Source organism: Nymphalis io, chromosome 6 (genome assembly GCF_905147045.1).
Source record: "Nymphalis io chromosome 6, ilAglIoxx1.1, whole genome shotgun sequence".
Lineage (NCBI taxonomy): Eukaryota > Metazoa > Arthropoda > Insecta > Lepidoptera > Nymphalidae > Nymphalis > Nymphalis io.
Window position 1 is genome coordinate 13884668 of NC_065893.1, and position 144179 is coordinate 14028846.

General features: G+C 34.2%; 4 protein-coding genes and 2 non-coding genes across 7 annotated transcripts; 2 read left to right on the plus strand and 4 right to left on the minus strand.

Moving 5' to 3' along the window:
* Positions 1-1252: 1252 nt before the first annotated feature.
* On the minus strand, positions 1253-62469 carry LOC126768965 (tachykinin-like peptides receptor 86C). Its single transcript, XM_050487465.1, has 11 exons — positions 62411-62469; positions 46215-46410; positions 38236-38347; positions 35965-36066; positions 30923-31057; positions 24750-24827; positions 19728-19878; positions 16134-16330; positions 11063-11187; positions 6270-6410; positions 1253-1297 (listed from the first exon to the last, which is right to left on the minus strand). The coding sequence occupies exons 1-11, from the start codon at positions 62423-62425 to the stop codon at positions 1272-1274; spliced, it is 1278 nt and encodes a 425-aa protein (XP_050343422.1). The 5' UTR covers positions 62426-62469; the 3' UTR covers positions 1253-1271.
* A 19118-nt stretch (positions 62470-81587) lies between these two features.
* On the plus strand, positions 81588-89717 carry LOC126768978 (uncharacterized). Of its 2 annotated transcripts, none has more exons than XM_050487493.1 (4): positions 81588-81712; positions 81779-82580; positions 84821-84973; positions 89577-89717. In XM_050487493.1, exons 1-4 carry the CDS (start codon positions 81624-81626, stop codon positions 89688-89690), a joined length of 1158 nt encoding a protein of 385 aa, XP_050343450.1. In that variant the 5' UTR covers positions 81588-81623; the 3' UTR covers positions 89691-89717. The 2 variants fall into 2 exon arrangements, with proteins under 2 accessions (XP_050343450.1, XP_050343449.1); XM_050487492.1 differs by having other exon boundaries at positions 81623-81712; positions 81764-82580.
* Positions 89718-92654: 2937 nt separating this feature from the next.
* On the minus strand, positions 92655-97100 carry LOC126769023 (peptidoglycan recognition protein-like). The gene is made up of 4 exons (XM_050487561.1): positions 96961-97100; positions 95822-96023; positions 95015-95133; positions 92655-92945 (listed from the first exon to the last, which is right to left on the minus strand). The coding sequence occupies exons 1-4, from the start codon at positions 97073-97075 to the stop codon at positions 92743-92745; spliced, it is 639 nt and encodes a 212-aa protein (XP_050343518.1). The 5' UTR covers positions 97076-97100; the 3' UTR covers positions 92655-92742.
* An 11180-nt stretch (positions 97101-108280) lies between these two features.
* On the minus strand, positions 108281-112609 carry LOC126769041 (peptidoglycan recognition protein-like). The gene is made up of 4 exons (XM_050487585.1): positions 112507-112609; positions 111188-111392; positions 109977-110092; positions 108281-108814 (listed from the first exon to the last, which is right to left on the minus strand). The coding sequence occupies exons 1-4, from the start codon at positions 112565-112567 to the stop codon at positions 108621-108623; spliced, it is 576 nt and encodes a 191-aa protein (XP_050343542.1). The 5' UTR covers positions 112568-112609; the 3' UTR covers positions 108281-108620.
* A 21089-nt stretch (positions 112610-133698) lies between these two features.
* On the minus strand, positions 133699-133771 carry Trnar-ucu (transfer RNA arginine (anticodon UCU)). Its single transcript has one exon. It is a non-coding gene; the product is annotated as a tRNA-Arg (tRNA).
* Positions 133772-142261: 8490 nt separating this feature from the next.
* Trnar-ucu (transfer RNA arginine (anticodon UCU)) lies at positions 142262-142334 on the plus strand. Its single transcript has one exon. It is a non-coding gene; the product is annotated as a tRNA-Arg (tRNA).
* Positions 142335-144179: the final 1845 nt, after the last annotated feature.

Here is a 144179-nt window from a genome sequence, read left to right on the forward strand (position 1 = left end):
TGGGATCAGATGGCCGTGTGTGAATAATGTCCCGCGATATTATTATTATAGATCCTCGTCGTTCGTTCCATGTTTTTTATGAATATGAACCAGGTTGATGTATAAATAGATAAGTGGGGTACGTTCCAATAGAAATTGACATAATAGCCTCTATGTTCATTGTCCATTTCTATGAGATTATTGACTGTTGGATTGGGGATGTGTTATTAATATGATCATGACTGCCTCGTTGGTCTAGTGGCTAGATATAAAGCTGCCGATCCCGCGGTTCAGTGTACAAACCCCAGGTCATGCCAATAAAAAGTAATTGGGATTTTCTGTCGAAGAATTTCGGCAAGTCTAACTTATTAATAAAAGCTATTAATGGTACTTAGGTAGGTAGGTAAGTAGAGGAGTAGCCTGGAGTCTGGTAGATGGAAGTATGTTTTTTTTTTTTATAGAATTGGAACCTGATGGTAGGTGGTCACCAAACGCCCTTAGACATTGGCATTGTAAGAAGTGTCAACCATCGCTTATAGCCAATGCGCCACCAACCTTGGGAACTAAGATTTTATGTCCCTTGTGCCTGTTATTACACTGGCTCACTCACCCTTCAAACCGGAACACAACAATATCAAGTATTGCTGTTTTGCGGTAGAATACCTGATGAGTGATGTATACTCCCGTGCCTCAGAATGCCTGTAAAGCCGCCCGGTTGCTAATTTTTTACCGGTTATATTGGTTTGTCGTCCTTTTAGATTATGAAAGTGAGGGTATAAAGAGTGCACCGATGTTTGTGCACACATTTATGCATTATAATTATGTCCTGCGCAGCTGGGTAAGCGGTCAGGACGTCATAAATATGATCACGAGTAATGAACTCTTCTCCTCAAAGAGAGGAGAGCTCACCAGTTGACATTGACCGTACCATACTTACTTTACTTCAAATGAATTTCACAACAATAAGATACTGGAACTGCTATTATGTAAGAAATCACATCGTATCTCACTCTAGAATTGTTGAAAACCGATTTCCAGTGACACTCTATTTTGATAGGTGTACCCTTAAAATGTTCAAATTATTATTATCAATATCGAATTCATATCATTCTGCGGTGAGTTTCGAGTTAGTTTCTTACACAATACAACCGGTTTATTGTAACAATCAGTAAATATTTATTTAATATAAATACACTTCCTTTCAAATAGATTGTTTTTATACATAAAATGCTATTACTTATAATTAAATCAGACACAAATTAAGTAAGTTGTTCTTCAATTTACGTAGCTATTTACACTTTACGCCCATGTATGAATGCTGAAACAAAATCAGTAAGAATATGAATTATAATTAAATAATATTTACTTTTATATATAATAGAATATATATATTAAATTATAAACGTATGATTGTAATTATTGAGTTCATGAATGATAGCACACCTAAGGAATGAAAACGGTCTATCTATCATATTGAAAATTGTAAACAATTACATGAATAAAAAATATCTCACTGACTTTCTTTCGCCAGTTCTCAGGTCAGGGTCTTTTCAATTCCGAAGCGGTGGTCGTTATTAATTTTACTGTCATGGACTAAGTGCAATTCTACATTGAATTAATAGATTATTATTAAAACATATAAGGATTGGCAATAAAAGAATGGTGCCATCGGGGAACGTCCGACAGATGTGTATGTGTACGTGTCGATGTGTGCATCGACATTGACGGTAATTATAATAATTTATAATTAAAGAATACCAATAAAATATGTGCACATAAATTAAAATATAGGCATTCGTTAATAAAATAAATATTTATTTATTATTATTATTATAATGATATTTATAGTAAGAGTGTTTATGAGATGAGGCCATGACGGCATAATGGCGTTTGCCGTCACGGCATACGAATCTAACCCCCAAGTTGCCATTAGACATTGGCATTGTAAAAAATGCTTACCATCGCTTACACCACCAATGCGCCACCAACGTTGGGAACTACTATGTTATGTCCCTTGTGCCTGTAATTACACTGGCTCACTCACCCTTCAAACCGGAACACAACAATACCAAGCACTGCTGTTTTGCAGTAGAATATCTGATGAGTGGGTGGTACCTATCCAGACGAGCTTGCACAAAGCACTACCACCAGTAAGCTACCACCAGATCGAAGTGTTGATTCTACAAAGAAGAACTGACTAGAAACACAGTAGTAACTTTTTACGCAAGTGTAATTACACCGTCGACCATTTAAAGTATAGAATGAAATCTATATAACCATCACGACATATTATGAAAACTCAAGCCTCATTTATCAATATTCCTAACAAAAGTTTTCAATGTGTTATCAAAATAAAAAGGTATCCAGTTATTTAAGTTTCAAACTACTTCAAAATGACGACCCGAGAGTTCGTAATAACTTGAAAAAAGTATACTTTTAAATTTCAATTTAATCTATTTTCTGAATATCTACTATTTTAGGTGATAAATATTGATGCAATTTGGGCTATAACTAGCCTATTTAACCTCGTTAGACAAACCAGCGGAAGGAACGATATTCACTTAAGCTGCTTGCACCAGAAAAGTAAATTCAAGCGTTGGATCACATTTGATAGTCTGATACGCACTGATGCACAAAATTTTAGAATAAGAATATTTCTATAGGACCTATATATAAGCCGAGATAGCCCAGTGGTAAGAACGCGTGAATCTTAACCATTGATCACGGTTTCAAACCCGGGCAAGCACCACTGAATTTTCATGTGCTTAATTTGTTATTATAATTTATCTCGTCCTATACGGTAAAGGAAAACATCGTGAGGAAACCTGCATGTGTCTAATTTCACAGAAATTCTGCCAACCCGCATTGGAGCAGCGTGGTGGAATAAGCTCCATACCTTCTCCTCAAAAAGGGAGAGGTGGCCTTAGCCCAGCAGTGGGACATTCGCAGGCTGTTAAGTAATCATTTCACTAACTTGTTGTTGTTAGGTATTTGCATTTTTTTCAATGCATTATATAATATACTACTAAAAAGGATAGAGAAAATAATAATAAGTAAAAGTTTTCTCTAAATAATGACAAAAAAATGTATTTTTAAACGAACAATACACTTGGTTCATCGTAATGGTACAAAAAGAATTCTACCTAAACTACGTCAAATCGTTCTAATACGTACTATTTTTAGAGTTAGCCTTTGTATGTTCAAATCCGGTCGATATTCTTTGTCTCTTTTTAATATTTTTCATTTGAAAAGATCTTACGAAAACGATATGAAATAGGTTGTGAACATTTTATTTTAAATAAAATATATATAAAATCACTTTGACACTTTTTTAATCCTCAAGGTCTCGTGCCTATTATTATTATTATTTTTAAATCAAATTATTATTTAAATTTAAAACTGAAATCGAATCAATTTGCATTAAATCTTGCAAAGATTGGGTTTTGTGGGTCAATCGGATCGGAGAAGCCTAAGAGGAGGTATCATTTTGACATAAGCATCCTCAGCCTACTTGTGCCATGTTCCTCTAGTGTCTCGGTGGAGTCGAGAGAAGGAAGAAAAAACTCGACCGAAACACATAATAATTTGACAGAATACCTCTTCTTTTTTCATAATAGGGCTAATAGATATTCAATGTATATCCTGTCCGTTCATTAAAAATTAATTTACAAATTTTAACTTTAAACCCACGATTATCAAAAGATTTAACGCTTCATCGTTATACAATAAATATTATACAATATATATAAATATTATACAGTATAATTTAACAAACAATTTATTTCTTATCCATATCGATTCGTAAAACAACATTTATAATTAAAACGTTTTCTCTATTGCATTATAAAGCAATTTCCTTCAATTTTTTTTTTAAGCCTTTGTGAATCGAATAGATTAAGAATTATTTTTAAGGCAAGTTTTCCTTTTAACGAATTAAGAAACCATTTATTTATAGAATCCTATATTTTTCCTGGGAAATAATAGCGATTTTTAATGGTATACAATCAATACATGTCTCTATACTCTACACATTCAATAGGCTTGTTATAGACCTTTACGTAATTGCTAGGAGAGTATTAATCAAAGGATTAACTCAAACCATAAACACAGCTACTAGTTAGTCCAGTAATTGTGTTAAATTCACCATATGGTACTTATTAGCTTTGTGTAGGTAAAATAATATGTATAACTAAGGTATTATGTCCCTTGTTAATAGTTACTGGCTCACTCACCATTCAAACCGGAATACAACAATATTAAGTTATTAATTATTTTTTTTTTTAATCACGGCCTGCTTATTTTTTTAATGCGTTTACTTCCGTAACAGCCTGTGAATGTCCCACTGCTGGGCTAAAGGCCTCCTCTCCTCTTTTTGAGGAGAAGGTTTGGAGCTTATTCCACCACGCTGCTCCAATGCGGGTTGGTAGAATTCACATGTGGCAGAATTTCAGTGAAATTAGACACATGCAGGTTTCCTCACGATGTTTTCCTTCACCGTAAAGCACGAGATGAATTATAATCACAAATTAAGCACATGAAAATTCAGTGGTGCTTGCCCGGGTTTGAACCCACGATCATCGGTTAAGATTCACGCGTTCTTACCACAGGGCCATCTCGATATTAAGTATTACTGTTTAAATATTTGATAGGTGTGTGGTGCGTGCCTATACGTACTTGCACAAAGCCCTACCATCAAGTTTATTATTATTTACTGTATATTTTCCGTTAGATATGACATTTTTTTATTTTAAATTAAATAATATTGTTTATGTTTATCGTGATGTATAAACAACAATTTTAATTATGTTAATATTTAAATTTCATTTATATCTATTGTTGAAATGTGTCTGACGTTGTCTGACGTGTTGTCTGACGAGCCGGTTGGCGTGATTGGTAGATACTTGTCTTTTCACGCCGAAGGTTGTGGGTTCGATTCCCACCCAGGACAGACATTTGTGTGCATGAACATGCCTGTTTGTCCTGAGTCTGGGTGTAATTTTCTATATAAGTATGTATTTACAAAAAGAAAAGTAGTATATGTAGTATATCAGTTGTCTGGTTTCCATAGCACAAGCTTTGTTCAAGCTTAATTTGGGATCAGATGGCCGTGTGTGAATAATGTCCCAGGATATGTCCCAGAAATGTGTTTGATTAATGAATTTTATAAAACATGCTATTTACTATATAATTGAGTAATCTCCCGCAATAAATATTAGACACGAAAGTCGTTAATAAAGAGACATTCTCGTAAACTGGCTAAATTTTTCAAGTGTACATAGACAGTCAAATCTTTAATAAGAAGAAATAGCAAAAACTGTACACAAAGGACTTTCAGAATATTAAAATCACATCATTAGATTTAAAAACGTCTCGTATAAAGTCAAATAAAAATATCGTGTAAACTATAGCTTAGAATAGAATAGTCTGCTTCAAAACTTGTCTGTAAATATATAACCATCATTTCCGCAACATTTTCTCAGTGTAATTGGAAATGACGCAGAATCCTTTTTTGATATGGTCAACTGTCATCTCCATAATCATAGAAAGTCTAAATATTTCACTCGGGCGAAAATGACGCACGCTTATTACGAAAATAAAAAGGTAGATTTGACAATCGAACGATAAAATAATATTCACAAAACAGTACAGTAACAGCCTGTGAATGTCCCACTGCTGGGCTAAGGCCTCTTCTCCCATTTTTAGGAGAAGGTTTTGGAGCTTATTCCACCAAGCTTCTCCAATGCGGGTTGGTGGAATACACATGTGGCAGAATTTCAGTTAAATTAGGCACATGCAGGTTTCCTCACGATGTTTTCCTTCACCGTAAAGCACAAGATGAATAATAATCACAAATTAAGCACATGAAAATTCAGTGGTGCTTGCCCGGGTTTGAACCCATAATCATCGGTTAAGATTCACGCGTTCTTACCACTGGGCCATCTCGGTTTTTTTTTCACGAAACACTCGCTAGTAATACCGCAGAACATACATTTAATGAACACATTCCAAGCTGATGTTAAAAATATATTTATAAATAAGGCATATTGTTCTGTAAAATATTATATAGATGATATGATGATAACTTGGAGATATATACAACTTAAAGTATATTATATTTAACATGAACATACATATATATATGTTTCTTGCCAATTCATCGTGGTAAAATCTACATTACCAACCAGTAGTAACTAATAATTTAGTTTATCTTTAAAATTCTGATTTAAGAGTGCTAGTAAGAGCTTATTTGGAGAAAGCGTAATTTTTATTTTGAATTATTTTCGTCTCACCGTCGTAGTACGTCCGGTGCGGACATCGTGGGCAGCTAACAAGCGAAGGCGGTCTCTGCGACCGCTGGCCGGGCTCCCGATACGACGAGCGCGGCCATGCGACTGCTGCATTTCCTCTTGAACTTCTGGGCTCCTCTACAGCTACAAAAGATAAACATTCATTGTACAAAGCTATGTAAATAAGTCTGCTTACAGTTCTTTTCTGATGTGCCTAGCTGTGGGCAGACTGGGTATGATCATCGCTTATAGCCAATGCGCCACCAACCTTGGGAACTAAGATTTTATGTCCTTTGTGCCTGTAATTACACTGGCTCACTCACCCTTCAAACCGGTTGTTATTATCATATTATCGGTTATCGTTGTGTTCCGCTTTGAAGGGTTATAACATTTTAGTTCCCAAGGTTGGTGGTGAATTGGCGATGGTTAACATTTCTAACAATGCCAATATCTATGGGCGTTAGTGAGCACTTACCATCAGGTGGCCCACATGCTCATCCTATACTATAAAAACGTCATTGATATGTAAAAATATAACTATTTTTTAGACTAACATTGCTCTGTCAATATAACTCAGATTTTATTTCTTATTATAACGCTCTAAGACTGGGGCGAGGCCTGCTTTCCTTTTGAGGAGATGGTTTGGAGCTTATTCCACCACGCACACACATTCACAGATACACATTTGGCAGTTTCCACTTCAGTTCTCCTTCATCACCAAGCGAAAGACACATACAAATTAAGAACATCTAAACATCAGTGGTTACACAGAAAACCGCACCTTCGATTAAGTTTCCCGTGCCCCGTCGACTGTTATAAAACTAATGCGAAAATCTTTTGAAGTTAAATTACGACACGTGTAGCAAGTTTGTTGCGTCATGACTCTCTTAATTAGAGTTTTATTACGTGTTTTAAACTAGATCATAGACAGAATTTTAGATAGTAGGAAAACATTTTCAACATGCAAGTATTAATTGAGCTTAAGATTTGACTTTATATATTTTTGTAAGGCAAAGTAAAGTGCTACTTTCGCAATATACAATGGTATTGTAAAAAGAAAAAACTATTCTTTATAATGTAAAAGGTTAATAATCCTTTTAATCTAAAATATTTTATGTTATATTCCTTGTGATAGGAATTACACTTGCTCACTCAACCTTCCAACCGGAACTGAGCTAAATGAAAGTCAAAACATATATTCAATATAGAAGTATTACATATAGGTCTGTTGTGTACCATCATTGTAAAAAGCACTACCACCATTAATTTATTGTATATCAAATTATGAAAAATTATATATAAAATAACTAATAACTGAATAGTTATTAGTTATTTTATATATAATTTTTCAATGGCGAATGCCAAAGCCCTTTAGAATTTAGACTCGTGTTACTCATTCACAATTACAAACAAAAGTTATTAATTTTAAATAAATTCTAAAACTGACCTTTCATTGAAAATATCAAGCACGTTAATCAAATAAAAAAATATAATGTTTTTTAGCGTTTTCAATATAAATATAACATAATAGGTTGCAAGTAATATCCTCCAGGCTGATTTCGTCCACGGCGGCCAAAGGAGATATTATAGTGCACAAGTGTGTGCGCAAACACAAGTGCACTCTCTCTTCCCAAGCTCTAATAATAAGTAACCGTACCGTAACAGCCTGTGAATGTCCCACTGCTGGGCTAAAGGCCTCCTCTCCTCTTTTTGAGGAGAAGGTTTGGAGCTTATTCCACCACGCTGCTCCAATGCGGGTTGGTAGAATTCACATATGGCAGAATTTCAGTGAAATTAGACACATGCAGGTTTCCTCACGATGTTTTCATTCACCGTAAAGCACGAGATGAATTATAATCACAAATTAAGCACATGAAAATTCAGTGGTGCTTGCCCGGGTTTGAACCCACGATCATCGGTTAAGATTCACGCGTTCTTACCACTGGGCCATCTCGGCTTACAATACATATTACGTGTAATGGCAAATAATACATAAATTACAAAAATAATCTTTCAACTGTGCTATTAAATAATTAAAAAAAAATTGTCAATGTCAAAATTGCCGCCAAAATTAACATATAAATAATAAGTAACATATAATAATAAGTAAGGTAAGATTTATTATTATGATCAATAAAAAAATATAGCAAAATTGATTTTAATATCGGTATCAAATATTAAAACTAATCAGTAACAGCCTGTAAATGTCTCACTGCTATGCTAAGGCCTCCTCTCCATTTTTGAGGAGAAGGTTTGGAGCTTATTCTACCACAAGAATTTCGGTGAAATTAGACACATGCAGGTTTCCTCACGATGTTTTCCTTCACCGAAAAGCACGAGATGAATTATAAACAGCAATTAAGCACATGAAAATTCAGAGGTGCTTGCCCGGGCTTGAACATACGTTTATCGGTTAAGATTCACGCGTTCTTACCACTGGGAAATAAAACTAATCGTTCTGATTTAATAAAAAATACGTGATTCAATATGTACATATGTATGAACAAAATAATCTCTTGTATACATTTCAAATGTCTTTTATGTGCGAACACGAGGTCGTCTAGAAATTCAAAGGAATGTTATATGCATGGTATTAAATTGTATATTTTGTATGAATTGAAAATGGAATGCAATGTAGACTCGTTCGTGTTATGGCGCGTTCGCAATGAAATTGGCAATTTCCGCATCACTGTAGAAAGTTACAAATTTCTTTATTGAAAAGTTTATTTATTATTCTGACATCTGCGATGATGCACTTGTCCTCGTCACTCCATCAAGCTTTAGGTAATGCTAAAATGGATCATAAAATTGGTTAAAAGAACAAAGTCTTTGTGATTTTGGAGTAACTATTCGGAACCGAAGATTGCTTAATTTCTAACAGTAACAGCCTATAAATGTCCCACTGCTGGGCTAAGGCCTCCTCTCCCTTTTTAAGGAGAAGGTTTCGAGCTTATTCCACCATGCTGCTCCAATGCGGGTTGGTGGAATACACATGTGGCAAATTTCGATGATATTAGACACATGCAGGTTTCCTCACGATATTTCCTTCACCAAAAAACATGAGATGAATTATAAGCAAAAATTAAGCACATGAAAATTTAGAGGTGCTTGCCCGGGTTTGAACCCACGTTCATTGGTTAAGATTCACGCGTTCACTGGGCCATCTCGAAGCCTTAGAAGAGATGGCTTAATTTATATTTAATTATATAATAATAATGTCCTCCAGACCGATTTCGGCCACGGCGGCCAATCTCAAGAGAGTTTAGTCAACTACGAAGGAGATATTATAGTGCACACGCTTACATCAAGCCAGTATGAAGGCCAACGAGGCAGTCAATTAATTATATATATCTTTAATTAGAATTCGCAATTAATGGAGCGAAAAAACAAAATCTTGAAAAATAGCACGGATATGAAAGTCTCTGTAGATACAAATAATAAGATAAAAAGCAATGTATTTTTTTAAATATTTAGATACTGATAGGGCTTCAATAAAGTTTGTGTGACGATAGTTGCCGAAGGGATTGGGATCGAACTTGCGAGTTTCACATCGATTCGCGGCCCTTTTAAGTTTGAACCATTGACGCTTAAATAATAAATCAACACCATATTCATTTGTTACCAACTTACGGTTACACAGAATTTTGCAAAAAACCCGTGTTTATTTTCCAAAATAAATTTTGTAGGCACGCAATTATATAAGAAGGTACTACGCAATGGTTTAGTTATGAAAATAAAATTAATAATAAAAAAATTTAAAGTATATCTGTCTGTTAGTTTGTTACTTTACAGACAGAAATGAAATTTGACGAAGAGCCAGACCCAGGACCAAAACCCAAGTCTTATATATATAAATAGTAGTATATAACTTAAGTGGCTTGACTAATTTATATAAGCAAATAAATAACCTGGCTTGGTGTTAGTGCTTTGTGCAAGCCTGTCTGGAAATATACGACTCACTTATCACGTTTTTTAAACAGCAGTAAATATTATTGTTGTGTTCCGGTTTTAAGTATGAGTGAGCCAGTGGAGCGCAAGGGACATATGCTCACGTCTATGGGCGCTAGTGACCACTTACTATCAGGTTGCCCAATTGCCCATCCTTGTGCCCACCCAATTTATATAATAAAAACTAGAGGAAATAAAAGCTGAACGCCGATAGAGCAAGAACAACAGTAAGTAATTTTACATTTTTAAAAAATAATTTCCTCGTTTTGTATTTCTTCAACAATATTAGATCTGTAAAAAAGTACATTTTATTAATATGATGTATATTTAATGAAAAAATAAGGAAATACCAAAAACGAAAACATAAGGGTTTCAAGTATTACGAGCAATCGATTTGATGATCTTTAAGCAAAAAATATTACATTTTCTGTAACTTTTTTTGTAATAGATACTATATGAATATACTATATGTTCTACGCATCACCTGTTTTTTACGAAAACAGCCATTGAATATTATACTACTGGGCAGGTGCCTTCTGAGGGGAAAGTGCAGCTCACTCCACTAAGCTGCTCCAGTGTGGGTTGGTGGATACATATGTGGCAGAACTTGCACATGCTCCTTCAAGTTACTTAGGAAAGTATCGTGAAGTGGTGAAGGATTACCATGGCACTAAATCAATTCTAAACCCAAATCAAGCAGAAGGAACATCTGTGGTGCTTGCTCGGGTTTTAATCAGCAATTTTAGACCCCAAATATTTATCAACTGAGCGCTCTTGTCTCCTAATATTTTATCTAAATTTAATATATTTAATCACTTCAAATTATAATTACGTTAACGAGTAAAAACCTGATCTGGATCGGCTGCCGGATTGGGAGATGAAGTCCGGTGGTGATTCCGGCATCGACCGTTTCCTTCGGAAGCATGAATCTCGCCAACGGCATAGAATAGCCGTTCGGAAATATGATCTAAACCTGTGAACAAAATATTATAAGAATAAGAAAATGTTTGTTTAAAATAAGAACAAAAGTATAAAAAATATATATCGATACATATAATAAAGCATTAGAAACCGTGTGCTTGTACATTGAACAACTTTATCCAAAACTATTTGTAATCAATAGACGATAAAAATGAGTAACAGAAAACGAAAATCTTAATAAAACTGACTAAAAAAAAAGACTAAAAAAGGTAATTGTAAAAACATATCATATGTATTTAAAATTATTCTTCTCGAAGAAATGTAACATCAATAAATAATATTATTGTTTTCTCTGCAGCATAAGTATTACAGATTATATTAATAGAGATTCATAATATTATTATGCATTAAGTTAAGCATATATTCATACACGGAACCACGGAACGGAACCTTTTTAACCAAGAAATGGCAAGTATAAATGGGCAAAATTGAAAAAAAAAACAAATTGTCAACTAACACTAGTTTCGTCAATAGGAATTAACCAAAATTTGTTAGTCTGATTGATTTTGTATTTGTTATAATAGTGTTAATAGTATCTAAAAATATAATATAAATATATTATAAAAGGTACAATTTTAGAGACCACAAAAATTATTTTCTTGGCGGTTATATCGCATATATAAATAACTTCATCCAAAGTTGCGGTAACAACTTCGCTAACATTCAAAATGCCTTTATTAATTATCTTTATTCATCCGGCCATAGGAATCGGTTACAATTTGTTTAATTGAATAGGCAGCATTCTTCGTTAGTCCTCAACATACAATTAATGTTTTGTTGTAAAGCGAGAAAGATGTCGTTATCAAATAACTTTCTTAATTAAGTAGACATAACAAAGGAGCTAAAAATAAAAAGTTTTCTTTCGCCTTTAGTGGCTAGCTTAGCAGGCGTCATCTCAAAGTCCTGAGTACGAACTTAATTTTACTGTACTTAAATTTTCTGTATAGTTGTCAAGAAATTGGAAATTCGCTCGGAAAGCACATTAAAATATCTGTGTACTACGACTGAATTTTCTCCGATCTGTATTGTCAATACATTGGATTATAAGAGTGAGGAAATGGAAAAAGTGTGTATGATTGTGTATACATACAAGCCAATGAATGTCCTCAGTTCAAAATGGCCGCTGTGACCGAAATCGATCAGGAGTGATGTACTCCTCCCATTTTTATTATCTCCATTATTTTTCAGTAAACAACGTTTTAATGAGATAATGTTAATTACGTCAATAAGCAAGGCAATCAGATTACTCAACATGATTACTTACATGGTTAACAGAATACAAGCAATTAATTTTTTTTTTTTTTTTATATGTCCGGGATGGCAAATGACTCTACTCCACCTGATGGTAAGTGGTAGTAGAGTCCAAACGCGACGACGGCCAGTACAGTCGGGAAGAATGTTCTGTACTAGACGTCACCGCCTTGCCGGCCCGCAAGATGCCTCTTCACGCCTCGTTTGAAGGAACCCGGGTTGTAAGAGGAGGGGAACACGTGAGCTGGTAAGGAATTGCATTTTTTGGTAGTGCGACAAAGAAAGGAGTTGCCAAATTTCTTTGTGCGCGATGGAATTGATGTCACAGTTAGGCGGTGACATCGAGAACCAGGTCGCGTGGACTTAAGAAGGAAGGGGGAAGCAGGAATTAGAGAGAATAATTCCTCAGAGCACTCGCCGTGATACAGTCGATAGAAAAAGCTCAGTGCTGCTATCTCGCGATGCAATTGTAAAGGTTCAAGGGTGTTTGTGAGCTTTACATCGCCAATAATGCGTACTGCACGTCGCTGCAACCGGTCCAAGGCCTCCAGTAGGTACTTTATTATATAAATATTTTTGAAAATATTTTTGTAAATATTTTTGTAAGTTTGTTAATTTTTTATTTATCTTTTTCTACGACATAAATTAACTTAAACTCTGTGTTACTTTTGTCATTTCTTCTTATTTTTACTCATGTGGTGTGATCCAAATAAAGACTTTATCTATCTTATCTATCTACTTAGCGGAGCCATCCCAAAGGTGCGAGCAATATTCAACGCAAGACCGTACCTGTGTTTTGTATAACAGGCACAGTTGTTGCGGCGTGAAAAAACGCCGCACCTTGTTCAGAACTCCGAGTTTTCGTGAAGCTGTTTTTATAATAGCCTCGATGTAATCCCTTGGACTAAGGTCGCAGCGAACGTCCATCCCCAGCATGGCGATTTTGCTTTGTATCATCAGCGGTACGCCACAGAGGGAGGGATAAGGGTAAAATGGTGACTTTTTCGCTGTGAGAGCGCATACCTGTGTTATCTTGGCATTAAACTCAACAAGATTATCAGAACCCCATTTGGCAATGAGCTCTAACGTCCTATCGAGTTCAACGACAAGATTCTCCCGCCTCTCCTCAGTTTCCGCCCGCCCAGCCACTGCGCGTCCGTGGTATCCACCATGCTCTGTACTATCATCTGCATAGCAATGTATGTTCCCAAGGGAGAGCATATCATTGATATGCAAAAGAAAGAGTGTGGGAGATAGCACAGATCGACATGATATGGTCAGTTTTGAGGGATTTCAACCATGATTCATGGTGAGCATTAAAATCCCCCAAAAACACCAATTCCGCGTTAGGAAACTGCTCTTGCGCAGCATCTGCCACCCGACTAAGATGGTCAAATAATCGGCTTGTCTCCAAGTCACCATTTTGGGATCTGTAGAGGCACACGTAGACTCGATTCTGACGAACCAGGTCCACACGTACCACCAACATGGAGAAGGAGGGGTCCTCCAAGCAGCGCAATCGGTGACAACAAACATCCGCCCTGACGAACAAGCATACCCCGGCTTTCGCTTTAAAATATTCTTCTAGCATGTAGCCGGGATAGTTAAGGTAGCTGGTGTCGGCAGGGCGGAGTATTTGCGTCTCCGTGAGAAACAACATTGCTGGCCGTGCTGTCTCGAGATGGTGGTGGACAGCGTTGAGGTTAGCGTGGAGTCCTCGGATGTTAGAGAACTCGACCTCAAACAGCGTGGGTATGGTGGGGGTGTGCACCGCTGAACGACCGTTATTTCTTATTTGCGCTACTATTTGGAAAAATAAGGAAGAGACGTGAAGCGAGCGACGTATTGCCACGATAGGGATGGGCAAAGTATGGAGGCGTGTTTTCCCAAATGGTTGCCAAAAAGGAAAATATACTGATCCGCCGGACGGAAGGGCCCCCGAACCTCCCCGGAAGTGGCCGCCGGGACCCCACCTTCCGGTCACCAACCGGCACGACGGTCCACCCCGAGATTATGCGTGGCCTGGTGGGGCAGCCTCGCGAGCTGGTTAGGCACGCTCGGGCCCCTGTACTATGCCACGGGCGGCCAGCGGAACAGCCGTTTCTTCGGGTCTCCCTGTCCGGCAGGTCAATACAGTTTCCCCCGGCATTGGTTCAACAGCCGTCTCCACTGGACCAACACCCATCGCGGCAATACTCGCTCGGGCACTGGCTGTACGCTGGCTGACCTCGAAACGCGGCTGCAAGCCACTTCACGAGTTTTTCACCATGCGTACGGTGGTAACAAGCCAGGCGGATGTTAGCATCCTACCACCAGATGAGCAGATGGTCGCTCAGATATCCCGTAGTCGCCTCTTACGACACCCATGGGAAAGAGAGGGGCAGTGAAATGTATTCTTTCTCCGTCACTGCACGGATAAAATTAATTATTAATTACATTTTTTTGTATGGATCTGTTTCAAAGCAAGTGTTTTTTTTTTATAGAATCGGTAGGCGGACGAGCGTATGGGCCACCTGATAGTAAGTGGTCATCAACGCCCATAGACATCGGCATTGTAAGAAATGTTAACCATCGCTTACATCACCAATGCGCCACCAAGCTTGGAAACTGAAGATATTATGTATTTATTGTGCCTGTAATTACACTGACTCGCTTACCCTTCAAACCGGAACACAACAATACCAAGTACTGCTCTTTTGCGGTAGAATATCTGATGATTGGGTGGTACCTACTCAGACGAACTTGAACAAAGCTCAACCACCAGCTGTGCTTGTTTGTATAAGTATATTTAATTTTTTTGAATAACTGGACATTTACGACCGCTGATGAAGCATATAATTTCTATGGTTTTTAATTAAATACGTAAATAAGTTTTCGAATTTTTCCTTACATTATAGTAGTTTTATATGCATGTTATGTGCTATATATATACTAAGCGCTTAGAAATTGATTTTTAAAAATATTACCACTCGCCGCGCTGAAAGAAAATAACGACTGAATTTCCTATTTTCTCGTCTGAATATTAACTTCTTTTATATATAACGGCCCGTCTACACGCAATGACTCGAGTTGATGTGGATAATTCGATTTGAACAAAACAAATTGTTCAACTTTGAATAATTTAGAAATAGCTTACATTGATTTAGGTATTTCTTTCATACGAAAATAATTTTATAACTTCGTCTTTGATATCTTTATGTATAATCTTCGAAACAGCTGAATTCACTTTAAGGGTACTGCACTGCTTCGCCTACCGTTATAACTCCATCAATCATAATATTTTTGTCGTGTTGTAAATATACCTAATATGGTAGTTCCAACGCAAAATTTATGCTTCTTCAATGTTGCATTGAAAAACCAGTGATTTTGTACTACCAGGCTTTAATATACTTACAAGATCGTTATAAGAAATTATCAATTATACATACAAATGTTGGTTATACTTATAAACTTACTAATAATCACAATGATTAACATAAATTTAATGAACTTAAACTTAACTTAAGGAAGACGTTCAGAATTTATTGTGCCTTAGAAAGGACCCAAAGCTGTTGGTCCTTCAGCTAGTGCAGATTTAACCCGACAATGTGTCTTTCGCTGTTTGCTACTCTCCTTTGAAATTAGCCGCCTTGATCTTTACCAGTCAGAAATAAGTCATCATCATAGTGAAATATCTTTATCGCTTACTTGGCATTCATCCAATAGTAGATGATTGGGTTGACCATCGCATTCGCCATTGCCAGCCAGTAGAACCCGAGGTAGACGTGTTGAATATACTTCATGTACAGTATGGAGGGATTGAAGTGCGTGTAGATGAAATAGGTGTGGTAGGGCAGCCAGCATATTCCAAATATGACGATGACTAGAATAAACATCTTCACGACCTGTGAAAAAAACATACATAAAAATCTTCTGAATAGTTTAAAAACGAATAAATGGACAAAAGTTACGACTTTTTGTACATTAATATTAATAAAATATAATGAAACGACTTTTGTGAATCAATATAAACTTATTATTATATTTCATTGCCATTTAATGTGTTTTCAAATTCTAAAAAACTGCGTAAAAAATCTCGTTATACTAAAATAATAAATCAAAAATATTCTGTTAAAAAGAGAAATCAGTTTATAATTCAATAATAAAAACTTCGGTTAATTATATAAAGAGCAAAGAACTTATTGAATAAATTAAATATTTTAAAAATAACATATTAAGTTATGTATGTACATAAGTGACTGCGATATCTAGTTACAATTTCAACTTAGGTAAAGTTAATAAAGTAAGAAGGTCTTTGGGCCCAATGAGAATGAAAGTTCAATCTCGAATTTAAATGCAAAATGAAAAACTTTCGGTACCGATCAAACAATCAAATAAATTCCGATCAAACGTAAATGATAACCTTTTCCGATCTTGTTGATAAAATACAGTCGTTGTTTACAAACTACCGTAACTTTTTACCAAAAAAAAGTAACGTAATCGAAAGTATTTTCGATACCGTTAATAACCTGTTTTTATTTAAAAAAAAACAGCTTAGTCTCAAAAAGTAATGTATAAAATAACTTTTTAAATTAATGTTACCTTAATGAAACGTTACACTAAATATTGGAAAACAAAGTTGAAATGCACTTGAACAAAAATTTTAATTAAAAATAATACTCCTGTTTTTCTGCAGGGTAACAGTTTGTTATTTTTTTTTATTATGGAAAAATAGATGGGTAGGTTAACTATGTATCAACTAACACCACCAGTAGAATATATTATAAGTGGATTGTACATATTCAGGCCTGCACAAAGCTACCACCAAGTAATCTTCCCATAATCCCGTTTATTTGGAAGTATATGGCTTTATAAAGTCAGAGCCTTACGATAGCGTATCCTTCACGTAAATTAAGCAATCAGCGATTTGCTATATAAAAGATAAACATTTCCAAACCTCCAAATTTTATAAGGAATTTTATACTGGGATAGATTACACATTCATTTTACGACGAATGATATAAAAAGAACGTCACTCGAATTTTATGTCACATATATAAACAATACATAAATATACATACGTATAATAAGAAACCGATGCTGTATTTTAGTTCAAAGGTAATTTACTTGAATAGAATAATATTATTGTACTAGCAAACCATGTCACGGTTTCGTTAAAATTAATTAACGATAAAATTCATTTTTGTCCTTCTTTTTTACACATGCGTCCTTTAGAAAGGTATGCTCTTGGGAGAGTAAGCGGGTATGTTGGATTCTGACTCCACTAAAACCACTGTGATATCCGTTTTAAGCACGGATCGGAGAGGCGACGGGACGGTCGAGCAACGTACTAGAACCCTCCAGTGTTTTCGCCGCTTTAACGCCTTGAGCTCATTCGGATAAGGCGCGCTTTCACCGTTTTGACGGAGGACACGTGTCTACTAATAGACTTTCGTCCTCGTCTTTATTCACTAGAATGTATAAGGGCGCTATTGATGTTTTCATAGACTATCCGACTTCAGACAAGATGTAACAATGCACACGTGTGTGCGAGCAAAGAACGGTGCACTCTTTATTTCCTAGATCTCATAATCTGATGGGACGACAATTACAATAAACCTTAAAACTTTACTCTAATATTTAATTAGCATTTAATTAATGAATTACGTGATTTAGTACTTGGGTTTTATGAATTGTAAACCCAAAAATATAAGAGCCAAAACATGAGACAGATCGAGATACTTCCGTTCTGTTTTCGTCGGATATCCACGAGATTCTCGTCATACAGAATGCTGAATGATACTTCACCAGAAAGAACCACAACTGTTCCCAGCTCTAATAATGGACCGATTCCATTTGAGGGATTTGAAAGAATACAACGTTCTGTAAAATATCGGAAATTATCTTGTAGAATGTCATTTGCTTTTTCAAAACCCGCTGTAGCTTTGTCGGAGCGCAATATCCTCTACTTGATCTTGTTTAGTGAAAATAACTTTTATTTAAAAAAAAATAGATATAATGTAAGTTGTGAAATATCGAATTTGATGGTAATTGAAAGAATTTATAATCAAAGAATATAAATAAATACGGAGTAAACTAAATTCATATATAGTTTTGTTAATAAAATAAATATAATTTTCTACAATTATAACAAATATACTACTACACTATGTATTACTTCATTGTAAGTACATACATGGTATTTATACGTTTAACAGACTGACATATACTCCCACGTGTGTCCGAGTGGCGGGAGAGAACGCAATTAAATGTTTCACATCAAAAACCTCCCTAAGGTCACGTTAAAACTAATACCCAAACTATTTGCGCATCGTCAAACGCATTCAACCGCATAATATCAACTGTTAACAATTGACACTAAAATTGAAAACAAAATTTAATCGATACAAATAAATATAATTTAAGTGTCTGTCTCTGATTTTAAAATATTGCCTCTCAAGTTAATATGGCTATTTACGAGTTATCAAACATTTCAATAATTTATATTATTTATATATATAAATCAAATACGCAACCTCACAAACTAAATTACACGCTGCCGAAGCCGCGGATTTTGCTGACACTGATTTTGATTTTGACATATTATTTTACTTATGCACACACAACCTTCGACATTGTTAACCTTCTAAAGGATTGTACCGGAACCTCAAATATCCAGGCATCCGCTAAATCCAGATGGGATTAAAATCGATTATAAAATGGGAATACTTTCAATTTAATTTAGCGAGCTTTGAGTACCTACGAACATTTTTCAAATAAAGGGTACGACTTATACAACACAAAAGCGGGTATTAATTAGTTCTACATAAAACTTTTCTAATTTAATTAACGCAACGTTTTTTTTTTAGGTTTATTATATTTTTATTTTTAATAAAATTAACGTTTGTTTATTATTTCTTGCTTAAATTTTTTCAATGCTTAATTTCAATAAGCTGCTCATATGCTTAACTTGTGTTGACAATAGATAATTCGCAAAAGTTGTGTTATCTGTAATCGGTATATATATCAGGATATGCTATTACGTAAAAAGATATGTGCTGTTATATTCCTTTAAAAATAAATAAATCTATCAGAAAGTGAGTAACCAATGCATAGCCGTATCGTTATCCGCAAGCTATCATCGTTATTTTGTAATAATAAAATGTAAATAAAAAATTTAATATTATATCTATTATTATATATAATTGATACATAAAATTTTAATTTCTTAAAACAACGTTTTAATTTTATGTAAATAAATAGTATAATCAATCGAATAAGGTAAAAATTCTTAAACAATACCTTCCGTTTCGATCGTATCGAGTCCGCTTGCCGTTGTGTAAGTTCGCCGATTGATCTTGAGCCCCATAGGACTCTTCCCATAGCTGAATAGAAGAAGGTCATCCCGAGCATGGGAACTGCATACGTGACCACGAAGAACAGTACTTGATATCTGTGACAAAAATACTGTAATGTTACATGGTTCCTTTATATTGTTATAGCCTTATTAAGTTCAGCGAATTCGTGTAGTCGATTAGAGTTAATAATTTAATTTGTAAAGTTTTAAAAGACTAATAAATTACATTTAAAACATATTTTACACACAGAGTTTCCTCTTTAATCGATGGTGGTCTCTTCGCGGTAGCTTAGCCGATTTTTGTGAGAGTGGTACTTTGCCGAGCGTTCATTCATTATGCGTCCATTCGACTGCAACCTAAAGGTATGCAGCATGGCCACGAAATAAAAATGTCCAGTATTTACGTGAAATTGAATTGAAAATCAGTCCGAACACGGACAAGCATCACTTATGCTTATGCTTAATTTGTTTCATTGTGTTGAATTGGCGGTACTCCGAAATGTAACATTTTGGCTTGTGAATATGTAACAGACACACATAATAGCACAATAGCCAATGCTTTTTGAAGTACAATAACGAATTTGTACTGGTTTTTTTGTTCGCTAAACAATATGATTTTATTTTTATTCCGAATCTCTGGATTGAGTTTTCAACATAGAATGCTTTTTATATGAATAGTGATGTTTATAAATAAATAAAAATATATTTGATTCGATGTAATAAAGGTTTGAGCGCGTTGCAATGCTTCATTACATAGAAATGTTTGTCTGGTGAAACTTGAAGAGGCAAATTACGTCGAAGTGATGAAACTAACGCTGCGCTGTAACAAACGGTGCAATTCTAGCTTTATATTAAGGCATCTTTTTTCTAAGAAGACTATTATTACAGTCTGCTTCACCAATAAAATTCTTGCTATATATTACATATCCTAAAGATGATAAACAACGTAAGGAACATTATATTTTTATGGAATATAATATATAATACAATTTAATCTCAGTATTCGGATAAATGTTTTCAAGCTCGAACTTGGTCTATTAATATCAGGAACTATTATGTATTAACGGGAAATACTCGTACCAAAAATTAGTAACGCCAGGAAGAAGAAAAAACTAGTTACGTGTGTTTCCCAATTACACAATAGTTCATAATTATTTTGTGAGACAATACGCTTTGATAACAATATGACATAACACATTCGGTATTGTTCAATTGTGCTATTTAAAAAATGTTAAGGAAACATTTGTGTATTAAAGGATATTTACTAAAGAATATAGAATAAAACCATTGACTGTGTATAACGCAACTTGGGAGATACTAGGCTGGCAAGGTTTAATACTATTGTTGTTACCATCGTATATATTGTTCATATGTATTAATTGTTCAAAATAAATAAATATATAAAATAAAAATAAAATACTGTGGCAATAAATCACTTCTTCTATTTTCATCGTTTGTATTTTACTAGCCACACTTTCAATAAATTAAAAGTAATTTGATACTATTTTTACACGTAACAACATCATGCCTTTCGAAAAAAAATCATATTGTGAAATTTAAATTTTAAACAAATAGCATTTACACATTTTTAAAATCCGGCGAAATAGATTGCAGCATCTCCAATGTTGTCAGTTTTGTTAGAAGGGTGGCAACAAAAGCGAGTTTGATTCTATCAAAGGTTGAAATGCTTTTGCGTTTCGTCCCAAATATTCGTCATATTTTTTTTGATGTGCGCCGGGATGGCAAATGACTCTACTCCACCTGATGGTAAGTGGTAGTAGAGTCCAAACGCGACGACGGCCAGTACAGTCGGAAAGAATGTTCTGTACTAGCCGTCCCCGCCTTGCCGGCCCGCAAGATGTCTCTTCACACCTCGTTTGAAGGAACCCGGGTTGTAAGAGGAGGGGAACACGTGAGCTGGTAAGGATTTCCATTTTTTGGTAGTGCGACAAAGAAAGGAGTTGCCAAATTTCTTTGTGCGCGATGGAATTGATGTCACAGTTAGGCGGTGACATCGAGAACCTGCTCGCGTGGACTTAAGAAGGAAGGGAGAAGCAGGAATTAGAAAGAATAATTCCGCAGAGCACTCGCCGTGATACAGTCGATAGAAAGCGCTCAGTGCTGCTATCTCACGACGCAATTGTAAAGGTTCAAGGGTGTTTGTGACCTTTACGTCGCCAATAATGCGTACTGCACATCGCTGCAACCGGTCCAAGGCCTCCAGTAGATACTTAGCGGAGCCATCCTTAAGGTGCGAGCAATATTCAACGCAAGACCGTACCTGTGTTTTGTATAACAGGCACAGTTGTTGTGGCGTGAAAAAACGTCGCACCTTGTTCAGAACTCCGAGTTTCCGTGAAGCTGTTTTTATAATCCCTTGGACTAAGGTCGCAGCGAACGTCCATCCCCAGCATGGCGATTTTGCTTTGTATCATCAGCGGTGAGCCACAGAGGGAGGGAAGAGGGGAAAATGGTGACTTTTTCGAGAGCGCATACCTGTGTTTTCTTGGCATTAAGCTCAACTAGATTATCAGAACCCCATTTGGCGATGAGCTCTAACGTCCTATCGAGTTCAATGACAAGATTCTCCCGCCTCTCCTCAGTTTCCGCCCGCCCAGCCACTGCGCGTCCGTGGTATCCACCATGCACAGTACTATCATCTGCATAGCAATGTATGTTCCCAAGAGAGAGCATATCATTAATATGCAAAAGAAAGAGTGTGGGAGATAGCACAGATCCCTGGGGGACCCCAGCATTCACTACATAGAATTGTGAAGCGCAGCCATCTACTAAAACACGAAGGCTACGCTTGTGTAGGAAGCTGGCAATCCAGGTGCATACCTGAGCAGGCAGACCATATGCCGGTAGCTTGGAGAGAAGACTTCTGTGCCAGACCCTGTCGAAAGCCTTGGAGACATCGAGGCTGACAGCCAACGATTCTCCATGCTTGTCGATAGCTTCACCCCAGAGGTGTGTTACGTACGCTAGAAGATCACCTGTGGACCGTTTTGGTCGAAACCCGTACTGACGATCATTAATTAGACAGTGATCTTCTAGGTAATGGATCAGTTGGTTGTTTAGAATCCGTTCCATCACCGAAGTACTGAGGTGATAGCTATTGATCGATAATTTGCCGGGTCAGACCGATCCCATTTTTTGGGAACCGCATGCACATTAGCTCTTCTCCAAGCCTCTGGCACACATCCCGAAGAGAGAGAAAGTTGGAACAGGCGCGTTAACACAGGAGACAGCTCCGCCGCGCACTTCTTCAGCACTATGGCTGGTATTCCATCGGGACCGCTAGCTTTCCGTATATCAAGTGATTGCAGCTCCGCACGCACATCACGTTGCCTGATTTTGATGTCAGGCATCGTGTGGCCACATGAAGGTATTGTTGGTGGCAGCGCACTACAATCATCGATCACGGAGTTGTCGGCAAAGAGTTTAGCCAGGAGATCGGCTTTCTCCTGCGGACTGTGAGCTAGCGATCCGTCCGGATTTCTGAGCGGTGGCAGCGAAGGTTGGCAGAAATTGTTTTGCACAGACTTGGTCAGGCGCCAGAAGCTACGGGAGCCCCTAGGATGCGAAATAAGGTCATGACCAATCTGTACAATGCGCTGTGCATCCGCTCTCGTGTATGCCTTCCTACAGGACTTGGAATTTTTATTGTAGTTTGCTTTCAGTGAGTCAATGTTAGATGCCCCGCTAACGCAGCCGTTGATCCACGCGCGATATGCCGCCTGCTTAGATGATATAGCGTCGGCACATTCTCGAGTGAACCAACGGTTACGCGTACCCCTACTGATGAGTTACTTAGTTAGGAATGTAGTATTCCATTCCTAACATGATCTCATCAGCAACAGCAGCGGCACTAGCTGTCGGGCCATTCCCACTGAAGCAACGTTCCTTCCAAGGGACAGACGCATAGTAATCGCGCATACCGTCCCAATCTGCCGACTTATAGTGCCAAACGCGACGTTTGCATACCGCTGATGGCGGCAGCTTGGCCTGTGGCACTTTGGTAGATATAAGGCCGTGATCCGAAGAACCAAGTGGAGCTTGAACCACAACCTGATATTCCACCGGGTGAGAAGTCAGCAGAAGATCCAGTAGAGAAGGCGCTTGCCCATTAATGTCTGGGATCCTGGTGGGCTGATCAACCAGTTGGGTCAAGTCATGTGTGAGAGCAAAAGCACGAGCAGTTCTTCCAGCATGGTCAGTTTTGAGGGATTTCAACCATGATTCATGGTGAGCATTAAAATCCCCCAAAATCACCAATTCCGCGTTAGGAAACTGCTCTTGCGCAGCATCTGCCACCCGACTAAGATAGTCAAATAATCGGCTTGTCTCCAAATCACCATTGTGGGATCTGTAGAGGCACACGTAGACTCGACTCTGACGAACCAGGTCCACACGTACCACCAACATGGAGAAGGAGGGGTCCTCCAAGCATCATATATATATATATATATATATGATATGTTATGGCGATCTTCTTAATATAGTCGTATTTTTCATTAAAAGCGTATCACAGTGAACTATCGATTAAGTTTTTACAGTTATACTTTTATTTTAGTTTTTGATACTTTATTCTTAGCAGTAAGAGATAATGTCCCAGGCGGTGGAAACTTCTATAAAACTGAAGTTATTTTTGCACGCTCGTATCTTTCAAACAACAATACTTAACGACGCAACTCGTCTGATAAGTAACAAAATCCAGTTTCTGTGACAAATTTCCTTGAGTGTAAAATTAGCTTTGTATTTTAGTACTTCCTAAGCTTAAGATGAATATTTTGCTAATGAGATTTAATAAAATTATATTGTGTTTGAGCTAAGATGGCCCAATGGCGAGAATAAGTGGATCTGAAATAGAGATCGCTAATTCGAAAACAGTCGGATGAAATTCATCACATATTGCAGAGTGGTGGAGTCGATTCGAATCCTTCTCGAGCAATAAAAATACTCACATGAAATCCATGTAAGAGACGTCGGGCAGACCATCTGGCCAGGAAAGCAGGCATGCGGTCTTCAATATTCCCTTAGATCTGTAACAAAGAACATAAATATGTATATGACTTCTAAAATATATAATTATTTTAAAACAATCCATGTCTCTTGTAAAAATGATTGATTGTAAATTATACGCTTAGAATGAAACAGTTTAATTATTCAACTACTAATAACGACTATCGTTTCTTATTATAAATTATCAATACGATTTATGTATAAAAAATGTTACATTATTATTAATTGACATCGAATCACAAATAGACGAGTTTAACCAAGTTACACGATGACAAGTATTATTAATTTTCAAAAACACATAATTAATGTATGACTTGTATTAGATCTAAGACCTCTTACGTTCTGTTAATAGTTTTAATATAAAAATAGCATATCATATCACTTATATTTCTAAATTTATAATATCAACGACTGTACAATAAGTTAATCTTATATATGATTTTATATTTTTGTGAATCTATGGTCAGTTAATGCAAAAAATATAACTACCGTTGACCGATACATAATGACCGACTTTGGTCACGGCGCAGAATATAGTAATGTGCAAGTGTGTTGGTAAACTCAAGTGCACTTTTTATCCCTTCACTATTATAATCGGGGACGGCAAATCTTACACGACCGGAAAGTGTTTAGGCGCAGGACTAACGACTTTACGTACTTTCCGATCATTTTATCGGCCCGACCTGGGGCTTGAACCCCAAACTTTAGCCTTGTAGCTAGTCAATAGACAAACGAAGCAATCATGGCCGATACATTTCTATTATATTTTTCATAAACTTTTATACGAGTGGCTAAATTACTTTCGTATCACAAAAAAACCTCACCAGTCACATAAATAACTTTCTTATCACAAGAAAGCCTTAGTTTTGTCCACAGACAGAGATTTAAATCTCGTACGTTTAATTTATAGCCTCTAGTAATTGAAATTTGCTTCACAACTGTGACCAAACTCTCTAATTTGTACTGTTATACATCGTCTCTGAACATCATTCGCTTTGGGATGCTGCTGCATTTCACTCAATCTCGTATTAAAATCTGTAATTGAATTTTTCATCTGTTTATTTTCATTTTCTATTATTTTGATTTTTAATTTTGCTCCTAATAAAAACTTTACGAGAATACGTAGAAAATTAGACAAAAAACACTTTTTTCTAGCTCGAGCCGGGATTTGGAGCCAAGGCAATAAGCAAGTCACTAGAAATACAAATGGATTATTATATCCATTCCATAATGGGAATTATAGAGATTACGGAAATATGAGTAATAGTGTCCAACTAAATTACATCCAAAAGTACGAGTATTAACCAACTTGATTTTACTCAAATCACGCTTAATAAAGGATTCAGATTTAGCTTTAATGAAGAATGGAATTTCACAGCTCGTTTTGGTTCATTGGATGGCTTTGATGAACTTAAAGAGACGACACACAAACAGGTCGTGACTAATCCTGCTTTTAATTACTTTTATTTTATACTGCATCGTATAGTAGAAAATAGGTAGCGATTTGTCCATTTGAGTAAAAAGCGACTTTTTGCGTAAGTTTTACTCGAAATGTACAACTATCATGGGCATAATATAGTTTATTATATTCATCCCTAAAATTTTCCTGATTTGAAGCAAAAGTCACGTCACTTAATGCTTGTCTTAAAATATATGTACTTGTCTATAAAGTATCTTGAACCCAACCCTTTTGTACTTTATGGTACATAATAACAAAATAAAATGTTCCAAGGGAAATATTCTATTCGTGTTGGAAAACCATTATTATTAATATTCTTTGTTGAACATCTCAAAATGAAATACAGAAAAAATGCTTATGACGAACTTTATATTATGATAAAATAGTATTGTTATACTTGGACACTTCAAGGCCTCGCGAATTAAATACCTCTTCCAAGCAACACAAGCTGAGAGGGATCAATATTTATACAGAGCTGGTGCAGCCATCAACTTGCATACAAATATTTACACATTAATATTTATATTTCATACAAAACACATTAAAGAAAAACAAATAATTACAAAATAAATATTAAAATACAGACAAGGAAGATATACAACAGGCTAATTAGTAACTTAGCAACCATGATTTTACATATCCTAGACATATAAAGTAGTTTTAAATAAAAAAAAATATACATATTTTATCAATATTTTTTGCACAACATTGCAAATATTAAAATGCCAAAAAGTTTTGCTTAACGGAGGAATTTTCATGTAGCTAACGTTTAATAATTCACAAATAATCAAACAAAAATTAATATTAAAAATATATTGGATAATTTGATATATTATTTGTTAAGTGTTATATCTATTGGCACGTAGGGTAAGGCAGACTTGTGTACCGTGATTACAAACGGAGTAACGTTCTCTTATTCTGTCAATCCTCTCCACCACCGCTGTCCTGATTACGGCGCGTATACTATATACTTCTATATTTATTGTTTTATAGAAGAAACTACTGAAAGAACGTATATTTTAATTCAGATATAATTCGTGCTAATGAGTTACTCAGTACTTCTGCTTCACAACCAGTATATTATATACTTAAACATAACAATGGAAACCGCATTAGAGCACTGAGCTTCAAACTTTTCTCAACATTTTAGACAAGCGATAGGAATATCAAAGGCCTTTAGTTTTTATAAAGAACTTAAAAAATTGCTCAATATTAAACTGTTTCCAATGCTTCAGAATTAACGAAACAAAAATATGCAAACAAATTATTTTTGTAACTATATTGACAACGTTATTTATTCCTATTATTATTGTGTCAGTCAATACACTTTCCAGTTAAATCCGCTGGAATGAAAGCTACATTTATTGAAGCTTCTAGAAACGTAGTTTTTCAATATTGCTTATTGGAATATTCAATTTATTTTTAAGTTGTACTAGATCGTTAAGTATTTTAACTTCTATAAGAAATATCACAATAGTAAAAATGACATGCAATTCTTTCACACAGGTCTTGCACCCTCAGTACTTACCTACCTAGTCTTCACGCTTTTGTATTATAAACATGTGCCCGAATTTAAAGAAAAAAACGTGATACGAGTTCATCTCATAAAAATAAGCCTAACATACAAATATATTGTGGTTTTCGAGAAAACTAGTGAATCAAAGAATGCAATACTTGATTTAATTTAATTCCGTTCAAGTCTTAATAATATTAAATATATAATATTATATATATTGTGACAGTCAGCCTCCCTATCTTTCATATAACTAACCCTTACACAACTTATAAAAATAAATCCAATAATAATAATAATATGCTGGGTCATTATTCACACACGACCATCTGTTCCAAAACTAAGCAGAGCTTGTATTATGGAAACCATACAACTGTTATACTACATATACTACTTTTGTTTTGTAAATACATACTTGTATAGATAATTACACCTAGACTCGGTATTGTTTTTATTATTAGTTACAATTGACAGTATTTATTTAATTAATAAATACTGTCAATATAATAAGCCGAGATGGCCCTGTGGTAAGAACGCGTGAATCTTAACCGATGATCGTGGGTTCAAACCCGGGCAAGCACCACTGAATTTTCATGTGCTTAATTTGTGATTATAATTCATCTCGTGCTTTACGGTGAAGGAAAACATCGTGAGGAAACCTGCATGTGTCTAATTTCACTGAAATTCTGCCACATGTGAATTCTACCAACCCGCATTGGAGCAGCGTGGTGGAATAAGCTCCAAACCTTCTCCTCAAAAAGAGGAGAGGAGGCCTTTAGCCCAGCAGTGGGACATTCACAGGCTGTTACGGATTTAATTAATAATATATAATAAACAACGTTCAACACATGATTTAGAATTAAGTTGGTATATTGCGCTTCATGATGCAAAACCTCACCAAGTTTCCATATCTTTATATCCTTATATTGTGTAAAAAAGCTTATCCATTGCTGTAAGTGTTAAGTATTTAAGAGGCTGTGTTTAAATATCTGCAGATCCTAACGAATACCAAGGATATCCTGGGACTCCTGGGACATCCATTTATTCATACGCGGCCATCTGATCCCAAACTAAGCAGAGCTTGTGCTATGGACACCTGACAACTGATATACTACATATACTACTTTTCTTTTGTAAATGCATACTTATATAGATAATTACACCCAGACTTAGGACAAACAGACATGTACACAAATATCTGTCGTGGGTGGGAATCGAACCCACAAACTTTGGCGTGAAAGACAAGTATCTACCAACCACGCCAACCGGATCGTCTAACGATCTATGTTTGTAATTACACCAATGCAAATTTTTCATACCAATATTTGGTATGAAAAATTATATTGACTCGAGTCCTAACCGATTTTGATAACGGCAATGCTCAAGATGACGATATTTTTATTGGCCCAACCCGGGGTTTTGCACCAAAGTTGTATCACTTGGCATAAGAGGAGACAAATTTTATTATTGACAATATAATAATAAAAAAAATGTTTTTGTTATACTAAACACCTCAAACAAATTTCATTTGGTCATATTAGATCAAAGAAAATGACGATTTACCATTAGCTTTTGTTAGAATATAACTCAAAAGAAAATAACTAATTCTGAAATGTTTTGGAAGTGTGAAAAATAAACAAAACACTAGACTTGAAACAAAGTTGAAGAGAAATCAACAACGTAGCAGCTGTACCCGTGGTAGCTTAGTGGACTTATTATTATTTATATGGTAATAAAGGAAGACGTGACCAAGCGATTCGGAATCTTACATACGAAGATCTGATAATATTCAAATCGAAAGTACTAAGAATATTGTCAGAAATTAGTCCTTTCACTTTCGTCAATATATTCTTAGGCTTGATTTTCGTTTCTATATATAAAATAAGTTTCCACAGTTATTTTTACATTTACCTTTTAATAAATTTATATTTCAAAAACATTCATAAATTCATTCATTACTTAATCCAATACTATACGTAATAGATGATAAAAAGCTTGGAGTTATAATTCACTGTATGTCATTAAGGATAAATAATAAATTTAATTGCATTTAATTATTATTTTTATGTTTTGTGCATAATAGTTACTACTGCGTTTATTGCCAGTTCTTCTCGATAGCTTTACATTTAATTCAACCGCGCTTTTATGACCCGACGTAAATATAGAATATTTTGTTTTTAATATTTGATTGAAACCAACCCAAGGTGATAATTACCCATAGTGATAGTATTTAGACAGAAGGATAATAGATTACTACGAACCTTAAAACACCGCAAGCACGCATATTACACGTTATCGCGGTGCACAGGACAGGAAGTAGGTCATTCGTCAACGTAGCTTATATAATAAAATACTTTGCAATATTTCAACAGGTAATTAATTAAATCGTTACTATTAAATATATTTGTTTAATTTACTTTATATAAGTTCGATATGATACCATGATTTTCCTGATAAATAAATGAAATTGTGAAATATAATAATAATTATGCTAAACTGGTGATAGCTATTTAAATTAAATAACCAACGCAAATACATACCATATTTCCCAAAGGATAAGAAGTTTTTCTCGACCTTTATAATGTTCAGTTGTATACGCTATAACCACGCTTTTCATCGATTTAAGCTATGTAGGTCAAAGAATAGCGTTGAAACCATTAAGAAAAATAAAAATAAATTTAATTTCAAAAATATTTATCTATGTATGTTATTATATACTTTCGTTTACAAGGCATGATGATGGTCCTGGCTGATTTCCACGGCGGCTAATCAAGAGGGATTAGTTCACTGCGCAGGACATATTATAGTGCACATGTGTGTGCACAACCATAGATGCATTGTCTATGCCCTCTTTCTCATAATCGAATAGGACGGCAATCCGACCTAATCCGATGTAACTTCCAGTCTCCCAGTTGCTACTAAGAATTTTTCGACTGAATAACTCCATAACATTTTATCTTGAGCTGATCAAACCAACGAGGTAGTCACTAAAGGATATATTATGTATTTTTAACTTACGAATGCCCATCAGGGATTTGTAACCATAGACAGATACGATTGGAAATAGAGAATGTGAATATTATTCACTTACCTTCTATTTTATGTACATATTAATTAATCTGGTATTATCTAATAGCACTCACCGATATTCCTTGGTAGTCGAGTAAAGCAGGCATGGTATGGCGAGCAGCATTCCGCTGACCCATATCCCAGCTATCATGATGAGGGAACAAGTCTTTGACATCCGAGGCCGCATCGGCCTTACTATAGCTTGGTACCTGGTTACAGACAAAACGTAAGAGCTTGAGTAAACAAAATAGTGGACTATTTAATTGTATATATTCACTTGGTGTTAGGGCTTTGTGCAAGCTCGTCCGGGTAGGTACCACCCACTCAACACATATTTTACCGAAAAATATCAGTATCGTTATGTACTGGTTAGAAGGGTAAGAGAGCCAGTGGGACAGCCACAAGAGACTTTAGTTGGGAACTAAACAAGGTTGGTGTTGCATTGAGGATGTAAGGAATGGTTATGGTTAACATTTCTTACGGTGCCAATGTCTATGGCCGGTGGTGACCACTTAACGTCAGGTAATCCATTTGCCCATCCACTTACCTACTTAAAAAAACAAATTATATAAAAAAATAAGATTGTAAAATAAATTTCAACTGTAAAGTTTCAACTATTTATTTCTTATCTTATAATTTCTTGCTATAACAACTAAGTGTGTTCAATTCTGTTGCTTATTGCTTTATTTATATCGGTAGATAGACTGGCAAACGAACCCCTTATGTTAAGTGATCAGCACCGACCACACACATTAGCGCTGTAAGAATTATATATTAACCAAACCTTTCATCGTTAAAGCTGGTGGCCTTCTTTGGGAAATAACAATTATTATCATACCAGTAGAAAAAATAATACTCCATGACTGTGCAAAAGCAAATAGATTAATCATAACGAGAGTCTGGCTACATTGACAACTCGGAGACAGCTTACAAGATGTGAAGTCCAAGAGATTAAATTTTCAAAAATAGGCTGTGATTATGAAATGATTGCTATCGGGAATATTCACTAATATTATTTTATATGAATGCTATTATCCGTTTTATTTGTTTAAGTGACCTAACATAATCATGTATGACGAGATCCTTTTACAAACATGCATGCATTCAGTGATAACATCCCTAAAATAATAAATGTAAAACCCACTTTCACTGAACCGTGCTCGAATAATATTGCCCTTATTGATTATAGATCTTTTTCTAAGAAAATTGGTAGTATTTTTGCTTTCTACATCGGTTCGAATGCTAATTCGATAGTATATTGTATTAATATCATCATTTTAATTTTTTTTTTTGTTAAATCCAAAGGCTTATTTAACTTAGAAGCATTAAATTTATTATTGATCAAAACCGGCGAAAAAACTTAGCGGAATGCATTTTAATTGTAATTTAATGTCATATTTATTTATTTATTATTATTATTTTATTAACTGTATTGTTATTATCTCATTTTGATTGACTGTCTTAAAGTTGGTTGGTGATAATCATTTCACTGATTTCTTACTAAGTTAAACTTTTAAAACAAAGCTGAACTTTAAATGAGATCAGGGGATTAGGGGAGTCATTTGCATTTTATTTTATCTTATCTTTTTAATTATTACTTTATCTTTTTTAATTGAACTGTCAAGTATTTGCTTTATATTTTCTATTGTTTTTCTTATATAATTATACTAACTAAGCCGAGATGGCCTAGTGATTAGAAAATTTTAATTTTAACCGAACGTTACCACCGGTTCGGAATATAGATTTCAATGAAAATAACCAGCATAGCGTCATTCAAAATCAGAATCAAAATAAACTTTATTAAAATAAACTTACGAGCATTTGAACATCCTGTTTGACTGTCTTTTTATTTGGGACCTTAGATATATGGTAGATACTTATTATTCGTCATACGTATCGTAATGAATTTGGCGATAAATAATATTTTTCTACTGGCAAATATCAATAATATTTGGTTCTTAAGAGGGTGAGTGATACCGTTGTATCACTGCTGATATTGCTGTATTTACAAGGCTTGGACACAATGCTAAAGGACAAGTATTCGTGAGCCAGACCGCTAATTTATTGCTTAAAGGTGAAGTCTAACTTGTATCTGTTCCCGTCTTTTTTTCACGCAGTGGAAACTTTCAGAAAGGTACCTAGCTTCCATGGGGGGGGGGCTGGGTTATGTGGGATTCTTTCCCACTAAAACCACTGCGATGGCCATCCTCGGCACGGATCGGAGAGGCTGCGGGAACGTGTTGATTTAACGTATCCGCAGCCTCTTGTGTGCTTTGCCCGCTCGTGGAGTTCTCCTCAGGGGGCGAAGGTAATCTTGCCCATCCACACTCTTCGCTAGTGCGTAAGGCAGTGCGAGGACATCCTGGCCTCCGTCCTCCTAAGGGCCATCTGAAATAAAACACGCGAGGCCCCCACCTCACGCATCCACGGCCTCAGGGTTACGCTCTATCTTTTAAGCCCCGGGTGTCGGGGCTGTGAGAGGGCCAAGACGACGCCGACGTCGTCTCCGCCGAGCAGGATCGGCCCTTTCTTTTTTCCGCCGTCTCCTCCTAGACCATGACGGTCTCACAGAAGGTCCTCCACGCCGACTCCCTGCGGAGCATCACCGACACTACTGCTCGCAGGGACAGGTCTTGTCCGACTTCGCGGACCAGGATCTCCCACTCCGCATTCCACGCGGGGCACGCCTCCAGAACCGCGGACCGGGACACCACTCAGTGTATATAGTATACTGAATTGTGTCCCGGTCCGCACCGCAATGGTGGCCGATGAGTCGCGTCCGTACACAGGTATTCTCCAAAACAACCGTGATCGGTCATTACCTGCGTAGTCGTCATCCATCTATATCCGTCTAGTCTAACTAGTTTCATTCCGCTAAAAAAAAAGGCGGACAGAGATGTGGAAACAAGATAACAGGGTTTCCATGTGATAAAACCGCATGCATGTCACTTGAGAATTTTAAATTACCATATTCTGCTATCTATATACATATTATAATGGAACTTGGAATGACACAGTCTGTTACTCATTTACACCTATAACAAAACAATTCATCCAAGATCATTAATAATTACAAAAACAAACTCATGTCAATATAACAACTTAAATTGAGTTTTCAAATACTTTATCTTTTTGACATGTGAGCATAAAGTTAACGATATAGAAATATTCGTATCATAAGCAAATATCGATATGGTTAATATTAAAAAAGAATGTTTAATTAAAACAGATATAATAATATCCCCAAGCTATGATATTATTTAACAAAGTCTTTGAGAGTGTCTTGGAAAAGAAGTTCTACTGGAGCAATGACACTGCCTTTTCCATTTTACTTGGTCTATATGTTTGAGTTTAATATTTACAATTATACCAACCTTAGTCAAGAATCTGGCTAGTTTATAAAGTTGCAGAGGGTTTCAAACTCGGGTTGCCTTATTATAGCTTACTAGCTAATCATCCCGGCTTCGCACGGGTATATAAGAAGAAACATATATTTTGCATAGGATTTACGTAAAATCCGATCTTAGTGAGCGCCTTTATCGCCAAAGGAGTAGATGGAACAAATTTCAAGTCAATAGTTCAGGATTACTCACGATGAGTGGTATGTCGCTTATATACATATATATTTGATTTGATTTACTTCCATGCCTCTGTAAGCTCGTATAATTGTGAGTTCTGCGCCTCATCTACCTCCGATCGCGTTGAAAATATAAAGCGTGCCTATTTTTAATAACACGCTATTGTACTAAGTAATAATAATAATATCATGCCTAGTTAATTATAATTGATTTAAATACCTTCGGCCGCTTCGATGGCTTACACTGACTAAACAATAAGGTTGCAGATATTTAATGAAAAAAATTATTGTACGTCTTGGAAAGACTATAGACAATAACGATATTGTATATGTACTAAGAAGATATAATAAAAATGTATCACTTATAATTCATATTTTTAATATTTAAAAATAAATTAATTTTCATTTATATTTTTAAATATAAACACCAGTTTTGTGGTGTACAATAAAGTATATTCTTTCTTTATAATAATAAAGCGAATCTGTGTTATTTTATTATTTCTATTTATTATTATTCCTAGATCCACAAAGCACAATGTGATGAAAAAAAACAATGAAGCTATGAAAAATAATTTATAGAATGTTAACAGCGTGCTAATGGCATAAGGAGTAAAAATAAACTGTCACACTATGAAATTCTAATAAGCTTCTACTAAGCTGTTCCGATGCGGATTGGTGGATACATTTGTGGTAAATATCCGACCCACCCAAGTAACCCTCACGATGATTGAATTTAAAGCTGAGCACGAGATAAATAAATTTTCAAATGGCTCTTTGGTTGGGATTTGTAAGCTCTAATCACTGGGCCGCTTGGGCTTATATCAAGCATTACATTTTCAAGGGTACTAGTGTACTAGTACACTCTTTAGTGTCAATGTCAAAGGGTGCTTACCATTAAGTGATTGATATTTTGATTTGAATTATTTGCCCTTTTAACATAATTATCTGCTTAAAACACAAAACCGACTTCAAATAAAATTCGTGTCTATAAAAAAATTCATCCCTGTTTTTTTAACCTTAAGCTGGTATATTTTCTTTCATTTCCTGCTTCCCCCTTCCTTCTTAAGTCCACGCGCGCTGGTTCTCGATGTCACCGCCTGACTGTGACATCAATTCCAACGCGAACAAAGAAATTTGGCAACTCCTTTCTTTGTCGCACTTGCAAAAAATGGAATTCCTTACCAGCTCACGTGTTCCTCTCCTCTTACAACCCGGGTTCCTTCAAACGAGGCGTGAAGAGGCATCTTGCGGCAAGGCGGGGACGGCTAGTACAGAACATTCTTCCCGACTGTACTAACCGTCGTCGCGTTTGGACTCTACTACCACTTACCATCAGGTGGAGTAGAGTCATTTACCATCCCGGCGCATATAAAAAAAAATTGAAATAGGACCAAACGGGAAGTATACCCTCCCAACCAAAATAGGATTTTCCTAAATCGAATAAGTGACGAAGAGCTTTGTTTAAAAAACGAACAGAATTGAGATAGTTCTCCTTTAATTGTGTATATTAAAAAAAAATAAAAACAATTCGAGACAAACCTGTCAAACGATATTCCCGTAAGAGTGAACACGCTCGCCGCGACAGTCACGTTCGCTATGAAATTGCTGAGCTGACAGTAGCGCACCCCAAAGACCCAGTCACTGAAAATAAGCACAGGTGTGAAATATCATTCTACACTTTACATTGATTAAAGATTATCTGATGAAACTTCTTTGGAGAGGGTAAAATTTCAAGGTCAGTTCGAGTGCAACGTTGCTTTATAATTATTACGACTCAATTTTTTTACATTAGCATTATAAGGTATGTAAACCATTTCTTACATCACCAATGTGCCACCAACCTTGGGAACTATGGTGTTATGTCCCATGTGCCTGGGCTTACATTGGCTCACTCACCCTTCAAATCGAATAATTAAACACACAAACACACCATAAAAGTGTCATCACGGTCAATACACGGTGACTTATCGAGTGAAATATAGAACATCGTTAAAAAAAAACTGATTTAAAATATTCGTTGTTCTTCATATGGAAATAATTAAAATATCACCATGTGCCATTTTATTACGAGTACGTCCAAGTAATTAACATAAAGCACTCCATATACATATGTATCCTGAAACTTTAAGCATCGACATTACGATGCTCCGATAGAATGATTTAATTGATTACGAAGAGTTTATAAAATGTGGATATAAAAAAAAAAAAAAAACATATTTTAAAATTTTGTTTCACTGGTGGTAGGGCTTTGTGCAAGCTCGTCCAGGTAGGTACCACCCACGAATCAGATATTCTACCGCAAAACAGCAGTACTTGATATTGTAGTGTTCCGGTTTGAAGGGTGAGTGAGCCAGTGTAGTTAGTTCCCAAGGTTGGTGGCACATTGGATATGTACGCGATGGTTGACATTTCTTACAATGCCAATGTCTAAGGGTGTTGGTGACCACTTACCATCAGGTGGCCTATATGCTCGTCCGCCTTCCTATTCTATAAAAAAAAATGTGCTCTTGATATATTGAAATAGTTGTCTTCAATTTTAATTACAAATGATAAAATCAAGAATATACAAATAATATTATACCTACCTCAGTCAAGACTTATGTGTCATTTTTATACTTTTCAAAAACGTGTATTTTTAAGTTATACATTATTTATTATTGAAATAACAATAATAATGAATTGTTATTGTTATATGTAAAAGTTCAGAGGTGAAAACTATATTGCAAGATTATGTATATTTTAATTATATTCAAGCAAGCCTACACGAAGCAAGATTTATTATAATCGAAAATTTTAAAAGGAAGCGATGAGCGATTTTTTTTATTGATTTATTGGCACGCACACTCATGACCATAATTATACTCAAATACTCTATAACTATTATTTATTCAATTTTAATTTAAAAAAGATAGGCAGATCAGTATATTAACCATCCGCCAATAATATAATGACATCCAATATATCCCTTAGAAATTGTATTACTTGTGCCTAATATTACAATAACAGCCTATGAATGTCCCTAAGTCGGGCTAAGGCCTTCTCTCCCTTCTCGAGAAGGAGGTTTTTGGAGCTTATTCGACCACACTACTCCAACGCGGGTTGGTGGGATACACATGTGGCAGAATTGCAGTGAAATTAGACACCGGCTCATACCGAAACAAAACAAACAAAATATTATTGTATTTAGTATGTTTTTATTATACTATTTATGATTAGATAAATAAATTCATGTAAAATAGAAAAATGACAAATACTATGTCTATATAAACATATATGTATCACTTACTTCGCACAATGATTCCGTTAAACATATAAGTTTGTCAAATAATGCGATTGAAATGAATATAATTCAAGTTGATATGGGTTAGGCGATTCGGCGTCAGGCCTCACTATGAATAGGCTATCGATCTGCTTCTAGTTGAATGAAAACAGGATTAGGCACATCGCTATTCTATGGAAACTGAATTAGAAAATAGCTATATGAAATATCATACTAAGGACATATTAAGGACTCGAATATAATAAATCAAAATTAAAAATATTAGCATTTCATTGAATGCTTTTCCCCGTTTAATTCAATTGGCGGGAAATAAAAACGTATTCGTTGAGTTACGCTTTGAAAGTTGAGTGAGAACATGAATAGGCACAAGGGACATAACATCTTAGTTCCCAAGGTTGGTGGTGCATTGGCGATGTAAACGATGGTTAACATTTCTTACAATGCCAATGTCTATGGGTGCTGGTGACCACTTACCATCATGTGGCCCATAGGCTCGCCATACTCTATACTCTATAATATAAAAAAAATACCTGTGGAGCATGTAGATGAAATTAAAGAGGCAGTTTAGAGATGCCATCATCAGGTCAGCGAACGATAAGTTCACCAGGAAGTAGTTGGTCACAGTCCGCATTCTCCTGTGAGCTGAAAGAAATAATTAATATCAAGGAATGTTACATCCATAATATATAATGTAGATATTTATCAGCTATTCTACCACAATATGATTTCTTTATATTTAATTTGATGGTTTAGAGACAAGCACTAGTGTACATGACGAGGTCACAGCCGTAGCGTATTGACGCTCACCGTCAGGAATGATTCACATTTTATCTTGTTAATGTCTTTAAATTCAGTCGACCTTTTACAAGTAAGTCAGCCTTTAGATAGAAAAAAGTGCACATGCGTCGCATTGCATAAGCTACAATACTTCTCCTCAAAAGGAGAAGGAGCCTTAGTCTAGCTGTGGGACATTTTCAGGTTGTTACTTATTATTCTTAGTACTCTTAGTAGTGAGTTACTCTATCATAATTAGCAATTTTTCACAGTACATTTTTGCCGTAATCGTTTGCCAGGTAATAAGAAACCGTTTTAAGTAATACTTGTTCACTATACACTAAGAAGTTGTTTCTTTTGACTTGTATTTAGAATGTCCCGAATGCAGCCAGAGTCAAAAGTAAAAACGAAATGGTGTGGTTGCCTCAATTATGTCCAATCAGTGCGACGAATAATCACTATTGTCATATATGATCCTGATAATCCTTTTAGATATTCCTTTATTTGAACAACATGCACAGTTACACAAGTTAAGGCAATGCTTCGCCACGATTGTTGTTGTCGGATAGATTATAAAGTACCCACTTTCTAAGATTTTTATTATTCTAATTTGACGTAAATGAATCAGTATTGTTTTATCAGTTAGATATTTTGTACGGAATGGTTAATATTTCTTGCATTGCCTGAGGGTGGTGACCACTTACCATCAGGCGACCCATTTGCCAGTTCGCTAATTATTTTCATTAAAAAAAATGAATATGAGTTACACACACACTAGCCAGTATAAAAAATCGACAATTTAAAAGGAATTCTTTACTGTGAATCCTACAGTGATTAAAAAAATTTAATATTTTAATTATGGAATTGTCGTGACCCGAAGTTAAGGCCACCATTATTATATAAAAAGCGCAGGAAATAATATAATTTCCGGGGCCTTACGGTATATATTAGTAGGTAGGCAAGTCTGGAATATAGGACACATTTCTAATCGGTTTTCATTATGGAGAACGAAAAAAGGTTTTTACTGTGTTAAAATTAGACACAACATATTCATGCGTTTTAACATTTAATACAAAGTTTGAATATCATTACCCGACTACGGCGAAACCAAAAGGAGGGTATATGAGTTCAGCCGGCTATGTATGTGTGTATGTTCCTCTATTTCCGTATATATCCTAAATTATATAATTAGACAAATGTATTGTCGTTAAACCGATGATCGTGGGTTCAAACCCGGGCAAGCACTACTGAATTTTCATGTGCTAAATTTGTTATAATAATTTATCTCGTGCTTGACGGTAAATGAAAACATCGTGAGGGAAAACCTGCATGTGTCGAATTTCACTAAATTTCTGCCACATGTGTATTCCACCAACCCGAATTGGAGCAACGTGGTGGAATAAGCTCCAAAAAGAGAGAGGAGGCCTTAGCCCAGCAGTGGTTCATTCACAGGCTATTACAGTATAAGATTGATAAACGTGTCTTGATCGTCCGCCGTTTTCAGGTTATATTACATTAAATTTAATGTCTCTAAAGATTATTAAATGCTGAATTAAAATAATATATTGAATTTTGCGATGTTGGATATCAAAATAATGCGCTTATTGAGCACGTTTCAAAAGCATATAATATAATATTACAAGCGCTTGTTCGCTGCTTGATTAATATAATCACAATAATTTATAAAATCACTTCTCAATCAATCTCATGATGCTCGTTTATGCTGTAAACATGATAAGTAGTCGGTTTCTTTGTACGCTTTTTTAATGAAATTATTAAAAGTATTTTAAGCTTTCGAAATATAAAGAAAATTGTCGGCTACCTTACGAATTATACATTACATTTTTGACATTATAATTTTGATGATAAATTGCAGTAGTCTATGTACTGATTTTTTTTTAAATATATATATATGTATATGTTTATATATCTATAAAGAAGTTTGTGTCATTGTTTCAGTTTTGTATTATATTTTGATCTTCCGTCGTCCTTTATTATTCAATAAATTATATTTAATAATAATAACAATTGCATAAGCTGTCAATCGCACAATCAAACCTTCGCATTTATGTACCGTATTATGTTAAACATAACATAATTCAAATCTATTTGAATTTTATATAAAATTTAAAAGTATCAGAAGGGATGATAACAAAATAATTTTTTAGTGTATGTTGTTCGCACACTATACCCGATTAGTGATCCTGGCTAAAACCACATAAACATTTCTCTTTACAGAGGTTGCCTGAAAGAGATCACTATGAGTGATAAGGCCGCCTTTGCATACTATATATTCTACTTGCTCTTATTATGTTATTAAATGTTTGTAAAGTGTGTGCAATAAAGGATTAATAAATAAATAATAAAATGTTTCCTATTGAAATAGTTTGTATAAAATAATAGTTTGTACAAAACAAAAAGGTTATAGATAATACAAAATCGAATAGCTTTTAAAAGGCGCATACGTCATTTGTTTTTGATAATAACTTGTCATACGGGCCCATTGTTTTAAAATTGTCCATCCTTTACTATGTTTAATTGAAATATGCTAAGCGAAAATGAATCTTACATTATAATAATAAAGTAAGAATTCCATTAATAAATTTAGGAAATAAAAGGCTTGCGTAAAAGTTAATTTGTATGCATTATACCCTAAACGATAAGTTATACTCTTAAAGCCTAGTTTAGTAATTTAATTATTCGATATACAATTAAAATCGTACCGAGAACAAAAAAAATCAGATTGAGGTATGTGGCTGTGTGTATTATTGTCACTGTGTGTGTTCGCATTTTCGCAGATAAAAGTATATATTCTCTTACCCTTCTCTCAATTTGATTTTCTCACTAGATTTTTTTTTTTATAAAGTAGATAGGCAAACCTGCAAATCGACAACCTAATGTGTAGTGGGAAATACCGCTCATAGACATTGGCGCTATAAGAAATACTAACCCCATTTAATCACCAGTGCACCCCGACCCATGGTAACTAAGACCGCCTCCTAGTAGATGTGATTTTTTTTTTATAGAATAGGAAGGTGGACGAGCATATGGGCCACCTGATGGTAAGTGGTCACCAAACGCCCTTAGACATTGGCATTGTAAGAAATGTCAACCATCGCTTATAGCCAATGCGCCACCAACCTTGGGAACTAAGATTTTATGTCCCTTGTGCCTGTAATTACACTGGCTCACTCACCCTTCAAACCGGAACACAACAATATCAAGTATTGCTGTTTTGCGGTAGAATATCTGATGAGTGAGTAGTACCTACCCAGACGAGCTTGCACAAAGCCCTACCACCAGTAATGAGACATGTCTTGTAATCCTTGTCTCCCGAAGGAAGACTGGAACTCAAAAAGAATAAATATTTATTCAATAAAAAGTTCAATAATCCGAGCGACATAACTCCGCAGTGTCCGAATAGCGAGTATCGATTTATGAAAATATTGAAATTTCAAACCACCGACATTACAAGTTGGGTAAGCTTGTTTTGTACCAACTTTTTCGTCATGGCAATGCGACGTCTAGTCATATTGAATTTCTCGGGATATTACACAGTCACATTCAAAAGATATAACATACATTGCTATGCAGACGATAGTACAGTGCATGGTGGATACCACGGACGCGCAGTGGCTGGGCGAGCGGAAACTGAGGAGAGGCGGGAGAATCTTGTCATTGAACTCGATAGGACGTTAGAGCTCATCGCCAAATGGGGCTCTGATAATCTTGTTGAGTTTAATGCCAAGAAAACACAGGTATGCGCTCTCACGGCGAAAAAGTCAACATTTTCCCCTCTTCCCTCCCTCTGTGGTACTCCGCTGGTGATGCAAAGCAAAATCGCCATGCTGGGGATTGACGTTCGCTGCGACCTTAGTCCAAGGGATTACATCGAGGCTGTTATAAAAACAGCTTCACGGAAACTCGGAGTTCTGAACAAGGTGCGGCGCTTTTTCACGCCACAACAACTGTGCCTGCTGTACAAAACACAGGTACGGTCTTGCGTGGAATATTGCTCGCACCTTTGGGATGGCTCCGCTAAGTACCTACTTGAGGCCTTGGACCGGTTGCAGCGACGTGCCGTACGCATTATTGGCGACGTAAAGGTCACAAACACCCTTGAACCTTTACAATTGCGTCGTGAGATAGCAGCACTGAGCGTTTTCTATCGACTGTATCACGGCGAGTGCTCTGAGGAATTATTCTCTCTAATTCCTGCTTCCCCCTTCCTTCTTAAGTCCACGCGAGCTGGTTCTCGATGTCACCGCCTAACTGTGACATCAATTCCATCGCGAACAAAGAAATTTGGCAACTCCTTTCTTTGTCGCACTTCCAAAAAATGGAATTCCTTACCAGCTCACGTGTTCCCCTCCTCTTACAACCCGGGTTCCTTCAAACGAGGCGTGAAGAGGCATCTTGCGGGCCGGCAAGGCGAAGGCGGCTAGTGCAGAACGTTTTTCCCGTCTGTACTGGCCGTCGTCGCGTTTGGACTCTACTACCACTTACCAACAGGTGGAGTAGAGTCATTTGCCCTCCCGGCGAATATAAAAAAAAAAAAAAAAAAAAGATGTTACACGAACGTAAGATCTTCATCTATACTAATCTTACAAATGCGAAAGTAACTTTGGAACCACCTGAACTGCCGCTGCAACACAAAGTTGAAGCCGCGTGCGAAAACTAGTACAATATATTATACGCAATATACAATTTATGTATACGCACACAGAAACAATATGTACATTTTACTTAAGGATCAATCATATCTTTAAAGTCGAACTTAAAAGCGTTCATTTTACGCGTAAACGAAACGAAATCGTTTGACCAATTACATCAAATTTGCCAATTTTGCGTAAAAGTAAAGAAAAAATTAAAGACATTCTAAGAAAATATCTAAATGCGACACTTGCTTGAGGAAGAGGATTGACAAGAGTACCCTCTTCGACCTAATGACCTTTTATTTACTCTTAGCTGGTTAATTCGTTTTATTTGCCATTATTTTAATCGAAACATCAAAAATCCATAATATTTAACATTTTCACCATTCAGCTTCTATTTAAACAAAAGTAATACCAAATTACTTCTAAAGCTTTATTATATTTAAGTTCAATATTTAATTTAAAATAATAAATTTTATACAAAATAGTATGTAACACACATTAAAGTATTTATTTATATTTTTTGTATTAAAAATGGCGAACAAATAAAATAATATAATAAATAAACACTTTTGAATAGTCTTGTTACAACAATTAAATGAATACGAAAGCTTGATCTGAATATACATACTATTAATTTTCATATTAAACAAACGTACGGAAGTAGAAATTTGGTAAAATGTTATAAGATAATATATAGAAGAAACGGGAGCAAAAAACATAGATAAACTGTATGGGGATGGCGTGCGATATAAAGAACATGATATGACTGAAGATTGATGAGAAAAATGTATTCAGTGCTATATGTATTTTTTTTTGACGAGCCGGTTGGCGTGGTAGGTAGATACTTGCCTTTCACGCCGAAGGTTGTGGGTTCGATTCCCACCCAGGACAGACATTTGTGTGCATGAACATGTCTGTTTGTCCTGAGTCTGAGCCTAATTTTCTATATTAGTATGTATTTACAAAAGAAAAGTAGTATATGTAAATGTAGAAAACTTTAATCACGACGAAATTATATTAAATGCTATCAATGGTTCCAGGGAATACACGAAAACGTTATGGTTTCCTGATATGTTTAATTAGATTTTCTACAATAGATGAAAAACACGTTACATAAAGAAACCTGACTGTCAACTTTTTATAAAGAAACAGCACAAATTATATATATATTTTACAATTAAAATGACTAATATTTTTGTAAATTAAATATCAGTCGTCTGGTTTCCATAGCACAAGCTTTGGACAAGCTTAATTTGGGATCAGATGGCCGTGTGTGAAAAATGTCATAGGATATTATTATTATTATTGGATTTATTTTTATAAGTTGTGTAAGGGCTAGTTATATGAAAGATAGGGAGGCTGACCGTCACATGGCACCATTGTCTATAGACATTGGCGCTATAAATATTAACCATCCCTTACATCACCAATGCAGCACATATGAAGTCGGGATGGTTAGCTAGTAAATAACAAAAACATAATGGAGCCATAAAAGATCAATACGTAAAGGAATAATACAAAGAGAAAACTCTAAAAGGCACGCAAGGAACGAAAAAGTCTAGGTGAAAGAAAGAAAAATATTACACTTTAAAGTCACAGGTTTAGGCAAGCATGATTGAGAAACTTGTATGTAAATACACTATACAATATACTAATAATACACTTGAAAATTCTACCAAAGGTTTGATTATTGTAAATAGTACGTTTGTTTTCTACCAATGCGCTCTGCTCCAGTGAGAGTTGGTGGACCTTTGATTATTTTTTTTTTATAATGTTACGTTGTATTAAATATTATATGTATTATATTTTTTTCATTTTTCTTCTGCATAATGTGACATACTTTCAGAAGCTTTAGGTACCATATATTCCTATGTAATTCAATACATTATCTACAATTTATGTAAGCATATAAGAGTACAATTTGTGGATAAGATTTTTTGCTAGTACAAGTAAAATAGAAAAATAAATTTCGTTAAGCCAGCTTAACGATCCCACGTGGAATTTGCTACAAAAAGATTTAGGTTCCAGAAATTACCTTCGTTCTGTCAACTAACAAGTTCTTATTAGAAAACTTTTACTAATTTTATTGTTAAGAAGCTGTATATAAAATTACTTTCTATGTATATTGACTGCCTCGTTGGTCTAGTGGCTTCATGTAAGGTCGCAGGTCCTGGGTTCAATTCTCAGGTCGGGCCAATAAAAAATAAAAAGTTATTGGGTTTTTCTGTCAGAAAATTCTCAGTAGCAGCCAGGAGTGGAAGTTGGAAGTGTGTACACTCCACTGCCTTGCAAAGCACGTAAAGTTGTTAGTCCTGGATTATGAGAACTAGGGAATAGATAGAGAAAAATATGTCCTGCGCATTTGGCTGATCTCTCTTAAGATTGGCCGCCGTGGCTGAAATCCGTCTAGAGGACCTTACCCTTATCTTGTGTATATATTTTGTAATAATATTTTATTTAAGTAGTACACTAAGAGTACATATAAATATGTACACTTTGTTATAAAATTTGTTAGAACGAACCGATGCTTGATGCTGATAAAATAAAGAATCAACGGTCCCTTGAAATACTATTTACAATAATCAAAATTTTTACATTTGTATAATTTGTTAATCCGGACAAAATAATGGTATTTTTGTGTAGGTAACAATGATATGATGATGTCTTTCAAAGCCGAGCTGGCCTAGTGGTAAGAACGCGTAAATCTTAACCGATGATCGTGGGTTCATACCCGGGCAAGCACCACTGAATTTTCATGTGCTTAATTTGTGTTTATAATTCATCTCGTGCTTGACGGTGAAGAAAAACATAGTGAGGAAACCTGCATGTGTCTAATTTCATTAAAATTCTGTCACGTGTATATTCTCGCATTATGTGTATGGCGCATTGGAGCAGTGTGGTGGAATAAGCTCCATAGCTTCTTCTCAAAAGAGAGAGGAGGCCTTAGCCCAGCAGTGGGACATTAACAGGCTGTTACTGATGTCTTTCTAACTGATTTCGGCCACGGTGGCCAATCTGAAGAGAGAAAAGCCAACTCCAAAGTTAATTAAAATATTTATTTTAAAAAATTGACGTACCTGTAACAATCCAAATGACGATCGCATTGCCACCAATAGCAACTGTTAGCATGGCGGTGAACAAACAGACCCATGAGTTGTGAGCCCACACTGGCATTGTAGACGATGTGGGCGACGGTGTCGGTTTCTTAGGTACTAGGAGAGTAGCAGCGCCGAGGAGGCTTCGGTTGAAGTCCATTTCCCATGTGTAAATAACCTGTCAAATTTAAAATTATCATTTAGAAAACTTTAATCACGACGAAATTATATTAAATGCTATCAATGGTTCCAGGGAATACACGAAAACGTTATGGTTTCCTGATATGTTTAATTAGATTTTCTACAATAGATGAAAAACACGTTACATAAAGAAACCTGACTGTCAACTTTTTATAAAGAAACAGCACAAATTATATATATATTTTACAATTAAAATGACTAATATTTTTGTAAATTAAATAATATTTCATAGCCGAAAGCTCACTTAGAACACCTGAATTAGCACAACGGATTTTTCATATGCAAAATTTATGAAGAAAAACATTGTAAAGTAACCTACACGTATTCGATATTCTGTCAAATCCATGGCTTATTCACTAACCCGCGTGTGAGTGGCATGGTAAAATAAGCCATAACCTCTATAACTTCTCTCATAACGTTTGCTAGCAATTTTAAGTTGTGGATCGATGTTGTAAGCTAGTTCGTCTAGGTAAATTCCACGTTCCGTCCGATGGTAACCTTGTATTCAAATTAAACTTATATAATATGATTGTACAAATAAAGTATATTTTGATTTTTGAAAGTTCGTAATACTAGTTGCAAAGTCTATTTAAATTTAAATCGTGCTCAAATGTAAATATATAATAATTGGCGAACAATTGAACGCTACAGAAAACGTTATTTAGCAGCGCCATCTAGTAGCTAAAACGAAATGTTTAGTATGAAAACCTACGATAAAATACATTTAAATATAACTAAAACAAAAACTTAGATTCGTTATATATTATTTTAATGTATTTAAGATCGAACTAAAATCTCGCATTACTTAGGTAATTTTGTTCTAGATTATAATGAAAAGCACTGATAATAATCTTCATACAATAAAATATGTATTGAAAAAAAAACGATTAAACCCTTGTTCTTATTTGTTGAAAGAAAACTTTTAAACAAAGTTAACGTTTACCAATATGAAACCAAAAAAATTCACATTTTTAAGAATTTGTTTTGCCGTTCTTTTGATTCCTTTTTTAAACACATTAGAACTAATTTAGTTGGCTAAGCAAGGCATTATTATTATGAAGTTGTTTATTAATTACTAACATAGTGTTATAATTTTATATAAATAAAATTGTAATTAATTTCAAAAATCTCCAAAGCTTCGAAATGGTTTGAATTAATTGTCGATATTATCTCCAATATGACCACTGCTACAACTGTGGCGATTGTGTAGTAGTAGAATATCCTCAAGTATGTCATGATTTTATATTAAATATATACACTCTCTTCTAAGCGCGCTTTATTGAGAAACTATGTTTTTCTCTTTCTATCTAAGTGGTGGATTTTCTTTTAATTATACTAGATAGCCAAAAAAATAGTAGAGTACATGACAATGGGCATTATTTCTAAAATTATTGTTAATATGAAATATTTAGTTAGATATATTTTTATTGAATAATTTATTATTCACTTAAAATCATAATAAAGGTCAAGATGGTACATTATATATACAATATATTCAATAAAAATCAATAAAAAAAGAAATACACAGTAAAAATAACAATTTAGTCCATTAAAAATTTTAAATTATTCTTGGCTGGATAAATAATAATTCAATTGTATTTAATTATTTATGAAAACGTGAACACTAACTGCGGGACTAGTCCACAAATTCAAAGTCGCTCAGCGTGCTATGGAGCGAGTTATGCTCGGAGTATCTTTGAAGGATAAGATCAGAAATGAGATTATCCGGAAAAGAACCGAGTCACCGACGTAGCTTGCAAAACTATCAGACTGAAGTGGCAGTGGGTTGGTCACGTATGTCGTAGGACCGATGGCCGTTGGAGCAGACGAGTCCTAGAGTGGAGACCACGGATCGGCAAACGCAGCGTAGGGCGCCCTCCAGCCAGGTGGACCGATGACCTTAAGAAAGTGGCGGGGACCGACTGGATGAGGAAGGCGAAGGATTGGGAGCTTTGGCGAAGCTTGGAAGAAGCCTATGTCCAGCAGTGGATTACGAAAGGTTGATAATTGATTGATAATTATTTATGTAACTTAACTTAAAAAAATATTATTGTCGGTTATTCTCGGTAGAATCTACATTCCGAACTGATATTAGCTTTAATCTTGTTAAATGACGATTCGCATGAGCGTACTACAAAAAAGTAAATATTGATTGGATTTGATTCGTATTAGGTTTAAATAAAGTTATTTTTATATTATTTGTATTATAATATACATAATATAAAACATGCTTTATTTTATTTGTAATATTTTTCTGCTATTTTTGAAGGCCGTATAATTCTTTTACTTTTGCCTTCATTTTCAGTATACACATAGAATTAAGTAGCGTGAGAAAAAAAAGCTGTTTTATCCGTAGTCCTATATATAAAATGGATGACACAGTTTGACCGATCACCATCACTATAAGTATACATAGCAGGACTGCTAGGAAAGTGTGTAGTAATTTAGCTATTATATAAAATTAAAAAATATTTGGCAAGTATGTATTGCTCTTACAATGTGAAAATCCCACCGCTGAGCTAAACAACCCTCATCATCTTAAAACAAGCAGTGTCAACTAAAAACTATACAGACTCAGTGTGTAGCAGCCATGAGCACAGTCAGTTAGGAAGAGAATATTTTGTATCTACTTATTATAACCATAGTGGGTAATTAGTTTACAGTATAATTACAGGCACAAGGGACAAAAATATTTGTTTCCAACGTTGGTGGCGAAGATCATACTTGTAGTGTAAATGTCTCTCAGTTTATCCCATAGCCCTACTATAGGTCCTTCTGACGAGCTAGCCACGAAGGCTGTTCTCAAAGGCGACCACGAAGACATACATTTATGTCCCTCTCTCTTCCCTCACTTTCACAATCCGATGGGACTGCAATCTGACACGACTCCAAGCTACTGACAATTTTAAAGTAGAAGAAACTTTTTATTGGCTGACCCACTAAGAACCCATGCTCTCGAGTTGGCCAAAGCAATTGCTTTTTAATTAGTTGGTCACAAAATAACTTTATATATTTTTATAGCGGTTTAATACGTCAAACAATAAACTCACTGTTTATATTTTACATTTCAATGGAACAACAAAGACATGTCATGTCGCAGGTGTTCTGATAATTAAGCTGTTTGATGTTGTTTTATGATTTATATTACTAATTAGGGAGAGTTGAATAAAAGTTTCGAGTACAAAACAGTATGTAAGGCAATTCAACAAAATTATTTTTAATATTTTACGTGTATATTTAAAAAAAAAACATTGAACAGGAGTTCATTTGGTTATTGAATTAGAAAGTTTTATATTCCAAACCCGTTTATCCCATATAACAAGTTTGTTTGTTCATTAGTTATTTTTATTACATATAAATTTGTTTAGTTTTATTTAGTTTATATATATTTTCGTATTTGTATTTTTTATATTAAACAAAATACATACATACATACAACAATATACACGCAACCGCGTCAGTTTCTTAACAAATAAAAAAATTAAATTTTAACAATATATTAAAATTATTATTAAATAGTATAGTTGTATGTATACTAATATAATATATTATTATACGTACAAACATATAAGTAAACTTCTTTCAATCTTTCGAAAATCCTTAATCATGACGTCATAATATTTTCTGATTCAAACAGTGTTGAAATGTATAAAAGCTCTCATAAACTTTTAATTGAGTTTTTAATTGAGTTTTACCTTCTCCTCAAAAGGGAGAGGAGGCCTTAGCCCAGCAGTGGGACATTAACAAGCTGTTACTGTATTAACTCGAACATTGTGTGCTAAGGCGAGCATACAATAAAAAAATATATATCTTAGTTTATATAACTTTGTTTTTTTTTTTAAATGATTAGGCAAAATGGTTATTCACCTCAGCCATATAGCACTGTTAGAAATATTAATCACTGGTGGTAGGGCTTCGTGCAAGCTTGTCTGGGTAGGTACCACCCACTCATCAGATATTCTTCCGCAAAACAGCAGTTCTTGGTATTGTTTGAAGGGTGAGTGAGTCAGTGTAACAACAGGCACAAGGGACATAACATTTTAGTTCCCAAGGTTAGTGGCGCATTAGCGATGTAAGCGATGGTTAACATTTCTTACAATGCCAATGTCTCTGGGCGTTGATCACCACTTGCCATCAGGTGGCCCATACGCTCGTCCACCTACCTATTTTATAAAAAAATCCTCTACATCACCAATGGACCACCAACTTTCGGAACTAAGATGTTATGTCTCTTGTGCTTGCAGTTACATTAGCAAGTCAAACCTGAAAAGAACAATAACAAATATTGTTGTTTGGCGATAGAATATTTGATGAGTTGTTGCTACTTACCCAGACGGGCGTCAACAGTTCTGCACCACCAAGTAAATTATTTTTACTATTTTGTATAGAAAACTGTATTTAGTTTGCAAAAATAAGTTCATCATTTATATACTAACATTTATGTAATACAAATAATGTATCATTTACTCAAACTTGAACGCGCAATCATACGATTCATGTTTTTTAACCTCCTGGCGGAGGTCTCGTCTCTATAATATCGGGTAAATAACAAACTGCTAATAATGTCTTATTTATGAGCAAATTAGTTTACAAATATGAATATAATCCTCTCTAAAACAGTGTACGCCGTTGCTACTGATAGTTCTCATGTTATCTCATAAATACAAGTTGTATGTTAACAAGACTCGAATTTGCTAGATTTACTTGTGTTTCGTAATTTACAGACTACACTAGTTTCAATAACAACTAGCATATACTCGGCTTCGCCCCGTACATGTTTGTTTTAGTTCAAATTGCACACAAGGCATAAGTAAGGTAAGGCATAAGTAAAAATATTATATAATGATTCAGTCCATTTAAAATATAACAGTTATAGATAGAAACGTGGTATAAATTTTTAATTTCGTATATGTCCAAATGCCGAGTGGTAAGAACGAGTGAATCTTAACCGATGATCGTGGGTTCAAACCCGGGCAAGCTCCACTGAATTTTCATGTGCTTAATTTGTGATTATAATTCATCTGCTTTACGGTGAAAGAAAACATCGTGAGGAAACCTGCATGTGTCAAATTTCACTGAAATTCTGCCACATGTGTATTCCACTAATCTGCATTGGAGCAGCGTGGTGGAATAAGCTCCAAAACTTCTCCTCAAAAAAAGGAGAGTAGGCCTTTAGCCCGGCAGTGGGACATTCACAGGCTGTTATGGTTACGGTTACGCTATATGTCCAAATTGATATTCTACTTATTGACTGTCCAAAATCTAAGACCTGAGTAAAAATGGCGGAACAATACGAGACTGTAAAAGACTGCAGAACCCGGGATACTGGTTTTCTAACCCCGAGTCGGTTCAATCGGATTTTTCTTTCTAGAAATTCTTAGTAGCATTCCAGAGTCTGGAAGTTGAAAGTGGTGATAATCTAGTACCTCATAAAGCCTTCCTGCACCTGAACTCTTTCTAGTTCACGAGCGCCGTGCCTTGGAGTACATCATATTATAAGAGCTAACTTGAATAAAAGATATTTTCTCTAAGCAACACGGATAGCATAAGATTTTTATCAGTCACTCGAATAAATAGCGTTTGTAACAAATGAATCACTACAATAACTTTAACAGTTGTAGTAAAACAAAATAATTCACATTTAACTTTAATGGCGATTTGATTCTCTTTGGCATAATTCCAACGATAAATAATTATTTATCGTATTCTTTGGTCAGATCCATTAAATAAATCTTCCTTGATCCTCTTTTGTTTCCATGGGAGCATTCAATTAACTTTTCGCTTATAAGATTAATGTTTTATGGTTGATATCATTTGCCAGAACATAAATTTGGTTGATCGTTAATTAATCAGAGATAAACTACGATAATACTACACCTCTCTAAAATTCAAAAGCTTTGAAAGTATTTACAAAGCGCCACGCATCAGTGCGTACATATACCAACAAAAATAAATCCATGAATTTGTTGCTCGACTAGTTGTGTCATTAATCGCTCATTATTATTAATATGGCGCTGCACTATATGATGTCCTCTACGAAAATGAGACGTGTATAAGACAAATACTTACAAACTTTTTCGTAAGGATATGACACACATAGAAATAGTAATTTTGAGGAGCGCTATGCTATCGTACGTTAGCTATATATAATAATAATAATAATGTCCTCCAGACCGATTTCGGCCACGGCCGCCAATCTCAAGAGAGATTAGCCAGCTACGCAGGAGATATTATAGTGCACAAGTGTGTGCGCAAACACAGGTGCACTCTCTATTCCCTAACTCTCATAATCCGATGGGATGGTAATCCGACATGACTGGGAAGAGTTCAGGCGGAGGACCAACGGCTTTACGTGCTTTCTGAGCCAATAACTTTTTATTGGCCCGACCTGGGAATTGAAACCAAGAACCTCCGGATCTGCGGCCTTATATCAAGCCACTAGATCAACGAGGCAGTCAAGCTATATATATAAAAAATCAAAAGCGCATACATACTCCCGGTAGTACGAAACGACGCGTCTGCTTCTAATTCTAATAATACTTAAATTATTAATTACTAGCTATCCCGTGCCTACTTCGTTGGGCGGTAAATATTTTTACTTGTAATCGATTTGCCGAACATTAGTAAAATTGTCGTGCGTATTTGATATTTTAAATTATCTCTTAAACTATGCAACCAAAAAACAAACTGTAAAAAATGAATTTTATCTAAATAAAATTTCCTTGGTAATAAAGAAATTTATTTTTACATAGATTGTTACTGCAATACGTGTTGTTAATTAAAAAAAAACCATCTAATAGAAATATCACTCAATACATTACGACACGGTCGTGGTTCCATACCTATGTCGTATTATCTCTTTAACCATTGGTCCAAATTATATGCAGTAAAAGGAAAAGGTATTTTATTGTAAACACTTGAGACGATAAGTTAACTTATTTTGATAAAAAATCAAAATGGTTGATAAAATGACCAATCAACATGACCTACCGATTTAAATTATTTTTTTATATAAAAAACTACTTTTTGTGACAAACAGAAGTTAGACGTATGGTGTCGCTGACTTTTTCAAGCTTCACAACTTCTCTAGAACTCAATCTCAATATATCTTTCGTCGTTAAGGCCGTGTTCGTAAGAAACGTTTTCGTTCGACCGTTTTTTCTCCAAGTTACTTTGCAAATCCCACTACTACGAAAAAGTCTTTTCATTTTTCGGGTTAATATATAGCCTATGACATTCACAAATGATTTGGCTTTCTATTGGTAAAAGAATTTTCAAAATTGGTTCAGTAGATCCAGAGATTACCCCCTACAACCTCACTAACTTTACCTCTTTATAATATAAGTATAGATGACATCTTGTGCGTTCAAATTCTGTAAAAACTGTTTTTCTAAATCAAAATAAGTTTAACGGAATGTCAGTGTCATTTTTAGTCTTATTTGAAATTAGTTAAGACTTTTATTTCCTAATTTCTTAACACTTTTTTAAAAAACATTTCCTATAAGTGCACTTTTGCTATTATACTTATTATTAAATCTTATTTTGTTTGGACAATGGACAGTGGTGTGATTAAAAATTAGGTGTTTGGACAATTTTTTAAGGAATTTAGATTCAAACTATTAGATATTAGATTAAACTTGTCAATTTTAAATGGATTTTCTTGCCCTCAGTAGTCTTAATTACATCTCGGATAAGTGTTCTTACTTATTATAATGGCCGAACCTTTTTATATAATAGTTCTTAGAAAGTTTGTAAAGAAGTACAGAAAAATGGGGTATGATTTTTTTTAGTACTAGGAGCAGCCTGTAAATGTCCCACTGCTGGGCTAAGGCCTCCTCTCCCTTTTTGAGGAGAAGGTTTGGAGCTTATTCCACCACGCTGCTCCAGTGCGGGTTGGTGGAATACACATGTGGCAGAATTTCGATGAAATTAGACACATGCAGGTTTCCTCACAATATTTTCCTTCACCGTAAAGTAAGAGATGAATTATAATCACAAATTAAGCACATGAAAATTCAGTAGTGCTAGCCCGGGTTTGAACCCACGACCATCGGTGAAGATTCACGTGTTCTTATCACTGGGCCATCTCGGCTAATTAATAGCGTACAGTTGGAACTAAAATCGCCTGCAAGTACAATACATAAATAAAACTGCAAAATAGTGTTTGCCTCTCTACCTCAACTGAATTATCTTCAGCGATATACTGGTAGCGGCATATTTAAAAGCCTTATGCCCTCTATTTACTAGAAATGTAACGGGTGTGTAAGGTTGTAACAGTAAACAGTAACAGCCTGTAAATGTCCCACTGCTGGGCTAAGGCCTCCTCTCCCTTTTTGAGGAGAAGGTTTGGAGCTTATTCCACCACGCTGCTCCAGTGCGGGTTGGTGGAATACACATGTGGCAGAATTTCGATGAAATTAGACACATGCAGGTTTCCTCACGATGTTTTCCTTCACCGAAAAGCACGAGATGAATTATAAACAGAAATTAAGCACATGTCAATTCAGAGGTGCTTGCCCGGGTTTGAATCCACGTTCATCTGTTAAGATTCACGCGTTCTTACCACTGGGCCATCTCGACTTCCTCAAGTGTAAGGTTGAGCTTTCCCTAATATGTAGTTCCAGTTCAGTCAATATCTTCCAGTTCGAAGGGTATGTCAGCAGCTAATATACAACCACGTTCTGGAAACAATGTCTTTCAGCCATTAAGTACCCTAATTCTTTGCCCACCTCCCTAAGAAAACTCAAATCTCATTTCTTTTCATTTCATTGAGTGTCAAATAAGAAAAAAATGTATCCCCGATCACAACAAATGCCAATTCATTGATTTCAAAATAAAGGAAGTCCTTCACTTAAAACGTTGCTATATAATTGTGTTTATAGCTTAATAAAATTTATTGACTATTAAGATTTAATTACTAAATTAATGATTACAAGCGATGGAGTAACGATGTGTTTGAGCTGAGTCCTTGACAATTACATGAATTACTTGGTAGTGAGGCTTTGTGCAAGGCTGTCTGGTCACAAATTGTTGTGTTCTGGCTGAGTGAGCCAGTGTAACTACAGGCACACATCTTAGTACACAAGGTTGATGGTGCATTGTCATTGTAAAGGTCAATGGGCGTTTATGACAACTAACCATCAGTAACCCCTTTGCTGGGCTGCCTACCTATTTGTAATTTTAAAAAATCATGATTTTTCACATTCCGATAATTGTAATTCCGATAATTTTTTTTTATTATATTATTGTCTTATCAGGTCAAAAACATAAAATTCAATAATATACGAGCTAGTAGATAAATAACTTTATATAACTTTTATAATATTTTAATGATGTACTGATTTCAGCCGCGGCCGTCGTTTTCAATCGATAGTAACCAACTGCTCAGGACATAATATTATAGTGAACATGAGTGCAAATGTGTGTGGTATATAATAAAACGTGACTACTCCCTACTGGAAGTGGTCACGTTTACCAGACGGGTCGTATCCCCATCAAGCTTCAATAACTAGAGAAATATAAAAAAACAGATGACTTTAAATATATTGTTTTGGGCCGTTGCTAACAATCGTACCTTAGCTTTATTTTAATATTAAATTTGTAAAATTACAATTGAAAGTGCTTGTAAATGACTATTTAAATAAAGTTTATTTCAATTTTCATCTTAGTATAATCTAGTCAGACCCAATTATCGTTTACAAACTACTAATCAGTAAAATACACTTTAGAAGCTTTATTAAAATTTGAATTAATATATATGTACTTGGAGCTAATTATTAAAGTTTATTGATATATGAAATCGTTTGACTAGTTTCAAAATTTACTCTCACTTTACTACTCAGAATAATTAAACTAATAACTAAGCCAGTATCTGTTAAGTAAATGTATTAATAATGAAGTGGTAGCAGGATTGGACGAGCCGAGATGTTTTAGTGGCTAAAAGACGTGTGTGTGTTCACGTTCAAATCGAACAAGTACTATTTATGTTTCTATGTTACCTCGTTCTCGGCGGAAACTGGCCTTGAAAACATAAACGAAGTATGAGCCAGAAAACCGGTAGTATTGGATGAAATTTCACATTTATATCCACTAATCAGAATTGAAGCTGAGTGGTGGAATAGCCTCGAAGCCTTTCCCTTAAGACGAAGTGAGTCCTATTCCCAGCAGTGGGATATTTACTTTATTTACTTCAAGGTTTTGCGCAAGCTCCTCTGGGAAAGTGCAACCCAATCGAGTGTCAAATAGTATTGTGGTTTAAAAATTGAGTGAGCAAGTGTTATTACAAATTTAAAAATATAACCCTCCGATCACAGAGCAAAAGCGAGATAATTCTACTGAATTATAGTAGTTATTCCACGGGTTCGAACCCATGATTTTCAATTAAGATGTGTTATACAGGTAATTTTGGCTTGAAATACAACTATTGGTAAAATCACATTCGCTACTACGGAGAGAATACTAGTAGAACATTATATAGTATAAGAAAGAAAAAAAACGAAGATTTATTCTGTCTGAAAAATTAAGATATTATTATTTGACGGGGTAAAGAATCGACGGCTTTTTCTGTTGCAGGATGTGGTAAAGCTTTCCATTTAGACCGGATTCGAAAGAAATATTAAGCATCTGTGCACGTATTTTCCTTAAATTATTATGATTATTATTGTAAATCGCTGCTTCCGTGCCAAAGAAGTCTGGGAATCCTTTTTAAGTCGCAAATTTGTTGTGTTTTTCGATTCAAAAGAAATATTAAGCAACTGTGCACGTATTTTCCTTAAATTATTATGATAATTATTGTAAATCGCTGCTTCCGTATCAAAGAAGTCTGGGAATCCTTTTTAAGTCGAAAATTCTGTTGTATTTTTCACAAAATAAATTTGTGTTCTCATTTTTGAGTAATGGTGTTTTTAAAAGTAAAGTTCAGTACGATAAAATGTTACCTGCAGGTAAGTGGTCGTCACATAGACTTTAGTGCTATATAAAAATATTCCTAAGAACGTTGCACGATTAATTGTCTTCGCATCGGATTAAGAGGGTGAAGGAATGAAATTTACTATACTTACGCTCACAGTTATACATGTTATCTGCAGTTAGTTAGTCTCCCAGGAGAATTTCCTATTATTGCTAACACTAAAGATCTTCAATAGCTACTAGTCAAAGAAACTCAGTTAATGGCAGAAGTTTATGCCTATGCCTATTTATATGTAGATAATGAATAATAATTATTGAAAACAATTATGGCAAAGAAAACCCTCTGAATTTCTTTCGGCAGTTCTTCTTGAGCCTGTGTATTTTCTTTTGCAAGCTCGTTGCAGTTTTTATTTTATAAAAATACAAATCATGACCACGTGGTATGGTGGCAATTCTGATACTCTGAGCCATAAATTAACCTCCTGTTACCAGTGGATGCGAGATTAAAAAAGATGATGAAAAAAGAATTATTTATACATTTTTTGCATTATTATACAAGTTGCTGTAACTGCAAATGACACAAACATAACATTTGGAATTAGGGAAGATTATTTGAAAACCCTAGATGGCCTAGTGGTTGGAATGCGTGAAGCACAGCGAGCTCTAAACCTTCTCCTCAAAAGGGAGAAGAGACCTTAGCCCAGCACTGGGACGTTTACAGGCTGTTACTTTATTTATTTTTTTGCGCCACTTGCTTGCTTTTTCATTTTCCTCATTATTATATTTATCTTAACGTAGCCAGTTAAATATATTATTCATAAATAGTATAAATATTCATGAATAGGAACCAGATATGATTAAATTCAAAATAAATATCACTTGTGTGTAATATGTATTATTTTTTCCATATTCATAGTTTATTGGTCAAAAAGAGATGCTAGGCTCATTAAAACAGACGTTCTTACTGCGCAGACTACGATTTCATAAAATACACTTTAGGGTAACTGAAAAGACTACTTTGACTCTGATAGTACAATTTATATTAGTTTCGGAGTCAGAGGTCCACCACCAGTGTGCTAATGTAAATAAAAACCCTAGATCTAGACAATACAGCAAACGAATTGTGTACATGATTCTTTTGTGTGTAAATAAAAGTTTATTATTATTCATTTTATTATATATTGACTTTTGTATTCGCAACTCAAAAAGCATTTAGTTTTATCTGGAATTAAATCTTAAAGCGAGATCTAATTTTATAATCATCTTAAGATAGCTTGCATTCTAGACAAAAACTAATTTGTTGGACGATTTTTTTCAGTCAATTTATTCATGAAATAAAAACGAGTCGATTTTCATACAACCACAAGTGTAATTGTAAAAAAATATCTCGTCTACGGAACCATCTTAAGCTAGTCCAATTTTCTCTAAAGCTCAAATTAACAGCCATTTTCTTAAACAACCTTTGCTATCCTCGGGAGAGCAAATAAAATTAAACTTTTATTGTTACACCGCAATACATTGAAGGATAATAAAAGTTTCAACGGAATAAGAAAATGAAATAAACACTTAATTAATTGGTACACTGACATTTTAACTACAGACGTTATCAGTAGAGCTATTCTGTAAGATCAGACTGTCTCACCACACAAATTGGTCGTGATATGTCAGAAAGTGATCATAAATATAACATTTCAAGAATAGACGCATCGAAAACTATATCACCTATGTCGGTTGTCAACATTTCACCGACTGTACTGGAAGTAGAATAAATAATGAGTTGAAATAGCCTACTGAGACGGGAAAATTGAATAATGAATAAAAGAAATACTAAACATTAAAATACTAAGAAAATATTAACATTTCATTTAATATATACAAACGAAACGAGCTGTAAGTATTCGGAATAAAAAATTAACTTTAAATAGCGAACTTTTATCATCGTCGTTTGTAGGTTTTTATACGAGTCAAAGGCAATGTTCTGACTAACTGATTTTTATCGAGAGAACTATGAAACATTGAATACAAATTAGGAGAAAACCTTTAACTAATAGAATAAAATAATGCAGATACAGTAAGAATTTAATCTTTGAAATTCAAATTAACGGTGAGCGTCGCACTCTATGATTTTTAAACTACTAATCAGCATCCCGTTTACCATATTTAAAATAGCTGAACCCGCTCGTGGAATACACGTTATAGTAATTTTTATAAAGTATAAAATATTTAAATTATCTTATCGTACATTTTCAACTTAAAATTTGTAGAACAAGCACATAAGCCACACGATTTTTTGCAATAATACAACTTAGGGCGTAAAACAAAACCTTTCTATAAACTCAATGACTACTAAATGATAATTAATTTCAAAATTCAGTATGTTTTATATCGAACCTACTCCGCCCGCGGTTTCGCCCACGTCGGTGCAATAGTTAAGTACATTTTGTAAGTTTTTATACTCCTGAACATGTGTATGCAATTATAATTAAACAATTTATTATTATAAAATTATTTACATGAAAACCTTAAATATAAATACACATAAAATTAAAAATAGTTACTGTACAATTCGTGACCGCGTGACTATTGAATTTATAATATTATTTATTCTACTATGGAATAATACTATTGAACTTATAGGATTATGCCAAGCCATTGCACCTCTGAGTCTTGAAGAGAGGCTGATCGTCTATTGCGAATAGACAAAAAATAATTATCTAAAATTACAATACTAGCGTATTATTGTAATAAATTAAATTAAATTTTCTTTCATTCCATATAATATTGTTACAAAATAGTAACTAGTAACTAAAGCATATGACTTGATTCTAATTAGGGTAGAAAATGTGTATCTTCATAAACAAGTAACTTTTAATCACCTAATTAAAGCTTCATCAACTTAACTCTGGCTTAAATCAGGTTTTATTCGATATATAACTTTTATACAACCTATTTAATGATAATGAATTTTAATTTTGTTTCTTTTTTATTTATTGTATTTGTATCTCCACAGTGACAGTAAAATAAATCATCTGTAAATGTGTAAATTTGTTATACATTTTATTATATAAATTAACATTTTCTTTTCCATTACGTGTATTCATACGTTTGTACATTGTTTGCATTAATAGTTTTGTAAGGTAATCATTGGCGCACCTTGGGAGAGGCCTATGTTCAGCAGTGGACAACGATTGGCTGTTGATTGAAGGTAATCATTCCAAAATGTTCAATTGAACTTGACACAGTAATTATATTATAGTAACAACATTTACATATATTATCAATGATTGATTATTCTGTATTCGTACTAGTTTATTAATTCGTCGTTCATTCCCACTGCTGGACGAAGGCCTTCTATCAAGGCCTCACTACTAAGGTTTTTGGAACACATTCACCGGTTGGATACCGTAACCGTAACCGTAACAGCCTGTAATTCTCCCACGGCAGGGCTAAAGGCCTCCTCTCCTCTTTTTGAGGAGAAGGTTTGAAGCTTATTACACCACGCTCCTCCAATGCGGATTGGCGGAATACACATGTGGCAGAAATTCAGTGAAATTAGACACATGCAGGTTTCCTCACGATTTTTTCCTTCACCGTAAAGTACGAGATGAATTATAATCACAAATCAAGCACATGAAAATTCAGTGGCGCTTGCCCGGGTTTGAATCCACGATCATCGGTTAAGATTCACGCGTTCTTACCACTGGGACATCTCGGTTGGATACACATTTGACAAAATACCATTCGACACTTATGATCTATTACCACCCGAGATGAGTTATTACCCATTAAGCACGTGAAACCTCATTAGTCCCTTGAACACGTGATTTTCATATAAGATTCATATGTAACCACTTAGCCATATCATCATGGCGTCGTTAAAATGGATAACAATCAATACTTACGTAACTCCTATCGACTAGAAGTCGAAGCGAATATATGTCGTGCCGATATATTTATTGTATTGCCTTTGTCAATTAATTAAGCGACAATTATTGTCTCGGATCACATCCACTGATCGTAACATACTACCACATTTAAAATTCACGATAATTATAATTGCAATACCTTTGAAACATGACGCGGACCATAATTTTATCTTTTGTGACAAGTTGATTCTTGATACTTCCATTGGGACAAGCTCTGCTTTATTTACGTTATTACTAATTACATATACAAACACAATTTTCTTAGTACACATCAAAGTGTCTCGATTGAATATGAGAGTTACATAATCGAGTCATTACTTATCCGAGAAATACGAAAATAAAATAAAAGTAACGAAAATTGACGCCAACGCCATTTTGGATATATATATGATATTCGTGATTAGGAGGTCAAAATTTTGGTATACTAACGTAGTATACCAAAATTCAGATATATCGGCGGTACGCGCTTCTCGGAAGTACACTCAAATATCAGTTACGAGAATTTTAAAAATGAATACGCGATTTGCTTTGTATTCCTCGAATAAGTAATGACCTCGATTCTGTAACTCTCTTACTCAATTGATACACTTTGATGTATTTATTTTATTTCATAAGGATTTCTGAAAGCGTACATAAACATTTACTTTTAAAAATATATAAAGTGTATGTAATCCCAATTTGGAGACTAATAACAGCAGAACCAAATGATTGTATTAAATTTTAGAAATTTTAAACGAAAAGCAAAAACAATACGAATTTGGCTTTTTTAACTGAAAAAATATAAAACCTTTTACGTCAGAAATATTACCCAAATCTTATTTTAAAATGTTGCACTAAAAATCGATCGTGAAAATAAACTCCTATCATCTAAGAATTTTTACTTAAAAAAAAGATTTTTTGGAGTAACATATAAATGAATATTTATGAAATTTTGTCAATTTACATAGTTAGAGATACGATAATTGTTGTTTTTGGTTCTGTTTATGTGTAAAAGTCAATTATTACAGAGTTTTTGAAAATTCATCATTCATGAATCTAGGAATGAAAGTTTGTATAGCAGTGTGCCTTTTTTCAATGTTTTAAATACGGTGCGTTTTATGAATATTGTTTGCGATGTAAACGGTTAGCATATGAATAAATTACCTCAACGCCATCCATACTGGAGATTTACTGTTTCCAGCTTTTGTATGGGATTATACAAACAAATATGTCCTTATAACCATTATAATTGTTTTATCTAAAAACTTTTGAAACACATTTAGTTGCACATGTTCCTTCTCACTTTTATTTCGAATAAAAAGCACGTTTAGCGAATTCACTTAAATAACACTTGAATTTGTAACATATAATTGTTTTTTTTTTTTAATTTAAAATTATCATTTTTAATTAATATTAATATTTGTATTGATTGTTAGTATTGATTAATAATTTAATAAAGTATTTCTATCCTTTACTCGTCGCAATATTTGCGTAGAGTTTCTTCGCAATACCTGAAAAAAAAGAAAACAAATTTTTTAATATTTTACAAAAAAACACAAGTTTATACAACAAGTTAGAATATTTTATGTAATAAAATAAGCGGACGAGCTATTGCGTCACCTGATGGCAAGTGGTCAAAACATAGACATCGACACTGTAAGAAATATTAACCATCCCTTGGATGCGTCAATGAGCCACAAGCCTTGGTAACTAAGATGTTAAATCTCTTGTACCAGTAGCCGGTTCACTCGCCCTTTAAACCGAAACATTTTTATTTGCACTGTTACAAAGTTTTCATGTTGGACGGTAGAATATATAATTGGTGGGTAACAAAAAAATATCATTTTCTATTCTTTTAACGATTGATATATTATTAATGGATACTATTTTCGTAATATTAACATTATTTGAATGAAGAAAAGATGTAAAGGATTCTTCAGTTACTCGTACGTTAATTCTATTATACAAAAGGCCACGTGATACTTGTAGCCGGAAACCAATTACGTTGAAGAAACTCTGTGTTCAGATTTCAGAAAACATATATATAAGTACATTAATTTGTAAACTAAATTACAGGATAGTTAAAATTTAATATATTATTATTTTTATTTTTGAATAAAACAAAATTAAAATGAATATTCTAGACTCAAGCAAGCTCATAATTAACTTCTAAATCGTTATGTTACAAGTATTGAATTCAATGTAAGCCCGAAAAAAATCGGTAGTATGGTAATAATGTATTCTATTGTAGAACGGGCAAAACACACATTTACAAGCCGTTATGGCCTAGTGGTTAGAACGCATAAATCTTAACCGATGATCGTGGGTTCAACTCCGGGCTGACCACTGAATTTTCATGTGCTTAATTTGTGTTTATAATTCATCTCGTGCTTTTCGGTGAAGGAAAACATCGTGAGGAAACCTGCATGTATCTAATTTCACCGAAATTCTGTCACGTGTATATTCTCGCATTATGTGTATGGCGCATTGGAGCAGTGTGGTGGAATAAGCTCCATAGCTTCTTCTCAAAAGGGAGAGGAGGCCTTAACCCAGCAGTGGGACATTAACAGGCTGTTACTGATGTCTTTCTAACTGATTTCGCCACATGTGTATTCTACCAACCCGCACCCATCGTGGTGGAAAAAGCTCCAAACCTTCTTCTCAGGGAGAGGAGGCCTTAGCCCAGCAGTGGGACATTAACGGGCTGTTACTGTTACACACATTTACATATATTGTATATATAGATATATAAATACAACAGTATAAGAAAGCAACTTTGTTCGCTGAGAAAATCTTCAAAAGATACGCAGGGTTTTTGTGGGATTCTTACTCTCTAAAGTTCATACGATGGCCGTTACATGGATCGGTTCGCTTCCATATACATCCACTCGAGCGACAGCGACGAGAACAGCTTAAGTTTCATTCAGTTCAACTGAACAGTCATTTTATAACATTTTTATCGCATAAATGTGCATTGTGGTTTATAAAATAGACATAGCTTTTTTATTTATAAACCGATTGTAATAAAACAAATACAAAATTTTAAGTGTAGTTAGTTTTAAATACATTAGTGAAAACCGCACCCGAGAGACTGTTAAGCCGTTTCTAATATTAGCGCGTACAAACGTACAGACAAACAGATAAACAGGCAAACAGACAAAGATTCTAACAAACATTGTTTTGGGTTCTATTGCGTTGATAAAGGCCCCCGGTAATAGTTTTACTCATATATCTTCCATGTACATACAGCGATCAGTTACAGATTTCGCATCACCTACCGTCCAGCTCAAGATCGCCCGAATAAACTGGGAAAACGAAGCAAAGTTTATTTTAATATCTGATTAGTCGATGGTTCTAACCAGACGGGTTTGCAGAAAGCTTACCTTTAGTATATATATAGAGATAAATTAAGTTTTGAATAAACATCCTTTACATAAGACAAAAACATTCTGATACAGGATAATTTCAAACTTGTTACGTCTACATTTATTTTATGACCAAGAAAGAATATAAAATTTCAATTTTGATCGACAGTAATACCAAACAAAATATTTATTAGCATTATTATTCAGTAATAATACGTAGTCAAGTAAACCGGTTAATCATTTGCATAACTATTCACTGCGACAAAATATTTATAAAACGATCGATACCTTTGCATAATAGTACAATGGTATTTACCTTTATGGATGATAAATCATACGTATTACAGATATGAATCAAGCCTTTGGCTCAGGTAGATGTACAAATACAGTATGCACCTATTCGGGAATATTATCCTCGTACCAGATATTGTTACTTTACTTACTTTAGGGTAGAATTAGGTTCTACATTTAAAATTTATACAGACAGATACACATACATAAAAGTCCTTTTTTGGGGCCTAGAACCTTAGCTGGCGTATGCAGAACAACTTATTAAAGTTTCATAATAATAAGATGAATAGATTACGAACGCAAAGCGGACGAACATACAAAACATAAATTTGTATTTAATAATAAGGTCCTTCAGACCGATTTTGGCCACGGTGGCTAATCTCTTAAGAGAGATTAGCCAACTGCGCAGGACATATTATAGTGCACTCTCTATTCCTTAACTCTCATAGGCGCAGGACCAACGGCTTAACGTGCTTTCCGAGGCACGGGAGTACACACTTTCAACTTCCAGACTCCGGGCTGCTATTGAGAATTTTCGACAGAAAAACAATTACTTTTTATTGGCCTGACCTGGGATTTGAACCCAGGATCTTCGTCCTTATATATAGCCACTAGATTAAAAAGGCAGTCAGTTAATAATAAGATGTAGCTTTTAATGACTGACAAATTGACGTATTAAAATTAAGATAGAACTAGAACTAGAACTTTGTATCTTTGCATTACAAATAGTCCAATATGTTTTTGTCATTAAGATTAAGTACATTACCTAAGTTTTCATACGAGGGTCGCTTATTTTACTCTATCTTAGCCTGAAGAGAAAGCGTGTAATTACAATCTCGTATTCCTATTAGGAACATTCGCCCGACGAAATTGAATATTTGCATAATGACTATGTCTTGGGTTTCATTGGAACAATGGAGGACAATTCGAAACAGCACATTTGCACTCTCAATGTATAAACTAGATAAATAGATTTTAAACATACCGGTTTATGGTAAAAGTCGAGATGGCTCAGTGGTAACAACGCGTGAATCTTAACCGATGATCGTGGGTTCAAACCCCGGCAAGCACAACTGAATTTTCATATGCTTAATTTGTGATTATAATTCATCTCGTACTATACAGTGAAGGAAAACATTTGAGGAAACCTGCATGTGTCTTATTTCACTGAAAAACTGCCACATGTGTATTCAACCAACACCCACCAACATGCGGGTGCATTGGAGCAGCGTGGTGGAATAAGCTCCATACCTTCTATTCAAAAAGGGATAGAAGGCCTTAGCCCAGTAGTGGGACATTCACAGACTGTTACTACTACTACTAAACATACCGGTTTATACGAATATAAATCTATACATATAATAAATAAGTAGAAACCGTGAAGTAAAATTGAATAAATTAATTACAAAAAGCTCGGACAATAAAAAAAGTATAACAGAACACGAATATGCTTATATTATATTATTTTAAGACATCGTAATAAAAAGTAACAGCATTTACATGCCCAGCCCAGCAGTGGGACATTTACTGGTGGAACTATACCGCATACCACCACTCATTGGTAATGGCGCTGTAAGAAATATTAACCGTTACTTACATCGCCAATGCGCCACCAACCTTGGGACTAATATGTAAACCGGAACCCATTAACTTGAGTATTACTGTTTGGCGTCAGGATACGTAGTGAGTCGGTGTTCCTACCGAGATGAGCTTGGATATTATTAATATTATCCCATATAAATGGGATTTATTAATCGAACGATGATATGAATGATACTAATTCCAAGTCTATTATGTTTTGTTAAAAAAGATTTATAAAAGTTCATACAAGTTTAATAAAATATTGGAAAAATAATTCGTTATCTAGCTCACTGAACAATTTCATGCATGATGCATAAATTTTACACCTAATCACGTTTAACATTAGATTAAAGTTTAACTGATAGTCCGTAAGCTATTCGGTGGTAGCTTTGTGCATGCTCGCCTGGCACCACCCTCATCAATTATTCAATCTGATTCGAAAGTTGGAATACTTAAACAACAGTGTTATTTATATCAACAATAATATTAGTTATTTTGAAAGAAACAGTTCCACCGCTGAGGTAAAGCTTTTTCTTCATTTGAGGCTTGGAGCTTATTCCACCACGCTGCCTCGATGGGGGCAAATATATATTATGGCATATTGTCGTCAGATATTTAAAGGTTTCCTCACGTCATTTTCTCTCGCTAAGCTCGAGATGAATTGTGAACACAATTTAAGCACATAAAAATCTGTGTTGCTTGCCCAGGTGTGAACCCGCAATCATCGGTTAAGATTCACGCGTTCTCACCACTGGCACACATACCACATTTTGACTGAATGTGATTTATAAAATTGAAGAATATTGTGTTAACCAATATAGAATACGTCCCGAACTATCAAAGATTACAAAAATATAGCTGGACCCAAATAAAAAGCATCAAGTTTAAAAAAAAACTTTTATATAATCTAGTTGGTAAATAAACAAAAAAATAGCATACCTGATTACATCGTTATCAGCTCTAAATGTGTGTAACCCACACATAAACATTTACAGTTAAGTACATAAAAACTTGTATAAAAATAGGTCATACAAAATATACACGAAAACAAATCAATTCATATAAGTCTCAACTAAAAAGGAAGGAAATAGTTCGTGTAACTCGAGGACGAGGATTACTTTCGCGCGTGTAAGATTATAGTTTGTCGCTTTCTTTTCTTTTCGCACCAAAACAATATCTTAAATATACAACAGTATACAAACTCAAGGTACGTACCACTCATCAGATATTCTACCGCAAACAGCTGTACTTGGTATTACTGTGTTCCGGTTTGAAGGGTGAGTGAGCCAGTGTAATTACAGGCACAAGGGACATAAAATCTTAGTTCCCAAGCTTGGTGGCGCATTGGTGATATAAGCGATGGTTAACATTTCTTACAATACCAATGTATATGGGCATTGGTGACCACTTACCATCAGGTGGCCCATATGCTCGTCAGCCATTATTCCATAAAAATCTGTGTTGCTTGCCCAGGTGTGAACCCGCAATCATCGGTTAAGATTCACGCGTTCTCACCACTGGCACACATACCACATTTTGTCTGAATGTGATTTATAAAATTGAAGAATATTGTTTTAACCAATATATAATACGATTGTGCTTAAATTGTGTTCACGATTCATCTCGAGCTTAGCGAGAGAAAATAACGTGAGGAAACCTTTAAATATCTGACGACAATATGCCATAATATATATTTGCCCCCATCGAGGCAGCGTGGCGGAATAAGCTCCAAGCCTCAAATGAAGAAAAAGCTTTACCTCAGCGGTGGAACTGTTTCTTTCAAAATAACTAATATTATTGTTGATATAAATAACACTGTTGTTTAAGTATTCCAACTTTCGAATCAGATTGAATAATTATATTCCATAAATTAAAAAAAAAAAAACCGCAGTATCTTGTATACTTTAAATTTTCGCTATGTATATTATCTATTTTATATGATATCATATAAAATAGATAATATTCAGACAGCTCGTGATTACGATAGGTTGAAAGACGTCTCAAAATTATAATGCCTTTATATACGAAAGATTCTCGTTACCTAATAGGTAACAAACACTACGGTATATTTTTTATTTGAAAGGATTATATATTTGGTTATACACCATTATTGACATTTTACTTAACAATACTTCCATCGGTAAAAAGATGCAAAGAACTGCGATTTGTATGGAACGAAAAAGCGCCGTCAAATGACAGTAATCGTAATTACATAAAAATCGCATTAACGTCAAGGCTATCGAATAAGTTAAAAACTCGCACGAGGCACAATGATTAAACTTCATCGACGCATGAAATGTTTGTTACTCGTCGAAGTCTAATCTTTTTTTTTTACTAATAATAGACCAGCGTTTGACCGTTGACTTGCCTGATGTTAAGCATCGACACGGTCTAAGATGTAGCAGGCTTGCCTATAAGAAACCTGTTTACTCTGGATTTGAAGACACCAACATTGTACCTATCAGGAAATACGGACTCGGGCAAAGCATTCCATAGTTTCGCAGTGCGAATAAATAATCTAAAGAAGTGTTACTGAAAACAGGTGTGATCGCTGTTAATACTCTATCTCTATCTATGGCTATTTGAGGCAAAAGCATTTTTCGAAATCGGACTCATACTTTTAATTATTATGTCAAATGAAGACTTCAGCCAAAAAAAAGCCCGTGATAACTTCACGGGCTTTTTTTAGTTTATTTATCTGTCAGTGTAAGATTGTCCCTTCGTGTCGATAAAATTCCCTTAAATTCATAATTAATAAGTGATTCATTACTTATTTTAATTCATATTTCACTTATTTCCTACAATTATATTTAAAAATGCAATTTCCTGTCTTTTAATTACTAATATAATAGAAAAATCAATAACTATAACCTGTCCAGACTGATCTGCTCAGCTCGTTCGTCCGAGAGACAATTTTTAATTAAACCAGTCTTCTTGAAAGCTGTTTTTACGACTTATTTATTGTAATGGTAAAATAAACTGACAAAGAATTGCATTTTTCTGATAATGCATAACCAGATGATGAAAGCTTACTAGCTGAAAATTAATATCGGTCTTATGTATACTGTTAAAAAAAATCAAATATCCTCACCGACCCCACGTCTGCTATAAAAAATATTCAAGAACAACGATCAAAAGTATCGAATTTTTGCATTTCTCTAGTATTATCATAAAAATGTATTAAATAAAAATAGTAGAGCTTACAATTATTTACAAAAATTGTTCATATAGTATTTTGTAGGAAACACCATTAGCAGATCGCGTTGTAAGGTTTAAAATAACTAAAATTTCCTTTCCTACAGGGCTTGCGTTCATTAAGACTTTCTGTCTTAAAAACATACATTCTATTTTGTAAATTTATTGGTGGTAGAGCTTTGTGCAAGCTCGTCTGGGTAGGTACCACCCACTCATCAGATATTCTACCGCAAAACAGCAGTACTTGGTATTGTTGTTTTTCGGTTTAAAGGGTGAGTGAGCCAGTGTAATTACAGGCACAAGGGACATAACATCTTAGTTCCCAAGGTTGGTGGCGCATTGGTGATGTATCGATGGTTAACATTTCTTACAATGCCAATGTCTATGGGCGTTGGTAACTACTTACCGTCATGTGTCCCATACGCTCGTCCGCCTTCCTATTCTATAAAAAAAGTAATACATTATTTGAATCTGGAACGCCTGTCAGCGGCAGATAATTTAGTTTAATATAGTTGCAAATAAATTTTATCAAAGTGAATTCAGGATCATATTGCTTTCGTAATAATTTATATGCTATTATTTATACGCTGAAGAATTTGGAATTAGAAGAAGAATTCAAAACTGCTTTTTCTAACCAACCTGATTTGAATAATTCGTTCTGTATTAGACAGGAAGGTTCAGTTTATTTAACCTCGAGCCGATTGAACCAATAAGTACAATAAATATTCAAAGGAATACTCGATATGTGGTAAGGCTTTGTGCAAGCCCGTCTGGGTATTACCAACCTCTCGACATATTCTACAGCTAAATATCAATACTTAATATTGTTGTGTTCCAGTTTCAAGTGAATATTTCTTTTTTTTTTTTTTTATAGAATAGGAAGGTGGACGAGCATATGGGCCACCTGATGGTAAGTGGTTACCAAACGCCCTTAGACATTGGCATTGTAAGAAATGTCAACCATCGCTTATAGCCAATGCGCCACCAACCTTGGGAACTAAGATTTTATGTCCCTTGTGCCTGTAATTACACTGGCTCACTCACCCTTCAAGCCGGAACACAACAATATCAAGTATTGCTGTTTTGCGGTAGAATATCTGATCAGTGGGTGGTACCTACCCAGACGAGCTTGCACAAAGCCCTACCACCAGTAAATCTTACAACGTTAATGTCTAACGATGATGACCACTTACCATCAGGTGGCCCACAATTCTATATAAAAAATCAGTGTTCAAATAAGTTGTCTTTTGTAAACCGATTGTATTGCCTAGTTCAGGAATCAAGGACATCGATCATTGGAATTGAAAATAGTTTCTTTATAAAAATAAAATAAAAAAAAAAAAACAATCTGTAATAATAAATAATTACTATTAATTATGAACTATAACCGTCAAGAAACCTAGTAGTTTTTTTTTCATCGATTGTATATAAGTAATCGTACACAATTAAATTTATAATAAAAAAAAATAAAAATAAAATTTATGAAAATTAACTTATCGTACGAAATAAATCCAAGTTCCTTCATCAACTATAATATTAATTTTATCTTGTACGCAATAATTTAACTTATTTATTTATATTTTTCTAACATAAGCTTTTAATTAATTTACTGGTAAATGTTAAATAAATATTCAATTGATTTTGATATTAATTAACTTTTATAAAAAATATTGAATTAATTTAGTGTACGTATTAAAGAGGAAAGCAACAGTTGCATAGTAGTATTGAAAATGTTATCTGTTGTAAAAAAACGATCTAAAAAATTGCTAAGTCTACTTTTAAAAAGTTTTTTTTTGTCTTTAATAAGTATTAAAAACTAGTTATTTATTTTTATAATGAGTAGAAAACTGAAAATTTTGCTAAATATAAAAAAAAACAAAACATTCAACATTACATTTCAATAATTCTTTTTTAAATTTTTATAACAAATTACTATTTCAAAGTTAAACTTCCCTTACATTAAAATATATAATAATTTTATTAGTAATTAAACTTTTCAAACATCTGAACAACTGAAATCTCTTATTAATAATTATAAAAAAGTACAATTTAAATTTAAAATTAATACAATATTATACACCTATATTATGTTTAGATAAAAAATACTATGTATAAAATAGTAACATTACAAATTATACGTCACAATGTTTAAAATTCCCGGTTCGATATTAATTTATTAATTAAAATAAATTATTACTTACAATAAAAATTAAAGCAGAACTTTCAAATAACGTAAACACAAGTTCAAACACAGTTTCACGAACATTTCACGAGTGATCTCGGCCACCGTTCGCAGGACCGTCTCCACCGAACTGATAATACCTACTGACAGTACTAGGGGTGCGTTGGCCGTTTACGCGGAAGCAATAGCAGGAATTACTGTGCAAAGACAAGGCGTTGGGTTCATTGTAGGCATTTCCATATATATTAAAATAACTTTCTTTCACATGATTTTTTCTCACTTTTGTATGTAAATAAAAACAGACCAAATATCCAGTACTAAGTAAAATTGCTTATCTTTGACTTGATTTTGTATGGATAAATGCATTCCAAATCTAAAAAAATATATGAATTATAATTTTAAGGGTTATTATTGATTAAAAATAAATAATATAAAAATTCTCGATAGGAAATCATAACAAATTACTTCGAATTTTTTATTAATACTCTAAACAATTAATTATTTTCTCCACCATACATACATACCAGCGAGAATATTATATTTATGATTTACATAATTTAGGGTCGTTTTATCTATTTCTTATAAATCCTTTCGAAGTACATGCGCTTCAGGCGCTTACTACATTTTCTTTTCTCGTAAGGGCATAATCCCCTATCACAAGTCACGGGTACTTTGAACATGTTTGTTTCTTAAATCAGTTGCTTTTGCTTCGCTCGACTCGAGCGTACTAAGATAAAAATACGACTGCGCTTTATAACAAAATAGAGAGAGATATTGAGATAAATTGTTTACAATAAATATAATATATAACTGACTGTAACTAACATCTCAAAAATTTGCATACGGTTTTCTTTTACAAGGATTTTTTAAAACCGTTAAGGTAGATAGCGGTGATGATATAGAAAGAAATTGGTATCTGGCAATTCTTAGGTAAAGCGCTAGTCATACATAATTTAATTAAAAGAACCAAATTGTTTCTGAAATATGAGCAACCGGAACCAGTTGTAAATAAGCGTTCTATAAGAGAAGCGAATACGAGGTAGCGGGTAAAATATTAAATTTTGGTGACTTTATGTACGTTTTTAATAACGTACAATATCATTTGATGATGATGTATATAATATGACAATTCAAACGAGCTTTTATGAGCCTGCTTGAATAAAGAATACTTTAATTTTGATAAGATCGAAGTTGTATCATACAAAAATCGGTCGAGAACTCGATTCCCTCTTCTCACGCAAATCACACGAGAATGATGACAGGAGGGCAATTTGATATGTAACGTAATATGTGAATCGCTTGCCTTTATCGCATTTATTTGGAGTTTGCGCACTGTGTGCATGGAAATGATTTGGATTTCTTGGAACTGTTGTATCCTGGTGATTATATATTCACTCTACTATTAATGCCATGGTCTATTATTGGTGTAGGGTTCACACGCTCAAATAGAGACCCGACGTTCTCGCTTTGGACACTTTCACAATTTCTTAATAAGGTTTCCTCATGAGTGCGTTTTCCTCAAAGTGTGTGTGTGTGTGTTTGTGTGTGTGTGTGAGTCCTTAGAAATATAATTAATGATAGCGCAATAGAAATCATTGTAGTTCCACTTTTCTTACACAGCCTTTTCAGCAAACTATACCTTATTTTGAAAATCTCCTGTAATCTGAAACTTTCATTGTAAATGTTGTAAGCAGCTCATTATATATTCCACCGAAGGAGATTTGAATTAAAACTATCCTACCGATACACTTTAAATATTTATTAATTTTTATTTTTATTCTGGTAGCACAAATCGCCTAAATAATAAATAATAACTACTAATATCTATTAAAGAGACATCTCATCTCCCTTTACAATCATAGCAACGTACAATACGTTTGTTTTGACATGCTAACTACGATGCTATCAATGACGCTTTGGCTCAAGTGGATTGGTATGATACACTTCATGAATGTTAAATTTCTCATGCAGTTGATACATTCTATAATGTCATCAATTCGATAATTTCTAATCATGTCGGCCTCAAAGTTATTAAGTATGTCGAAAACTACCCGTTTTGGTAATCGAGGGCCTTGATAAAAATCATTTCAGAAAAATTGAAATATCATCGAAAATAGAAGATATCTAAAAGGTTAACTGACTACGACTCATTTAGTATACTAAGAGACCGCCAAAAGTTAGAGCAAATCAGATGTTATGATTATTATATTTATAAAGCTGAGTTAAACATACGCAGTAATAGTAAATATTTTTAGTCATTTGTAAAATCTATGAAATCATCTTTTGGTCTACCTAATAATTTATTTTTAAAGAATCGTACTGCTTGTGGGGGGAGAGATGTATGCTCACTTTTTAATGATTATTTTCAATCCGTTTATGAAAATCCAGCCGCCTCTCCAACACTTAAATGTTCTTCTGGTAGCAATAGTAATTTGGATATTGGACATATAGAACTGTCTGTAGCCACTGTTGAAAAGTATCTGCAAAGGTTGGATCTTAATAAAGGATATGGCCCTGATGAAATCCCACCTATATTTCTAAAACTATGTTACAGATCACTTGCTTATCTAATTTTTATTCTGTTTAAAAAATCACTACGTAGCGGTGAAATTCCGGAAATTTGGAAGAGATCATTCGTTATTCCCATCTATAAATCTGGAGATAAAAAAAACGTTCAGAACTATAGGCCAATATCCAAATTGTGCACAATTGCAAAATTATTTGAGAAAATTATCTATGACAGCATCTTTCCCTTAGTGAGGGGTACATTGATTAATGAACAACATGGTTTTTTGAATAGAAGATCTACTGAGACAAATGTTTGTGAGTTGACACATCATGTTGCCATGGCTATGGATAAGGGCTATCAGGTTGACGTTGTGTATACTGACTACTCTAAGGCTTTTGACAAAATATCTCATACAATCTTATTGCATAAACTAGAGCAAGTTGGTATACATGGCAACCTGCTTCGTTGGTTGTCCTCATACCTTCGCAACAGAAGTCAAGCGGTGACGATCAAGGGCTTCTGTTCTTCTTTTGTTGCAGTTTCTTCTGGTGTACCTCAGGGCTCTCACCTCGTTCCGTTATTGTTTAATGTTTTTGTAAATGATATTCATAAAATTTTTGATCATACATCTATACTGTTGTATGCTGATGATATGAAAATCCTGTTGTCAAATGCCTTTTGCAAAATGATCTATATAAGTTTTGTAACTATTGTAACGAAAACTCACTGAACTTAAATATTAAGAAATGTTGCATTATTTCTTTTACACGAAAGTCAAATACAATAACTTTTAATTATATACTGAATAATGACAATATTACCCGATGAATAGTAACTGAGGTGAGAGACTTGGGGATATACCTAGACAGCAAATTAACATTTAAATTCCATATAGATTATATAGTTGCCAAGGCATTTCGAATGCTTGGCTTTATACTCAGGGTTAGTAAGGATTTTAAAAATGACACAACCTTTGTCCTTTTATATAATTGCTTTGTCCGTTCATTGCTGGAATATGGTTCTGTTGTCTGGAATCCACAATATAAAACTTATATTGATACAATAGAAAAAATTCAACATAAATTTGTTAAATATCTTAATTCTAAATGTTTCACTCTAAATCGTAATCCACCTAAAATGATTTCCTTACTGGATCGTCGTACAATGCGAGATCAAAGTTTTTTATTTAAAATAATTCATAACTTGAATGATAGTCCATTTCTTTTAAGCAAAATTCACTTTAGATGTAAAAAAGTGAACACACGCAATAGTGCTTTATTCCACTTACCCTCCACTCGAACCAATTATGCTCAAAATGAATTTATATATCGCTCTTGTAAGAGCTACAATAGGAAGTTTATTGCCTTGGGCATGTTTTCTTGTACGCTCAATACATTTAAAAAAAGAGTTTGTGTGCATTTGTTAACTTAGTCAATGTTTTTATTTTATCTATTTAATTTTTATTATATAATATTGTTTTGCTGTTGTTAACTGTTTGAATCTTAATAATTATTATTTGTAATTTACAAAATTGCTTGCTTACTGTCATACATCAATTAGTTTTGAGTGGAAACTTGATTGGTGTGTGATCGAGTTAATTTGTTGTGTAGTATATGTGGCGTGTACTGTTTGTTTCCCAGATATAATAAAAAAAAAAGAAAAGAAAATAAGCAAAAAAAACATTTATAAGATTAAAAAATCATTGAAACAAATACGTTGTATAAATAGGGAACCATATTAAAAATAAAATGAATATTTTTTTTTATTTGAAACATGTGAATAATATATAGTAATCTTTATTTAATATATATAGTACAGGAACGTTAGACGAAAATAATTTGAGCATATTTCGTTTTTGTACAGAGCAAATCCAAAAAAGCGCGGCTGCACTTACTACAATTCAAATATCTCATAAAGATATAAAAATATTCCATCTTCAATCCCCGCAATGTTGCAATTATACGTTTACATATATAATACATACATATTTTTAATTATTTTTTTAATTTCTCAGTATATATAATATGGTTTTAATAAGAAACTTGTTCTATAATTTTTGTTGTCAGTTTTATTTGTTACAATTTTTGTTTAATTTTAAATACAATACACAAAATATAAGGGATTTACATAATATGTAAATATAAGGTATGTACTCTGCGGCTGAGTGGGTACCACTTAGTAGTAAGTAGTAACAGCCTGTAAATGTCCCACTGCTGGGCTAAGGACTCCTCTCCCTTTTTAGGAGAAGGTTTGGAGCTTATTCCACCACGCTGCTCCAATGCGGGTTGGTGGAATACACATGTGGCAGAATTTTGATGAAATTAGACTCATGCAGCAGGAGGTGAATTATAAACAGAAATTAAGCACATGAAAATTCAGAGGTGCTTGCCCGGGTTCGAACCCACGTTCATCGGTTAATATTCACGCGTTCTTACCACTGGGCCATCTCGACTTATACTGGGCCATCTCGACTTATGGGTACCACTTACTCATGAGATATTCTATCACCAAACAGCAATAGTTAGTATTGTTATGTTCGTGAGGATTGAGTACATCATTGTAACTAGAGACACAAGGAACACAATGTCCCATTCGCCAAGGTTAGTGGTTAATGGTAGGGTAGTTTATAATAACATCCTGGTACATTATTCACACACGGCCATCTGATACCAAACTAAGCAGAGCTTATGCTATGGAAAACAGACAACTGATATACTACATATACTACTTTTCTTTTGTAAATACATACTTATATATATAATTACACCCAGCCAAACTGACATGTTCATGCACACAAATGTCTGTCCTGGGTGGGAATCGAACCCACAACCTTCGGCGTGAAAGGCAAGTATCTACCAACCACGCCAACCGGCCCGTCAAATATATAAATATATATAAATATATTTGTCGAGCCGGTATTATTTATTGGTGCTGTATTATATACCAAATTTCATAAGCAGTGACGACCACTTACCATCTAGTAGCCTATTTGCCAGTCTGCCTTACTTTTTATTTATTAATTTATTTATTAGGGAAACATACAGCATATCGTATATTACAACTTAATATAATAATCATATTTTAACACTTATGCCAGTTAAGTTTCCACTACTGTTTTAACAGGGAAGTGGACTAATTTTGATGTTACATAAAATATAACTATTTATGACAAAGTAAAATTTTAACGTAAATATGGTTATGGTTAATTACTAATAAGTATTTTTTACAAGATTATAAAATTTACTTAAACTATTTTTAAACAGATCAATGTGGTTGTATTTTCTATTATGACTATTACAAGATCTTAGAATAAAAGAATTTTTGAAATAATTAGTTTTATAAATGGGTATTGAAAAAGTATCCTGAGAGCGAGCGTTAAAACGAGGACACTTAAATAAAATCTCACTGAGCAGATATGGAGAATCAATTAAATTATTTAATATTTTGTAAAGAAACATTTGGTCTCTTTGTTCTCTACGTTCTTCAAGTGGCATAAAAACAGAGTCAGGAAAAGTAAATTTGTATCGCAACCTCCTGATAAATTTGTTTTGTATATTTTCAATTAAGTTGACATATTTTGCATATTGTGGATTCCAAACAGTTGACGCATACTCTAAATGTGATCTAACGAAAGCATTGTACAAAATTACAAAGGTATGAATATTTTTAAAATCTGCCTCTTGCCGAAAGATAAATCCAAGCATTTTATACGACTTCATCACTATTTCCTCAATATGCTTATCGAATATAAGTTTGTTGTCTAGTTGTACCCCAAGGTCTCTCACCTCGGTTACCCTTTTTAATTTAGTATTAAATATGGAATAGTCAAAAATTATTTGTTCTTTTTTTTTCGAAAATTTAATTACACAGCACTTTTCAACATTAAGCTGCAAATTATTAGCAATGCAATATTGTCCTAATTTATTTAAATCCTCTTGTAAATGAAAACAGTCTTGATTATTTTTTATTATCTTAAAAATTTTAGTGTCATCAGCGTATAATAAAACTTGAGAATTTTTGAAATAATTAGTTACGTCATTAATAAAAATGTTAAAAAGTAAAGGGCCAAGGTGAGAACCTTGTGGTACACCCGATGTTACAGGAATAAAACTAGACGTATATCCTTTAATAGCAACGGCTTGAGATCTTTCGCGGAGATAAGATGTAAGCCAACGTAGAAGGTCACCATGTATACCGATGTTGTTAAGTTTTTGTAATAACAAATTGTGCGATATCTTATCAAATGCTTTCGAGTAATCAGTGTATACGACATCTACCTGGAAACCAACTTCCATAGCACTCAATACTGTATGCAAGAACTCACACAGATTGGACTCAGTGGATCGCTTATTAATAAAACCATGTTGGTTACAGGTAAGTAGAGGCCTTAATAATGGAAATATCGTATCATAGACAATCTTTTCAAAAAGTTTTGGAATAACTGACAATTTAGAAATACCGCGATAGTTTTTTATATCGTTTTTATTTCCAGACTTATAAATCGGCGTAATTAAAGATTTTTTCCAAATAGTTGGTAATAATCCGTTGTCCAACGATTTTTTGAAAAGCATTGTTAAAGGCACACATAACACTTTACTGCAGTTTTTTAGGAAAATGGAATTTGATTTCCACTATTATCCTCAAAAACTGAATGAAAATAAGAATTAAACATATTTGCTATATCGTGTCCACTGTATCCAACTTGAGAGTTAAAATACATTACATTAGGTACAGATGTATGACCTTTTTTAGTCTTTATATAGGACCAAAACTTTTTTGAGCTAAAACGAATATTATTCTCTGCTCGTTCCAGAAACTCATTATAACACGTTCCTTCTAAGTTTTTTGATTGTAGTCGTAATTCAGAGAACTTGTTATAATCGTTTTGTTGGCCATAAATTTTCCATTTTTTGTGGAATTTTAATTTTTTATTAATTAATTTTATCAAGGGTCGCGTAAACCAGCGTGGATATTTATTGATCTCATTTATACACTTAGACGGAACAAATGTCTCTATAATATGATTTACGATAAGATAGAACGTATCAACTGCCTGACTAATATCTTTGTTTTTAAATTCGTGTTGCCAGTTAACTTTAGCTAATTCAAAATTAATTTTATCATAATCAGCGCTGTGAAAGCGACGTACAACACGAATAGCTGGATTTAAATTTCGCTCAATGGTATTCATATCAACTTTAATACAAAGGGAAGGATGATGATCATCTTCAGGTTCTGATAAAGGGTCCACACGAGATATGTTACAATTCAGATTTGAAAGTACTAAGTCTAAGAGCCTGTTATTTAAGTTAAGAATATAATTTAATTGTTGTAATCCAGTAAAATTCATAAAAACAAATATTTGATGTACAAGGAGACATTCCGATGGATTTAAAATATAAATTGAATTATTATTATTTAATGACCAAACAGCATCTCGTATATTAAAATCACCTGTAATAATTATATCATCTTGTGAATTTTCTATAATCAAATCAGATATAAATTCAAAAAAATTAAGCTGTGAATCCGTTTGAGAATTATTCTGTGGAAAGTAACAACAAAAAAGATGCAGAATTTTCCTAATAATACCGCGTTTAGTTATAATTTTTATATAAGTGACTTCAGCACTAGGAAAATTAGGCAACTGAACATTTCTCACATCAACATCAATTTCGCGACGGACCGCTATCAGAGTACCACCTCCCTTTGTCATTTCTAACTGCTCGTAATCACGGTCGTTACGATAAACATTATATCGAGCATCAAATAATTCACTGTCAAAGATTCCAGGTAAAAGCCAAGTTTCTGTTAGGCAAATAATGTCATAATCGCAATTAAGCACGTTTTTATAAAATTGATTAGTTTTAGTCCGTAAACCTCGGACGTTTTGATAAAAAATATTTAAGAACATGTTGAATACTTAAAACACAAATAATAATTGTATATATTACATATCTGTAATAAAAATTCAAAGTCAAAACTGGCATATACTGGGGTTATCTGAAGTTCGAAAACAAGGGGAGGACACGATAACTCTAGAGTCCGGTAACTTACTCTACTTCCGCGAAGGTGATATGTTTGAAGACGAAAGTCTTCAAACAATGCGTCTTACCTGCCATGAAATACGGTGCCGAAACGTGGTCACTATCTGCGGGACTAGTCCACAAATTCAAAGTCGCTTAGCGTGCTATGGAGCGAGCTATGCTCGGAGTATCTTTGAAGGATAAGATCAGAAATGAGATTATCCGGAAAAGAACCGGAGTCACCGACATACCTTGCAAAATTAGCAGGCTGAAGTGGCAGTGGCACCAACTGGATGCGGAAGGCGGAGGACAGGGAGCTTTGGCGCACCTTGAGAGAGGCCTATGTTCAGCAGTGCACAACGATTGGCTGTTGATTGATTGATTGATTAAAAAGTCTATAAACTTGTTATTGTACCTTTTTCCAAATTATACCATACTTTTAGGACAAAACTTTACGACGGCTTCTTAATATACTCTTTTATTTTATTATTAAATTACACAATTTGTTAGATAAAAGAAAAATAATTGTATGTTAAAAGATATTTAATATAAAATATATTATATTGCTAGATATATTTTAAACGAAGCTTCTTTTACAAAATATGTCCTACAAGATATTTAAATAATATTAATTTTTTACTAATGCAACATTATCTCCAGTACGAAAATCATGTAAATAACTCTCTTGTTCTCTCTGACTACGTTGACATGTATAACTAAATCTCTTACAACGTGTGTCATCCAGAATAGCTGTCCAAACATAGCCACAGATATAAGCTGTAAACCAATGAACACAGCACACCCCTATAATGGGGCTATGGTAACATTCCACTACTGCGTGTGGTCTTGGTCAAAATGTACAAAGGGTATTTATGACAAAAGTATGCGGTCACGTACACTAACTGTATACAAAACTCAATTACTAATATTATTTCATATTTATTATTATAGACGATGTTTTTTTAAGTATTTAAAAAGTGTTCTATTCTTAAAATATTTCAACATCAAGGTTGACTTTTGTGTCGTTCAATGAAGGGTGAATTCAGAAAATATATATAAATTACGTCAACGAAGGTATAACCACTTTATCAATGTACTAAAAAGTTTCGTTCATTTTGCTATATCATCAATTTTAACAATATTTATGAAAGAACTAAAATGTCAACCTGACACATGCATTTTAAAATTTCAAAGTACTTAAATAAAAATATAAAATTTTAATTTAAACATGCCGAGTGCGAGACGACGCAGATTTTCCGTACAAAATGAAATGGTGAACCAAGAAATAACAAAATCTCAAAACGAAACACAAATCAGGTAATTATTAAATTACTATTCACTTATTAGTTTTGTTATTTTCAATATCAGTTATTTTGATTGCAGTCAACATGACTTAGGTATCAAACCACCGCAAAATATTACTGGAAATAATTTACGTCATAGAAATAAAACTAATCCAAATACATCGAAAAAATCTTCAGCTTTAGAAATAGTAACAGAATGTGAAAGCCACAATTCCATACCAAAGGCGCAAGATAATAAAAACATAGCTGTCAGTAAAGAGGTAACTGCTAGTTCAAGCAACATTGATCTTTTGACAATTCTAAATACCACAAATCCACTGGCCGCTAAAGTATCCGAAGAAAACATAAAACACAATAGTAACAACGACGGCAAAAATCTAAATAACGGAAGTATGCGTCAAGAACGTACACCGCGACGGGATAAATATCTTCACCGTATAAAAGTTAGAAGTCCAAAGCGAAAGGCACCACTTATGGAGAAAGAAAACAAAAGAAGATCAATAGGCATAAGTGCAAAGGTAACCGACTGGCATGAATCATGCAATAAAAGTGAAATAGAAATACAAATAACCCAACAAGTTGTTGACGTTGGTGAAAATACAGTGGAAGAAGAAAGGACAAGCAGTAATTCTCTTGAAGATATGTGTCGTATTTGTCACAGTGGTGAGGCGGTTTCCGCAGATCTGGGCAACCTTTTATCTGCATGTTCTTGTAGAGGAACTATCGGACGCGTTCATGTTAAGTGCTTGGAACATTGGCTAACAGAATCTGGAAAATCGAGATGTGAACTGTGTGGCACTAAATATGTAACGCGTCGTGTTCATCGATTTGGATTTCTAAAAGCCCTCATCATTTGGATACTTAGTCAAAACTCAAAGCATGTACGTATAAAATATTATTATTAACAAAATAATTACTTTCAATTAGTTTAGAAAAACGTAATAACTTTTTAATGGTCCAAAGAAAATGGTATCACCCAAGTTCCCCGGATCGACCGCCTTAATGCTTTCCACAACGCGACAAATAGTTGAGCCATTAGTTACATAAGAGTTTAGTCTAAGACAAGAACTGCTTTCTCATGAACTTTAATATGAATTATATAATATAATATTTCCTAATTAAAGTTACATAAAAACTTGTCAATAGAATCATATGATAGCGTTACTTTCCTACTTAGATCATAAGTCTGAAGAAAAATTATAAGAAGAAGGGAAAAAATGTTGTATCAGTTGTTTTTAAGGTTTTTGTGTAATTTGTATTGTATTAAATTGTATTCTTACCTCGTAGGTACAGCAATGTTCCCAATAATCCCAAACTAATTTTTATTTGGAAACCATGTAAAAAAATGTGTACTTTTTTAATCAAAATGATAATGGTTATAATTTCAAAGGTACAATGAATATACAATTACAATTTTATATGTTGAAATCACTCTTTATGCTAATGATACACATAAAGCAATTTAAAATGTTATATTTTTATAGAATAGGAAGGTGAAGGAGCATATGGGCCACCTGATGGTAAGTGGTTACCAACGCCCATAGACATTGGCATTGTAAGAAATGTTAATCATCGCTTACATCACCAATGCGCCACCAACCTTGGCAACTAAGATGTTATGTCCCTTGTGCCTGTATTTACACTGGCTTACTCACCCTTCAAACCGGAACACAACAATACCTAGTACTGCTGTTTTGCGGTAGAATATCTGATGAGTAGGTGGTAGACGAGCTTACACAAAGCTCTACCACCAGTATGTCATAACATAAAACACAATTTATGAATATAAAATAGAGATAAACAACAACTCTTTTTATTCTCGTTTTTGTGTTTTGTGTTAAAGATAATTGTCCAATCACAATTATTGTGACTGTCCATACTGTCTCACTCAATCTTCAAACGAAAACATAGCAATACAAAACATTCTTGCTTAACGGTAGAATAAATGGTGTACTTGGTGCCTGCCTATATAGGCTCAAAAATCATTATAAAGTGAAATATAAAATACTAGCATATATGTACAGTCTATAGCTAATTAAGCCCATTTGAATTCCAATAGATCCCAGAAGAGAGTTCAAGTAATTACATGAAGTAATCTAACTTGACAATTTGCATGTTAATATGTACAGTTGTACGAAAGGTTGCAGGCATTTCCGTTACATCCAATGTTTGGGAAATTGATTGAAGTTACCAATAAATAAACTAAATTCTGGGTACAGCTGGTGAACCTGTGATGTTGAATTATTGCAATTATTCTAATGTAATATTATGTGGTTTTTCCAACCAGTTGTTGTGTTCACTTATTACCAATACTTCCGTTAATCAAATTTTATTGTATGGATTTTGTTTTCGTTTATTTTAATATACGGTGATAGTCTTTCTATAGAGAAAATCACTGATGGAATATAATCACAATTCGGTCGTTCGTGGTCGTTTCGAATGAATAATGTTCTATATTTAAATTTGACTCTTACTAACAACATTCTTGACAAAGTAGTGTTGGTCTAGCACTCGCTCATACGGTCTAAGATGTACTTGGTTCAAGTCCAGAGTTAAATGTTTACACTCATCATCCTGTCTTAGCTACGTTTTATGTTCTTAAAAAATATTATATAGACCCTGTAACAGTCGTGTCACGTATATTCCACATAGGATCTAGTCATCTCGATAGCGGGACAACCACGCTTTTTGAAGTGAAATCCCTTTTGGAATGCTGAGTACAAACTTTCAATATTAAATTGATTGGAACGGTTATATAAGTCACTAACGCCTAGTTTCTGCAGTAGCTAGCTTTGAGAACTATATGTGCCCAGACTTTAAATCCCGGATATTGCCTATGAATGTCATTTATTTTTTGTGCATTTCCGTGCCTCTGAAAACAAATAAAGCGATTTCTCATGCGCCTACACTCTCTTCGGTCGTATCAGATTGTTGCCCCATCGGCTTAAGAGAGAAAAGAAAAATAGAAAGGTCATCAGTGTTTTGTTTTGTACTCTGTAATATGTCATATATTGATCAAAAATGGCAATTAGGACATCATTATCATCATCATCATCATAACAGATGATGTTACTTGTGTGTTCTGATCGATTCAATTCTGTACTTGAACTTTTTTTTTCAGATGATAGTAGACTTCCTAGGCATAATGATTATGACACCGATCGCATTAGTGGCAGCTGGTTTGACTGGAAGAACATTTGCTGGTCTGATGGCGCAGGATCATTTAACTCCATGGCCCTTAGCATCTACCTTTGTTCTTGCGTGTATGACTCTTGTAAGTTACATTTTTTTTTTTATTTATTCAATTATCAGATAATATAATAACCAATATTTATCTTTATGTTTAAATTAAAATATATGTCGCGGATTCAAATGAATTGCCATCTAAATTGCCGCCAATGTCCAACATGTTGATTCTATTAAATCATTCAGTGCGCACGTCCGGCGCTGGCGCTGTCTTGAGAGCAAGAGACCAAGAGACCAAGTGTGTTACTCGACAAACGTTCACACGACCTACTGACTGATATACTATTATATTTTATATTTATATCAGTCAAAATAATATATGCATAATAAAATAGACACCCGTCTTATATTTTCACAACTTGACGTCTGACAACCGACCAACCTATATAACATACACGTACATATACGTTGTGTGGTGTTGCTATACTAATAAGTGACGTCGTAAATGTATTGTCTCTAACATATATATTACTCAAGTAGGCTTTTACAAACAGCTTTTGATTTTTTAAATATAAAACTACCAGCGATTCGGAATATATATTCTACAGAGTAAAACTGGCAACTAATAGTTTTCAATGATTTCAATTACAAAATAATATTAATCGATTGTACAATTTTTTTATATAATGTCACGTGTTTATAATATTTTTTTTATAATTGTTAAAAATACGTGTTTGTATTTTTTAATGGAGATTTAAATGTATTAATACACAAAGTTAACAATGTTGGCCGAATTTAAACCAACGAATATATTGACCCACGAAGGCTGTATGAAATTGAACCCGATTATTACTTTGATCCCAACATTTGCAAACTTAGTTAATAGAACCGTGATAAACTTGATTATCTAAAATATATAACTAAATTATAAACGTGAGGAAATATATGTGAAACACGATCCAATTTAAAATACTTCGTTTGAATAATTAAGTTTGTAGAAATATGTAAATGTGTAATGCAAGAAGATTCAATAGTGTTATACATCTTTCATAATTGTATAATTTATTATAAGCATATTATTATGAACTTATAAGTAGAGATGAAGGCAGCTTTAAGATAAATAGCTAATATCCCTTTTTTGTAAAATGAAAACACTTTTATTATCTGTAGCGTAACCCGAGAGTTATAGACGTAAGACGTAGTATTGTCAAAATATACATAACGAGCGTTATATTATTGTCATTTATCAAACTTTCCAAAACGTGTATACTACGCAATCAAATCTTCCTGTTATGAAAAAATATGATAGTAGTGCTACTGTTTCCACGTACCATTATTCACTATTTTTTTTAAGCCATATAGCGTCGAATTCGTCCTTGCGCGCTAACACAAACATACAACCGAAAAATTGTTGCTGCAGTAGCACGTAGTTCTCGAAAACAACGGAGTGAAAAATTGTTGGTATTTGTTGAGTAAAATGACCTGAAGAATATAACGGGAACCCCGACTGGGTGTGGAGGCTTATAATTTTGGTGCCTCTTGGTGCCTTTGTCCAGTAATGGATAACAATTGACTGAAGATTGCTTAATAAAAACGAGTGGTATATTTTAAAAACTTTAACTGCAGGAGGATATGTTAATGTAAAAACTTATTATCAAACATCGCTTTATATACATTAAATACACCTTTTTCAAATATAAAACCATGGTTCAATTATAAAATAAGAATATATTTTTACAAAATCAGAGTAATTTTACCGAGAAATGGTATCGAAATTTAAAACGTACCGCCTTTTTTGATTAAAAATGATATCGTGAATATCATTGTTAAAATAAACTTTTATTTTCATGTTTCGATAAACGGTGCTTAGAAGATCACCTGTATATACATATCGATGTCTTGTTACCAATGTATAACAAAACTAAAACGTATTAAATAATAAGCATTTATATAAGGTTTTGCGTTATTCACAAAGGTAAATAAGTTTTTTTTACAATAATAGAAAACCAGGCAAATTATTAAATGTCCTCGTCAGCAGCATGCTATCAAAAACTTACATAAATACCCCCAAGTTATATGCGATAATTTACCCGATTGCGAGTTCAATATATTTGTATTTATAAAATATCTCGTGGTCGAAGGTCGTGAGCAAACGTAATGAAGTCACTTTAGTTTTATTAATTGTTTTGAATTGCTGGCCGGCTGTTTAGTGTGTATTATATAGAAAATAAGTTTTTATATTGGGGACACACATGACACATACTTAAAATCTTCTATACACTTATCCAATCGAAAAAGTAGTAAACATAAACAAACCGTATATTTACGTATTTCATGCGATTGCTAATAGCTATGTAATACAAACAGTTCTTGATTAATGTACCCTTATTTACCAATACACACTATTCCACAGAAGTAATTACCACGTAAGCACTTTGACTTTCCGCTTTAATTTTACTTCCAAATTTCTGATGACTTAACCCACATTCAAGGCGTTTTTTTTTTGATAACGGAAGTTGTTTTTTGTGTTAAAAACATTTTTTTCCTAATTGTAAGCCTAAAATTAATGATTGAAAATATTCTGATCTTTTATTTAGGTGAAATTAATTTACTAATTAAAGAACGATGCCTTAATTGATTATTATTATCGTCGAATTCGCCTGAAAAATTCTTTAGTAAATTCGTAGACACAATGAGACGAAATATATTCGTTTATACGAAGTCGTTCATTAAGCTTTACTGTTTATAACATTGGCAAATATACAACAAATTCAACTTATTTTTTATTTAAATAGATATTATTTACTTATTATATATTTACTAATAACTTATGTGTATATTATTACTTGGAGTGGTATCGTAATCTTAATAATACAAATCATTATAATAATTTACCGAAAAATGTTGACTGATATATTTTATAAATCGTTAGTGCTATAACGTCAAAACGCATATGAACAAAAAAACCTCTTACATATACATATTCAATTCAATTAATGTTTTAGTAAAATTTGAAAATTTTAATTTTATTTTTGTTTTTAATTAGAGTATTAATCTTTTTTATTTTTTTTCTATAGATTTTAGATAGATTAGATCATAATTATATTCAATAGTTTGTGTTAATGTCCGAATTCAGTTATATATTTTGTTATAACACACTGTTATTTGAGTTAAAGATTTGTTTTTGTTTTGTATTTTTATTTGCTTTTCGTCAATTAGAGCAAGAAATTTTATTTGAATGTAAAGTTAGCCTTTAAATGGTATATACTTTGTAGCATTTTTTTTATATACACATTCAGAAAATGTATTTCTAAGTATAGAACGTTGGCTTCCTAATAAATAAATAAATGATGGCCAAAAAATGCATTGTAATTGAAATTAAATCAACATGTAAAATTTCATCTCCTTGATGATGAAGTAATCAGGAACACAGTATATTCTTGCTGGTTCTTTTCGACTGAATCACCATTCCGAACCGGTGGTAGCTTTACTTTAACTGCAACATGATGTTCCAAAGTGCTTAGAATAAATTAATTGAAAATATAATATTTTGAATTTGCTTTTTTAACTGAGAGTATCTTATAGTGGCTTACCTGCACGAGTATCATTTGAACGTAATATAATGTTGGTATTTATTCGTTAAGTACACCGTGAGCGGAGCGGCTCGACGTGACTCGTCACAAGTAACACGTTTTTGAATGTAGAATCCCTTTGAGTTTCGGTTACACGCTAGAACCTATCACTGGAATTTCTACACGCGCTCGTATGCAATTTCTATTCCTGCCAATCGCATTACTAACGCAGTGTTAAACGAAATGTTTATTTTATTTTATCGATAAACTAACTACTCGTCCCGCTTTTGCACTGGTAGAATAATAATCCACATAAAACGTTCATATCGTTATACATATAACTCTGTTTTGACTGTTTAACGACTTCTACAGGTTTTTTTTTACATCTGCAACAATCACCGTCATATATAACCCAGACAGATAGAGGCGACGTAGGGACTTTATTTTATAATATGTAGAGCTATAAGGAAAAATATTTTATATGGATGAAAATCCAAATCATAAAATGAGGGAAGAAAAGCATTGTGTTTGCTGCGGCCTTGACTTTGTCAAAAATGAAACATCGTTTGATAACTCGACTAGAGGTAAAAGTGTAACACTCCTAAGCACTCTTATCGTAAAAAGCATTTTACGGACAATTTTAGAGGCTTACATACGAGTATCACTCTCGTTACATTATGATTACATTTTAAGTCAGTTACCAGCTTTATATTTGCAGCGGTATTGTGCATTTATAGATCTCGCAAGACATTGTTTTAAAACAAATTGGTGTGAATAATATCATAGCTAAAATCAATTTTAAGCGCTGTGTGGTATTAAAGCCTTACTTAGTGAGTTCTGCTTTGTACAAATCAGACTAGCTAGGTACTACTAGCTGAATATTACACGCTTAAATATTGCTTTGTATTTTTATGTTCTACTTCGAAGGGTGTGTGAGCCAGTATTCACAACAAATCATAGCTTCAGCGTTCCTATTTTAAATTAAAAGAAAGTTTGAATGTGTTAAGTATGTAAGCGTGTCTATTGAGAAAATCTCATTGGCTTAACTGAATTTCGGAATTCTTATAGGTTACAGTGACTATGATTTAATGTTTTCATTAGCTTTTATTCGTCTTTCAGGTGTGCTACTATTGTTGGGTGGTATCAGCTCTGACTCGTCATGCACTCGGATGGTGGATTTGGTACAGATCACATTACGAAGTAAGGCTGCAATTGGAACAAAGTGAAGAATAATTGAATTTATCTTATCAAAGAAAAAATACCCTTTTCACTGCAAAGTATTTTATAAATTCTCTTTTGTGTGATGCTTTTTTAATTAATATGATTAAGGCGTCGCTAGTAGTAACAGAAAGGGGACAAGTTAACAATTTCAATATTAAAATTAAATCTGTTTTCAATATTAATTAGCTTTTTTTTGGTTCTGCATCAAAGCAACTTTAGGATTTTTTACGTACACTTAAACAATTATACTTAACATCGAGGAAGTCAACTGGTATATATTCCGAGTCAATGAAGACATCTGACTACGACGTTCAATGGAAACTAATACTTATATTGCATATTAATATGATATCTATCAAATCTTTGATCCTGAAACTTAGATTGTGATACTGCGGTAATAAACTTGCAGACACATTAAAATTTAATTATAACAAATTAAAAATAAGGCACCAAAGACCCACAAATATAAAGAAATAAACAATTTTATTGTAGGGCCTAAGTAGGTATCCAAGCTGATGAGTTAATCAGTTAGTCGACACAGTTATCAAACTTTCGACACCATAATCGATATTTCAGTTCTTATAGAAAAAAACAAATTATGCACACGAAAATAAGTGATGCTTTGATGATCCGGGTTCGAACCCTAAAATTTTCCGTTAGGAATCAGGTTTTCTAACACCTTTGTTATCTCGACTCATAAAATAAATATACGGGGTTAAGCTAAGCCCATTGATGATTTATGTTTAAAAAAACTGTATTTAATGTAGTGTAACGTCGAATAAATATAACCGATTATCATTACTTATGTACTAGCTGGACTTTCACGCCTAAAAAGAGAAAAAAAAAACAAAGTAGCTGTCTCAGCGGTTGCTGATTATCTATGAAAATTATAATTATGATTGATTATCTATTAGAATGATATAAAAAATTAAATTTTTAGACATTCCCGAATTGTAAAATATCGTAATTACATTTTTTAGGCTTTCATACAACTATATATACTATACATACTGGTGGTAGGGCTTTGTGCAAGCTCATCTGGGAGGTACCACGTCAGATATTCTACCGCATAACAGCAGTACTTGGTATTGTTGTGTTCCGGTTTGAAGGATGAGTGAGCCAGTGTAATTACAGTCACAAAGGACATTACATCTTAGTTCCCAAGGTTGTTGGCCCATTGGCGATAAAAGCGATGATGAAATGTTAACCATTTCTTACAATGTGTATGGACGTTGGTGACCACTTACTATCAGGTGGCCCATATGCTCGTCCGCCTACTTATTCGTTAAAAAAATATATATATAGTATAGCAAAAAGTTTGTCACACTAAGCCGTAGTGCAACGTCAAAACAATTCTCTGGCTATTTCGTCAAATCGCCAAAACAAAAGCCACAAAGACCCTTTTTAACTGGGTTTTTCATTTAAAAAGTCAGCTTTGAAAACATGCTACCGAATCTTTTAACGGAAAAAATAGTAACAATTTTACAAGGCTTTTGAGTACATTTTGAACCTACCGACATCAATTGTCGCAAGAAGTATGAAAGATAATTCATTATTCAAGTCCAGTAATCTAAGCGGTCTTCTTGTGTGCATTTTTAATTACACTGTACGATAACTTGAAACATGATTACGTCACATTTTTTGACAAAGTAAAAATGGTAAACATAAACTTCCTTACTTATAAACGTTGCTTAAAAGCTGTTTAGTTAAACACTGATTTCTCTTTTTCTGTCGTTATTGATTTGACATTCGAAAGAAGAAGAAGATACAGCATTGGTTAACAAATAAACCTCTATACAATTTTTGTAAAATCAAAATACTTTATTCAACATAGAAGCATTACACTTACTTATTGATAGTCAAATTAGAAACTACCACCGGTTCGGAAAAGAAAAACTCATACATGAGAAGAACCAGCAAAGAAACTTAGTAGGTTTTAGGGTAAGGCCGAATGGTATTTGTGGTATTGTACAGGATGCTAAACAATTTATAAAAATTTAGAAGAAATATTATCCAAAACACAACATGACGCTTGTCCATTTGTTGACGCATTTGTTGCCTGTTGTTAAAATAATTTTCGTCCATACCTTTTGCGTCAGAGGCGTTAACTCAAACGTTGCAGTCAAATTCTACCTTTAAACATAACTTACATCCCGTCTAAAAAGTTTTATCTCAATAACTATTATTATTTGCTAAATTTCAAGTTCAACAGAAGCCTCTCAAAATAAGTATAAAACCCATTTAAGTACCGCTATCACGTTATAACTTTATGTGTCATTACATAAGTTAAAGTAAATAGAACGGGCACGTTTCTTAACTTCGTAATTTTATTTCAAGCTCTTATAACGAAGATTTTCTTTTACTTGGTTCATAACAATTCTAATATATATTATATAATTCTAATCCTACAAACGCACTATTTTGTTAACAGATTTAATTGAGTTTGGAAATAGTATCTACTCGCAATTAGCATGCTATCGTGCTACATTTTGCTATATTGCATGGATTTTTTTTTTTTTTATAGAATAGGAAGGCGGACGAGCATATGGGCCACCTGATGGTAAGTGGTCACCAACGCTCTTAGACATTGGCATTGTAAGAAATGTCAACCATCGCTTACATATCCAATGCGCCACCAACCTTGGGAACTAAGATTTTATGTCCCTTGTGCCTGTAATTACACTGGCTCACTCACCCTTCAAACCGGAACACAACAATATCAAGTATTGCTGCTTTGCGGTAGAATATCTGATGAGTGGGTGGTACCTACCCAGACGAGCTTGCACAAAGCTCTACCACCAGTAAAAATATAGTGCTGTTAATATAATGACCCATTTATTATATTGAATGGGTTTATTATATGGTAACGTGCTTGAATACAGTCAACAAGTTTATTATGTGTAGCACAATGACTTAAATCATAAAATTGATCATTATTCAATTAACATGCTTATTATTTAAATCAGACAATACAAATATATATGAAATATCTCATTTTTATATTATTTTTGATAATAAAAATAAATTGAGTTATTATTATTATATTATATTATTATATTTGTATTTAAGAATTCTTGATAGATGAAACATCGGCTAAGAAATGTTGCCACGTTCTTATTTCCCTATAAAGTTTTCTGCCTGGGCTCTCCGTCGCGATCAATTGCTTGTGCGCCACGAGATGATAATCTGGTGTCAAATGACCTTGCTCCACCCCGCATTTGATCAATGCCTTCGCTGCCGCCAGCGCTTCGGGCTTCGGCTCATCATCTAAAAAAAATCCCCAAAAAAAGATTAAAATTGTTTCCCTAATAATTTTAACAAGTAACTATATGTATAGTTACGTATACGTATGACTTGCCAGGATTCAAATCTGGGCTATTGCGATCGGCAGTACATCCGCACTAGGTCGATTTTAAAGGATGCACATGTCGCAGCATGTTGACGTATTTCTTCTTTGTTGAGAGCTATTTGAATTATAATCACAAATTAAGCACATGGTAACCTAGCGGTGGTAAATTAACGTTACATGTATTGTTGAAATAGTACTATTGCTTAAAGTTATAAAATAAATCGTCTTTTTAAGTATCAAGCGATGTACAGCGAAATTGTTTAAATATAAAAATTAGTTGATATTATTCTAAACATATGTTGATATTATTTTGTTCTAAAAAGTATTCCTCAAAGGTCAAAAACCTTCTTCCCATATATCTTTCGAAGTATAATCTTGATCATTTCGTCCCAATCTCATTTACGATATTAAAAACTAGATATGGTGAAGAAAAAACTTTATATATGTGCATATTTACTGGTCGCCCATTGGTCAAATTTTTACCGCAATTTGAGCAATGAGCTCATTAAGACTTGATATTAGACTTTTTTTTCGATCGTTTTAAATTTCATTCTTACCGCACGAGTAAGGTTTATATACGTTTCTTAACGGGTGATTAGCTAAGCAATGGAGTGTCTGTTAGCTTAGCATCTTCTTTCAAATGTGAATTCCATAGTGAAAGAAAGAGCGAAACAGCGCTTCACAAATCAATCGCTTAGAATTTATAAGGCCGCAAATGTTTGAATTTATTTAATAATTATTACGTAAAACATATTATATAAATATAGCGCCTTTAGCGCTACCTCTCAAAATAAAATTTACCGATGCCAAATCTCACACTCCGCTTTACGCGACATAATATGCTTAAAAGCAAACAGTTTTTACTTCACCTAAATACAGAATACATATTTATCTATCATCGATGTGAATAAAATTGACAGAATGTTCTCGATTTGTCTTCAACGCCCGGAATTATTAAAAAATAATATCACAAATGAAATTATTGCTTTTTGCTATTTTCCTCATAACCCTGGTTAATATTTGACTACTTATTTAACCATAACCGTTCGTAATATTACTATGATTATATATTTTTACTAAGTTTATATGTACAGCGGAAAGGAGAGATAATGATGGCACCGTAATCTTACCGTGTAGAGGACTCCTCGATAAAAAAGTTAGTGAACCAAGAATATTGTAATAGCCGACCTCACTTGTAAACGTTGCGTGGCAGCTGTTTAGTTAAACACTGATTTCGCTCTTTCTGTCATTGTTGATTTGACATTCGAAAGAAGAAGACAAAAACTATTTATAATTAAAGCCGTTAATAAATACTATTATTTAATAAGTTCTTCTTAAAAATATTAATTTTATGTATTTTATTACTATAGGACTTGCGAGGAGAGTAGCTTTGGGACCTTTTCGATAAAAAGCATCTGCGGTGGTGCTCTCTTCATTGAAGGTGAAAAAGTGATCTCTCGCAAGTATTCCGGCAAACATTTTTATTAGTGCGTACATCGTAATCATTCGTCCTTGATAATCATTAAACTGGTATGGTTCCCCTCCACCTCACTCGCCTTTGAAGCGCTAAGTACTGATCGCAATGCCGGATGCATTCAATTTAAAAATGTCTTTCGTTTACGAAAGGCGAGATGGCCCTGTGGTAAGAACGCGTGAATCTTAACCGATGATCGTGGGTTCAAACCCGGGCAAGCACCACTGAATTTTCATGTGCTTAATTTGTGATTATAATTCATCTCGTGCTTTACGGTGAAGGAAAACATCGTGAGGAAACCTGCATGTGTCTAATTTCACTGAAGTTCTGCCACATGTGAATTCTACCAACCCGCATTGGAGCAGCGTGGTGGAATAAGCTCCAAACCTTCTCCTCAAAAAGAGGAGAGGAGGCCTTTAGCCCAGCAATGGGACATTCACAGGCTGTTACGGTTTCGTTTACGATGATGGATCGAAACTGCACAGACATACAGACAGTTTAATTTATACTTACTATTATAATTTCCAATGAACGATATGCCGATGGATTTGCTGTTATACCCATAGGTGTGGGCCCCGACGTGCAACCATCCGTTACCTTCGTAGACTTTACCATTACCACCGATTAGGAAACTTAAAACAAAACAACATATTATTCAAAGTAATAATTAATCAAAAAATATCTGGAAAACTTGTTACAATCATACTACATATATTAATTGTGTTGCGGGTATTATTGAATAGACCAAATACCCGCCAAGTCATCGCACGTGTAGAACGGTCTACATATTACTCATGCTTACGTGTAAACATTGCTTAGCGGCTAAACTTTAGTTGAACACATTGAACGCTGAACTTTAGTGAAACACTTACGGCCTTCTTTATAAACGATATTGAACAAGTGATTAGTTATACAATGCTTTGTTTTCTTCTTTCGAATGTCAAATAAATGATGACAGAAGGAGATTAATCAATGTTTAACTAAACAGTTGCTAAGCAAAGTACTTTGTAAGTAAGGCCATGATTTCGCTCTTTTATTCATAATTTTGACATACAAAAGAAGAAGACAAAACATTGTGTTACTAATCACCCGCTAAAGAACGTTTATATAGTAAGGCCGTTAAGGTTTATCTTGAAGGAGAAACATTACAACTAGCCTAAACAACTGTATATCATGTTTTGTCACGTAATATGGATCTCTAAGTAAATTGACCCGTGAAGTGGAGGGTGACAGAGAGACGCCTATTTTATATTTACTACATATATGATTAAAAATAAGTTTTACTACGAAAGTAAAATCACTAATAAAAAATATACGTACGAAATTCCTATATCCCAATAATTATTTTGCTCCATATTCACATTTTGTATACTTCGCACGATATTCTCACAAGCCGCATCGGTGCTACACGCTGGAGTGACGGTGTGCTGGATTATAACCAAGCTGATTGGTCGGGGCAAGTATTTCACGTGCAAAGGACTCAGGCCATCCCACTCTTTCTTAGTGACAACGCCAGGACATGCTGAAAAGAAGCAAATTAATGTTTGGTACGTAACTTGCTAAACACAAACCTATCTTTGGTAAAGATCACTTTCAAATATTACACCACGCTGTATTAGTGCAGATGATGGGCTGATATCGCAGAATTCGATCCTATTAATGCCAGCTTTTAAAAATCTTTTCTTTACAGTCGTGCATGAGAAACACACACAAATTAAGTACATAAAAATCGTTTTGCTTGCCGAGACTTACGAGTCCAACAATAATGTTTGTAAGTTCGAAAGGTAATAATAGTATTAATACTATTACCGATACTATTTTTTCATTTTTTTTTACTTTTTTTAATGTTATTTAAATTTCAATATAATTTTAATAATTTATATTTTCGCCAGCTTGGTAGACTTTTATCAAATACTAATTATATTTGTAAGAACCATAACAATTGAATTTATTTAAAAATGTATTCAATCAATTCATGGTAGGCTATAGGCGTCAATTAGAACACCACTCAATTCGTATCAGCCTTTAAAAATACAAGTGATTTGACAAGTGAAAACAGCTGTTTCTTTGAACACAATTTCCAAAGTACACAATGTAATTGACAGATTAAGCTTTGTTATCCTTATTAACACAACACTTAATAAAGAAAGCAATATTTATTTAATCCTGTTAAATTAGTTATTAACAAAATAAACACATTTTAAATGAAATCTAATTGATTAAAATATGATAAATATATATTTTTATTGCATACAGATCAAAATAAACAATAACTACGGTAAGATTCATGAATATACCAAAAATGGTGACAAGAATGCTAGCAGCAACCGTTGAATCGAAAAATGGGATTAAGGATGGGATTGGGAGAAAAATTAACTAGCCTGCTCCCAGGCTTAATAGTATTTAGTTTTTAAAGCCTTCGGCCTTACTTAAATAGTATATGCAAAGTAAATACATACCAGCATCCACAGAGTTTAATTTTATCAGAATAGTTAAAACAACACTGACCGCAAAAATCATTTTGTACTTGCTTATCCGACGGCAGATACAAGACTGATCAGTGTTTTGCATCATGTCATTGACCTTTATATTATCATCAGTTGGGTGAAATATTTGTAAATCCTCATGATGTCTCTTTCTGTTGCTAAAGAAGGAATAGAGATGGAATGATACCTTAGTGACGATCATACTGATTCATAGAAATCTTACTTTACAAACTAATTCTGCATATACAGAATGGAATATTATTTATTGTTCCCTGATAATTGAGTATATTTTATGTTGAATATATTATATATTTCGTGTTCGTTGTTCGAATTTTACTTCAGTGGTTTGCAATGAAAATTCTATGAAAGCTTATACTATTATGATCTTTACGATAGTTGAAAAAATACTAACAAACCAGTGAGGTTGCTGTAACAATGCTGTAACTCTTGAGTCGTTTATAATTTAAATGAGCACACAGACCGCTTGAATAATTTTTACAATTACATTTTGTTTAATTAAAAAAATGAAAAATATCTTATTAAAATATAAAAAAATTATAATTCAACGAAATCATAAATTAATTATACTAATTTTTGTTCACGGAATGATTAACTAGGGAATCCCCGTTTCATACTTACCAAATACGTGTGTATACATTAAAACATCGTAATAGTCTTGATACATATTAACCTTTAGTCCACGGATAAGAAAATAATTCGACTTGTTACAAATTTAAAAGTTACAATATTTATTTACATACAAGTTGTATCCCGTGGTTTCATTCGAGTTCAGGGTCGAATTGTGAATTTATAATAAATAATATCGTTCTTTTTTTTTATAGAATAGAAAGGCGGGTGAGCATATGGGCCACCTGATGGTAATTGGTCGCCAAACGCCCTTAGCCATTGGCATTGTAAGAAATGTTAACCAACGCTTACATCACCAATGCGCCACCAACCTTGGGAACTAAGATGTTATGTCCCTTGTGCCTGTAATTACACTGGCTCACTCACCCTTCAAACCGGAACACAACAATACCAAGTACTGCTGTTTTGCGGTAGAATATCTGATGAGTGGGTGGTACCTACCCATACTTAGACATTGGTCTAAAGGCGTTGGTGACCATACTACCATCAGGTAGCCCATATGCTTGTCCGCCTTCCTATTCTATAATAAAAAAAAAAACCATAAAAATTTTTTAATCACGGCAAAGTGTGATCTCAAGAAGCGCTTCTTAAACGTCTTCTAACTGTTTTGGCCGCACCGCAACTACACCCTTGCACCATCAGCAAATAAATACTTTTTTATTTGTTTAATTTTATAACTACTTAACATTATACTTATTATATATAAGTAAATTTTACAGACATTTCGTAGCCATCCTCATCATCGCTTCCATTCGATAAAGCATCACGTTAACGATAATTCATTCTGTAACTAAAGCCTCGTCTCTCGTGACATGCTATTTCTAACGCTATTTATAACAGATGTATGTCTCATATTAAATGACGCACTACAAGAATTTATTATTTACGAAAAACTTAACCTCGTCAATAACTACCAAACAAAAAAAAGATACTAATAATAGTTCTCCAGACCGATTTCGGCCACGGCAGCCAATCTCAAGAGAGATTAGCCAACTACGCAGGAAATATTATAGAGCACGTGCAGTGCTATAGTTCAAGTGTGTGCGCAAACACAGGTGCACTCTCTATTCCCTAACTCTCATAACCCGATGGGACGGCAATGCGACACGACCGGAAAGAGTTCAGGCGCAGGACCAACGGCTTTACGTTCTTCTTAAGCACGGAAGTGTACACACTACCAACTTCCAGACTCCGGATTGCTATTGCGAATTTTCTACAGAAAAACTTTTTATTGGCCTGATCTGGGATTTGCACCCAGGACCTCCGGGTCTGCGGCATTACATCTAGTCACAAGACCAACGAGGCAAAGATAATCGGTTGATAAACAGAGAAAAGGGTTTTCTGCACTGTTATGTCTTCGCCTATTTATATATATGCGAAAAAAAAAGAAAAACTTAAATATTTAGTTATCGTATGCAGCTCTCGTGAATGATTAACGAATAGTTGCAGTAAGATTTTATTATTATTTACTTAATTAACATCAAGATAACCCCGTCCCATATTAAAACGGTATCGTACAGATAATAAATATAACTTAATTGATAACTATGAAATGTTTATATTGCAAACGTTGAAGTAGTGCTCTATTATCGTGAGAAAAAAAATGATCAATTTAATGTATGTATTATTTTATTTATAACAACTTTATATCGTCACCCACTCAGATATTCTATTGCAAAATAGCAGTACTTGGTATTGTTGTGTTCCGGTTTGAAGGATGAGGGAGCCAGTGTAATTACAGTCACAAGGGACATAACACCTTAGTTCCCAAGGTTGGTGGCGCATTTTCGATGTAAGCGATGATTAACATTTCTTACAATGCCAATGTCTATAGGCGTTGGTGACCACTTACTATCAGGTGGCTCCTATACTCGTCCCCCTACCTATACAATAATAATATTATAATTAAACCTCACATAAAATGTAAAATTTGATGGATACTTAAAGTTTAACTTTTAATTTGTCTCCAGAATGAGTTCGTTGTTCTTGTAATAGTGGTTTTGGATAACATTTTAAGATTAATTTAAGATAAATTAATATTTAATTAATAATATAAATTTATAAAAAAGTAAAAGTTTATTTCTAAGATTTCGAAATAAATTATTTGTAAAAGCAAGCAATTGTATAATATAATATAATGTCTATGACTGTTGAAGAATGCCTTTGTCTGGAGACAAACTAGATTGAACCCAGGACACGCTACCCATAAAAATTAAAATTTCGTAAGTTAAGAGGAAGTAGTTCTAAATTCAGCTTGCAACTTTTTTAATTAAGAAAATACTTGTATTTGAACTTAATTAAGATTTTATATATACAAAAATGGCAAGTTAAATACAAGCTTGTCTTTTAAAATGATAATATATATTTGCAAGTTAGCAAAACGAAAACAACAACAGCTTGAGTGACTGTTTATCCGAGGTAATCTTACTTTTTTATTTACGTGACTTTTGGAATGAAAATATTTAGACAGTTATTATATTTAAGTTTTCTGAACAGTTGAAATAAACATGAAACAATAATAATACGCAAAAATCACATAAATAAATTATTCTACCGCGTTAAAAGATTTTTTATTGTGTTTTTTTTATCAGGATATATTTATTTATATATCCTTAAAAACGATACGGGTGTAATGAAAGACAAAAAATAATTTATTCAATACCTACATAAATATGGATGTTCCGTCAAAACCATAACAGGAATGCTAGTTATTAAAAAACTGTTTTGGTATTGCTGCCTTGCTCAACCCTTTTTTTTAATTTGTTTTTTTTTTAATTCGCCGGGAGGGCAAATGACTCTACTCCACCTGATGGTAAGTGGTAGTAGAGTCCAAACGCGACGACGGCCAGTACAGACGGGAAAAACGTTCTACACTAGCCGCCTTCGCCTTGCCGGCCCTCAAGATGCCTCTTCACGCCTCGTTTGAAGGAACCCGGGTTGTAAGAGGAGGGGAACACGTGAGCTGGTAAGGAATTCCATTTTTTGGAAGTGTGACAAAGAAAGGAGTTGCCAAATTTCTTTGTGCGCGATGGAATTGATGTCACAGTTAGGCGGTGACATCGAGAACCAGCTCGCGTGGACTTAAGAAGGAAGGGGGAAGCAGGAATTAGAGAGAATAATTCCTCAGAGCACTCGCCGTGATACAGTCGATAGAAAGCGCTCGGTGCTGCTATCTCACGACGCAATTGTAAAGGTTCAAGGGTGTTTGTGACCTTTACGTCGCCAATAATGCGTACGGCACGTCGCTGCAACCGGTCCAAGGCCTCAAGTAGGTACTTAGCGGAGCCATCCCAAAGGTGCGAGCAATATTCCAAGCAAGACCGAACCTGTATTTTGTACAGCAGGCACAGTTGTTGTGGCGTGAAAAAGCGCCGCACCTTGTTCAGAACTCCGAGTTTCCGTGAAGCTGTTTTTATAACAGCCTCGATGTAATCCCTTGGACTAAGGTCGCAGCGAACGTCAATCCCCAGCATGGCGATTTTGCTTTGCATCACCAGCGGAGTACCACAGAGGGGAAAATGTTGACTTTTTCGCCGTGAGAGCGCATACCTGTGTTTTCTTGGCATTAAACTCAACAAGATTATCAGAGCCCCATTTGGCGATGAGCTCTAACGTCCTATCGAGTTCAATGACAAGATCCTTCCGCCTCTCCTCAATTTCCGCTCGCCCAGCCACTGCCCGTCCGTGGTATCCACCATGCACTGTACTATCGTCTGCATAGCAATGTATGTTCCCAAGAGAGAGCATATCATTGATATGCAAAAGAAAGAGTGTGGGAGATAGCACAGATCCCTGAGGGACCCCAGCATTCACTACATAGAATTGTGAAGCGCAACTATCAACTAAAACACGAAGGCTACGCTTGTGTAGGAAGCTGGCAATCCAGGTGCATAGCTGAGCAGGCAGACCATATGCCGGCAGCTTGGAGAGAAGACTTCTGTGCCAGACCCTGTTGAAAGCCTTGGAGATATCGAGGCTGACAGCCAACGATTCTCCATGCTTGTCGATAGCTTCACCCCAGACTTGTGTTACATACGCTAGAAGATCACCTGTGGACCGTTTTGGTCGAAACCCGTACTGACGATCATTAATTAAACAGTGATCTTCTAGGTAACGGATCAGTTGGTTGTTTAAAATCCGTTCCATCACCTTACAAAGTACTGAGTTGATAGCTATTGGCCGATAATTTGCCGGGTCAGACCGATCCCCTTTTTTGGGAACCGCTTGCACATTAGCTCTTCTCCAAGCCTCCGGCACACATCCCGAAGAGAGAGTAAGTTGGAACAGGCGCGTTAACACAGGAGACAGCTCCGCTGCGCACTTCTTCAGCACTATAATAATATAATAATAATAATAATAATAATAAAACTTTTTATTTCAGGACTAGCCCATATAGTGTTAGTAAAACATATTTTTTAACTTTACAAATTTTAAAATACAATACAATAATAAAAAATAATTACATTTTTTTTTAGATAATAATATTTATCAATATCAATTTTAAAATTTAATTTAATTTAAATAGTTTTTTAACATTATATTTAATATTTTATTATTATAATTTAATATAAAATTTTTAATCAAGCAGTTATTTAATTAAAAAAAAAACCATAAATAAAAATATAAAAATAAAAACAAAGCAATTAATTACAACAATTCTTAAAACTACGTTAGTAATACGTGGGCACGATCCCAGCACCTCCAGAGAGGACTATCCAGCTTTGCAGCCAGTGTGTTGAGGAGTTTATTGGAGCTGTTTAGTAATCTGCTCATAGTGGACGCAGTCCGCTTGCGTATGATCGCATAGTAGTCATTTACACGAGCTTCCGCAAACATTGCCGACGCGCTGCAGTAGCGAGGCTTATGCTGGCTGCTTAGATGATACAGCATCGGCACATTCACGAGTGAACCAACGGTTACGCGTACTCCTACTGACGAGATCTGAGCTAGGAATGTAGTATTCAATTCCCAACATGATCTCGCCAGCAACAGCAGCGGCACTAGCTGTCGGGTCATTCCCACTGAAGCAACGTTCCTTCCAAGGGACCGACGCATAGTAATCGCGCATACCGTCCCAACCCGCCGACTTATATTGCCAAACGCGACGTTTGCATACCGCTAGTGGCGGCAGCTTGGCCTGTGGCACTCTGGTAGATATAAGGCTGTGATCCGAAGAGCCAAGAGGAGCCTGAACCACAACCTGATATTCCACCGGGTGAGAAGTCAGCAGAAGGTCCAGTAGAGAAGGTGCTTGCCCATCAATGTCTGGGATCCTGGTGGGCTGATCAACCAGTTGGGTCAGGTCATGTATGAGCAAAAGCATGAGCAGTCCTTCCAGCATGGTCAGTTTTGAGGGATTTCAACCAGGATTCGTGGTGAGCATTAAAATCCCCCAAAAACACCAATTCCGCGTTAGGAAATTGCTCTTGCGCAGAATCTGCCACCCGACTAAGATAGTCAAATAATCGGCTTGTCTCCAAGTCACCATTGTGGGATCTATAGAGGCACACGTAGACTCGGCTCTGACGAACCAGGTCCACACGTACCACCAACACGGAGAAGGAGGGGTCCTCCAAGCAGCGCAGTCGGTGACAGCAAACATCCGTCCTGACGAACAAGCATACTGCGGCTTTCGCTTTGAAGGATTCTTCAAGCGTGTAGCCGGGATAATTAAGGTAGCTGGTATCGGCAGGACAGAGTATTTGTGTCTCCGTGAGAAACAACATTGCTGGCCGTGCTGTCTCGAGATGGTGGTGGACAGCGTTGAGGTTAGCGTGGAGTCCTCGGATATTAGAGAACTCGACCTCAAACAGCGAGGGTATGGTGGGGGTGTGCACCGCTGTACGACCGTTATTTCTGTTTTGTTGCGCCATTTGGGAAAAATCAAATGGAAAAGAGACGTGAAGCGAGCGATGTATTGCCACGATAGGGATGGGCAAAGTGTGGAGGCGTGTTTCCCCAAGTGGTTGCCAAAAGGAAAAATACATTGACCCGCCGGACGGAAGGGCCCCCGAACCCCCCCGGAAGTGGCCGCCGGGACCCCACCTACCGGTCACCAACCGGCACGACGGTCCACCCCGAGATTATGCGTGGCCTGGTGGGGCAGCCTCACGAGCTGGTTAGGCACGCTCGGGCCCCTGTACTATGCCACGGGCGGCCAGCGGAACAGCCGTTTCTTCGGGTCTCCCTGTCCGGCAGGTCAATACAGTTTCCCCCGGCATTGGTTCAACAGCCGTCTCCATTGGACCAACACCCATCGCGGCAATACTAGCTCGGGCTCTGGCTGTACGCTGGCTGACCTCGAAACGCGGCTGCAAGCCACTTCACGAGTTTTTCACCATGCCCTTTTGTCAAAGGGTTCAACTTCCACATATCTACAAAAATGACGAACTTACATACAAATTTGTATTCCCTGTTCATTAATCGGAGGCGGAATTTCCAAGAAGACCGACACGACAGTCCTTTATTCATATACGATCGATCGGTCGATTTTCAATGAAAACTTTCGTCCCCTATTGAATTATTCTTTGGTTTTAAATATTCCGGCTGAAGCTGTACGTTTTATGTCTGTGTTAAAATTTTATTAAGTGGATAGGTAATATGCGCCTTTTAAATTGTAATAGCAAAAATGTATGAAATATTATAAAATATTAATTTAAAAAAGGCGTTGAAATTATCATAAGCTGTACTGTACATTTTATGAAAAGTATAAAATATATTACACGCTCAATTTTTATATATTCGTGTTCATAAAATTCTCACAGTGAACACAATCTCATGATGGTAATGTTATAATTTGCAGCGGTTGGAGATTAAGAGCTGAAAATCGAGCTCAGTGGCGTGCCATTGGAGAGACCTATGTCCAGCAGTGGACGCGAAAAGGGTGAGGATGATGATAATTAATATTTAAATTTATTTAGGTTTTGATTAATAATGTTATATAATCGCTTGTGGACTTGTTGATCGGTAATATAAGTTTTTGCCGATAATAGACACTAGCTCCGCACATACATTTAAATGTAAGCTGTTCCTAAATTTCTTAGTTTTTGTTTCGTAATTAGAAATAATTAAAGATTTATTATTAAGAAATTAAGGATACCCAAAGCAGTTCGAACATACAATAGGTGATTATACAACAGTTTTAAATGTTCACCTTTGATCTTAGTAACAGAAAACTCACGTTATCTCAATAAATTATAATATTATTTAAATATAATGGCATAAGCAACTTTCTTGTAGAGAAAATTTCAAAAAAAGTTAAAAAACTTGTCATAGCAAATGGAAAACGTGGATTGTAATAGATTTTGCATGCAGATTCTGATAATTCTAAAAAATACAAAAAATCGCACTTACATTTTATTTGCTCGAATAGTTTTTATAATTAATCGATGTAGAAAGAAAATGACGTGGCCAATTGCCCAGATTACTTACTATAAAAATATTTATTATATAAGGTATATAATTAGGATTTTTTTAAATATATTTTTACTGAATCATTACAAAGACCGTCCGTGCCCTTAACTTAATTGCCGAATACATACGTCCACCTTTTTTTATTAGAATTTTTTTTAAATGAACAGCGGGGAGATTTACTGTTCAAATTTTTAACTCCCGGCTCCAGTTAGTGCTTACGTCACTTAGGGACGTCACGACAGTATGCACAAGCGATCCCCTATCGTCCTCAGAAAAGACGGTGTGGGTACCGCTGGTTTTTTAGTCAGTATTCTAGTCCCACGTAACCTCATGTGGGGAAACGGGTAAATGCGTTTTTCCAGCATAAAAAAGTGCTTATGTCACAACCCAATCATTGAGATAGTGCAATTCCTTACTGAAAAAAAAAACCAAAACATTTACTTAAGACGAAAATAGTAATTTAGTCTAACAGTACAACATTTCCGGTCCGTTACTTTTACTAAATGACACTTCAGATGTCTTTAAATAACTATCTAGCAAATAACCCTTGAATATATCACAAATAAAATGATCCACTAAAACTGTCTTAATAATATTAAATTTTAATAACATTTAAGCGAGTGCAACTACACACACATCAAATGAGTTTATCGAAGTGATGTTTTTTTTTTAAATTGTTTTACTTAAACTTACATTAACATTTTACTCGTAATCTATAATTTAATAAATCTATTGATAATTGGATCGGTTACCCAGTAATAACAAACAATAATTATTTATTTTTAATAAAATTAAGCTAGCGATTATTGTACGAAAAGTTTTATAAATTTGATGGTTTTTAAATCACGTATAGAAAATTGTGAAGAAGACTTACCTTACATAGTTAGGCGAATAAAGTTAGAGGTAGATGAATTAAAACGGACAATGTAATAAATCATTATTGAGGATAATAAACGTGAAAAATTGGATCTCAGAGCAAAAGAATGAACACCTTTATTCTATTTTACAGAAAGTTACAAACAATGCGATCTTAAAAATTGAACCGAGTACCGAGATTGATTTATATAACAAGAGTTGCGACTACACATAAAGATAGTAAATACTATCGTAAAATTTCTGTGTAGATGGAAATAGTTGGATTGCTTGCACAGGCTAGAAAATTGAAGTTAATTATTTAAAATTTGCAACTAATTATAACTAATTGTAACGACCACCTGACCAACGACGACGAGCCGGTTGGCGTGGTTGGTAGATGCTTGCCGTTCACGCCGAAGGTTGTGGGTTCGATTCCCACCCAAGACAGATATTACAAGTATGTTTGTCCTGAGTCTGGGTGTAATTATCTATATAAGTATGTATTTACAAAAGAAAAATAGTATATGTAGTATATCAGTTGCCTGGTTTCCATAGTACAAGCTCTGTAGAAGCTTAATTTGGTATCAGATGGCCGTGTGTGAAAAATGTCCCAGGATATTATTATTATACTAAAAAAACCTTCTAAAACTACAATCCGTTAAAAATTGCAAAAGAGAAAAACTATACATAGGTTAAAAACTGCAGTAACAGACTAGACGTTAGGCTGGAGCTAGACGTTCCGAAAATAGTACGGTGATGAATGTATCAAGAGTTTAAAGAAAAACGTATAAGAGTTATTCATATTTAAATCTGACATAATTTCTTTCTGCAAGCTCCTCCCGATAGGTACCTCCTACTTATTACTATATTCTGCCGCCAAGCACCAATAGTTAGTATTGCTGAATAGTGTTTACGTATGTAAAAAATGGTTAACATTTCTTACTGTGTTAATGTCTATAGTTTGTTGTGACCACTTACCATCAGGCGGTCTACTAGCCAAAAACAAGACACTTTCCAAATCGATGACAACTTTACATGCAAATTAATCATGCAAGAACCCACCTAAAAAAAGTGTATTTTGATATATTGTCCACATTGTTCCTTTAAATTTGTGAAGGGTTTTCGTGTAAAAATTATCATGACAATAAGCTACGACATATTGCAGTTATTGTAAGTTGAGACTTAAAATATAATATATATATATATAGGCCTCTGCATCTTTGTCAGATGATTTAAGCAAGCCACTCTCCGTGTTGTTTTCCACCTGCAAGACAGGTGAGCGAAGTGTCCTCTCCGTGGATGCTGCTACGCCTGGGCAGGCGACTTTATGGCAACACGGGCTTGCCCAGTACCCATGCCACCCTCTCCTCCTCCCCAGCAGGATCCGCAGGAATGACGAGTCAATACGTGTGGTGCTGGTTTGGCCGCAGGTGACTGGCTTACGCCTAAACGGAGGCACCGCTCCGGGTTTAATATTAGTTTTCCTTCTTCTTTGGCGTGACGCTGGGATAATTTTGGGAAACAACGTATCAAGGAGAGGGGGGAGGATACTGTGATCACGGAAGATACAGGAATGTGACACTAGTAGCTAGAGCAGTCCGGGGTCGCGTACCCGTAGTGATTCCAACCAGCTATCGGACAGATAACTGGTAGATCCACCCTCTGGACAAAATATATATAATATATAATATTATTTTATTAAGGAATGTATGATGAAGAGTTAGAACGCTATCAACGAGTAGCATCGTCTTGAAATTATTTTAATTACACACACGCTTGCCTCGACGGAACTAGCACATTATTTTCTAAGAATGGTGTATATTAGGCGAGCGTTAACTAATACATGATAAAATTTAAATATTTTTTTCAATTTATCAACTCTATAAAATAATGTACTCCTGACATGAAAACATTACATATACATTCTTTAAAGGAATTGAAAATGCCTATTGTTACTTGGAACCGATAAGTGAAATAAAAACAAACTTAAATATACATGAATTATAGAAACTTCTAATTATAACGAAGCTTAGAAATCATATTTAAAGCTTATCGTCTGAAATACCATATAATATATGACAGCGACAATCATTTATCCAAAGAATCGCTTTTTAAGGGATTCCCAAAAATCTCCTCGAACGAAGAAGTGCTATCGTACTTCCGTATACATTTAGAGAGAAAATGTTTATTGTTTTTTGTATTTTATATAGAAATTATACTTTATTTATCATAAAAAAAAACAAGAGAAATATGTATATTCGTTTTATTTAAAATCAGCAACAAAAACATAAATAAATAATAAATTAACTAAAACTAATCATTCATCTATACTGAATAAATTACAACTTATATATATATATTTGGTAATAGCCTTTAATTAAAAAAAATATATATATTTTCTACATAACCAGTAAGTAACTTGTTTTTTTTTTTATTTAATTTTTCCGAAGGTTGTACGGATATTTCATAACGTTCGTCGGATTAGATTGGTGATTAAAAGAAAGTGTTAACGTGATTATAGTCATCGTGTTTGAAACAGAGAGACTTACTTATTTCTTTGTAATGCTTCAGTTCTGTGTTATTGTTTAATCGTTACAGTAGTAAACCAACATAACGTTAGAATACCTACATAAACTATACTATATTTTCATAAAACAATGCGCTTTTGTAAAAAAAAATTAAATTTAAAAAACATTATGATTTCTTCTCTTGCCGTTTCAAACTTGGCTAACATCCTTTACCCAATGAGGCCAGCTTTCTATGAGGTTCTGTAACATGGCTCCAGGGCTTAGAGTGTAAGAGAGCTGCTGATGACCAACTAGATTGTAGTTCATTGCTAAATGTTTCTTGTAAACCGCGCAGTTTAAGAAATCTTCAGTAACTTGTAATGCTTGAGACGTCGGTAATTTTTCTGGAATAACAATAATTTAAATCAAAATATGTTTTATTCAAATGGAATAAGCTCAACAGTTTGTAGTCAAATGAGTGTAAACATGTCATTTATATGAAAAAAAACACTCAAAATTATTGTATATATGTAACAGAGCACATAAGGCTTAGTTTAGTGAGACAGACAAACTAAATTTAAATGAACTAAATTTAACATTTACATCCAAATCTTTATATTTATAAATGGTTACTATAACTTTCTATAAAAGTTAAACACCAGTTCAAGTAATAAATTTTATTATTTGTTAATTTTAATATAATAAACTTATGAGAGCTATATAAATTTAATTAAAATAAAATTTAATTAAATTAAAATAAAATATATTATTAATCCGATGACAGTCATTCAGTTCTTTTTTTAAAGGGCGCGGGAAACTATTTTTTTTTTTATTATCAAGCAATGGTATTGCTGACGTTCTGAAACCGATTATATCTTTATTAAATCGGATATGATATAAAAATATGTAATTATTAAATATATTAATTGAAGTACATAAATAAGTATTTCTAACAAACTAAAGTCGCGTTTTCAATGGTTTTTTTTTCAGTGATTGTTATCATTAATTTCTGTACATATATTATAAAGCCTTCGACGACATTATGAAGAAGAAATTAAATTTCCCTAATACTAAATTGAGTGTAGAAACTTATCAAACTAAAACCTCTTTTAAGAAAAAATCTACATATATTGTGATGTTATCCGTTTCAAAAGTATTCATTATTTTTAATTGCAATCCTAACTAATATTACAAATGCTTAAGTGTGTTTGTTTGATTGTTACGTCTCACGTCTTAACTACTCAATCGATCATCATGAAGGCGAAATCGCGGATGAAAACTATCCCGTAATCCCGTAACAGCCTGTGAATGTCCCACTGCTGGGCTAAAGGCCTCCTCTCCACTTTTTGAGGAGAAGGATTGGAGCTTATTCCACCACGCTGCTCCAATGCGGGTTGGTGGAATACACATGTGGCAGAATTTCAATTAAACACATGCAGGTTTCCTCACCGTAAAGCACGAGATGAATTTAATCACAAATTATGAATGGATTATGGATGAAAACTAATACAAAAGAAATATTTTATTATTATATTTAAATTTACTAGTATATATGTAGATTCGTACCTCTGAAATCGCCTATGAAGGACAAGCTAATAGATCTGTCATTGTATCCTCTTGTGTGTGCGCCGACTCGCCATCCCGCACCTTCGTAAACTTTTCCGTTACCTCCAATTAAAAACCTGAAAAAATACATTAAAAAACCATTAGTAATTTGTATGCCAATTATTCGAGTAACATTTTTACCGAACATAAGACCGAATCGTTTTAGGTAAAACCCAAATGATTTCCATCACTGATAAAAATCAACAACACGATGCGCGCTCGACTTTAATATTGCAACAACTATTATGGCAACAATAATAATTATTGTTAATATTCGATTTAAGTTGTTAAACTAGTTTCCGCTTAATTAAGATGTTGTTTAATATGAACACAGTCGATGGTTAATTTTTCATCTAATATCTTTTATTAAAATCTATTTTTTTTTTATTTATACATTTAACGCGAACCTCTCGTCTGCAATATTTACAAGATATTCGAAACGTACACAAGATATTCGTACAAAATAATTTAACATTAATAGTCAAACAGTATACAGTAACAGCCTGTGAATGTCCCACTGCTGGGCTAAGGCCTCCACCTTTTTGAGGTGAAGCTTATTATAGAATTAGTAACATTACCATATGTATATTAATATAGGGTTAATAAAATTATAATGTTTGTATAAATAAGCATGAAGTAAAATATTTTTAAAGCGAAGGTTCTATTGCCAACCTACAAATGTATTATACATAGGTGATTTATAAAAAATAGTGATGCTAATTTTATATACAAAATAATGTACGCAATAAACATTTGAATAATGATACATAAAATAAATATATTTAAACTTTTAAGTCTATAAATTAAATTTTAATGTTTTCGCCATGAATTGAATGATTATAATATATATTTACAAGTTTATACTTTTCTCATTGAGTTTTCATATTAAAATCATTTTATTAAATAATATGCTTAAGCTTAGTACCAATGATTCGCTTGCAATTCCCGAGCATATAACGTCACAATGTTCGTTCGTTAGCTACATGTGATTTTATAAATCACTAATTAATATACTCTCATTATCATTATGAGTACGGTAAATTTATGACGTCACAAACATTAGTTTTATTAATATAACATTATAAACAATTGTATTATGAGGAAAACGTCACTGTTTTATTCAGCTACCCAATTAGCTAATAATAAATTGTACAAAAAATATTCATACTCACGATTGACCAATGTCATCGTAATTAAGTGCTTCCATCTGATAAACTCGGATTCCATTGGCTATCCTCTCACAGTCGTCATCAGTGTAGCAATCTTGACTGACCGTGTGTTGTACTACGACTAAATTTATAGGTTTTGACAGTCCCGTGCTCCGGTTCGATTCGGAACCGCTCCATTTTAATATGGGCACTACATCGCATTCAGAAACTGAAAACAAAATATACAATTTCAGATATCAATGTGTATAATAGTGTACACTTTTATACCAAATGTAAAGGCTTATGAAAGAGCTACAAAGGCTGTTCGTGTTTTACGAGGAACAGTATTATAAGCTACAAATTTCTCTGGGCTGCTATTGAGGATTTATGGAAAAAAAATTCAATCAATTCCATTGCTCGAAGTTTCAACTCAGCTAGCAAGGGAGATATAAATGTGTTTCAAAAAATGAATTTCGTTTAATAAAATTAACACCTATGGTTGAATATCGACCATATATTATGGGATACTAAGGAATTACTCCTTGACCATATAACCCTTTTAACTATCTTAATTCCATATATATGTTTTGTACGTTTCAACCTTTAACAAATTAAGATGACAGCTTATTAACTATTTTATGTCCTAACAGATTGGTACTTTAGTTATACTATATGATAGAACAACTACTTGGAAGGGCTTTTGGCAAGACCGTCTGGGTAGGTATCGCCCACTCATTGGATAATCTACCGCGAATCCTGCACGTGTGAGTAGAAAAAAACAGCGTAGGAATAGGTTCCAAAACCTTCTCTTAAATAGGAGAGGAAGCCTAGACCAGCAGTGGAACATTTATAGGCTGATACTTTACAATATTAAATCAATCTTTATAGTATTGTTGTAAATGCTTGCAGTGTATAATATTTTTAAATATACTGAAGATCTAATGTCAGTAAATAAATAAAATTTATGTGAACTTTTTTTCATAAAAATTAAATTAAATAATATTAATATCTACTGTCAGAATAGAAATAGAAGATGAAAGTTAATATGAAAATATTGTGTACATATATTTAATATGTACATTACATACAGTACAAAAAGAAGTACAAACCAAAAAACTTGTATGATAAGAATTTACTTTAAATTTTAGAAATCGAAACAATTATCGAAATTGTTGAAAGGTGTTTGAAAAATAGAATAAATTTTATATCATATAAACAGACAGACATAATATGCCTTATTGAGAATAAATGTCTTTAAACTTAAACATATATATCATGGCAAAGAATAATATTATCCGATAGGCACTTACTTATATAAATAAATCAATTAAAATTCAACTCACCCGTTGCGGCTTTTATCGAAGATATCGCAAATATAAAAAATATTGAATTTAGCACCTTCATTTTGGTATTCAAAATTTTATTGTTATAAGACAAAAACACGCGTCAACATGTACGGTCGTAGTAAAAATGATAAGCGCAGTTTGATTACTCTCGTATTTGTAGGGGGAAAATAGGATTCGGTTCGCCCCCTATCACCTCGTATTTAATATAAGGTTTTCATATTCCCAATGACGAGATCGTCGAACAAATCGACTATGACGTTTAGAAAAACCTCCGAATTAACTGCGCGAACCTGTTTCTTTGTAATTAATGCATGTTTATTTGAGGACGTCAGACGAACAAATTCGACCTGATAAATACCTTCGCCAAAGTCACATTACATTGTTAATATTTTTCACATTACATAATAACCTTTTTTTATATTTTGGAATATTAAACTCTAATGGTATACGTCATATTTAAATTACCAATCGTATTGTTGTGTTACTGGAATTCAAGTTCGACAAATAACCGGTACTGATATAAAAACTGAAGCTATAATACATAACGGTAACGATATATCACTGTTATAATATTTAATGGTGAGCTCAACACCTTTGTGGCGGTGCGAGATACCGACAGCCGACAGTTATAAATGTACATAGTTATCGCAAACAACATTATTAGTTTATTCATTGAACTCATCATTGTATATCATGTGTTTGCACCGGTAAAAAATAATCAAAAAAAAGAAGAGAATCGAAAACGTGCCATACAAAAGGCTTTTCGCTTACTAGGGATCTCTTTCAAACAAGTGGATTGTGTACGTTATAATAAAATTGCAGTTCTTTAAAAAAATATTATAATTTTTGCATAACAATGACATGACAGACAATTATTTGACGGTTAAATTTAACTGTTGTTGTAGTTCTGGAACGTAATTGCGCTGATATATAAGGTTTAAAAAAAAACAAATACAAATATTATCTGTTGTTTGCGTAAATATATTGAACCTATGCGCTTTAGTTATTTAATTGCTAACGTATTGTCAGTGATAATAGCTCCAGTGTCCAGTGTTCCAATTGAAATATATGTTCTGTTTAATAATTTTATTAACAGAATGCTACTTTGAAAATATCAGCCGGTCATAAATATTTCATTTCAGATACGCAGTTACAACTTTTCAAACCTCTCTCGGGAACCTACACATTTCTTAATGATAAATCTTATATATGAAGCTAGAATAGGTATAGAATAATACATTGTATAGTAAAACGATAATGATGCCTTTGTCGAGCCTTATTGAGGAGAGTATCCAATTATTATATTTATAATTTCAAGGTCCATTATTGTGTGAGCTAATTTTGTTTAAAACAATTTTAATTCGAAAAATGTTCTCTTCTGTTACTTTTGTTTTTATTTTATTTTTAATCTATAAGAAATTAGCACATAATAATATATCGATTAGAATGATTAGAATGTAGTCCATAGCTGTTTTTGTTTGTGATAATTAAAATGATAAGTTTATTTATTATGAGTATAGGTGTATGCGTGTATGAAAGTAGAGTTGTGCGTGTGAGTGCGAAATGTCATTCAGTCAAAAGTAACAACCGCTAAATCTCCCATTGCTAAACAAATAATTCCACTCATCTATAGTAGCTTATTCCACCACGCTGCTCTAATACGGGTTGGTAGAATTCAAATGTGACAGAATTTCAATGAGCTCCAAGCCTTCTCCTCAAAAGGGAGGGCGGCTTTAGCCCAGCAGTGGGACATTAACAGGCTGCTACTACTACTACTACTACTACTATCTATAGAAGAAACTTAAAAGCTTAATACTCTACGCTTCACATGTACAGAATGATATTCGATACATGGGTCTGACCCGGCAAATTATCGGCCAATAGCTATCACCTCAGTACTTTGTAAGGTGATGGAACGGATTTTAAACAACCAACTGATCCATTACCTAGAAGATCACTGTCTAATTAATGATCGTCAGTACGGGTTTCGACCAAAACGGTCCACAGGTGATCTTCTAGCGTACGTAACACACCTCTGGGGTGAAGCTATCGACAAGCATGGAGAATCGTTGGCTGTCAGCCTCGATATCTCCAAGGCTTTCGACAGGGTCTGGCACAGAAGTCTTCTCTCCAAGCTACCGGCATATGGTCTGCCTGCTCAGCTATGCACCTGGATTGCCAGCTTCCTACACAAGCGTAGCCTTCGTGTTTTAGTAGATGGTTGCGCTTCACAATTCTATGTAGTGAATGCTGGGGTCCCCCAGGGATCTGTGCTATCTCCCACACTCTTTCTTTTGCATATCAATGATATGCTCTCCCTTGGGAGCATACACTGCTATGCAGATGATAGTACAGTGCATGGTGGATACCACGGACGCGCAGTGGCTGGGCGGGCGGAAACTGAGGAGAGGCGGGAGAATCTTGTCATTGAACTCGATAGGACGTTAGATCTCATCGCCAAATGGGGCTCTGATAATCTTGTTGAGTTTAATGCCAAGAAAACACAGGTATGCGCTCTCACGGCGAAAAAGTCAACATTTTCCCCTCTTCCCTCCCTCTGTGGTACTCCGCTGGTGATGCAAAGCAAAATCGCCATGCTGGGGATTGACGTTCGCTGCGACCTTAGTCCAAGGGATTACATCGAGGCTGTTATAAAAACAGCTTCACGGAAACTCGGAGTTCTGAACAAGGTATGGCGCTTTTTCACGCCACAACAACTGTGCCTGCTGTACAAAACACAGGTACGGTCTTGCGTGGAATATTGCTCGCACCTTTGGGATGGCTCCGCTAAGTACCTACTTGAGGCCTTGGACCGGTTGCAGCGACGTGCCGTACGCATTATTGGCGACGTAAAGGTCACAAACACCCTTGAACCTTTACAATTGCGTCGTGAGATAGCAGCACTGAGCGCTTTCTATCGACTGTATCACGGCGAGTGCTCTGAGGAATTATTCTCTCTAATTCCTGCTTCCCCCTTCCTTCTTAAGTCCACGCGAGCTGATTCTCGATGTCACCGCCTAACTGTGACATCAATTCCATCGCGAACAAAGAAATTTGGCAACTCCTTTCTTTGTCGCACTTCCAAAAAATGGAATTCCTTACCAGCTCACGTATTCCCCTCCTCTTACAACCCGGGTTCCTTCAATTGAGGCGTGAAGAGGCATCTTGCGGGCCGGCAAGGCGAAGGCGGCTAGTACAGAACGTTTTTCCCGTCTGTACTGGCCGTCGTCGCGTTTGGACTCTACTACCACTTACCATCAGGTGGAGTAGAGTCATTTGCCCTCCCGGCGATATAAAAAAAAAAAAAAAATACAGATTACGAATGGCGTTTTAACTTCAACGCTTATATATAAGTGGTTTTTTTTTAATTTTTTCTAATAATATAAAAAGCACTTTTTACAATATAAAAAGCCCGAGGATTTGCAGATGCGTTACTGGCCTTTAAGGAATGATTACGCTCTTTTCTTGAAGGTTTTTTTTGTCATATCGGTTCGGAAAAGTCACCGGCGCAAGATGGATCCACAAGGTTGTGCGAAGCAGGAAATACCTTAAAATCGCGCTGTTGTGGATTTACAGACATCAAGTCCCGAAGGTCAGTAGCTCATTGGTTATATAAGAAATAGTTAATATTTCTTACGGTGCCAATGTCTATAATCACTTACTATTTTATAGAAAAATGCAAATAATAATAAATTATGGCACTAGAAGAACCACGAAAGACTATTGAGTGCAATTACGTCTTGAATATCCATACACAATAACCATAATTGTTTCATATAAATAATACAACAATATAATAAAATATATAAATATAATGGAATAAATGGAACTTATTCCTTACTTAACCTTCTCCTCAAAAAGGGAGAGGAGGCCTTAGCCCAACAACGTCAGCTAGTCAATATTCTTAACGGCTGTAATTCTTGTCGTTTTTTTTTATATTTCCGGGAGAGTCCAAACGCGACGACGGGCAGTACAGTCGGGAAGAATGTTCTGTACTAACCGTCCCCGCCTTGCTGACCCGCAAGATGCCTCTTCACGCCTCGTTTGAAGGAACCCGGATTTGTTTCGTTATCGAAATCATTTATGAAGCGTGGGATCACGTAAGAGATGGTAAGTTTTAAGTATGTATTTTTAGCTGAAATATTTAAACTGTAAATATAATTAATACTTCTCAGGCTTTGAACCCTTCTAGTAATTTTTGTTTGAATCTGCTACGCTACTCAAAATTTCATCGAAAACCATTTATTTGTTTTCTATAATAAACAGGAGCCCTAAATAAGGAAAAAATATGTTAAAGAAAACAAAAGTCACGCCTTTTATGAAACTCTATACGTTTATTCATAGTCGCCGCAATAAGACCTTGAAGCTATAAGATGTAAAAATATATTATGAAACAGAAATCTTTTAACTAAAAGTCCCTTCGTAGACGTCGCACTATAATCAATATAACAATCTTATTATTTTCATTTCCTCATTGAGTTCCTATAGCGAGAATCCGGTGTTGTTTTGTCACCATGTCTGTCTGGCTGTTTGAATGCGATAAACTCAAAAACTGTAACTGTGTGTAAATTGGCTGAAATATGTCGATAATTGTTAGAAATAACTAAGTGATAAGTGATGACACACATTGGTCTATGGGTGGTGATCACCACTTACATTAATATATTTGTTTATTTACTTACATTAATATATTTGTTTGCTATGTAACTGACATATATATGTTTTATTTTTTAATAATTGTTGTAGATTTACTTCGCGTCATTGTGATGATTCGCTTTAAATTTTAATCGTTCTTAAGATTACTTAATGTGTTATTAATCTCTAGGTTATTCTAATAATATTCTGTACATACTGTCTAAGTTATCATATTTTCATAACATTGACTCAAAATCAATGAGGAAATTCGCAAAAAAGCATTGGAGCAGCGCGGTGAAATAAGCTCCAAACCTTCTCCTCAAAAAGGGAGAGGAGGCCTTAGCACAGCAGTGGCACAATCACAGGCTGTTACTGTACTTTTACTGACATATTATACAGCTTTTATTTATCCGTTTTAAAAGTATAAGATATCGTAATAATATATATCTGTTATAAATATAAGTCATCTTAATTTCAATTCACATCATATAATTGCGTACATCTAATTGCTTTTCACAAAAAACACAGGATATTCTGCGCTTGAATGGCACTTTTTTGCAATTCAATGCGGTTACAGACATTGCAGTATATTTTTTTGTCATTGGCATTTTTTAACAAAGTATGTATTTATTATTATTTCTTTTGTATTGTGTTAAAACTTTTAAGCCAGTATAACCAAAGGGACGAAGGCATAGCATATTAAATATTCTCCAAGATTCAAGATTGTTGAAGCATTGGTGATTTATGGGATGGTTAATATTTCTTACAGTGACAATGATTGTGGGTGAACCACTTACCACCCACTTACGACCCATTTACGAGTCTGCCAACCTATTTTCAGTAAGAATTTATATAAAAAAAGGAAAAATAATAATGAGTAATTCTAAATAAATAAATGTTTGAATTGAATTATATAAAAACTTTAAATATATAAATACTAAAAGCTCATTCATAATTGATCAACTTTATAATATACACAAATTTTTAATATAATTTGACTGCCTCATTGGTCTAGTGGCTTGATATAAGGCCGCAGACCCGGAGGTCCTGGATTCAATTCCCAGGTCGGGCCAATAAAAAGTTATTGGGTTTTTCTGTCAGAAAAATTCTCAGTAACAGCCCGAAGTCTGGAAGTTGGAAGTGTGTACACTCTCGTGCCTCGGAAAGCACGTAAAGCCGTTGGTCCTGCACCTGAACTCTTTTCGGTCGTGTCGGATTGCCGTCCCATCGGATTATGAGAGTGAGGGAAGAGAGAGTGCACCTGTGTTCGCGCACACACTTGTGCACTATAATATCTCCTGCGTAGTTGGCTAATCTCTCTTGAGATTGGCCGCCGTGGCCGAAATCGGTCTGGAGGACATTATTATTATTAATATACACAAATGGCCATGGCCAAATGGTCTGAAATCAATTACAATTAAATACAAATTCAATAAAAATCGATTTATTTTGTAATCTGACCTCATTAAACACTCGAGCATATTGATAACATTTCAAGATAAAGATAATTGCTTCGATTTCTACAATTCAAAGTAAATTGTTATCATATATGCAAGACAGATTTTTGTTTTTTCTTCTTTCAGGCAGCAAAAAATATACAAAGACCACGATATACATGACTTTCAATATGGTTTAGCGTTTTTCAAGTAATCGTTGCACATAATAAAAACACTGAGTAATCTACGCGCCAAATATAAACCTCCTCCTTTTCGAAGTCGGTTACATTATTTTCATACTCCTATTAGGTTTTTGTTATTCGATACCAATTTAATTTGTTAAATAAACGAAATTATATTTACGTATCAGGTTTTTACTAGCTTTATTTAATTGTCATTTTACTAATCTATTATATATAAATTATTTGCACCGATAAAAATTATCTAGGAGTCTGCACTGGTGGTAGGGCTTTGTGCAAGCTCGTCTGGGTAGGTACCACTCATTCATCAGATATTCTACCGCAATACAGCAGTACTCGATATTGTTGTGTTCCGGTTTGAAGGGCGAGTGAACCAGTGTAATTACAGGCACAAGGGCAAAACATCTTAGTTCTCAAGGTTGGTGGCGCATTGGCAAAGTAAGCGATGGATTTAACATTTCTTACAAAGCCAATGTCTATGGGCGGTGGTGACCATTTACCATGAGGTGGCCCATATGCTCTTCCGCCTACCTATACTCCAAAAAAAAGCTGACTAAGAATTAAAATTAACTTTCATTATTATTATTCTTACATTAAATTTATCATCACCTTTTTTATCAGCTAAATAATCTAATCATAAAATGATTATTTTATTTCATATGGATTATATTTGCTTAATAGATTAACTACTCCTTCAAAGTAATTCCCCTTTTTCATTGAAAAATTATTTTCCTATACATAACAACTGATAAATAACAGGACAGTCATGTGTTACGTGATACTAAATTACCCTTTGCCCTATTTTATAGGCAAATATAAAATTTTAACGGTATTTATTTCGACAAATTTTTATAACATTCTATACAGTACCTTGGCTTTATCTGACAAAATGCTTGGAACGAATGAATGATTGACAAATAGTCCGTACAAATTTACTAGTCGAGTGTTAGATATCCTACATTTGAATTTTTTTAAAACCAAGTTTAGTTTTCTGTTGCAAAATCCATACCATTGCCATTTAAATGAGCTCAATAGCTTAGCCGTAACGGACTGACGAAGTTACTTTCGGATTGATTATATTAGTACATATATAGATTGCATGCGCCTAAATAATTTAACGTAGCAAAATTATTTTAAGACGTTATTGCTATTAGTTTGTCTTAGTTAAATATTTATTTATACTTTCTACTTATTACACGTCTTGTCATTTAATTGTCTTGTTCTTTCGATTCAATCTGTTAGATTTATTTAAACTTAGTTCGATATTACGTCGAAGTTAATTATTATTCAAAGTTAAAATTGTAAGGTTTACGACTTTTAAACGACTCCATAACATTCCAATGAGATAAATATTTTAATGTGAAAGTTTCATGTCAATTTTGTCAAAGTGAAAGTCACAATCTATTAAACAGCTATTAGTTCCCGTCTGCCGAGACCAGATAGTGTGTTTATATACGATTTCAAGCTCAAACCCGGAAAAGCATTACTGAATTTCTATGAGCTTAATTTGTGTTGTGCATGATAATGAACCAAGATGGCGTAGTGGTTAGAACGTGTGAATCTTAACCGATAATCGTGGGTTCAAACCCGGGCAAGCACCACTGAATTTTCATGTGCTTAATTTGTGGTTATAATTCATCTAGTACTTGACCGTGAAGGAAAACATCGTGAGAAAACCTGCATGTGTCTAATTTAATCTTTTAAAATTCATTGAAATTCTGCCACATGTGTATTCTACCAACCCGCATTGGAGCAGCGTGGTGGAATAAACACCAAACCGTCTCCTCAAAAGGGAGAGGAGGCCTTAGCCCTGCAGTAGGACAATAACAGAATGTTATTGTCGTTGTTGTATTGTAATTTGTGTTTATAATTCATCTCGTAATTTTTTGTGATCAAATTCAGCCGCTTTTCACATCAATCTTTTATGATATTTGCAATACCTATCTACACTACCTATGGCGACTACCGTAACAGCCTGTGAATGTCCCACTGCTGGGCTAAAGGCCTCCTCTCCTCTTTTTGATGAGAAGGTTTGGAGCTTATTCCACCACGCTGCTCCAATGCGGGTTGGTAGAAGAATATGGCGACTAGCAAACACTGAAATAACTTCCTATATTTCGATTTTATTGTTAATTTTAAAACAAACTATTTACCAGATTCTCAAATGATAGTAAGTGTAATATCTTTTCTACAAAAGAATTACAAGTAACATACCAAAGGGGATTTTATTATTTCTTGTATTAATATTGTTGTTACAACAATTTATAGGAAAATATTTTATATTCTTACGAACATATCTTAATAAAAGTTACTTGTGACAGTCAGTATTTAGATTTATCATTTATTCTTGTGTAGCGCACGCTGCAGAATTAAGATAAGCAAATAATATTAGCTTTATAGTGCCAAAGTAAAATGTAATTGGACATTGTAAGTAAAAGTACCTAAAATTTAAATAAGAACTATCCATAAAACACTGTTTTTATCAATTTTTTTAGAATATTCAAGATAAATAATAATAACGATTTTATTTCGGTTGAGACATGTAATGAACAAGATGACATAACGAAAGTTTTTTTAAATGATAACTTCTTTCTTAAACGTAATAGAAATTCTTTACATATATATAATTTAAAAATAACATTGCTTTGTTATTTATAAAACGCTATACCTTATATTTACTTGTTTTAATGGAACACAAATGCAATGTGTTTTTCACGTCTTTGTTTGTATGTAGCAAAATTGTAATACTGATATTTTTCGGCACTGCAAGTTCTTTGTGTCGCGAGACAAAAATGCGAGGTTCTTATTTTAAAATTCAATAAGGAGCCAGAAAACAATATCAAGACATCGATTCTATTGGGCGTGTCTGTCATATTTAATTACTGTATTTACTGTAATGTGCACACAGCTAATGTATTTTATTTTTGTTTTTTGCTTTTAAGCCCTCATATAAGCATGTAATGTCCACATCGAGAAGACTCAATTGTAAATATTTTCAGTTAAATGTATTATTGTATGTCATTGTTGATTGTATAATTGTAGTCAGTTTTGTGGACTAAATGAAAAAAAAAATTATGTACATTATGCACTCGCCAATGAAGAAGTCGAGAAGGCCCAGTGGTAAGAAGGCGTGAATCTTAACAGATGATAGTGAGTTCAAACCCGGGCAAGCACCACTGAATTTTCATGTGCTAAATTTCTTATTATAATTCATCTCGTGCTTGACAGTGGAGGAAAACATCATGAGGAAACCTGCATGTGCCGAATTTCACTGTAATTCTGCCACATGTATATTCCAACAACCCACATTGGAGCAGCGTGGTGGAATAATCTCCAAACCTTCTCCTTAAAAAGGGAGAGATCGCAATGAAGAAGTCGCCACTCAAGTGTGCCTAGTGCGAGTTGTTTACATATTCGATGGTGTTGACGTTAACTGCGATTTAAATATAAATAACTGTGTCGTTGGAGTTAAGTCTACTTTAGATTTAAGAGTATATTTAAATAAAAACACGTCGTTGATTGATAGCTTATTTGAAACGTCTAAATTGAATGTGGAGCGTATACAGTAGAATTAATTTATTTTAGAATGTAATTAAAATAAATGTAAAAAACATTAAAATTTTTAAAACCCCCCTTTTTAAACTGCTCGGTAAATATTAAGCGTTATAAAATTAGGTTAGTATTGTATGGTTAGGCTCTTTGTAGTGTGTGATTTGTGAGTAAATATTTTGACAGTCAATATTGTGAGAACTAACCGCCCGTACTGGCGTCAAGTAAAAGAAAAAACCCAGACATGATAAGAAATCCTACTGATATTAATACTTATTATTCACTAAATCACAAATCATATTCATTTCTGTTAGATACTTACGTAAGCCGATAACTCCATTAGTAAAACCTTTTCGTAAAACTGTTTTAGGAAGTAACTCACTGGTGGCACGTTTTTGTAAAATCTTAAATAAGCACAGTGCCTCCTTGGATCAATTTGGCGACTCTTCATTTAAGATCCGCAAGAAAACCGACGGGCCGGTTGACGTGGTTGGTAGATACTTGCCTTTCACGCTGGGTTCGATTCACACCCAGAAAAGACGTTTGTGTGCACGAACATGTCTGTTTTCCCTAAGTCTGAGTGTAATTATCTATATAAGTATGTATTTACAAAAGAAAAGTGGTATATGTAGTATATCAGTTGTCTGGTTTCCATAGTACAAGTTCTGCTTAGTTTGGGATCAGATGGCCGTGTGTGAATAATGTCCCAGGATATTATTATTATTATTACAAATGTTGTCTGAATTATTTACCATTTGATTGTTATTATTGCTTTTAGTATCATGTTTATTTGCATTGTTTTTTTTTTTCTTATTATTATTTATTATTTCTTCTGTAACTTTTAATTATCATAATATGTCAAAACATGTAAATGTTTTATCTCGTTTTTCATTGCCTGAATTATTCTCCTCAATATGTAATGCATCTCGTTTTAAGCTATAAGTTCTTTTTGTTTTTAATGTTGTATTGGTGTGATTACTCCTGGAGATATATACTTAATAAATAAATACATTTTCATACAGATGGTACGTTTTTTGGAATTCAAATATAAAACTGTTACCTTTGCCCCACAAGAGTTATATACAGTCCAACCCTTACTAATGTTATAAATGCGGAATTAAGTTTATTTCTTTGCTGACAATTAATAGCGATTGATAACAATATCAAAAAACTATTTTTCATCTTGTTCAAAAAATTATTGACAATCAGCAAATGGTTTTTCTTTACTATATTTAGCATTCATTTAATATGGGAGGCGAGAACTATGACATAAAAAATCTAATATATTTGTACATATTTACAGACATTAAGACAATGAGACGCTCGACGTCAAGACGCGACCTCTCTGATCCTTAGACGGTGTTTTCAACAAACAAACACGTGTAAAATTATTATAACCAAAGCAAAAATAATTGAAGACATTTTAATTCAGATACGAATTCTTGAATGAGAATTATTTCGTAATTGTACATAATTTTATTTATTCTAAGTGATATGACATAGTTCAAATCTTATATTCTATAAGAATATATTCCTTCTAGAATATGTTATGTTATTATGAATTTGAATAGTTGTCTGTCTTTTTCGTGGAAGGAAGATGGAAGGTCCGGCAGTGAGACACTTTTTAACTTTTTTTTTATTGTATAGGTTGGCGGACGAGATATGGGCCACTTGTTGGTAAGTGGTCACCAACGCCCATAGACATTGTCATTGTAAGACACGTTAACCATCGCTTAAATTGCCAATGCTAATCTTGGGAACTAAGATTTTTTGTCCCTTGTGCCTGTAAAAACACTGGCTCACTCACCCTTCAAACCGGAACACAACAATAACAAGTTCTCCTATTTTGCGGTAGAATATCTGATGAGTGGGTGGTACCTACCATGACAGGCTTGCACAAAGCTCTACCACCAGTAAAAACTTCTGTATACATAGAATGATAGGTGTATATCTTTATTACTAGCAACACATTGAGTTAAAGGATATACATTTGTGTACATGAACATGTCTGTTTGTCCTGAGTCTGGGTGTAATTATCTATATAAGTATGTATTTACAAAAGAAAAGTAGTATATGTAGTATATCAGTTGTCTGGTTTCCATAGCACAAGCTTTGTACAAGCTTAATTTGGGATCAAATGGCCGTGTGTGAAAAATGTCCCAGGATATAATTATTATTATTATACCAGTATAAATCCCCGTGATTGCCAAAGCTGGCAGTCACCGACCGCCGTGAAAGAATATAAAAACGTATAATATCATTAAAAGAAATAAATTTAAATTAAATAGAATTAACATTTTAATGATTGTTTACTTAACTATTTATCAATTTTGTCATATTTCATTAATTTTTAATTTATCTCTTATTTTAATTATTTCTTTTTTAATTTCATTATTTTAGTTGTTAACCGTTTCAATAATATGATATAATATGAACTTGGATTTACTTGTTTATGAAGACTTAATTGACTCGTGATGTTATTTTAATTTAATATTTTGTATTTACTTTGTTACTATTCGTTTTCTTAATAATACATAATTAAAAAATAGATAAACGAAGATAGCTACTATACATATATTGATCATCACGTAATGACAAGTATCGCTGTCCACATAAACTGGCACTCTGCGAAACGGTAATGTTATTACTATACAGTGCTAATGCACTATTAAGCATTCTAATTCCTTCTTAAAATGGATATAAAATAACGCAAAGCATCTCTACATCGCTCTCGTAATTGTTAGTTTACGTGTTTCTTGCAAAAATATCATTGATTTTTTAAGAATTAATTTTCAAAATTTTGATTATTATATCTCTTTAAACGGAAAATATCATTTTTAAGAACTTTAAAGAGAAATAAATAATTTAATTGATTTTATATAACACTTAGGAAGTGAAACGATCGCCTGGCTATTTTGTTATTACGTTTATTTCGCCGATTTTTTCTAATAGTATTTCATACTTTGATTATCAATATACAATATTGTGTTATGCCTCTATGTAGGCAAAATAAATTTTGAATATTTTATCATCGAACAAAGTAATGACGTCAGATAAGCGAAAGTTTAATTATTTCTTTAGGATGTTATAGGATGTTTCTGTAAGATTGTTACGAGTCGGATTTAAATTTTGCATAATGACGTCGTAACTACAGCAGTTATTGACGATCGTAAAAATATATATATCGAAAGCTTGAATAGTTATTTATGTTAAATAATAATTTAGAAAATCAATTATCGTATATAGTCCTCATTCAGGTAATGGTTGTCTTGTACCAAAACAATATTCAATAATGACGAATATTTTAATAGATATTTATAGGGATCAGGAGAGCCTTAGTACAGGGCAACCTAGAGTGGGCTCCTGCCTTCCACTTACTTATTAAGATACTTCAAAAAATTATGTAAACATTATTGTATCTGGAAGATTTACTTAAAAATATTGACTTCTAGAGGCAATTCTCTAATCTGCTTAGCCGAACCAACACTTCTCTTGTCAACTTTGCATATTAATTTGGCTTGCCTTTTGATTACAGGGCTTTAAGATATTTCAGTAAATTAAATTAGACGTACATTAAGAACTTGTTGTTAACAGGATATGGATCCAGACTTCTTGATCCAGTGCCGAGCTGGTGGCACGGTGGAGATTCGATTCAACGCTAAATGCTCTTTATTGTAAAGTACATGAACAAATATATTTGATTTGATTCGAAACCAGAAACTGATATACAACATATACTATTTTTCTTTTGTAAATACATACTTATATAGATAATTACACGCAGACTCAGGACAAACAAACATGTTCATGCACACAAATACCTATCCTGGGCGGGAATCGAACCCACAACCTTCGGCAAGCATCCACTAATCACGCCAACCGACTCGTCGTCGTCTTAAAAAAAAGTGTTTTATTTGCAATATGACGCGAATCTTTGTTAGGAGTGAGTTCGACAATTGCACTTTGGACTAGGTTGAATTAGGACTTTCACATCGCTTGGTAGTCTGTATGATATTCAGCTATTGACGCTTTAACAAAAATGTTGATTCAAACAAGCGCAGTCTCCTGCCGGTATAATATAGTACTAATATAGTAGTACGATTGTACTTACTAACCGTAAGTTACTTCACAGCAAAAAACAGACCAATTTTCACTTCTAGTTAATTAACAAGATTGCGTACATAGAAATGTACCTAATTTAAATTTCGTATACTAATCTGACTGGTCCTCAAGTGAATCAAAGGCGCAAATGCTCCAGTCAGCGTATACGCTCGCTAAAACCTGACCATAACATATGCTCTGCGCCTCCCTTCACCAGTATTGCGCCGGTTATAAACGCCGTTGCAAAATAATACAGAAACTATATTTTTATACTAACAAAACCCGCGACTTTCCTTCCCTTTGAAAATCTTTCAAAATCTCCCAATGAAATAGCCATACTCATTTAAAAAGAGGCAGTTATTTTGAAATAACACAGAGACTACAATTTTATCTATTTGTATAGATTCAATATCGAATACATTAATTAATTTATGTTTCTGTTAATTTAAATATTTTATATCGCTGGTGCGTGTATCTATTATTTTTTGTCACTAATAAATTATATTGTTGTTTTTCTTAAACATCCTTTTATCTATATGTCTTTGTTGTCCGTGTATCTTTTCTACACTAACAGCCTGTTAATGTCCCACTGCTGGGCTAACGCGTCCTCTCCCTTTTGAGGAGAAGTATTAGAGCTTATTCCACCACGCTGCTCCAATGCGGGTTGGCAGAATACACATGTGGCATAATTTCAATGAAATTAGACACATGCAGGTTTCCTCACGATGTTTTCCTTCACCGTCAAGCACGAGATGAATTATAAACACAAATTAAGCACATGAAAATTCAGTGGTACTTGCCCGGGTTTGAACCCACGACCATCGGTTAAGATTCACTCGTTCCAACCACTCGGTCATCTCGGCTGTATCTTATCTATAATTTAAACTTATTTCGATGTGCTCGCATGGTATTGCCCGGCTGCATAATAATCAAAATTTTAGTTATTTTTTTATTCATACGAACTTAACATAAATACATTTTATTAAACTTTTGATAAATTGATTGACTTGAGTTCTAATAACACATATTTAGATTAAATTGAGTTAAAAAAAGCCGAGATGGCCCTGTGGTAAGAACGCGTGAATCTTAAGCGATGATCGTGGGTTCAAACCCGGGCAAGCATCACTGAATTTTCATGTGCTTAATTTGTGATTATAATTCATCTCGTGCTTTACGGTGAAGGAAAACATCGTGAGGAAACCTGCATGTGTCTAATTTCACTGAAGTTCTGCCACATGTGAATTCTACCAACCCGCATTGGAGCAGCGTGGTGGAATAAGCTCCAAACCTTCTCCTCAAAAAGAGGAGAGGAGGCCTTTAGCCCAGCAGTGGGACATTCACAGACTGTTACGGTAAAAAATAAAACAATTATATTTACCGAAATTACAAATAAAATAAAAACGTAAAGACAAGAGTTAGAAGAAATTAAAGGGCAAATAAAAGGGTTTGATATTATTTCCTTACGGAACTTAATTGAGGAGTCACCAAATGTATCTAAAGATGCGCTATGGTCAGTTAAGATTTTGCACAGACGAGATACTGAGTTACATCCTAAAGCAATTTTGCGGAAAGGGTTCGAAGGGTTCTTACTAATGGGATAACCGGGTTTCGTGCAACAACATATTCTTATAATGTTGAGACCCAAGCCCAGGAGTTCCCTTTTTGAGTAGAAGGTTTGGAGCTTATTCCACAACGCTGCTCCAATGCGGGTTGGTGGAATACATATGTGGCAGAATTTCGATAAAATTAGACACATGCAGGTTTCCGCACGATGTTTTTCTTCACCGAAAAGCACGAGATGAATTATAAACAGAAATTAAACACATGAAAATTCAGAGGTGCTTGCGTTGAACCCACGTTCATCATTTCATCTCGACTTGAGCAGAAAGTTATTACAAAATAACGACTTTATAGGTGCCTAGTTTGCTAAGTGAAAAATCTATGGCTATGTCCTTCCTTGGGGGTCAAACTCGTTTCACACCACACACAAGTCGGTTCCGCGTCTTAGCCTCGAAAGCATATCAGCCGAAGAGACAAAGTTACTTTCGGCCGTTTCAATAATAAATAATTCATAATCAAGTCCTCAAAATTAAATCGAAATACTTAAACATTAATATAATCGAAATACTAAAAATCTTAAATATTGTAAACATAAATTTTTGATATAAAAATCCCGTTGAAGTTCCTTTCACCGTTTCTTCTCAAATCAGTGAACACTCTCCTCATAAAAGCATTGATCATTCTTATTAAATAAATCGATTCTCAAAACTGGTTTATTATGAAGACAGCTATTTATCAATTTGAGTAAACACAATCAATTTTAATAATAAAAGTGTGTGCGTCATTCAACTCTAAGATATCAAACAAATTGCCCTTCTGCTGTCATAAAATGAAATATTCGTTTATGAGGATACAACGCTAAATTAATCTACATTATTGACTACAAAAGATCCATCTAGGTTCCGTTATTTACATTCTTTGATTCAATTATTTAATTCATGTCGTCTACTCTGCAATCACACTTGCAATTATATTATATGCCGTTGGACTAATGGCTAACTGATACGGCCGCAGATCCGGAGGTCCTCGGTTCTAACACAAAAGGAAAGCATTATCTGTCACATGCAGTTGCCTAGTCTCACATGAGAATAACCGCCATAGTCGAAATCGATCAGACATTATTGACATCAGATTTTGGTGGGTTTTTCTTTGATAACCCATAAAGTGTAATGCTTTTACATCGATTAAATGAATTTCATTTGTATTGAATATATTATATACACAACAATATATCAATACATATTATAAAACAAAGTTCATCGTTGCGTTTGTCTGTTTGAACGTGATAAACTCAAAGACCACTAAACTGGTTCTCAAGGGTTTTTCCCAAGGGACGTAGTGATTCATGAGGAAGGTTTAAGTGTAAAATTCATGAAAGTTTTGTGTAAATGAGCTGAAGTATGCTGTGATTGTTGAAGATTTTTTTATATATATAAAATAGGTAAGTGGACGAGTATATATGAACTAAATGATCTCAAATTTGAGGAGCTTATTACATGTCATTATTGTATTGTTATGTTTGAGGAATAACGAAATGACCAAAGCTTATTTTACAATTTTCAGTAAATATTCGTGTAACGTTAAAGTTTAATTTATTCAATGTTTAGTCGATAAATCAATTTTTTGTAAAAATATGTTTTATTAAATCAGTCTGGTAATTAAATGTCAAATAAATTATTTACAGAACCAGTAGTTTGTTTAAAAAAAAACGTGTTACATAATTTTGGCTAATGTTTTTTCTAATATGATTAACTGACATAATTTATATTTGTCACGCATTAACCTCCTGTTTAAATGGTAGACAGACGAGACACCGTCTACCGGTACCTCTAGTCTTATTTAAAATGATAATGATGTTATTTTAGTAATCAGGATTGAAATAGGTTTTTTTTTAAAGATAAATCGAAAAAACTATACAACAATAAAGTAACGTATATCGACACTTACAATGTACACAGTAAAATGGAAGAAAGGAGTCAAATTGAGCAAGTGAAATATTATTTATGAGATTTCTCCACAACAGAGAGTCCAAGCAGAGGTGTAGTAACGCCAGCCTGGCCAGCCGATAAGCTCAGCAGGGCCAGTCCCCACATCAAGTCAAGCCGCTAGGCCACGCGCCCTCGGAAGGTATTCCTAACATTTTATAAATAAATTTAAATATATATAGAATGAAATTAATTATAAAAGTGTAATTATAAAGTATGTATAATATTAATTTTACTTGGTGATATGGTTTTGTGAAAGCGCACCTGGGTAGGTAGCATCCCTCATCATATTTTCTATCACCAAATAGCAATACTTAGTATTTTTGTGTTTCGGTTTGAAGAGTCTAGTGTCTGTAATTTATTTAGTTATAGTATTTTTTTAAGTATATGTTGGCGGACGAGCATATGGGCCACCTGATGGCAAGTGTTCACCAACACCCATATACATTGGCACTGTACGAAATGTTAACCATCGCTTACAACGCCAATGCTCCACCAACCTTGGGAACTAAGATGTTATGTCCCTTGTGCCTGTAATTACACTGACCCACTCACCCTTCAAACTAGAACACAACAATACCAAGTCCTGCTGTTTTGCGGTAGAATATCTGATAAGTGGGTGGTACCTACCCAGACGAGCTCGCACAAAGCCCTACCACCAGGTATGGGAGAAAAGATGCCAACTGGGGTTTTACTGGCGTTTGCCGCGTAAACTGATAGAATTATAGGTATTACGTTATGAATATTTTATAGACCTTAATTCGACCCGTGCGTAGCTAGGACGGGTAGCTACTTACACATGAATCTTAAAATATTGACTTTGTTTAAAGTCCAAGAAGAAATCGCTGCTTAGCGATAAGTCCATCTTATTTAACATCTTAGTTTCATTTTTATATTGTAAAATGTATATCTTTGTTATGTACAATGAAGAATGTTATAATTATTATATTGAATTTTCACTGTCAAAACCTAAAAATAGACTTAGAGTAGACTTAATTAAATACAAATATATAAAGTTACTTAAATAAACATTCGTGTTGGGTGGAGGATTACGTCCCGGTCGAGGAGAATAGACGGGTGGGTGTCAGAGCGGCGGTTTGACAAACCGGCGGACTATATAGAGTTATTATTATTATTATCCTTCTGATCGCTTTAAGTGACGTGATAATTAACAGGCAGTGTGATTGTGTGCGCTGTATTCATTCATTCTCATAATATGCTATAATCCGACACGATCAGAGAGAGATCAACAGCAAAACCTTACGTGCTGCCGAGACTTTGGTGTGACTGCTGACGCTTTGTGAGGTTCTTGATACAAAAACCTAACCTTTTCTGGCCAGGTTTCAAAGTCATCTTCGATTTTTAATTCGGTGCGGTACGCCAGTAGCGCATCACACTCCTGAGGGAGTGTACCTTTTGGGTACGGTACATTTTTGCAACCCTTTTTTATGTTAATATATAAATATTTTTTTGTTCTAATACAGCATATTTAATAATTATTCTTTTTATTAGAAAAAAAGCGTTTTATATCCGCGTCTTGTGCGATGATAACGCCAAAGAAAATCTCTATGTGAATAAAATGTAATACAAACAACACAAATACGTAATACACCTATTTATAATAACTTGTTTGAATTATATTATTGCCTTAGATGCCTAGTGGCTAGCTTGTAAGATTCAGAGGTAGTGAATTCAAAGTCGGGTCGGGCCAATTCAAATGATCTTTAATTGAATTCAAATTGAAAAACGTTATAACGTTAAATTTGATATTAAAAATTAATAAATATAAAATAAATAATCGTGTTATTTGAGTAAAAAATATAATTGATGAATAATTATGAATTCGCTATTTCATTTTATAAGTCCGCGCCCGGAGGTCATACGATGATGGAACGCCGTCGTTATAATTAGAATTAATATATTAGTCGTTTTAATTAGTCGAAGATAAATGTTAATAAATCAAAAATACAACAATTTTTTTTTATTTATATTAAGCTTTCTGGTTTCAGCACCAATAATCAAAAAAATAATCACTTGTTAATTGAACTGGTGGAAAACTGCCCGCGTAGTGAGACAACTCTTAGCTAGCACGCTTCAGCCAGTCAAGAGGTCACCTCACAGGTCAACAACAACTGTACAAAGTGTCAACTCAATTGAACGAATGACGATCGTAGATAATTAAAAAAAACAAGCATTCATATTATAAATAACACAAATATTGTTTTGTATATATCTCGTAACTCTAATTACGATTTCAACGAACGAACAACAACGAGAACACGTTTTTAATTAAAATATATTGTATATTGATTAATGTTATATTAGATTTATGATGTTCGGTATTTTGTTTATAATATGAAATCAAATCACTCAATTAATGTGTCACTGTAGAATATCTATGTAATGACTATTTATATATAATGCTTTTTTTTCTTTTCTTGCTGTATAGAATATAAAATTATATACACGAATATAACGTAGAAAAATTAGCGCAGAAAGAAAAAAGCAAAATTTTGATAATACATTTCTTTAGTATATTTCTGATACGTATGATAAAATACTCAACAATTATACTATTTATTTTGTGACATCTCTTTGTGCAGATCTGCGTATGTACCTTGTCAGCAAAAAGCAATACATAGTACTGTCGTATTGCGGTTTTCAGGGTGAGTGAGCCTGTAGCTACAGGCACAATTGACGTAACATTTTAGATCCCGTGGTATGTAGCATCGACCATGTATGAAGTTCTTGTGATATCTAAATTAAACAATCTTTAAGAAAGACAGTGGTTTTACCTTCACATGGATATTTGTTTTTCTTTTAATATATTTAAAAAAAATCTTTATTCGATAATATTTATTCAGGAAACTTTTTAATTCACATAACGTCAATACAAAGACAAAAAACACAATACTATGACGCATGGATTTCGCTACGTAGTCATTAACTCTTATGTAGGGCACGACCTAATGAAAAAGTTGTAAAACAATGCCTTAAAACTTATTTAATTAAAGATTTCTTAAATTAAACAATATTTCAATAATCTTTCTTTCTAATCGACTTCAAAAAAGGAGGGGGTCCTCAATTCGATTGTTTTTTTATGTTTGTGACCTGAGAAATCCTGTAGTTACAAGCATATTTAGATTTGTTTTTATTATTTCGTAAGGTTATTATCAAAGTCCAGTTCTGGTTATGGTATCCATGTGAAATTGAGGGAATTCAAATCTAATTTTAATTTATAATATAATTTTAATTTGAAAAATCAATTCAATCTAAAATATATAAAATCGGTATGTGTATGCCACATACCGATTTTGGTATTTTCATCTACAAATCCAAACATTTGCATCCAAAAAACTTAATTTGGTAAAGCGGAACTTTAAGAAGACCACATATATCCACCGGAATCGTTTCTTTTTTGTTGTAATTTGATTTTGTCACGTGACAGCCAATTTTTCTTTCAGTCTATTTTATATAAATGATGTTATAAGAATATCCTGATGCGAAATTTTTAGCGTAGTTTAGTAATAACCTTAAATTTTGGTTTAATTAATTTTCGCCTTAAAATTTAAAAATATTGAATCGATATACTATAAATGACGGCTATAATGGCACGAACATTAATTACTTGTCAAATTTCACACACTGCCATAAGGCTCACTAATAATTTTACAAAAAAAAAATAGAAAGGCGTTTTTCTTGAATGTTGTTTTACTATCTTTTCATCCCTGGTGGGGATCGAACCCACGACCTTTGGATTAGAAGTCCAACGCGCTATCCTCTGCGCCACAGGGACTGTATATGACATTATTTTAATTTTGATCTCTATGTACAATTATTTACATTGAGTTAAATAATAATAAAAATAAATATAGCATTTACACATTAAATCGCAATTCCATTTCTTTAGACGGAAGCTTAACCAGCTCTCCCACATGGAAATGTTTAGGCAATTCATTAGTTAAATTTAGCAGGTATAGTATTTTTTTGCAACCCTTAAGATGGTGATGTTTTGATGAAAGTTTGTATTTTACGGTCGCCATTTTTCATATTAAATGTAATCGGTGTTTAGGCTTCCGCTTATAAGTAAAATATATTTATAAAAGCTTTTCATAAAACTTATCACCTAATAAGGTTTTACCTGAAGACCTCGAAGACCTAGCGATCTGAAATACAGGCATTCATATGCCTAACTCAGTTACCAGGTCTTCACACATTCTGCCACGGTAGCATGCGAAAGCGATCCCGTGGCGCTCCTCGTTAAGACGGAAAGGGTACCGCTGGTTTTTTAGTGGGTATTCCGATGTTAGGGGCGCACTCGGCGCCTTGGACACCGGCGAGTCCCACATACCGTCAGTACGGGTTTCGACCAAAACGGTCCACAGGTGATCTTCTAGCGTACGTAACGCACCTCTGGGGTGAAGCTATCGACAAGCATGGAGAATCGTTGGCTGTCAGCCTCGATATCTCCAAGGCTTTCGACAGGGTCTGGCACAGAAGTCTTCTCTCCAAGCTACCGGCATATGGTCTGCCTGCTCAGCTATGCACCTAGATTGCCAGCTTCCTACACAAGCGTAGCCTTCGTGTTTTAGTAGATGGTTGCGCTTCACAATTCTATGTAGTGAATGCTGGGGTCCCCCAGGGATCTGTGCTATCTCCCACACTCTTTCTTTGGCATATCAATGATATGCTCTCCCTTGGGAACATACATTGCTATGCAGATGATAGTAGAGTGCATGGTGGATACCACGGACGCGCAGTGGCTGGGCGGGCGGAAACTGAGGAGAGGCAGGAGAATCTTGTCATTGAACTCGATAGGACGTTAGAGCTCATCGCCAAATGGGGCTCTGATAATCTTGTTGAGTTTAATGCCAAGAAAACACAGGTATGCGCTCTCACGGCGAAAAAGTCAACATTTTCCCCTCTTCCCTCCCTCTGTGGTACTCCGCTGGTGATGCAAAGCAAAATCGCCATGCTGGGGATTGACGTTCGCTGCGACCTTAGTCCAAGGGATTACATCGAGGCTGTTATAAAAACAGCTTCACGGAAACTCGGAGTTCTGAACAAGGTGCGGCGCTTTTTCACGCCACAACAACTGTGCCTGCTGTACAAAACACAGGTACGGTCTTGCGTGGAATATTGCTCGCACCTTTGGGATGGCTCCGCTAAGTACCTACTTGAGACCTTGGACCGGTTGCAGCGACGTGCCGTACGCATTATTGGCGACGTAAAGGTCACAAACACCCTTGAACCTTTACAATTGCGTCGTGAGATAGCAGCACTGAGCGCTTTCTATCGACTGTATCACGGCGAGTGCTCTGAGGAATTATTCTCTCTAATTCCTGCTTCCCCCTTCCTTCTTAAGTCCACGCGAGCTGGTTCTCGATGTCACCGCCTTACTGTGACATCAATTCCATCGCGAACAAAGAAATTTGGCAACTCCTTTCTTTGTCGCACTTTCAAAAAATGGAATTCCTTACCAGCTCACGTGTTCCCCTCCTCTTACAACCCGGGTTCCTTCAAACGAGGCGTGAAGAGGCATCTTGCGGGCCGGCAAGGCGATGGCGGCTAGTGCAGAACGTTTTTCCCATCTGTACTGGCCGTCGTCGCGTTTGGACTCTACTACCACTTACCATCAGGTGGAGTAGAGTCATTTGCCCTCCCGGCGAATATAAAAAAAAAAAAAAAACCCCCACTGTTCCCGTGGGGGAAACGCGTAATGCGTTTTGCCAGCGTTAAAAAAAAAGGTCTTCACACATTCTAGCCTGTGGCATGAAATGATAATCTCGTTAGATATAAAGATCACTTTTTAATTATTTTAATTTTGTTTTTGTGAATATAAAATAAATTTATATTATTATTATTAGTATTGGAAAATCCACCCCATAAGTGAGTTGAATAGGTTTGTTTGGAAATTCTTAATTATTGATGAAATATTAAAATAAGTACCTATACTTCTGTTTACTTACTATACTTCTTACTTATACTTCTGTTAACAGTAAAATATATTTATTATACTTTTTTAAACAAATCATTACTAAGAAGGATAATTAACGGATGAACGATGACGATGATGATGGATGTTCGTTATTTAACAAATTAAAAACGTTTACATTAAGTTTAATATTTAGTCTGAATTTTCTATATGAAATAAATATTTTGTTATTTAAAAAAATAATGATATATTATTTAAAGCAATGTCCTAATTGTTTGTTATTTATTTTTAAAAACCGATATGATCAAGTTCCTTAGTGTTAAGTGCATTATTTTGTTACAATTAATTTAATTAATTTTAAAATGGCAACAATTATGATGATGATTATTGATGTGTCCCTTTCTAACCAAGGTCATTGCTACAGATGTACACCCAGCTTTTGACCTATTAATATATATTATATATATATATATATATATATATATATATATATATATATTAATAGGGTTCATCAATTTCCAAAGTTTGAATGAAAACTTTGATACAGCTAAGTTAAACAGTGTTTATTCATCATTTGAGCAACTATTTTGGTCATAAATTATATGTAAGCTTCATTTTGGTTTAACGGCTTAGTAAGTTTGTAGGTTGTTCTTATATTGATGTTATCTGAATCATAATTTCTACTAAATTCGTTCACGTTTTTCCTAACGTACACTACGTTGTCGAATATATAATGACAAGATATATTTTTAATGTTTTAGGAAGACAGTCAAGTGTCCATCATCAGCCAATCATTGTCCACTGCTGAACATAGGCCTCTCCCAAGGTGCGCCAAAGCTCCCTGTCCTCCGCCTTCTGCATCCAGTCAAGTGTCCAACATCTTAGATATTGTCATTGAAAGAAAAGTAAAAAAAACTCCTTACGCTACCAGTAAGTAGTACCATCTAAGGTGACGTATCCCTTCTGTCTGTAATTATACTGGCTCACCCTTCAAAACGGAACAAGCAACAAGCAGTATTGAAGATATTCTTGTCCCTTACTTGGGAAGGAGTAAAATAGACAAAAATAAGAGTGTAATAAATATTTTACGACGATTAATTAAGCTCGTTAGTAGTTGGCCTGAGAGCAGGTTCCTCTTGACTGACTAGAGCGTATTAGCTTCGTGAGTTTACTTCTCAACATTAACTCTTAGCTCTCCGAGATCGCTTAGTGATCGTTTTAAAAACTTCGACATCGTTTCGTTAACGCTTGTCAAAACTGTAACTTGGCTACCATTTGTATGGGGTTAGCGATCAACATTGTAAAAACGATTACATCCCATTTTATCACTTTGAACGATTGTCAACTTGTCTACGACTTTTCTATTCGTTTGTTTTGACCACGTGACTTAATGTTGTGATGATGTCATAACCATACATTTGATTAGTTTTCTATTAGCGTTTCGATGGAATAAGCTCCAAACCTTCTCCTCAAAAAGGGAGAGGAGGCCTTAGCCCAGCAATGGGACATTCATAGGCTGTTACTGTTACTGTTACGATTGTACAATGTCAATTTAGCTAAAGCGGCAGATTTTTAACGTCTCACTGGCTCCAATACCGAGTTATTTTTGGTCCTAAAAGATTGTGAGGTTTTCTGAGATACAATATTTTTTAGTAAAATATAATTGATTAAAAGCTCTTGAGTCTTCATCTAAATTCAAAAGGCGAGACGACCATTGGTTGAAACCGGGATTTATAAATAAATATCATTGTGCAAATATTATTATTCCATTTTTATTTGATATATTGTTAATGTCAAATATAATGTTACTTATTCCAAGAATAGCGTTTGACTATCTATTATTCTATTTAAAATCTTAATATATATTTTCTATTTAAATTAAATTTAAATATTATTTTAATATTATATACTATATTTACTGAGGTATTCGCCCCTGTAATATTTGATTATAGTTCAAAAAAATTTTTTTTATTGTTTATATAAAATGTGTTCTGTATGGCTCTAGAGCTTACAGAGTTAGCAAACAAAATCTCTATACGATTTGCTCATATAGCAGACATTATTAGTAGTGGTAATTGTGGCATAATAAATAATAAAAACCATGCTGGTGGCAGTGCTGGGGATTATCAATTAACAGCGCTTAGAATTTCAAAATTTATTTGCTCATGTAAACCTCTGATACGGATGTTTTGAATGCTTTGCTCAAAAACGCAGCAATGAAAGTCCTTGTTTTTAAAAATAACTGGACTAAACCGTAAACTTTAATTTTCATCGATATGAAAAGTGAGCAAATCATATACTGGAATGCTCACCGGCTCTCTAACCATAGGATTTATGGTTTATTTTCTAGTTCTTATTTGACCTATTCGGTTTCAAACCCGGGCAAGCACCACTGAATTTTCATGTGTTTAATTTGTGATTATAATACATCTCGTGCTTTACGGTGAAGGAAAACATCGTGAGGAAACCTACATGTGTCTAATTTCACTGAAATTCTGCTACATGTGAATTCCACTAACCCGCACTGGCGTAGCGTGGTGGAATAAGCTCCAAACCTTCTCCTCGAAAAGGGAGAGGAGGTCTTTAGCCCAACAGTGGGACATTGAAATGCTGTTACGGTTTACGGAATCAACGCAGTGTAGCTGACCTACATGAAAAATTTTAATCAAAATGTTACGAACGGACGCACTCGTGTGCTATATGTCTATAATATATATACATAAAGCTTCAACGATAACTATTATATTAAGTAATATTTTTACACTGGCATTTCCTTAAAGAAGAAGAACATATATCAGACCGTTTGTGTCAAGACCAAGGTTTTCTGAATAGACCAGTTTTAGAAAAATTGCTAACAAATTAAATTCGTTAATTTTTTATATTGAGTATTGACTAACCTTGATCGATGTTGGGACGGAACGCGCTTGACTAGAAAATGCCTATTCACTCTTTCCTTGAAGATACTCTGATTGGAATGTTCAAGAAAGAAATAAGCGAGAAACACTATACCAATTTTGCACGTGAGAAATGAGGAAGAAATAAGAAACACTGTGCGAATTGATGAAAATTTGAAAACGTAGAGGTGTAGCTTCTCAGGAGATAGGAGGTATAAGAACCTTAATTTTCTTTGCACAATACATGAAGAAAAACCAATATAAAGTTTCAGTAAATATTCGTGTAACGTTAAAGTTCATTTATTCAATGTTTAGTCGATAAATCAATTGTTTGTCAAATTATATTTTATTAAATCAGTCTGGTAATTAAATGTCAAATGTATTATTTACAGAACCAATAGTTTTTTTATAAAAAAAAAACGTGTTACGTAATTTTGGCTAATGTTTTTTCTAATATTATTAACTGGCATAATTTATATTTGTCACGCATTGACCTCCTGTTTAAATGGTATACACAGACGAGACAACGTCTACGTCTAGAAGTCCCGTTCTAGTCTTATTTCAAATGATAATGATGTTATTTTTAGGAATCAGGATGGAAATAGGTGTTTTTAAAAGATAAATCGATAAAACTATACAACAATAAAGTAACGTATATCGACACGTACAATTTACACACAAAAGTGGAAGAAAGGAGTCAAAACTGAGCAACTGAAATATTATTTATGAGATTTCCTCCACAAAAGAAAGGCCAAGCAAAGGTGTCGTAACGCCAGCCTGGCCGACCGAGGAGCTCGGTAGGGCCACCACGATGACCATCACGTGATCAAGCTCAATCAATGATATTAATTATAAAAGTATAATTATAAAGTACGTATAATATTAATTTTACTTGGTGATACGGTTTTGTGAAAGCGCCTGGGTAGATAGCATCCCATCCCATCATCATATTTTCTACCACCAAATAGCAATACTTAGTATTATTGTGTTTCATTTTGAAGAGTCTATTTTTTATAATATGTATATAGCTATAGTATTAACGCTGTTTGTCCGTTATTATTTGATAGCCTGCGCTCAAATCCTGGGTTTTTTCAATAATAAGTTATTAGATATTTCTGTTTGATTTTGGGTTGTCTACTGCTAACATAAGAATATATGTTACCTAGATCCTAAAACATAGCATTAATAACGCTTGTGGGACAGCTTATACGCTTCTAAAACAGGATGACAGTTGTTAAAGTTGCCGTAAAAGGGGAATAATTAAATTTATTTAATTTTAATTTTCAATTTATTTTATTTACATAGAATATAGAATATTAAATAGATTGTTAATGAAATAACTTAAAACTAAAGTAAACCAATAAATTAATAAAGAAGAAAATAAAGATAATAATTAATATTTTTTCATATTGTCATAGCAAGAAAAATTGCATAAAAGTTTTAAGCTTGATTCCTCGATTGGCAGTGACCATTTTCGAGATGTCGAGAGGACATCGTATTATTGTAAATATTATTGTTAATGTCGTATTATTACAATTATTATTTATTGGTAATGTAATTTTATATGTGTAATTTATATCGTATTATGTATACTATGAAGATTTTTTAAATTATTACTTATCGTACATACTTACGTAACTGCATGCCTTATGTCTTTGCAGTTTTTTACATCATTTATTATTTTATATGTTTACTATTTTTTTTTGTTACACACGGCCCTCTGATTCCAAACTATGCAGAGCTCGTGCTATGCAAACCAGACAACTAATATACTACATATACTACTTTTCTTTTGTAAATACATACTTATATAGATAATTAATAGTAATAATAATATATAACTTTATTCACCAAAAAGAAACAAAGACCAAATGAAGGTACAAAACCATAAAAAAAACAGTTAAAAATATGATATTTGATAATTTGGTGAAAAGGTCGTAGTCTCAGCTAGGCTGCTTTTCAGTCTACGCCTTGTACATATGCTGCCAACACAAACGTTACATTCAATACAGTAAAAGGTAAAAGAAGATAAAATTACTTAAATAATAAACGTTAATACAATTTTATAACACACCCAATATTCTAAAATAAGAAAATATGCAAGCATTACTAAAATTACAATTAAAAATTACACCCAGACTCAGGACAAACAGACATGTTCATGGACACAAATGTCTGGATGATATAATACAGCGTTTTCCAACCACGTCAACCGGCGCGTCAATTGACCTATATTGGTGTGCAATATAGTGCTTCATTATTATTAAATTTATATAATCGTAATTAAAAAATATTCATCTCTAAAGACACTCGTTGAGAGCGTGTCGCTCTATTAAATGAAAATTTGTTAGATAGTTTTCGAGTTTTTTTTTTTTAAATGTTTATGTAGCGCTTGACTGTTATCACATCTGACGGAAAGTGAGATGCAGTCTAAGATGGAGCGCGCTTGCCTAGAAGATGCCTATTCACTCTAGACTTGAAGGTACCCATATTGTAGGTGGTGGGGAAAACGGTGGTCGGGAGGGTATTCCAGACCTTGGCGGTGCATATCAGAAACGAGGAAAAATTTATTATTATATATATAGGACAAGTTTATCGCGTTCAAACGCGTATAATATGTAGTGATTAATTTAAAATATCATAAGATCAAATTAAGCTGAACACTGCTATGATTTGAAATAAAAACTAGATCTAACAAGTGATTTGACGTCAATAAACTTGTTATAGAAGGCATTTTAAGTATCTTGTTTGTGCATAGTATCCGATTTTTTTGCGCCACTTGAATTATTACTATATATTAATTAATAGCTACAAAATATAAAAAGAAAATTATTTTAAAGCTTCGTTGGTTCATTGTTGTAGACATCCAGGTTCAGAATTAAAATTATATAAGTTATAGGGCCTTGTGAATCTTATAACTTATAATATCTTAGTTCCTAAGTTTGGGGGACGTTGGGCGTATAAGGAATTGTTAATATTTCTCACGGTGCTAATGTCTATAGACGGTGGTGAACAACAACCATCAGTTGGCCCATTTTCCCGTCCATGTAACTATATGATAAAACAAAAATACCTAAAGCGAGTTAGGAAGTAGGCTATATTACCTAACCTGAGTCGTATCGGCTTGCCTTCACAAGCATGGAGTTAACACTCGCTGACTTTCAAGCAGGATATTTATAATTATTTAGGTTGATATAATTGTTTTTCTTTTCATAACTTTGTTATTATAGATAAGAATTAGAATCGTTATAATCTACATTCCGTTTCAAGGTAGCTTTATATTCAAGCAAACGCTGTTTTATTCAAAAGTGAGCTGGTTAACTATGAGAGAATATCAATTCCGATTTAACAGATAATTTTACAAATAATTTTTGTACAAAAACTTTTTTTTACTTGTTTAAATTCTCGATGTAAATATTTCTACTTTGGGATCAAAATTAAAAGTAGGATATTCACAGTCCCTGTGGCGCAGAGGATAGCGCGTTGGACTTCTAATCCAAAGGTCGTGGGTTCGATCCCCACCAGGGATGACAAAGAGTTATTAACAATTTTGCAGTCACATTAATTAATAAGTATTTTTATTTACGTTTGATTTAATCTATACATCTATATCAATATATATATAAAATTGAATTATCTGTAATTGATTTCGAAATAACTGCCTCGTTTAAAGTTAATATAGCTATTTGCCAAAACTGAAACAATCAAAAAAAAATTGTCATTCTCATGTCTGTTTTTCCAGGGTGATCTTTGATACGGTTAAAAATTATAAATTAAAATAACTGAATTATTATAGAGAAGTATTTCAAGGTTCCGTTCAGTTTTTAGTTCATCAAAATCGGTTGATCGGAATCGGGTCTATCAAAAGTTATAAAACCATACGTATTTTTGTTGTTATCTAAACACATATAATGACTTTTCCTAGCTGATCAACGCATAGCCTAAACCACAGTTTTCATTTCAAGAATATCCATTCGTGAGTGTATATCATTCGAATTTGAAAGTATATTAATGTGTGCTGTCCCATGACAAGCAAAAGTCCCATTGCCTATCGTTGAACATGGCCGGTATTGATTTTAGTGAGAACTGTTATCACATGGACATATATACTTTTTGTACATAAGTTAATAATAAGAAGTATTCCTTATGTACAAAAAGTATATTATATTTATTTTTTAGTTTATAGATTACTAGCGCTTCACACGCGTCTTCGCCCGCGTCATACTCAAAAACCCAGTTAAACGGTATCCCGTTACAAAATATATTAAGTATGTCATATTTTAGCAGTGATAAAGCTTGAAGGAGTAACAAATATTCACAACACATACGACCTTTCGTATTTATCATATCAGTGTGATTATTATTATTTTTTAAAGTTAATATGGCTATTTGCGAGTGCGCATGCGCACGTGAACTGTGACGTTAAGAAGCTCACCTCTAGAGCTCAATAATTATATACTCATTAAAATATTATTGTTATCTCTAAGTATTTACAAGAAATTTAGACGGCATACATTATATTTATGCCATTTGTTTTTTATTCAATTGTATATTTTCTCATAAATTTAATTCATATTAATATTATATTTTTTGGGAATCAGGATGGAAATTGGTTTTTAAAAAATATAAATCAAAACAACTATACAACAGTAAAGTAAAAGTAAATCGACACGTACAATTTATACACAAAAATGGAAGAAAGGAATCAAGACTGAGCGACTGAAATATTATTTATGAGACATCCTCCACAACAGAATGTCCAAGCAGAAGTGTGTAACGCGAGCCAGGCCGGCCGATGAGCTCGGCAGGGCCAGTCCCCACCACGATGACCATCACGTGATCAAATCGAGCCGATTCCGCTTCGGAAGATACCCCTAACAATACATACACCTGAAAGAAAAAAAATATTGAAATGGGTTCTTAATTTTGAATCGTCATTTCATTGGATAAATGAAAAGCTATCAAACGTATAGAGAATCCGGTTCTTGTCGAAAGATTACATACGTTAAGACTACGTACGTACGTAAATACGTGTAAGCTTCTAACTTAACCAATAATGTTATAAATGCGAAAGTGAATTTATTTGTTTGTTTAACTTTTACGTCTTAACTACCCCACAGATTATTATGAAATTTTGCGTACATATTATCAAGAGCCGAGGTAGCCTAGTGATTAGAATGCGTGAATCTTAACCGATGATCGTGGAAATTCTATCACATGTGTATTCCAAGTGCAACTGGTGGTAGAGCTTTGTGCAAGCTCGTCTGGGTAGGTACCACCCACTCATCAGATATTCTACCGCAAAACAGCAATACTTGATATTGTTGTGTTCCGGTTTGAAGGGTGAGTGAGCCAGTGTAATTACAGGCACAAGG

Coding starts and splice junctions, on each gene's coding strand:
- LOC126768965 (XM_050487465.1), bottom strand. Junction 19,879..24,749: donor GTCTCTTACATGGATTTCAT/GTGAGTATTTTT, acceptor TTTTTGTCACAG/ATATCAAGTACTGTTCTTCG. Junction 1,298..6,269: donor GCACCGGACGTACTACGACG/GTGAGACGAAAA, acceptor ATTTTGTTTCAG/CATTCATACATGGGCGTAAA.
- LOC126769041 (XM_050487585.1), bottom strand. CDS start 112,567: ATGAAGGTGCTAAATTCAATATTTTTTATATTTGCGATATCTTCGATA. Junction 111,393..112,506: donor TTCGATAAAAGCCGCAACGG/GTGAGTTGAATT, acceptor TTTTGTTTTCAG/TTTCTGAATGCGATGTAGTG. Junction 110,093..111,187: donor TACGATGACATTGGTCAATC/GTGAGTATGAAT, acceptor GTATTTTTTCAG/GTTTTTAATTGGAGGTAACG.
- LOC126769023 (XM_050487561.1), bottom strand. CDS start 97,075: ATGATGCAAAACACTGATCAGTCTTGTATCTGCCGTCGGATAAGCAAG. Junction 96,024..96,960: donor ATTAAACTCTGTGGATGCTG/GTATGTATTTAC, acceptor GCTTCTTTTCAG/CATGTCCTGGCGTTGTCACT. Junction 95,134..95,821: donor TATTGGGATATAGGAATTTC/GTACGTATATTT, acceptor TTTTGTTTTAAG/TTTCCTAATCGGTGGTAATG.
- LOC126768978 (XM_050487492.1), top strand. CDS start 81,624: ATGCCGAGTGCGAGACGACGCAGATTTTCCGTACAAAATGAAATGGTG. Junction 81,713..81,763: donor CAAAACGAAACACAAATCAG/GTAATTATTAAA, acceptor TTTCAATATCAG/TTATTTTGATTGCAGTCAAC. Junction 82,581..84,820: donor TTAGTCAAAACTCAAAGCAT/GTACGTATAAAA, acceptor TTTTTTTTTCAG/ATGATAGTAGACTTCCTAGG.